The sequence below is a fragment of the Canis lupus genome, chromosome 22, assembly GCF_011100685.1.
Source record: "Canis lupus familiaris isolate Mischka breed German Shepherd chromosome 22, alternate assembly UU_Cfam_GSD_1.0, whole genome shotgun sequence".
Lineage (NCBI taxonomy): Eukaryota > Metazoa > Chordata > Mammalia > Carnivora > Canidae > Canis > Canis lupus.
The window spans coordinates 39,837,406-39,981,584 of NC_049243.1; the positions used below are offsets into that span (position 1 = coordinate 39,837,406).

Consider the following 144,179-nt stretch of genomic DNA (forward strand, 5'->3'; position numbering starts at 1 on the left):
AAAAAAAAATTAAAAAAAAAGAAAGTTTGGAGCCAGATGGATGTGGGAATTGGGGAAGAGATAGCTCCCTCTATGTTACCAACGAAAGAGAAGATAGCTCTTTTACACATAATTTGGTTTAATTCTTGACAAAAAATATAACATTGTTCCTACATATAGAAATAAATAAATAAATAAATAAATAAATAAATAAATAAATAAATAAGCTGAACTTAAACTTACTTAGAATAGAACAAGAGTTATCAGGGGCTGGGGTGAGGAAATGGGAAAAATGGGAAGATGATGGCCAAGAGGTACAAGCTTCTACTTATAAGATAAATAAGTTCTGGGGACCTAATTACAGCATGGTGGTTATAATTAATCCTACTTATATACATGGAAGTTGATAAGGGAGTAAATCTTGAATTTTCTTACTGTAAAACTAGAAACAGTAATTATGTGATATGTTGGAGGTGTTTGTTAATGCTACAATCTTAATCGTTTCATAACAAATACGTGTAGCAAATCAACACATTGTACACCTTAGACTTATACCATGTTGTAGGTCAATTATATCTCAATACAGCTAGAAAAAAATGTAAAAACAAACAAAAAACCCAGAAAACCAAACCAAAGCAAAAAGTAATAGATAGTGGAAGTGCTGTACCATCTTCTAACTGAGGAAGAAAGTCAGCCTAATGAGATGAATGAGTTGGACTTTGGGAAAGAGCTTATAGGACAAAGGGAAAAAAGGGAAAAATTTAAAAAATATGTCAAACTATATCATAGTAGATAAGGCAAAAAATTCTTTTTTTAAAGTTTAAGTTTGTATACAATATGCTTTTAATAATTTAATTTTAATTAATGAATTCATATGACATCAAAATACCACAGAGTAGGGGCACCTGAATGGCTCAATCAGTTAAGCATTCAACTCTTGATTTCAGCTCTGGTCTTGATCTCAAGGTGTGAGACTGAGCCCTACATCAGGCTCTGCACTGAACATGGAGTCTGCTTAGAATTCCCCATTTCCAAAAATAAATAAATAAGATAAAATAAAACAAAATACCACACAGTAGTAATATTAATGGGATAGTTCTAGAAAAAAATAAAGTGACTGTATCTCCATGTGCAACTGGAGAAATTTCCTCTGAAATGTAAAAGGAAATAGAAAGTATTTCCTTGTTTGACCATATTACTTACCTTTATGATTCATTCATTAAGCTCTTTTTACACTAAAGGAATAAATTTTAGTTTTCCTCAATAATCTCTGTGACTATCAGAATAATACGAAGGCTTTTGTTTCTCCTGCAGTGGATTTCATAAAACAATGAACACAGTATATTTGAAGTTTTCACTGTCATTGTTTTCCCTAATAATTCTTATAAGAATCCTAATTTTAAAATTATGCCAAGAAATACAGTCAGTGGTAACAAATATAAATTCAGTCTTACTCGTTAGCAATGGTTCTAGATTCTGTCACAATCAATGTGTATAAATTATAAAATGTCCCTATTAAATTCTAAGCTCAACATTATTAGATTAAAATTCTCTCTTTTGTTTTTAAGGATGATCCTGGTGAGCATCTACTAAAATAGCAACTTCAAAGAGGAAGCTTCTCTTTTTCCTCTGCTGCTGTCCTTCTTCATTGTTGTATAAAATCAACCATTCTGAAAAATCGAAATTCCCTTCTACATTTAAATTTCATCATTTTCTCTTTCATTTACTAGTGAAGAGATATGCACCTATGACCTCCCCTATCTACTACTATCTAGAGCTTTCACCTCTGACTTCCTCAAAACCTTCCACTTGGTCATTTTCTCAAAAGGACATAGAATTAAAGGAGGCTGAGTAACACATTACAGATGTCGGTACACTGATACGCTCCCTCTTAAATCAATCAATCAATTAATTAATTAATCCAACACAAAACCCAGTAATGTAAGTGCATTTATTTTATAGTACAGCTACACAAATAATTCTATATTTCTATTTCTCTTAATTGTCATTCATTGATTCATTCAAAATATTTATATCAAATGTTCATCATGCATCTGGCACTGAACTAGATAGATATGGTTGTGCCCATGAGAGTGCACAAAGTGTGCTGACCATTAATTGGGGCAGAGAATGTGGGTATGTGAATAAGCAACAGTAGCCCACAGAAGAAACAATAAACTCAGGCATCAGGAAAGACTGAAAAAGCTGAATCCCAGATTATGAGGAATTTGGTGAATAGATAATAGGGCAATAGGAAAGAGACCAGCATTTTAACCAGAAAGATGTTTGAAAGTCTATAAGTGAGGGGGAAACAATCAATCACAGATCAATTTTTTTTTAAGATTTCATTTATTTATTCATGAAAAACACACACACAGAGAGAGAGAGAGAGGGAGAGAGAGAGAGGAGAGAGAGAGAGAGAGAGGCAGAGACACAGACAGAGGGAGAAGCAGGGTCCATGCAGGGAGCCCGACGTGGGACTCGATCCTGGATCTCCAGGATCACACCCTGGGCTGAAGGCAGGCGCTAAACCACTGAGCCACCCAGGCAGCCCAATCACAGATCAATTTTATATGACTGGGTCAGAAACAGAAAGATAGCAAGTCTGGCTAGACTACATTTACATAATAAAGAATCTATAGGCATCATTGAAGCACTTGGATTTCAACTTAAATTAATATGAATTCAGTTGAGGGTGGTGACAATTTGTTTTGGAAAATTCACCTGGATTGCTTTCAGGGAAATGAATGAAGACTGTCCCTTACCCAAATTAGAATTATTAGTTGTCTGTACCATATATGTGAGAACGCAGATGGCAGGAAGAAACAGACAAGCTGAGAATATAAAAGATGGAGTCAATCAGATTTAGTGATGGATAAAGAAAGACAAGAGATATAAATGGGTATAGTCTGATCTCAGACACTGGCAAATAAATTTATGGTGCTGCCAATCACTGGGAAAGAAAACTTAGGTGAGAAGCTGTTTGCTAAGTAAAGTACTGCATTCAATTTAAAAGAAGAAGGTAGTTATTTGGTATTTAGATTTTTCCGATTGTATTAACGATTTTGGCAACAGTATTGATCTAAAACATGTCCTGTAACTTTCTCATGATGTCTTCATAGCACCTCAGAATGGAGAACAGAAAAGGTCTAAAAGGCATGATGTAAGCAGTGAGAATCTCTGGTTAATAAGACTTTGGGAGATAGATTGGCCTACTTGGCAAATGAAATACACATGATTTTAAATCTGCACATGGTGTAGCTTATAAAAAATATGAAGTCAAAAAGCACATCCAAGACCTCCAAGGGTAAATATTTAAGCCAGTAATAATTTCAACAGAGTCAAGTTACTAAAATGCTGATTTTGTGTTAGCTCTAAGTACATATTTAATTCTTGGACATATCTTTGATCTATTGGTTTTAGGATTGAACACAGAGAAAATAAAAATTAGTGAATTAACCGTCTTTGCCTCATCCCAAAGAAGTAATAAAATTCTGACAGTTTTATGCTTTCTACTGACATATGTTAGCAAACTCTATGATAGATTTTTTCTAATGGTAATAGCACATTCATATTCTTAATGTTTTGTCTGTACATACCAAACATATTTCCATACCACAAACATGTTTAATTGTTTGATAATTTTAAGAAAAAGTAGCTAACATGTTCTTTATATAAATAAATAAACAATAAACACTGCAATATCTCTTAGTAACTTTATTATAGCCAAATACAGTGATCAAGAGGACAAAGTTAAAAATTAACTCTGGCAAGTCTGAATACTTTTCAAAAGTGTTCAAATGCAAAGTACATTGACACTACCTAAGTTTTCCCATTGTTCTACTGAAAGGGGATTAAAAATTCAATACTTAGACTCTATTTATAGAAAAGCCTTCTAAAGATCAGCATATTAAAGAAAATGAGTGATTACTGAAACACACCTGTTGCTAAACCTTCATGTAGTTCAAAGATATCTTACAAGTATGTGCTAGTCCTTCATTTAAAATAGCTTCCTGCTTATTGAATACAATCAAGAAAGTTTGGATTATTCTTTTTAGGAATCATCTCTTAAAAATTATATTTACTTCTTTGAATATTTTTTTCACTAGGTTGCACAGGAAAATTAGGCCATCGATTCTCATGTAACTACTGAAGAGGATATACCCAGAATAATGTGCACAGTATTTTTTAAGTTTCTAAATTAAGGCACATTCAAATATTTCCATTTACTGTTTATAGCACTTTTCTAAGATACTCGCCACATAAAGCAGGTTTGGAGATACTCTCAAGTGTATATAACAACCATTTCAGTTACTTTTACATTTTGCATAATAAAGCAATGCCATTTAACCATCATGCTCACAATTCTCAACTTTTTAAGATAGTAGAAGATCAGGGCACTTTGAAGTGATATAAAATTTGAGCTTTATAAGATCCATATGAAATAACCTTTTTCCCTCCCTATCCCCTATGTATGCACCTACTTTCATAGGTGCATATAATATATATCATCTATCTATCTATCTATCTATCTATCTATCTATCTATCTATCTATCATCTATCTATCATAAACCCCTTCACTCCCAAACCTGTATAAATTTGTACAAACTCTGTATAATTCCGAGTGCAAATAGTACCTGGTCTCTCAACAGTTTGATAAAAGCAGCTCTGGAAAGAAATATTCTGACAGTTTCCAGAATGAGACTGAGAATGAATAAGAGACATGGAAAAATGGAAGAATCTCCAGTCATTCTGACCACAGATTTAATGGCAGTTACAAATGAAGAAAACAGTGACCTGGGCCTGTATCCTTCTTTCTCCTTAACTTATATAAAATTTCTAATTCTGCTATGCCTTAGGGAATTACCTGATTTTCAGATTTTCCCTGATGTTCAACAACTGAATAAAAGCTGTTACCTCTGTTTGAGCCACTAAAACTATTTTTTTTCATTGACAGGATCTATATAACTAATTCTTATATTGAACAGTCAAAACTGTAGGTTTTTTGTTTGTTTTGTTTTGTTTTGTTTTTGGTACGGGCAGAGAATATAGAGCTTGTGAATGGCAGGAATAAGCTTCAAAATTTAGCTAAACTAAATTCCAGACAACTTTTTTCCCATGGTGTCGTGATGTTTTCTGAGTTATGTTTGGGTTTCATACTGTTCAGAGATCTTCAGTGAGGTAAGGGTAGAAAGGCAATATTTCAGAGTTCCTAAGTCACTTAGAGAGACATTTTAGGTAATTTCTTCCTATTACCTACATTTCCCCATAGCTGCCCACATCACGACTAGTCTCACTAAGTGCTTCTTATCTCTCAAGTAGATGTCAGATAAGTGCATTGATTTCACTACTGATATAAGAGCTTACATAGCACAGAAGCTGGTCATACATAGCACAGAAGCTCCATGACACTAAGGTGTTTATTTCTGTATATTTAGTAAATACAATAGCATTTAGCACACAAAAGAAATTCAATACATGCTATATATAAATGTATTATATATTGTCACCTTTTATTTTTTATTTTATTTTTTAAGATTTTATTTATTCATGAGAGACAGAGAGAGAGACAGAGACAGAGACATAGGCAGAGAGAGAAGCAGGCTCCATGCAGGAAGCCTGATGTGGGACTCAATCCCAGGGCCCTGGAATCATGCTCTGAGCCAAAGGCAGATGCTCAACCGATGAGCCACCCAGGCGTCCCCATATAGTGCCACTTTTTAAAGAACTCCACACATCACTAGATGGCGGTTTAGTATAAAATTATAAGGAATATAAAGCCTAAATTTCCTTCTACGGATGAGTTAATAACAAATGCTTTTATAGATAATGAATCTTACTATTGGCTGTTTAAGTGGAAGACTTAAAATAAGTCAACTTATTAACTTCAAATTAAAGTTAATTTAAAGAAATAACGTTTTACATTAATTTAATATTTAAAGAAAATTTGATCAGTTTCAAAGGGCTAGATTTTCCTTTAATGAGAAATCTTAGTTCTAAAGTCATTCCATTTTAGGAAGTTAAAAAATATTCTCTTGTACCGTTTAGGATATTTATGATGAGCACATGAATGACCCAATGAAACAATGCTAAAGAAATGTTTACACAAATATACACATATACAAGCTAACACACACACACACGCACACACACACACATAAAAGAATCATGCAGAGAAGAGACATTATGGGGAAGGCTAAGTAGATAGGAATATATACCATGTAAACCACAGTTAGAAAGACCATTAAAAAGGCAGTATTACAAATGGTAACCCTTCATTCTTTGGTCAAGAATTTCCAAATTTAGTCTTAGAGATAAGGCAGTTTCAGATATGGTAGCAAGTGAAATAGGAGCCAAGTTGATTATTTCAAGGAATGGTTATAGCTTTTACAGTTGGTATCCTACTTTTACATGACAAGTAAAATTTTACCCCAATGAAAGCAAATAGGAAATTTAAAATGTCCCAAGGAGGTAAAAAAAAAAAAAAAAAAAAAAAAAAAAAAAAAAACCCTACATAAAATAAAATTAGATTGGCATCAGGCTACTTATTACTAACACATGATATTAGAAAAAAAAATGGAAAATATGTTTGAATTGTTAAGAGGGGGATCCCTGGGTGGCGCAGTGGTTTAGCGCCTGCCTTTGGCCCAGGGCGCGATCCTGGAGACCCGGGATCGAATCCCACGTCAGGCTCCCGGTGCATGGAGCCTGCTTCTCCCTCTGCCTGTGTCTCTGCCTCTCTCTCTCTCTCTCTCTCTCTCTCTGTGACTATCATAAATAAATAAAAATTAAAAAAAAAAAATGAATTGTTAAGAGGATTGAAAATACCTTTAATCTGGAATTTTTATTTCCCATAAAACTATCAGCTGGGAGTGAAAGCAAAACGAAAGGTTCTGAAATTTTTTGAGCAGATTGTTTCCATATATTCTTCTTCACCTACCACAAAAAATTATATACATTATTATATATTAATTCATTTTATAAACTATATATTGTTATGCATTATATATCAACACATTGCTATATCATATATATTTCAAGTATATAGTATATTAATAGTATAAGTATTGCTAGTTTAGAAAAAATATGGAAGTTAAAATACACAGCAAAACATGGTAGATAATTCTCTAAAATAAATCGTGTGATTAAGAAACTAATTTATTAAAATGAATGCATATTAATTATTTCTTGTTTCTGTTTTTGGCCTAAGCAGTACTATATTTCACTAAAATAAGTTAAAAATAAATTAAATTCTAAAGACAGAACTAAGTCACAACTGTTTCATGGCCTTTTTTCTCTATCAAATATAATACCCAGATAACGTTCAAAACCCTCCTGATTGCATTAAGCCTTCTGACAGAGAAAGCAGACACTGTAGTAACAGGAATCTTTCTGATGTCTAATAATCTGCTCTTGATAACTGAGCCTATCTCTACTAACTCAACCAAATACTATATTTCCCCAAGAAAAGGCACATCCTGATCCTTATAAATTAGTCTTCCAGGTCTGAAATTGTGTCTTAAAGGGGTATCTACTTAAAACAACTCTTCTACCTAAAATTCAAAGGCATTATTTCTCTTCAATTAACTAATGAAAACACACACAAAAAATGTGATTTTAAAATAAAAATAGGTGTAATTTCAAATGAAGACATGTTTGCCAATTTCCAACAGTTCAGACACACAGTTGCCTTACAATAATGGGTACAATAAATGTAGCTACTATACTAACAGATAAATAACAAAACCAACATGTTCTGGGGTTTTAAGACCAAAATCTTGTGAGAGGGGAATCAAGCTATACTCTTCAAATTTCACAGTCGGTTTGGGGACTCAACACAGATTATTTTATGTTCCTATTTGAAGAAATAAAAATTTAAATGTAGTATGTACTTCAAAATGGGATAATAGCTATGATAAAAATCTAGTATCTTAAATGTTATAACAGTTTACTTCTGAAAGAACAGGAGTTCAATGTGGAGGGAGGAATGACTTTTCCTTTTTCTTTTATACTGTTTATTACTATATGGATTTCTTACCATATGCTTGTATTACTTTTATTATGTTTATTATATTTATTTGGGGGGTTATATATCCTCCCAGCTTATTTTTATGTGCAGATATCCATTTTTTTCTTTTACAATTTTGGAGTGATATTGTACTCTTTGTAATCTTTTATTTTTCCCAAATAACATTGAAAACATTTCTAAACTACTAGGTAGTCTTGGTGTAAAATGATTTTTCAGCTTTACTGAGGTATAATAAAAAAAAATACATATAATACACAACTTGATGTTTTGATGTGTGTATGCATTGTGAAATGATCACCACAATCAATGTAATTAACATCCATTACCTCACATTGTTCTTCCTCCTCCTCTGCTTTCGGGAGGGAGGGGGTTGCGGGAGGCGGGAGGTGAGTGAGGGATGGGGGAGGATGGGCGATTGGAGGGCGGTGGAGGAGGAGGTGGGGGGGGGGGGGCGGAGGTCTGATCGGCGGGGAGCGAATGAGCCTACGTCTATTAAGTCTTCCTTCTTCTTAGTCTTTCTTTCTTTTTTCTTTATTCTTTTTTCTTTCGTTCTTTCTTCTTCTTCTTCTTTTTCTTTCTTTTTCTTTCTTTCTTTCCTTCCTTCTTCCTTCCTCCTTCCTTCCTTCCTTCGTCAATAGGTGAATATTTAAGATATACTTTCTTAGCAAAATTTCATAGATACAATAAAATAGGTGTATAGTACCATGTCTGCACATCAAATCTTCAGAACTTTTTCATCTTGTATAATTGAAACTTAATGTTATTACAACTACTGGTAATTTGCAATATTTTCCATATTCCCTGAGTATGTGAATGTGATTTTAAAATTTAAAAAAAATGTGATTTTAAAATAAAAATAGGTGTAGTTTTAAATGAAGACATGTTTGCCAATCTCCAACAGTTCAGACACACAGTTGCCTTACAATAACGGGTACAATAAATATAGCTACTATACTAACAGATAAATAACAAAACCAACATATTCTGGGGTTTCCTTCCTTCCTTCTTTCCTTCCTTCTTTCCTTCCTTCCTTCATATAGTGAGAATACTTACGATTTACTCTCTTAGCAAATTTCAAGTATACAATAAAATATTGTTTCACTTGGTTGAGAGTTTCACTTGGAAAAGGAATGTTTATTAATAAATATGCAGAAAATGGTGACCTAGAGGGTCAATTGTGAGGAACGCAGGGAGCCTGATGTGGTACTCCATTCCAGACCTCAGGATCATGACCTGAGTATTATATTGGATGTTAAGGCTGATCAATAATAATATATAGTTTCACTTGACAAACGTTAACACTTGGTTTAAATAATGTTATAAGTCACATACACCATACAGACACACAGAGAGTTGAAATAGGCAAACATAGGACCTAGGCTTTCCTCCTATTAAAGAAGCAATCTGCAATAATATAAAGGGGAGAAAATGTGTTTTGGATCAGAAGTAGAAATGTCAGGTTAAAGAAATAACTAAATACATATGTATTCATATATATCTACAACTGTGTATATGCATGAGTGTGTTTATGGGTACATACTCATGCATCTGGCTACATTTGTATTCTCTAGTATGTATGCAGACAAATCCTGGGAGCAGTGACCTCATAAAAACAAAGAACACATTCAGTATTCATATATTCCATCCCCTCTGCACTTATGTCTCTTCCCCTGCATGGGCATCCTGCATACTGTGCTCCGATTTCGATACAATGTGTTGGCCACTCCCTTCAAGGATTCCCTTCCTAACCTGGTTGGACTTGAACACTTCACTCCAAATGGTCCCTCATAGAATGTCCATCTTATCCTGCTTGATTTCTTTTTTTTTTCCTGCTTTATTTCTTATATACTATACCAGATTGTACATCTTCCATGTGTAGGCTGCACTCAAACTCTGAATTCCCATGTTGTTTGCCAATTCCTTCTCCACTCCAAAACTTTCCTACCCACCATTGTCTCTGACAGTCTGCACTGGGTAGTGCCTTCTCCCATCTCTGCTGTCTACAAAACTGCCTAGGTGTGTGAACACCTTCCTAATCCACCGCTTGTAAAAACACTCCTTACCCTGCTTTGGCGTAACATACTGCTCAGATACCCTTCTCACAGTGACTGAGCTGGAATATCTCACACTAAATATGCTCCCACAGCATCCTTCTCCATTCTCTCCCACTTTCCTGATGTCTCCTCTGGAATACTGCCTCCCCCATCTCCAATTTAGATGCATACTTTGTTCTAAGATAAAAATAGCTGATGGAAAGAAAGGAAGGAGAAATAAAGTGGCTTTGAAAGAGAAAAATAACAAGAAGAGATAGAGGCCAAAACAATCTTAAAGGCCATCAATTATATGTATAATGATGGCTAAAAAGTTGAAAAATAATCAATCTTTGGATCTTTAATAAAGATATATCTAACATATAATAATTTGGTTCAGGGTTTCACTTGGAAAAGGAATGTTTATTAATAAATATCCAGAAAATGGTGACCTAGAGGGTCAATTGTGAGGAACGCAGGGAGCCTGATGTGGCACTCCATCCTAGACCTCAGGATCATGACCCGAGCCAAAGGCAGAGGCTCAACTGCTAAGCCACCCAGGCGTCCCTGTCATAATAATTTCTAAAATCACAAGATTTAGCATAAACAAATAAAGATTTTTGGACCATGGTGGCACATTCTAAATATTTCAAGGATTCCCATATGTAAAAGTGTTATATTTATTCTCTATGATTATGGAGAGATAACCGGGATTAATGGATAAGGCATAAATTAAAATTAATGAAAACATATTTGATCCTATACTAATATTGGATACTCAATGAATCCTAGATTTCAATAAAAAATGTTTAATATATATTAGTTTTTGTAGGAATTGTTTTCATATACAAGGAAACATGGTTTTAACTCATTTGCCCAAGGTCAAACTTTTCAAGCTGGTACATCCAAAAACCAAATATCTGACAAAATGATCCTATAATCCATGTTCCAAAATAAAAATTAAAAGGTCCTTTTAAACATAAAAGCCATTAAGACATATGATTAGTGTTTCCTTAGAAATATAGTGATATGAGCTCATGCATCTGTCATTTTCCTCACTTGATACGCCTTATACTGTTACTTATCAAAATACATGATTTGTGCAAAAGCATGTGAACACATGGGAAAGGTTGGATGCATGTTAGAGACCCTGGAGTCTATCTTCAAATAGAGACTTTATGGAAGTTCTTGCCACTATTGTACAGACAGTATAAGATAACCTGAAATTAAAAAGAAAAACATCACTTCCTGAAGTATTTCTGCAACGTCATGAGAATTAAAATAAAGCAATATTAGTACAACTCCACCAGTAACTTCTGGGAGAAACATAACTCTGCTAATCACTTGACTACTCCATAGGCAGGTGTGTTTGATTTGGTATGTCATCGTGTAGAAAACCTATGGCATCCATCATGGCTTCGCTTATCAGAGCTTTCCCTGACACAGTCTTTCCCCACGCTTCTTCACCCTTGTGAATTTAGAGAACCATTTAAATCTTGGAAATAACTGGAAGTAAATACCAAATTGGGAAAATAGATAGAATGAGTATTTTAAGCCACTGAAAAGAATAACTGTATACTATGTCTAATTTACCCTAAAAAAATGGGATTTCATCCATTTTTTATTTACTAAATGCTCATATTTACCTTGACTTTTCAGCCATTATTTAAACGTTTGGGGTTTTTTTTTGGAATTTCTTCATTTGTTTTTGTCTGCTTTTCTTTGGCTCTTCAGTGGAATGAACAAAAGAAGGAGGACAAAGAGAAGGAATGAGAGAAGCTTATTCTGAGATAAGTTTAAATATATAAGGTGAGCTGAATACTAGAAACAATTGTAGCTAACTCTTAAATATATGAAAGATTGTAAAGTGGTATTAACAGAAATGTGTCAGGCTGAGGTAGAGGATGGCATACACACAGTCCTCATTTGGCAGAGGACAGACAGTTCTTCCTTTTCTCTGTGATTCTAGTACAGTGGCTGATGCCAGGGTGGTGGGGTGAATATAGGGGGTTAGAAAAAAGAGAATTTCATCTCTGTAATGGAAGTCATGACATATGGAGGGGGGAGGGAGAAACAGTATATATGTGACATTCTTGTGTTTATCTAAATATTTGTGTTTATTGAAAATATGGGTGGCTGAGAAAGAGCAACAAAGATATACGGAATTTATTTATTTATTTATAAAGGTTTTATTTATTTACTCATGAGAGACACACACAGAGAGAGGCAGAGATACAGGCAGAGGGAGAAGCAAGCTCCACACAGGGACCCCGACATGGGACTCGATCCCCGGTTCTCCAGGATCACACCCTGGGCTGAAGGCAGTGCTTAAATTCAGCCATTAGAAATGACAAATACCCACCATTTGCTTCAAAGTGGATGGAACTGGAAGGTATTATGCTGAGTGAAATAAGTCAATCGGAGAAGGACAAACATTATATGGTCTCATTCATTTGGGGAATATAAATAATAGTGAAAGGGAATAGAAGGGAAGGGAGAAGAAATGTGTGGGAAATATCAGAAAGGGAGACAGAACATAAAGACTCCTAACTCTGGGAAACGAACTAGGGGTGGTGGAAGGGGAGGGGAGGTGGGGGTGGGGGTGAATGGGTGACGGGCACTGAGGGGGGCACTTGACGGGATGAGCACTGGGTGTTATTCTGTATGTTGGCAAATCGAACACCAATAAATGAAATGGTAAAAAAAAAAAAAAAAAAAAAACTGAGCTGCCTGATTTATGGAATTTAAATCAAATAGTTTATAAATGAAGAAAGCGAATGTCTTATATATTGTATACTTCTTTTAGATACTTCATTATTTTACGTAAGTTGAGTTAATTTGTCATAGACATTTAACTTAGTAAGTTTTATTTTTATTTAAACAGTTTATTTATTTATTCATGGGAGACACAGAGAGGCAGGCAGGGACATAAGCAGAGGGAGAAGCAGAATCCATGCAGGGAGCCTGATGTGGAACTCAATTCCGGGACTCTGGGATCACGCCCTGAGCCGAAAGCAGACGCTCAACCACTGAGCCACCCAGACTAACTTAGTAGGTTTTAAAGAAAATTATTGAACTATATCTATCTTTTAAAAATAATCCTACCGGATAGTCATAAATGTTCATTCCAGTAACATACTTTTACTAATTATACATTTTCAAGAGAATTTATAGTGCATGTAACACTATAAACTCTATTTACATGATCTTTTAGATCCTCTGAATACACATTTGAAGCTAAATGTTAAAAATGTAACAGGTATTATCACATAGCTAGATTAGGACTATTTGACATGACATCTTTTTTTTTTTAATTTTTATTTATTTATGATAGTCACAGAGAAGAGACAGAGAGGCAGAGACACAGGCAGAGGGAGAAGCAGGCTCCATGCACCGGGAGCCCGACGTGGGACTCGATCCCGGGTCTCCAGGATCACGCCCTAGGCCAAAGGCAGGCGCCAAACCGTTGCGCCACCCAGGGATCCCCGACATGACATCTTTTAAAACAGTGCTTCAAAGTCTAAAAACCTAGCAGTCTCAGTTGTAAAACATGAAGCTGAAAAGAGTACCTAGCGCAAGGAGAGTGTTTTGCAAACTGGAACTGCTAATGAAAGAATAGTTCACATGAATTAATAATACCATTTCTCTTCAGCTTGAAACCCACTATGCATCACTCATATTCTTTGATTCATAGGCATACGTTTCAACAACTAAGTCTCTCTTGTTATTTCTTTGAGATAGTTAAATTGAATAGCAGGCAGTTTTCTCATTGGGTGTCTTCAATGAGACCTTAATAACTCTGTACCTGTATCTTGTCCATAAAGGTAAAATCTGAATTTATACATTACATGAAGCATGTCACTATGCTGAGATCTGTGTGGTACCAAACTAAATTTAACAGTGATTATCCCCCCATAGCGGTAGAATTGCCAAAGGGGCATTGTGATACTGTGTAAGCATTATTTTGAATACCTGTCTCACTCACTAGTACAGCATATTCAATATGCTTATAAATAAAAAATAGGCGGTAGCTTCCATTCATTTTCATAGCAATCTAATAATCAAAAACAATTTATTTTTTAGTGAACTCTGTACAACTTATAAGACTAAAAGGCAAATGCTCATACAGCCAGAATATTTTTAATGAAGCTAAAGGTATTCATAAAACATCAGGTAATGAGGTAAATGAATTATACTTCCTGCTCCCCTAATAATGCTAGGATGCTAGGAATTCAGTATAATTACACAGATAAATTGGAGGGTCAGTATTAGAATTAAAAGATAGGGGGAACAGGACTGTGACTCTTTTAGCACAACAAAACTAATTTAGAAGAAAGATGATAAGAACACATTTGTAAACATTTCAGTTTTTCACAAGTGTTAGAAAATAACACGGTGCATAATTATTTATAATAGTATAATCTCCAAACCAAAACTAATAGACTCTGAATAAAATATGCCAAAGAATACAATAATGTGCTACATAAAATATGTAGCATATATTTGCTTTTTAAGTTGAACTCAGGGTTCACACATAAAAAAAAAGCCAAAAAACACTTCATATTTTAAATAATTAAATTAAAATTTATTTCCATTTGGACTGAAATATGCATCTAATAAACCATTTATTATTCCCTATTATCAGAATATTATATCATTATCCAAGCTTTGGGATGATGGGTGGATGCTAGATATGGACAATGAAGAAAGAGGAACAAAGATCTCACTCTCCCTTTTAGGAGAATTACTAAATGTAATTCTTTGGATGTGTGGGCCTTATATGCTAATATTCAAGAACTTATTTACTAATCCTTTCAATAGTTGCTGTTTGCATTTTCTAACAAAACTACTGACTGACATATTTTTGAGCTACTTTGAGTGATTTTCCTTATTCATAATCACTTTGTCTATTGTAGCCAAAGGGATACATTTGTAAAGTGAAGAGCCAATTATGAAGTGCCATCTGTTAACTCTATGTAATATTCTTTTTGCTTGATGTGCTGTATAAGGATCAAACCCTCAAACTTGACCTCAATAGCATCATGATCTAGATAATGGATCTGGTTAGTACCAATATGACTCATTCTTATTCTATTGCTGAACACATTGCAGTCTCAACTCATATTTGATTAAATTTCCATTAATCATTATTAAAGATTCCTCTGTGCAAATGAAATGGCATTTAGTTCATTTAACATATAATTGGGTTCTAATTGAGCAGCAACTGTTTCATAGAATTGTTAAGTACTTTTGAATGTAAAATAACACAGGTACCAATTTTGTCAGTAAAGTCTTATGTACCATTCACTCTGTTTGCCTATTAACTTTAATTTCTAGATACTGGACAAATAGTTATTAGTTTATCTTGATTAATACTCTCCTCATCAACTAATCTCATTTTTCATTCAGTTATGGGGTCTTGTCATTTCAGGGAAATATATTACACCTTTGTGAATCATTTTAAAATTATGTAATTTTTTAGTTTTGAGTGGAGAGATAAATGTCTTATTGTAAAAAGAAAGGAGGATGGTTTATTAGAGAAAACTCTTTCTTTTAGATGATGCTACCCCTGGCTTATGAGCAGTGCCTACAAACAGAAGAAAAAGCATTTTATTTAGCTTGATCAAAATCATAAATCAAATATTTCCTTCTCAATATTTTTACTATGCATTCTCAATTTCAAAATGGAAACCACCTCATTTTTTTTTTTTGGTTTTATATCCGTACTATGCAGATTTGAGACCCAATTTCATTTTACTTAATTTTTCTTAATAGTTGATCTCCATTTTTCATGTATTCCATATTTGTAGATTTGTCTACTTGCTAAAATTTATTTGTAACCTCAAAATCAATACTAGTGGCACCTTCATGATTATTCATGGGAGAGTGTCGAGTGGTGCAAACAGAGTCACTATTGCACACCTTCCCAACTGAAGTCAAGCAAGGCAAAACTGCCTTCTTGTTTCAGTTCTACTATAAATCAGAATCCCTTCCATGGTCTATTTAGTGTCTTTTTTTTTCTTTTTGTTTACAATTTTGTATTTTTTGTTGGTGATTACACTGTTTAAGATGGGCCAGGAATAGTGTTTACATACTGTTTTGTTTTCCTAAATGCAGAAAGGCTATGCTATAACTTAGAAAAAAATAAATGGGTTAGATAAGCTTCATTCAGTCACGAATTACAGTGATGATGGCAGTGAGTTGAATGTTAATGAATTAGTATATTTTATATTAAATAAGGTGTTTTTAAATGAAAACTCACATAAAACAAGGTTATGTATTGGTTGCTTTATGAAAATGTGACCAGAGGCTCACAGGAACCTACCCTGTATTCCCCTCTAAGAGCAGTGGTCGGTATTTGTTGTCTTCAAAGTAAACATTTAAAACATAACTATCAACAATAATGAAAATCACCTGTATCAGTTGTAGGGATGTTCAAAGAGTCAGAGAAATGAAGAAAATAGTTCAAAAAAGATCCAATAAAATTAGAAAAGAATACACAGTATCAAAAGCAAACCTAGCTCTAGTGCTAGCCTGTGAAGTGTTTCAGCTATAAATTCTGGAGCCAGGCTGCCTGGACTTGAATTCTGATATCACGCCTGTAATCATGATCATGTCAGTGAAGTCTGTTTCCTTATTATATAAGCAATAATAGTATGATTCTTGATCATGATCACATCAGTGAAGTCTCTCAGTCTGTTTCCTCATTTTACAAGCAAGAATAATATGATTCTTACCAAATAGGAAGAACGGTATGGATTAAAGAAACTATTGTTTGCAGTGCACTTAAAACTGTGCCTGGTAAATGAGAAATGCTATGCAAGTATTTTAAATTATTCATCATTATTAAGGGAATAATATACTTAACCAAATGTGATTTTTTCCCCTAAATGCTAGGGAAAATGGTTTGTAATTCTAGAGACCTGGTCTCTTATCAAAGTGAAAAAAAAATGCATGTGAGAGTAGGTAAAAGTACCTGCAATACAACATTTTTCCCCCTGAAAAACTTTAGTTTCTCTTCTAGTGTGAATCAGCTAAAGGGCCATACTCCTGGTGGTTCTTTAGCTCCCATTTTGGGCTTGGTAGACTGCTTTTACAGCTGTAAGAGTAGAAGAACAAATAATAACCTAGTAATTGACTAAAAGAGTCCGTTGTCCAAAAAACAGAATGGGGAATTGGTATAACATTTTTAATAGTTTTATTATTTGTAATTCTCAAAAAGCTGACTCATTTAACATACAAAATAGGGACTATATTGAAACTAGTTTCAATGCTTCCTATATTAATCTCATTATCAGACTACCCATCACAAAACATGACTTATGAATGCATCCCTCTAGCATTGCTCTTCTTTTTCTGCTTTTCAATTATTCTCAGATGTGTCTTAAACATTAGAAGACATTCTAGTTTACTGTTTGTAGGGGGTTGCCAGGTTGCAGTACAGGTAGAGAGACTCTAGAAAGAACCCTATAGTCATGCTGAACTGAGAAGATAATGACAGTAAGTTCAGGAAGACAAAGGTGGCTGGAATTTGTTGGGCAGAGTACCCAAGAAGAGGAAGCTGCATAGAGAAAAAGTGCTCCAGGAGTGTACTAAGGAATACCCTTCTGTCTTGCTGAGAAATGATCTACACTTGTGTGAGTGGAAATTCCCCAAGACAAGGACAAGTCAAACCATGAGGCACCCAGGAGACCAACAGTTCCTGGAACTTCCACAGGGCTGAGAATAGTTTTGCATTTCCATAAGCTAGTGTGGAGAAACCTTATCATACAATGGAAAGGATTCTCAGAAGCATCATATCTTAGTAGCAAGTATCAAATAAAGCAAAGCTGTTCTGGACATGGTAAGCAAAGTGTTAGGGAAAAATGATATATCATGGCAAGACAAAGAAAAAGCAAACTGAAATAGTAGGCCAAGAAATATTTCTAGAGATAGAGAGGGATATTTCCCAATATGAAAGCAGTAAATTCATCAACAAAGCGTACCAGTCCTAAATGTATATTACTTAATAATCGAGTATCAACAAGTATGAAGCAAATACTCATAAAACTGAAAGGAAAAATAGGTCTTATTTTTTTAAGTAATGTAAATAAAAATTGTGAATCAATTTTTGTGATCTCTTTCCTCCCATCTTAAGAAAAGCACTCTTGAGTTCAGACATTTTGTCTTTTTTGTTCTCAATACATATTTGTGAAGAGATAAAGTGGTATTTCTAAGCAAAGTTTTGCTCCAAATTTGCCATTTCATTTTTGTTCTATCCTTAAATCCTTACAACCTTTTCATTTTCTTCACATTGTATGTCTTTATTATTCCAAAATGTTTCTATGTTTTCAAGGATAGTTCCAAATTTTCTGAACTATCCTTTTTCCAAATATCTGTCTCAGAATTTTTAAACCCTGGGCTTTTTGGGTGTCTGACACACAGAATGGATTCCTCCTCATATGGTACAAGGACCAGAAGAGTCAGGCTGACATTCTCTCTTTCCTGAATTATCAGTTATGTCTTTTCCAGCCGCTTTTTATCTTCCAGAAATGTATTGTTATCTCCCCTCTACTGATTGTCCTATTTATGTAAATGTGGTTGGTTTAGATCTTCATTGTTCCTTTGAGATATAACTGTGGTCTCTTAAAAAAGGAGAGATTAATGTGTGGTGAGGCAGCTAATAGAATTAGGGACCTTGCAATTTTGAAGATATTTTCTGCACTTCGGTCTTCATTTCATTTAAAAAGTGAAGGAGTTTATTGAAAATCAAGTTGAAGCAACCATTACAATTTTTTGATGAATGCATTTCTCCTTTTTTTAAAATGTATTTATTTATTCATGAGAGACAGAAAGAGAGAGAGAGAGAGAGAGGCAGAGACACAGGCAGAAGGAGAAGCAGGCTCTATGCAGGGTACCCGATGTGGGACTTGATCCTGAGACTCCAGGATTATGCCCTGGGCCAAAGGCAGGTGCTAAATCACAGAGCCACCCAGGCATCCCAACATTTCTCCTTTTTAAAACATTTAAGTAATTACATATTCATGAGGAGTTGCCAAATTAGAACACAGGGGTCTCATGTACCCTTAATCTACAGAAAGGGCTACCAGTCCTGTCTTCCCTTTTAGCCTCCTAGGACACCGCATCAGAGAGAAACAGAAAGGGAACTGCATTACCACAAGGTTGGTGTAGAGGTCCTATACTGCCCTTATGGCTTTGCTGGGAGGAAGGGCTGGAAGCTGAAGGGTGGAAATGGAGGTGTGAGGGGGGTGTCTTTACTGCCGGGTGGTAGTGAAAGCTCTGGCTTGCTTTTAGGCCTCTTCTCATGCCACCCCACTAGGGAGGGAGAGGGTATTTCTTACAGCCAGGCAGTGGTAGAAGTTGGCTTCCCACATAGCCTCTGTTGATGTGTGTAGTGTGGGGTCAAATTTTTCCCATGTGTTTGGATAGATTAAAGAAATATCTAAGTTTTCTGTTGTGCTAGGCTGTCCCTTTCCCAGTCCTTTGGGTAGAGAGAAAGAACTTTTCTTTTTCCTTTCTTTTGCATGTGTGTGTGTGTGTGTGTGTGTGTGTGTGTGTGTGTGTGTGTTGGTGGTGGTGGGGGGGTTTGTTTGTTTTTTAGTATGATTCTTTGGTGTAGGTTGTAGGCCTATCCAGCACCCAGTCTAGAATAAATGAGGCAGAAAGAAAAGCCAGTGAACTCACTGCCATGTTGCTTTTCAATTACAAAGACCCTAGCTGGTCTGCCTTCTTCTCTCCACTTTTTAGAGTTGTAGGTTGGTGTCATATAGCTGTATCGAGCATGAAGACTACTGAGAAGTATATCAATTTGTCTTGTCTAGGACTTTACTTTTTTTTTTTTTAATTTTTACTTTTTATGTTTTAAATATTTTATTTATTTGAGAGAGAGAAAGTACCCACGTGTGCATGTGTGCTCATGTGCATGGAGGAGGGTTGTGGGCAGAAGAAGAATGAGAAGCAGACTCTGTTGAGCAGGGAGCCAGACTCAGGGCTTGATCCCAGGACACTGAGATCATGATCTGAGCCCAAGTTAGATGCTTAATCCACTGAGCCACCCAGGAGCCCCTTTTTTTTCTTTTTAAAGCAGATTTAGTACATAGAAATTAAGCTTTAAAAATGTTAATTTTTCACGTTAATATTTACTTTAACATAAAATTATTTACCTTGCACAATATTTCACTTTGGAATTGAAGTAACAGCTTTCCTAAATAAATTTAATACATAGTCCAATTTCTTTGGATGCAAAAATATACATGACTTTTCAGGAATACATCATTCTGTAAAATGATGCATATTTGTATTGCAAATTGTAATAGTGACACTGGGATGGTGATTTTAGAAATTACCTTCTTTATCTTTAAGGCATGCCATGCAGTCTTTATTTCTTTGTATTTATGTTAATAACAGGAACTCACAAATGACTGGCATTCATTACAAAGCTTTTTATACTTTAATGTATGGTTGTAACCTCTACAGAGATGGAAGGCAGTGCCATTTTCTCAATTAATATAAGAAAGTAAGGCTAAAGGATTTATTCAGGCTGAGAATACACATACAAGATCCTTGGACCATTAATACATCCATCATGCACAGTTATTACACAAAATTTAATTTGAATTTTGTTTTCAGTTTTGTATGAATCACCAATTCTGCAGCTAAAACAGCATAATATGGGAGAGTATATACACTCCATTATTCAAAAGAAAAGTTGTATATTAAAAGGTCTCTAATGTGTACAGACTCCAGAAAAAAAATGTGAAAAATACTTTTTTCCCAATTATATGCTATTTGCCCAGCCTTGATGTCTCTATCAGAGTCTGTTCTTCCATTGCCTTACCCTATTTTCTCTCCTTTAGTCTTTTATCTCCTCTGCCTTCCCCCAGATACCTTACTGCTATACCCTGAGGTCTTTGACATCTTGGTCACTCCTCTGGCTTCATGGGCAGTAATTATTCTGCTTCATTGGAGGGCATCATCATCTTGGTATCACCTTGGACGACTGGCAACAGTATTTTTTACCCTGTTCCCATTGTGTTATTTCAACTTCCATACTCTATAAAGTACAGCTTTAAAAAAAAATAAACAAACCATTTCCTTTGGAATGTTGACCACACTGACAGCAACACTTGAATGAATCATTCTCCTGGAGTATGTTTCTTCACTCTTCACTAAGTCAAGCAGAAACAGGAAAAGAGTTGTTGAAGCAGAATGAAGATTTTGCTTTGCCATATGTGGTTTAGTTTTTTTTTTTTTTTAAGATTTTATTTATTTATTCATGAGACAGAGAGAGAGAGAGAGGCAGAGGGAGAAGCAGGCTCCATGCAGGGAGCCCGACATGGGACTCGATCCTGGGTCTCCAGGATCAGACCCTGAGCTGAAGGCGGCGCTAAACCACTGAGCCACCCGGGGTGCCCTTGTGGTTTAGTTTTTAACTTAGTCTTCAAATTTACTTCTGTCACACAAACTGTAAAAATTAGAAATAGAGGGATGCCTGGGTGGCTCAGTGGTTGAGCATCTGCCTTTGGCTCAGGGCATGATCCTGGGGTTTGGGATTGAGTCCCACATCGGGCTCCCCACAGGAAGCCTGCTTCGCCCTCTGCCTGTGTCTCTGCCTCTGTGTGTGTGTGTTTGTGTGTGTGTCTCATGAATAAATAAATAAAATATTTTAAAAAAGATTAGAAATAGAATCTTTAAAGTCAGTAAAAATTCAACATGTTTGTAGTGTATTTATATTTTAATTATTTTGTTCATGTAAATATGGAAATAATATATTGTATATAGATATTTATAAGTATAAATATCCCAAGTTGTTACATATATGTAATTTGATGCTCCAAAATAAAAACCAAGCAAAAGCAAATGTATTTTTCCTAAGAAATTAATCCCTCAGTTAAATTGGAAATACATTTGATTTTTATGAATGACTTATTTTATTGAGGTCAAAATGAAGTCCATAATAAGGTCCATTGGAAGTGGAACCAATAATAAGCTAATAAGCAATGTTTGAATAGCTAATCTGGCATTTGAGATATGACACCCAGAAAATATGAAGACAGATAATAGCTGGATGTTGATGTACAAAGCAGTCAAGGAGGTAAAACATGGCATAGTAGAATTTGGATGGATCATAATGACTAGAGGAACGGGAGCAGGAAAAATGGGGAATTTTAAGTAGATTGTCCAGGGGCCAGACAATTATGACTCCAGTTCTCATTCCAACCCTTACCATTTTAATTTGGAACAGTAGTTCTAAAGCAGGTGTGGTGATCAGTGGGGGTGATGATGAGCATATATTAGAATTACCTGGGGAACCATTTCATACATACTCTTGCACACTAAAGGACATAGATAGGGGAACTGCTAGACAATAAAATCCAGAGATGTTAAAAAGTAGTCCTCTCTGGGCAGCCCGGGTGGCTCAGCGGTTTAGCGCCGCCTTCAGCCCAGGGCCTGATCCTGGAGACCTGGGATCCAGTCCCACGTCGGGCTCCCTGCATGGAGCCTGCTTCTCCCTCTGCCTGTGTCTCTGCCTCTCTCTCTCTCTCTCTCTCTCTCTGTCTCATGAATAAATAAATAAAATCTTTAAAAAAAAGTAGTTCTCTGGAAATGAAAGATAATTATTTTGCCCAAGAGAGAATTATTTTTCTACAGTTTAGCTTTTCTGCAAATTGGAACATTTTAACTACTACATATAAGGTAATCTTGCTTTCATTTCTTTGGCTTATGATAACTTTTTACCAGGGCTGCCATAAAAAATACTACAGACTAGATGGCATAAACAACAGATATTTATTTTCTCGCAATTTTGAAGGTTTAGAAGTCTGAAACCAAGGTGTTGGCAAGGTTGATTTCTTCTGGGATTCTATATCCTTGGTTTGTAGAAGGTTGTCTTTTCCCTATATCTTCATATGGTCTTCCATCTTTACATGTTTGTGATCCAGTCTCTTTTTATAAGCACAGCAGCCATATTGAATTACAAACTACCTTAATGACCTCATTTTAACTTAAATGCCTCTTCAGAGACACTAATATCCAATCATAGTTACATTCTGAGGTACCTGGGGTTAGGACTACAACATATGAATTTGCTGGAATAAAATTCAGCCCATAACACATGGTGTGGTTTAGTTATTTTGAATCCAGTATCTTAAGCATTAGTAATATTATTATCACAGTTTTAATTGTGCGTATTACTTCATTTTAGATTCATGCTTGGATTCGTTCTTGCTGTTAAAACATGTTTCTGTTTTACTCTTTTTCTACATCCCTATTTGGATAATATGTCCTCTGCACTACTTTACTCTGCCATTAGGACCTTAAATACATCTTGGCACTGAAAGATTAGATGATCCTTCACTGTTATTTAAAAGTAAACTGACATAATTCTGTATTTTTTTCTGCTATTTCCAGAGCTACCAACCTCTTTCATCTACATATTTTTTTCTGCATAATGCTGGCAATTTCCTTTACTTGGTATTGAATCATTGATGGTTTGATTGAACTGTAACTTGCTTGAAATATAACATATTTGATACAATGTGGTAAATACCATGAGGTTATGGATAAACACAAATTGTTCTTAAGTCCTGAAACTAGGTCTATTTCACATTGCATGTCATATGTCAATGGCTGGGTAAGTTCATAGTCCAACACATTTCTCTCTGTTCCAATCCCCCTTAATTAAAACAGGCCTAGTCATAGCTTGTCATTTTAGAACACAGCTCCAGCTGTTGGAATACAGTTTATGAAAAATCCTTTCTGTGGCATTTTACCTATTAATTAATTCATTCTCTTGATGTCATGACTAATACCTATTTAAAAAATCAACCTGGCAACAACTGTTTTTGTCCATTGTGCTTCTTTATACTGCATGCTAAGAAACATATAGGAAAGGGAGGTGGTAGACAATAGACACCAAAGAGATGCTAAAAATATACCTTTGTCACACATTTGACTGTTCATATCCAGTTGTTCCTGTATTATGTTGTTCTTTTTAATTGACTAAGGAAATGCTGTTGAGTACTGCTACACAGATCTGGCAATGCCTATTTTCTTTCATGTAAAATCAAACATGTGAGTTAAAGGCCTGCATTTTGTAATATGAGGTCAACTGGCTTTGACCATAAGATTAAAGAATATTTTCTTATCATACCTTTACTTGAGTTTTTTCCTCGGCCTAAACATTTTATTCTTTCTCTCTGTAAGCTCTTCTTCAAGTATCCTTGTAGGGGAAGGTTCCTATTAGGCACATAAGTCCTTAACCATGATAATCTTAATAAGACTTCTATGCACAGAACAGAGCTCCTGGATTATTGGAAAATTGGTGTTCACACTAAGCAAGTATAAATTCAGGAGACACATACAGGGTAGCAGTTAGTAGTATCAAAGTTGATGTTTTGACAGAGGAACCAATTGAAAATCAAGTTTCTAACCAGTTTTTCTGAATTAAATTTCAGAGAAGATCCAGGCAATTGAACTAGGGAGACATAAAATTCTCATGACTAAGCTTTGCAGCTGGAATGTATTCAAACAATGGTGAAATATACAGAGTGGAGATACTTGTGTTAGCAAAACCATGTTATAATTTTATGCTAGTAACTCCTTATGGGGAAGGAATAGATCTAATTCACTGTATTGTCTTTAGTATCTTGCACAAGAGCTGACCTAAAAAAGATATTAAATAAACCTCCTTTCCAAAATTTTAAAAAAGTACACTGTCAAAAGAAAGAACAAATGTTAGTCAGTATTTATCAGTGTGTGTGTGCCAAAAATTTTTGCTAAGCGTAGAAAATGCAAATTTAAAAATCAATGCTCTTGACCTAAGGTCTTTCACTTTTACTAGAGAAAAGAATGAAGAATGGAGGAAGAAGAGAGGAGAGTATTCAATGAATGTGATAGAGAAGTAGAAGAAAACATGAGGAATAGAAAATGCACAATAGGGAAGAAATAACTACATAGTGATGAGAAGGAAAAAGGAAAGAAGTAGTGAATCCTGAAGAGATAAGAGGATCCTGTAAAGGAAGGGAAAATAAATTCCAGTGGGAAAGGAAGGCAGAGACATTAACAAAGAAAGAAAACATGATGGGCAAATTAGATTGGAAAGGACCAAAGGGAACAGGAGTACAACAAAATGTTCCTAAATCTGCTGTAATTAATTCATTGCAATAAGTGATACGCGTTTTTATACTTATAGGCTTAGTAGCAATCAATTTGAAATTATTAAGATATGTAATTTTGAAATTTCTTTTCAACACATTAAATTGGTGGCACTGATTGAATAAATGACCATTATGTAGAACAGTAGATCACAATTTAAAAAGGGAAAAACTTGACAGAAACCTGCTGCAGAAACAATTGCTATCTTATGTAACAAACACAGAACTCCATTAACTCCAATTTAAATCAAACTGACAGGTTTCACTAAGAATTTGTTATGAACACTAAATATTCTTGTAAAATTATGTAAGAAATAAATCTTCCATTATAAAAAAGGAAACATATAGCTTAAACAAAATATAGATACTAGATTTTTTTTTTCCATCAGGAGATTATAATTAGTCTTAAAATATCTGTGCTTATGTAATAAAGCAATTTGTACCTACAGGCACATCCTTTCTCTCCCCCCACCACACCTGTTCTGAGTAATTTTAATTGTTGATACTGTCAGTACCATCCTTATTTACTTTTCTCTGTGACTAATTTCTCTCCACAATTAAAATGTCATGGGACCTGATAAGAAAAAGAAACACATTCATGGGCTTATTCCCAGCTTCTCCATGTCTCTTGGAAAATCCATACTGTGTATTTTTTTTAAAGATTTTATTTATTTATTCATGAGAGACAAACAGAGAGAGGCAGAGACATAGGCAGAGGGAGAAGCAGGAGCCTCACAGGGAGCCCGACGTGGGCCTCTATCCCCGGACCAGGATCACACCCTGAGCCAAGGGCAGACACTCAACCTCTGAGCCACCCAGCCATCCCTTATACTGTGTATTTTAAACTAAGAACAAACAAAATTATCAGAGAGAGCCTCTGTCTCTTGACTGCAACAATATGCATTTTCATCATAATTACAGAGTAAAGTATCCCAGGTTGGTCTAGCTGCCGGTACTGCTTATTTGTATAGCCTAAGCCTCTAGCAACTGGGGACCAACTAGCCCCAGATATGAACTTGTCTCAGGTGGGTCTAAGCACACCTACTGTATTTTGAGAAATTCTGAAATCTGAAATTATCCAGTGAAAATGAAACATGCAATCTAGGTCATTACCTTTTATACATTGTTATTTCAGAAAATGCTACTGAAGCATGTTGAAAGACTTGTTCATTACTATCAGGGATTGGTAAAGTCTGGACATGTGCCTAGAAATCAAAATCTATCATAATGCCATTATAAGAATGAGGATGAGAAAATAATTGCTACTGTGTTGAGAAAAATAAATTTTGTTTATTGTCATTTGCTGATTCTTTATCTGAAATATTTTATAATTACAAAATGATTGACATGCAAGTAATTTTCATCATTGGGGTAAAATCTACATAAAGTATATTATTATGACATGAATAAAGACAATAGAATAGGCTAGGAAGTATTCATAAACACACACTGAAAGAAGTGTGTTTTGTTACCCCATATTTGACTGAGTTCCTTGAACAGCCAGTGGCTTATTTTAGAAAGGCAAGGAAGAGTAATTTAGGAGGAATTCACTATGTGGCAGCTCATGTTAATATCCTATTCCATATAATTGTTGAATGCCCTGAAAATGAATAAATCATTATAATCATTATATATACAAGTAATATATATATATATATATATATACACACACACAAGTAAATACACACACACACACAGAGACACACACACACATATATCCTATGTAAATTAAACATTTCCATAGGTCTAGAATATAAAGTCAAGATGAATCAAAGAAGTGTGCTTCTTCGACTGAAAATTATTATTATTTTTATTTTTTATAAATTTATTTTTTATTGGTGTTCAATTTCCCAACATACCCAGTGCTCATCCCATCAAGTGCCCCCCTCAGTCCCGTCACCCAGTCACCCCCACCCCCCGCCCACCTCCCCTTCCACCACCCCTAGTTCATTTCCCAGAGTTAGGAGTTTGACTGAAAATTAATTGAATCTTTCTCTAATATTCTGCTCCCCCGTAATATGGTAAAAATTATTTTTCAAACTTCCCTTCCTATTTTCTTCTTCTGTTTTTCTGTTACCTACATTTTTCAACTAAGTTATTTCCTGTTTCCTAAGTATGCTATCACTTTCTACTATTTAGTCTTTACACATGCAGTTTTAAAACCCTTAGAATAACTCATAGGCTTCCATGATATCTGGGATATTTCTTATTTCTCCAATCTCCTTAGAATCCAGTCCTTTTCAAAAATCCCACTTGCTTAAAATCTTACTGGAGTAGATCATGAATTCTCAAAAGTGGTGGTATTGCCACAAAAGGACTAAGACTGAGGTAAATATACAAAAGTATATATATATATAAACAATTATATATATATATAATAACCCAAAAAAGAAAATCTCTGCATATTTACTTAAATCAAGTAAATATGATTGAGTTAGTAATATTACTTACTCAAAAGTGGTGGTATTGCCGCAAAAGGACTAAGACTGAGGTAAATAAACAAAATTATATATATATAAACAATTATATATATATAATTATATATATATATATAATACCCCAAAAAAGAAAATCTCTGCATATTTACTTAAATCACAAAGGCAGACAATGTAATTACAAAAGCCAATGGAGATATTTAGTATTGGAAAAAAATAATACAAAAGATTTAAAGTAATTTAAGTGCCAATTGAATGTCAGAGAGATGAACACACCTTACAAACATTATTCATATTGGCTTATTTTTCAGAATGGAAGAGATTATAAAACTACCGGGAACCAACATGGGTGAAGAAAATGGGAAATAATGAAAGGAAATGTTGGAGATTTATATCTGATACCATGCTATCAAACATTTCTTGTGTTTCATGTAGATCTTCCTATATTGCAAAATGTTCTTCAGTTTCTAGCATAAGCATAAATGACATTCACAATTCTTGAAAAATGAAATTATAAAACATATCTTTGCCTTGTTGAAAATAATATGAAGTCCCCTTCTAGGATGGAAAAGGTCCATCACACACTTTAGCACAGTGGAATTCTATGTAAATTGGGGTTAGAGATGAAGTAAACATACTTAGAACAGTTAGTTCAATCAGCATTCTCAGTAGGCTGCATTCTTCCTTGTTGAATAAAATTTTCAAAGCTCACCTCCAATCTTTTTATTTGTTAAGAATTTCACTTATCACATATACAAAATGTTCTCCTATCTTGGTAATTAGCACATTTCTTGGTAGCAGCCCAATAAGTAAAAACAGTTTCTTCCTTTATTGTGCTATGGACTTAATCTCAACAGGATGCCCCTCTCTGTCCACTCTAATTAAGAAAACTGGCATATGAAACTTTCTGCAGATGGATTAACAGCAGGGGCTGCTTAGTTTTTCTTCATAGGCTTAATAGTCCTATCAGCAACCCGCATCACTTGAAAATCAGGAGGGCTTTCTACACTTCACAAGCCTTCCTGAGCCTCAAGCTTCCTGCCAGTGCTTCCTCTACAATGACTACTCAAATTCCTCTCAAGGTTCTCCAGAATACTCTTCTACATGTCAGGATTTTTTTTTAATACCATTTTCTTTTTATTTTTCTTCCCTGGCTCCCACACACTGTGTTCATCTGGCCAAGAGTTGATTCTTGCTATCTTAACAACAGTCACACATTAGAATTGAAGGCTACTAGATTAAAGAAAATAATGAGCAAAATGGAATAAATCTAGCTTAAAATATTCACCTGATTCACTTTACTTTTTTTTTTTTTTTTAATTTTGCAGACCAATTAAAATGTTTCTGTGTCTTATTGGGAGCCCATAGATGTTTGGGTTTTTTTTTTTTTATTGTTTTTGTTTTTTAACTTTTCCAAGTTTTACCCAACAGAGAAATTTAATATTGGAATAAAATAGCACAGAAGGTTAAAAATGATTAAAATTCCAACTGAATGTTAAATAGATGCAGACACCTTATAAACACTCTTCTTATTGCCTTATTTTTCAGAATAGAAGAGATGATAAAGCTATAAGGAAACAACATAAGTGAAAAAAACAGGAAATAGTGAAGGGAAAAGACTGCATTGAATATTTATATCTGAAATCATGGTATCAGCAGATACTGGCTTAGTTATACCCAATTTATATTTGTCTCCTATGAAAAAATGGCAAAACAAAAACAAGTATCCCAATTTCATCCCAGCTGCTTCATTTGGATATCTTATTTCTCTTTTCTTTTTTGTGAAGACTTAACTAATGCATCCCACTGTGGTTTTCTTAACTTCTGTTAGTGCTGGTTAAGATGGAGCCTGTTGTAGCATAAGTGGAGTTGACCAGATGTCATGTCTACAACAAGCTCTCAATGCCTCTGTAGTATCTTGTCTTCATTTATAAGCTGTAATGTAAAGAGAGATGGAAATATACATGTAAAGACTGATTCCTGTTACTCCTCAACTTCCCATCAAAAACTCTTAGAAAATCTTGAACGGATTTTGCAGGAAAAGATGATACATTCTAAGTTTCAGTTAACATGGGCATTAAATATCTCATATACGAATTTAGAATAATCTAAGTATATACAGAATTATATATCAGTCAGGACTATTACTAGTATACAACATAATCTATTTAAATTACAAAGCAAAAGTAACATGATTAAGTGCCTTAACTCTCACCATCTCTAGGAGGACCAGAAAGATGCATTTGAAGGTTGCACAGCCAGGAAGGACATCCAAACACTGCTCCATACATTGCTTAGATCTTCCCCTCTAAAGAACAGGATATTACTATCCTTGGATGCTGAAGGCTGAAAGATGAGTCCATCTCAAGGAAATACCTTAGACAAAGGTAGCTGTCTCACCTAAATTTGTACCTCACTTTAGAAGTAACCCATATCCAAAGACATAAATGGTATACAAAGCCTAGCCCCCTTATTTCAATTTGGAAAATATCTGAATTGGTACTTCAACTCTAGAGTGCCCCGTGGGATAAGCCCAGAGTTCTGATTGAATTTTATGGCAATTCAACTTCTCCTTCTCTCCAATTCTGCATCTTTCACTCTTTTAAAACTATGGTTGCTCAAAGCACCCCACTCCCAGTAAATTTTGGCTGGTATATCTCCCTATCAAAATCTGCTTCTCAGGGAATCTACCTAAGGCATCAAAGCTGTGACCCTACTAATGTTGCCCTGGTCAGAGACATGATCAGCACCACTGCACTGAGCAATGGCTTCCAGAAACTGCTATAGATAGAGCAGAAAGACAAAGTTTTCAATAAAATTGTAATTGCGTATTACCTGTATCCTCAGATTGCTCTCAAGTATCTATTACAATTTTAGAGATTGGTCAGTTTCCTTGGATTAGTGCTAGTAACACACCCATGCTTCATGACTTGCTAATATCTTAAACATGCTTCCCTTTACTGGGGAGTTAACTACAGTATAAGTTCTTTTTCTCCAACGTATAAGCAAGGAACTTTGTTTCCCACCCTCTTCTGCTGCTAAAGGCACAGACTTATGTTCTATGCAACAACAGTTACCTATATCCGAACAAGACTTTCCTCTTAAGGAGAAAATAGAGTACACATTCTAAATTATGAACATTTAAATTAAAAATTTTCAATCTTATAAAATTGAAACTTTTACATATTTTATCTTGTGCTATATTAACAATAATTTTGGTCAAATAATATCTGATCATTATTTGTCTGAATTTCTATCTTCAGTGAATTCTAAAAAGGAGAATCTCTACCAGTTCTTTTTCTTCAATGCAATTGCAGTAGAGATGAATCATTCATATTGGAGCAATGTAGGGAAGATGGAATTTTGGTGACTGACTTAATTTAATTTTTTAAAATTCATTTTCCTTTGCTAAGTTGATATAAATTTCATGTTTCTGCTAATTTTAGAAATTGCACAGATGACTTCCTTTAGCCAATCTAGCCAAGTGGTTTAGTTTTTGTTTTGTTTTCTAAATGAAAGATATTTCAGAAACCACATATATTTCTCACAGGAGGTACTCCTCCTAAGTATTGAAAGTAATTATGTAATACAAGGTATACTAAAGGAAATCAGATTCTAGTGAAATATTCCTACACAAAGTTTTTAACCACAGCTAAGTCAAATAAATATTCTTTATTTATTCTCTGATATTCCTTAATTATATAATGTTATGGATATTTATGTTTCTAATATTCCACCATACTATGCTTCCAAAAACTGTTGTTAAAGTTAATTATTTTACACTGTATGTTAAACCAACTGAAATTAAAATAAAAGCTTAAAAGCACAGGAAAAAATGAATTATTATAAACTTCAGGTGGAGCACTAAAATAAACAAGTCTTTGATTCAGCAGAGAACAGAAGATACCATTCTTTTAAGACAGAAAAAGAAACTAGCACCCTTTACACAATAAATGTTTACAAATGTAGTAACAGGACTGGCTGGAGGCAACAGAGGAATTGCAACATCTGTCTGTGATATATTTCCAATTCCTCAGTTTTCTCTCGGCAGCTCCAGCTATCTTGGTCCAAAGAATCTTTTCAGCTTCAGGCTTAATTACATTCATGCTTCTGAGTACATTCTGACTATGGGAAATCATAATTATATCCAAAGAACTAACTGTCCTGTGACTTTGCACCTTGTCCAAATGCCCAGACCCAAGATTTGTGTTATCCAATATGAGTCCCAGGGCTCCAACATTATTTCTTTATTGCCATAACCAGAGGGAAATTACTGAGCCCCAATTTTCTACCTGCAACATAGCACTCCTTCCCTTCAAGGTATCTTATTTCTCAAGACTTGGATTCTGTATAAATTCCTTTATTTCCATGGCTCTTGCTTTCTTCATCACAAGCAGATAATTAACTCTATTATTTTGTTCCCAAGCCAATTACTCTCTATTGAGAATATTTAGTAAGTACCTATAATATGGTATTCACTAGAGCTTGCAGATTGTATGTATACGTATTTATAAATAATTAGCTCTTAACACATTCAGTTATAGGACAATTACCTAATCTTATCTTTCTCCCCCATTGAGACAAATTGTTTTTTTTTTTTTTTTGATGCTGTGACTTTTCTGTAGTAAGCTGATCTGTTCCCCCAGTAACTGTGCTACCCAAATTCTGGTGAACTTCAACACTCTTCCATCACAACCCAGAGCAAAGTTCCTATTAATTGGAACTCAAAATAAATAATATATTTAATCACAGTCTGTATGACTTTCATTCACTAGCCTCAGCACAACTGTCGCTATCCAAAGCAGCTGCTCCTACCAAATCCTTTAACACCCTCCTTCCTCAGGATGATAAACTCTCTCTTGCTACTCTTTGTTTGTCTTACCAATAAAGAAAGAAACTAAATTATTCTACAACAACTTTTAGTGACAAGTTGCTCCATTATGGATCAGATACAACTTAAAGGAGATTATTTGTATAACTTTTTTTGCTAGAACCTTTAAAACATATGCAGAAGTGAATGAATAGTATAAAGAAGCCCTGACCTACCAGTCAACTTCAACAGTTACTTACGTCATCAGCAATCTAGTTTTATCTTTACCTTGTTGGATTACTTGGAGTCAAGTGCCCCAAATCATGTAATTCATCTATAAACAGTTCAGCACACATTTCTAAATGATTAGGATTCTTTATACCATTATCACATCAAAACATAACAATAATGCCTCAGTACCGTAATTATCAAGTCAGTATTCACATTTACCCTATTCTTTCTTTACTACTTCTTAAGGTTGCTCTGTATGCATGCATATCCTAACAAGTATACACACTGTACTGAATTGACATGTTTCTGAATACTATTTTATTTTTATTTATTTATTTTTAAAGATTTTATTTATTTATTCATGAGCAACACAGAGAGAGAGAGACAGAGAGAGAGAGGCAGAGACACAGGCAGAGGGAGAAGCAGGCTCCCACAAGGAGCCCGATGCAGGACTTGATCCAGACCCTGGGATCACGCCCTGAGCTAAAGGCAGACACCCAACCTCTGAGCCACCCAGGCATCCCTGAATACTATTTTAATATACAGGATCACTGCCTTCTTTTATTTTTTGTAACTAAAAATTTTTTGTTGTTGATGAAACTAAATCATTTGTTCCTATGTGTCTCACTATTAGTTTGCACCTTTAGGAGCTTGCTGGATGAAATCTGAAACTGGTCCCTTTACATGGAGGGTAGGAAGAGGCAAACCACTCTGGATAGGTAGGTGGCAGGCTTAATAAGCAAGGAACCTGACACAGGAGGCCTGTCTTAAGTGGCGGCAAGACAAGGAGATCTCCACACCAGCCCGCCAAATTTCAAAAGTTTACACAGAGGCCTTAGCTGGATTCAGTCATATACACTGTCCAGATGGTCTCAAAGACACTGTACTTCTCAAGACTGTCCTTATAGCAGCTCTCACTGTGGGAATGGTGGACATAGTGTACATTCCAAAGACAGGAAAGAGAGTGGGAATCCTATGATTGCTTGGGTCAGCTCACAGGTCAACTGGCAGTTACAGCTTCTGGATGACCTCTTCCAATGCTCACACAATGGATTTTGCATCCTTGATGTCATTTATTTTCTCCTTCTATTTTCTATATTTCAAATAAATTCATAGATTGGTTGGTTTTATCCAATTCAGATTTTATATTTTGGCCTCAAAGAGTCAGAGGTAGTATTTTATATTTTCTGTTACAGAAATATTGTGTGATGCCTTCCTTTTAAAAAAAAATGTTAATATTGATTAATGAGTTCAAATATTGTTAGCACAATCCTTTTCAGCCTCTCTCCTAATAATTTAAGCAGTCATAGACAATAATTTTCTATTTCAATAATTTAATGAGTGGTTACATTATGTTGATATTCCAATTCTATCATACTGCTTTTCCTTTATTAGCTGGGATCCTTAATTTAAAAAAATTACTTCATCAATTATTTAGTTGAAGTTTGTACAAGAATGTTAGGATGAAACTTTGAGTCTTTTCCTTTATTTCTCAGTTTTCAGAATACTTTGGCTTTCCAGTATCCACCAAATGTGACTAATAAGTTTTTCGTTACATAACATTATCAATTTCATGAATTTATTATCTTATTAATTATTAAATTCAATAATTTGTTCAGTTAATTCCACTTGTTTGGCTGTTCAAATTGCCTCTTCTAACAACAGAAGCCTCTTCGAATTGGACCCCGAATCCCTTTTACATGTTCCTGTTAGCTTTTGATAGATTCCTTGATTTTTTGGAATGTTTCAGACCAATTTTGTGCATTTTTGCACTATATCTAGATTTGGCTATTTATTTGAGGACCACAATTTATCTTAATGTATAAGTACAATCTAGGAGACCACAAATCTGTTTCCCAAGGTGCTCACTGTTACTGCGTTGGTCATTGTTTCTAGGCTTTTTTAGCAAAGATTTTATATATATATATATATATATATATATATATATATATATAGCTTGAAAATATATATGTCACGAAAAAGAAAATGTGCATGCATGTGTGTGTTTATGAAAAATATTTTCCATTGTCTAAAGTGAATGAATAAAATATTATGGAATATGGAAAAATATTTTCCATTGTCTAAGGTGAATGAACAAAATATTATTGCCTTATAGATAATAAAGGTGTTGAAATATTGTCATGTGCTGGTGGGATAGCTTTCTCCTTTTGAACTAAGCACTCTTATTAACTTCTTATAAGTCAATCTTTTGTATCTTAACTCATCCATTTGTAAAATGAGGAAAGCTATATTTCTTTTCATGTATATGACAGTGTTATGATGATACATTTAGAAAATTCTGGATATGTTCCAAAAATAAAATGCTGCAGTCAGCTTTCAATCATCAGTAGGCAGCTTGCTCTTTGGTATATCTTAGCTTTCAATATTATTGACAAGGAACTGCTAAATGATTTATTTCATTGGCAAAACTTTCTAAAAATGACCTAGAAAAGAAAATGGAGTACATAATAACCATAAGAGTAGTTAAGAGCCAAGGAGAGTGGTTATAACAATCAAAGAGGATGCGGTCACTAACATGTTGTTTGCCCAGGTGCAAAGGGAATAATTAAGGTACCTATTGGATTCCATTGCAAAAAGGAGGATACTATTTTGTGCATTAAACAGCAGCATAAGACTCAGGACCTATAAAGACCATTTTGAACGATAGAACCATCTGTAGAGAAGTGTTTGATGACATTTTTGAAGCATCTGTGATGATGGGTCACTCACCCAGACTTCAACTATCTCACCCTCTCTTGAGGTTCAGCGGAGGAACTTTGAAGCAACCCAGTGAATAACTGCTATTGACATTTTCTAAAAATAAGACGTGAGAAATGAAAGTTTCAACAAACTTCTTCAATTCATTTCAACTCAATAAACATTTTTGAGGCTCACTAATGTGTCTATGCTGCTCTTTGCATCTCTCCTATCTATTAAATGTTCTTCTTGCTTCAGATCCCAGTCAGATTTATCCTTCATGCTGCTGATACAATAATCTTTTTCAAACATACTTCTGATAGGGTCACTTCCCCACCTCAAATCCCCAGGATAAAATCCAATAACTTTAGCAAGATACAAAATGTCATTAACAATTCCTCTTCTCCATCTCCTCTGATAGTTCTTACTTATCCTCATGCCCCTGACATACAAAGCTATTTATATATCTTCTGGTGTTGTGCTTGTTTGACTTCTATATGCAATGCTCATGCTGTATCTTCTTCTTGAAATGATCATTCTATCTTAATAACACAATATAGTAATTGCCCTTCAGATAACTCACACATTGTCTTTTATACAGAACCTCTCATGATTTTTAAGCTTGCTTAAATATTTGGAGGTTCTCTCCATTAGAATGTAAGTGACTATAATGTAGGAGGCTAGGTCATATGTTTCTTTGTATAACCGACCCTTACGTCTGCAACAGTACCAGTAAAAGTATTTTTTAAATGAGTGATTTACTTATTTAATGAATCCTACAATATATCAAACTGTTGCCCTTCTATCAGAGAAGTCCTTGGTATTTAAAAATTCTTACAGAATTTACGTTTAAAGGGAATCTGGAAGTGAACATTTCCTAGTGGAAAGCTTTATAACTGTCTGAAAAGCAAACAATGAATGTGAAGCATGAAATAGATTACACAGAGAAGTTTTATACTTGTCAGGAAGGAGATTGATTAGCTTTCTGGATCTTCAGAATGGTAGTTCATTATTTTATTAGTTTCCAGAACAAAGGAGTTACCCAAATTTAAATCCAAGTAACCAAGGATTCCATAGGCAAATACAAATTGCACTTGCATTGACAGGCTCAGTATCTCATTGCCTCGGAAGGATGCCAAGACATTATCCAGGCTGTCTTCCTGCTCATGCCATTGTAAAAGCCGAAGACTTGGGAATTCGGTGACTTTCCAAGCCAAATATCTGAAACACGCCCCCAATTTCTGAACTCTTAAGCCATTGTGCTTTTTATAATAATGAGGACTATTACATTATAAATAATATATATCACGGTAAAGCACCTTTTTAGATATTATTAGCTTTAAAATTTAAAAATTCATTACTGACCAGCATTTTACTTTTAGACTCAAAATTAATCAAAATTATTGTTACTTTTTCTTTTGTCCATGCATATTTAAAAACCTATTCTTTTATACTGTTTTCCCAAATTGAATTATGTCTCAGACCTCCACATAAAAGCAGCTGTAGAGTTCTTTATAAGAGGCAGTCTGTTTGATGACCATATTAAAGAAATTGTGTTTGTCTTACAGCACTGAGTAAGATGATTACATTACAAACAAATTACTGGGGGGGAAATGAAGCAACCAACTCTTTATATAAGGTTTGAAAGTAAACAAATAAAATATAAGTGGGTAAAAATATCAGAAGAAAGGTGATGAGAAAGGTAAAAGAAAATAGACATGAATTATGATGTTTAATACTGCTGATAAAAACTAAGTAGAGGAAATAGAAATAAAAGTGATATTGATATAATAAGAAAATATTTTTATATGTGAAATCATTGTAAAAAAGTAATAGTGATTTGTCAAGCTGACAGTTTCAAACAATATCAGATAATACTAAATACTATCACTGGTATAAGAAGTTGTAGAATCTCTGAAGAATTTTAAAACATTTTAGAATAACACTCATCTACTGAAAATACAGTGATGCAAAGTCATTTGTAGGAAGAGGGAAAAACTGGAAGAGCTCTCACATAAATTCTTTACAATGTAGATATAGATAAAGGGAAGAAATCAATATAATAATAATGTAATATGACATATAATGTTCATATGAATGATACAATATAACAAAAGTGATGGTTCATTCTTAAGTTACATACTTATATCAAGTTATCTGTATTACCAAGCATGGATCTTTGTAAGTTACCTGCTTGGCGATACAGACGCTTTGATAGAAGGATAAAGCCAACAAATATATTCTTCGAGGATATCCTTTAATAATAATGCCTTCTTCTTTTAACTAGTTATTAACATCATTGTATTGGTGGGGTTTCCCCCCCCCCATTTACAATTATGCTACACTTGTGATTTATTATATCATGAAAATGGCCTGTAAAATTCACAGTTTCTTATTTAGGATATTGTTCTAATGACTCTCTACTCCCCTGAACTTGCAAACTAGTAAATTTAAAGTTATATTCTCTCTTCCATCATAGAATTTCCCTGTCTGGAAATTACTTATACAAGGTGTGTTTAAGTAGCAATTCTCTTCCCAAGATTTCTGTGGCTGCTGATTTGTTACAAAGGCTGCTAATTCATCTTTGCTCCCTTCCAATGAGTTTAATAATATCTCCAATGAGAAGCAATTTCTTCTAATAGAGAGTATTTTACTCACTGTGCTCTGTACTGGGTAATATTAAAAATCTTATTCATTTAAACTAATAATTTTCCTTTCTTTAGTATATGCTGGAAAACTAATGAAAACTACATTTAAAAATAATATTGGAGTCAATGTCATGTTTTTCATAATAAATTTCCCAAATTTAATGCATAAAATATTGAGAGCCTGAGGTATACTTTAATATTATAAATCTCTCCTTGCAAAATGAACTCTAAGAATTCATTTTTAAGCCAGGTGCTAAGGTTAAGCAGATGTACAAAAGCATGAACCTTCAAATGCTTAAGGTAAACTATGCAGTATAAATAGAAGAAGCTTGCATTACATTGTTAAAGGAATTTAAAACACGAAAAGATAGATTTTTTTCCATGTAGATATAAAAGCTTCTCTATTTTTAAAGATATGGATTCATTAGTAGTTATATGATTATAGTATTCTTTGATTTTTCTTATGCTTCTTTTACTGCACTGAAAATTATTATGAGTAAGTCAATGGTGAATTTACCAAGGCCATCATAAGAAATGTGATGTTTTGGGAATGAGATATTTATCACTTCAGTGGAAGTGAACTAGAAGTTTACTTGTGTATAAGTTATCAACTCATATTTTCCCCTGAATTGAGAATAATAGAGGTACCATAACTGATATTCATTATCTACCACATTTACATAATCTAATACAAAACTTGAACATGTTAATGTATGATATCCAGGAGATTTATTCTACTCTGTTTATAAGTTGGACTTACCACAGTACCAGAATTTTCATGTTTATATTATTTTTTAAAGATTTATTTATTTACATGAGAAAGAGTGTGTAGGAGGAGGGATAGAGGGAGAGGAGATAATTCTCAAGTAGACTCCCACTGAGACAGAACCCAACACAAGGCTGGATATCAGGATCCTGAGATAATGACTTAAGCTGAAATCAAAAGTTGGATGCTCCACTAACTGAGCTATTCAGGTGCCCACATGTTCGTATTATTGATTTTTTTTTCCAAAGCACACTGGCACTTCATTAGATGTATAATCAAATCTCATAGTATATGACAAACTCTGGACAGGGATTTTCTGACATGTTCATTCACTGCCATATCCTCAGCACCTAGGATAGTGCCTAACACATAATGAGCTCAGAAAGTATTTGTAGAATAAATAAAAAGTTAACAAATGTGTATCAATTTACAAGCAGATTAATTCCCATATACAATTAAATCTTAAAAATCTTTTTTTCTATGACAAGCAGAATACATTATTACTACCCTGTAAGAGTTCATCTTAGACTGTTGTTAGAGTTAAAATCCATAGCATGTAAGCATGTGAGACTACAATATTTGCATCACTAATAGTTACCAATATTTAGTCAAGATACCTAAACAAAGACTAAAGCACATTGATTCTGGCCATGGAACATAACCAATCAAGTTCTGATGTCCATCATGTCCAAGGATGCTTTTATCAAAATCTTAAAGTCAATAACAACTCCATCCCCACTGTGCAGTAATCCTGCATCATACAGCAAGTATTAGCCCCCTACTTCCTTCCTCAAATTCTGTCCCTATTTGTGATGGTTAATTTTATTTGTCAGCTCAACTGTGCTAAGAGATGCCCAGAGAACTGGTAAAATTTTATTTCTGAGTGTGTCTGTGATGATGTTCCTGGAAGAGATTAGCTTTTGATTCAGTAGACTGAGTAAAGGGAGCCACTCTCACCAACATGGGTGAGCATCATCCTACCTTTTGGGGACTAGAAGGGAACAAAAAAGTAGAAGAAAGGTAAAAGGTAAATTCCTCTCTCTTCCTGATCTGGGATATCCATCTTCTGCCCAGGACATAGGAGCTCCTGATTCTCTGGTCTTCAGACTCTAAGACTCACACCTGTAGCCTTCTGGTTTTCAGGCCTTTGATCTCAGACTGAGAATTATACCAATGGTTCCTCTGCTTCTCAGGCCTTTGGATTCAAACTGAATTGTATCATCAGCTTTCCTGGTTCTCTAGCTTTCAAATAGCAGACTGTGGGACTCCTCAGCCTTTGTCACAAGGTGAGCCAATTCCTATAATAAATCTCCTTAATATTCCTTTATTATAACCTATTGGTTATTTTCCTGTGGACAACCCTGAAAAATAAACATGTTACTTGAGATACGTTCTCAATTCCATTTTCTTTTTCTCTCTTGAAATCTCTCCCCTTTACTTGCTGGAACTTTATTTTCCATTGCAAATAAAGTATTATGAATCTCTTCTTGAATCATATCCCCTTTACCTGATTGCCTGCCAAGGATATTGCATCCCTGGTATGATTTATGTGGAATATTGATCAATTTAGAAAGGTTTATGTTAGGGGCACCTGGGTTGCTCAGGCTGTTGCACACCTGGCTCTTGGCTTGGCTCAGGTCATGGTCTCCGATTGTGGTCCAGCCTTGGCTGGGGGCTCCATGCTCAGTGGGGAGTCTGCTTTGGATTCTCTCTCCTTCTGTCCCTCCCCCTAATTTACTCTCTCTCTCTCTCTCTCTCTCTCAAATAAATATACTTTTTAAATTCTTTAAAAGAAAAAAAAAAAAAACAGGAAGGTTTATTCTAGGCCATGTAATGAAAGTGGGTATGGCCACTCTTAGGATCTTTTAAATTAACAATACTGAGGGGTAAGTAAGCTTCATATATGAGTTAGTGTGGAATTAAGAACAACAAACCAACGATACCTCAAAACATCCTTTCTCACTATTTATTGCATCCTCAGGTTTCAATTTTTATCAATTGGTTGTCTTGGCTTACAGCTCCTTTCTGTTCCAGTTCTTTACCATTGTCCTGGGAACTTCCTTTTCTTCTTTATTGGACTATACCTGTATTACTCAGACTCAGGTCAGGTTAAGAGAAATCACAGAAATTATTTCTGTGAGAATAATACTAACATCAGGGATTGGATACATAAGCTGGAAGAGCAACCAGAGAAGTGAGAAAAGCAGCATTTAGCAAAAACCAAAAACCTCTGCCACTTACTTTTGATGAAACAATGGAAGGAAATCATTTTTTTAAGATTTTATTTATTTATTCATGAGAGTACAGAGAGAGAGAGAGAGGGAGAGAGAGAGAGAAGCAGAGACACAGGCAGAGGGAGAAGCAGGCTCCACGCAGGGAGCCTGATGGGGACTTGATCCCAGGACCGAGTCAAAGATAGATGTGCAACCACTGAGCCACCCAGGTGTCCCTAGAAGGAAATAATTTTTACCCGTGCTCAGAAACTGAGGTTTTCCAGAAACTGCTAGAACCATAATGAGAGTGGGAAATAGGGAGATTCCCTATAGAAACTGTGATCACAAAGGAACTGTCTTTTGTAGTTTAAAACAAACAAACAAACAAACAAATAGAGTTGCTGCTGGACATACCACCTTAGAGAGAGCAAGCTTCATGGTCCTCCCAACCTCCAAGATTCTGCTGACAGCTTCCACTGGCTGTACCTACCAGGAAGCCAATTTTCATAGAAGCCTGGAAATTGGAGAAAGCTGACACACAGAACAGAGCTGAACAGGAACAGGGAAGAGATGAGAACAAACATGCAAAGGGACGGTATAATAGGCTTCATAGATAATGAATGTTTTGTTTCTTTTTCTTACCAAGTCCTTTGTATTTATTTTTTTACTCTCGATGTACAACCATTTCAATATTGAACAGAAATGGCAATAACAGACAGTCATATTTTGTTCCTTATTTTAAACAGAATGACTTAAAAACTTCTCCATTAACATGCACTTTGGGGGCACCTGGGTGGCTCAGTCTGTTGAGCATCCAACTGTTGATCTCAGCTCAGGTCTTGATCTCAGGGTCATGAGTTCAAGCCCAACATGCACTGTTGGTGGGAATGTAAATTTGTGCAGCTACTATGGGAAAAAGTATGGAGGCTCCTCAAAAATTAAAAATAAAAAATACTATATGAACCAGTAATTTTACTCCTGGGTATTTATCCAAAGAAAACAAAACATTGAAAAGCTACATGCACCCTTATGTTTATTGTAGCATTATTTACAACAGGCAAGGATGGAAGCAACCTAAGTGTCCATCAATAGATGAATAGATAAAGAAGATGAGATGTTTGTATAAACATATATGTGTGTGTGTATATGTAACATACATATGTATGTTTATATATATACACACATATACACACACATATATACACACACACACATACATACATGAGATCTTGACATTTGTGACAACTTGGATGAATCTGAAGAGTATTATGCCAAATGAAAGAAGTTTGACTGAGAAAGACAAATACCACAGGATCTAACTTATACATGGAATCTTAAAAACAAAAGAAAACACAAGAAGCAGAAACAGATCCATAAATACATGGAAAAAAACTGATGTTGCTAGAGGGGAGAGGACTGGGAGATGGGCAAAATGGGTGAAAAGGAGTAGGAGATACAGACTTCTAGTTCACAAGGATGAATAAGTCACAAGGATGAAAGGCAAAGCATAGGGAATATAGTCAATGGTACCGTAATAGCATCATACAGTGGTAGATGGTAGCTACACTTGCGTTTTACCATAACCTACAGACTTGTTGAATTATTATGCTATACACCTAAAACTAATGTAACGTTATGTGTCAACTATATTTCAACTTTAAAAAAAAATTAATAATAGGGTGTGTTATAGAGTGTTTTGTTGAGTTTACGTGATGTACCTGAAATTTCTAGTTTGCTAAGAATAGTTATAATAAATGGTTACTAAATATATATTCTTATATATTTTTAAGCTTTTTAGCATCAATAAATATGATTCTATAACCTTTAATTAGTACATATGGCAAAAGTATTCATGTATTTCTATTGTTAAATCAACCCAGATTTTTTAAGGATAAATTCTATTTACTCATGTTATATCACTCTTATATGCTACTGAATTTAATATCAATTACTAATATATTTTAAAATCTTTCATATGTGTTCATTGGTCTGTATTTTCCTTTTTGTACTCTTTTCTGCTCTGGCATTAATCTTAATGAATGAACATAATGAGTTTCAGAATATTACTCTTTTCTATTTTCTAGTTTACTATAATATTGGAATGATCTACACACTGAAAATCTGGTAGAACTAGTCTATAAAATCTGATCTAATGTTGTATTTTACTACTATTTCAATTATTTTAATAATTATGTCATTATTCAGGATGCCTATTTGTTCTTGACTTAGCACTAGTAAATCACATTTTTCTAGATAGATATTGCTGTATTTGTCCATGCTTAAATTTATTTGAGCAATATTATGAATAGTAAATCACATTTTCTTCCTAACCATTGTTATATCTATCATTAATCCTGTATTAATTTTTTCCACTTATTTTCTAGGTAACATTTGTTTTTCCTAGATAAGCCTGAATAGTGGTTGATGAATTTCATTACTAATTTCAAAGAATCAACTTTTGGCTTTTTTGATCCTCTTTATATGCCTATTTTCCATTTTTTTATTTTCTTAGTATATACTTTACATACATTGGGGTTATATTTTGTTGTTTTTATTTATTTATTTATTTTTGTTTTTATAAACTCATTAACATTCAACTTTCTTCCATTCTAATTATGCACTTAAAGCTATACAATTTCCTTTACATAGAATATTTGCTGCATCTGTCAAGATTTGAGATGTACTATTCTATTATCTTCCAGTGCTAAAAGCTTATTTATTTTCATTATATAGAGCTCTCTAATAGATTTTCTATAATGGAGTTGTACCATCAGTATTATCCAACGTGATAGTCATCAGCAGTACCTGTTTATTGAATACTTGTACAGTGTAAGTGAGAAACTAAATTTTAATTATATTTAATTAAAATTTAAATAGCCACTTGCAGCTAATGCCAACCTCATTGAACAATTCAGCATAAAGAAAAATGAGGCAAAGTTAATAGAAAATGGTATATAACAAAAATGTTTTAAGGTAGAAATCATACTGGAGGCACCATAATCCCTAATTTCAAACAATATTACAAAGCTATAATAATCAAAACAGTATGGTGTTGAAATAAAAACAGATTCATAGATCAATGGAACAGAATGCAGAACCAATAATAAACCCATACATATATGATTAATTAATTTATGACCAAGGAGCCCAGAATATACAATGGGAAAAGGATAGGTTCTTCAATAAATGGTGTTGTGAAAATTTGTCAGCCACATGCAAAAGAATGAGACTGCACTATCTTACTTATGCACAAGTATTAATTCAAAATGAATTAAAGATTTGAATATAAGACCAGAAACTACAGAACTCTTAGAACAAAACCTAGGCAAGTCATCCTGGAGATTATAATTTTTTTGAAACTGATACCATAAGAAAGACAATAAAAGCAAAAATAAGCAAGTAGGACTACATGAAACTAAAAATGATCTGCACAGTAAAGGAAACCATTAATGAAATGAAGAGGCAATCTACTGAATGGAAGAAAATATCTGCAAATCTTATATCTGAGAAGGAGTTAATATCCAAAATATATAAAGAACTCATACAACTAAATAGAAAACAACAATAATCAATCTAAATAGACATTTTTCCAAAAGAGACATAAAGATAGCCAACAAGTACATGAAAAGACACTCATCAAGGAAATGCAAATCAAAACTGCATGAGTTATCACCACATCTGTCAGAATGGCCCTTATATATTAAACAAAACAAGCACAAACCAAAAACAAAAAATAACAAGTGTTGGTGAGGGTGTGGAATAAAAGGGAACCCTTGTGCACTTTTAATGGGAATGCAAAATGGTGCAGCCACTATGGAAAGCAGTATGGAGGTTTCTGAAAACATTAAAAAAATAGAACTATAATTTACCATATAATCCAGCAATTCTGCTTCTGAGTGTCAGAAGAAAATGAAAACACTAATTCAAAGGATATGTATTCCCATGTTCATTTTAGCATTATTTAAAATAGCCAGCATACAGAAACATTAAATATATTGCTAATATATTGCAAAAAATTACACGAGGAGCCTAAATATTCATTTAGATAAAGCAGAGTGAGTATCCATGCAGATGTGATGATGGGGTTATGTACTCTTTTGAATCCTTAATTATTGAATAATCCTTGTATTACTGGAGTTGGACAATATTTTTAAAGTTAAATGTCACAGCCACTCTTGCAATAGCTTTTGCTACTGAGAGTAAGCATGATTCATGGTCTGTGATCAGTTAAACAGAGCCTTTTCTCCTTTACCCATCCTTCTGTCTCCTTCCTTAGAACGAGGAAGAGTAGACTGAATCTTCATCAGGAATCTTGTCTCTCTGATATACAGAGAATAGAAGACACATTCATTTCTAGTATGAAGACACCAGAAGCAAACATGGACTACCTTCTTCCGGGTATGTTTTACTTGAAAGAAAAATAAGGGGCAGCTCGCGTGGCTCAGCAGTTCAGCGCCACTTTCAGCCCAAGCCGTGAGCCTGGAGACACGGAATCGAGTCCTATGTCGGGCTCCCTGCATGGAGTCTGCTTCTCCCTCTGCCTATGTCTCTGTCTCTCTGTCTCTCATGAATAAATAAATAAAAATCTTTAAGAAAAAAGAAAGAAAGAAAAATAAACTTCTAACTTATTTATGCATGTTTCTGGTGTTTACTAAACACAATTCTTTTAGTAGACACAATTTGTGAGAGGTTTGTAGTGACACAAAGTAAAATGTGGCTGAACAAAGGTAGTGAGGAGGCATCACATAAGTATAAACCAAGAAAGAGTCGATGTATTAGTACTACTACTACTACTACTAAGTAATATTTGGTCAAACCTGTACTTGGTGTATATTTAAAAGCAGACTGCATGCTTACTGAGAATTTGAAACTAAAGAAAATGCTAAGAAATGTTTAGAGCATTCTATATGATACCTCCTTTAGGCTTTATTCAGTAAAGTTCTTCAAGAAAAACATGAATTCAGATAAAGTTATCAAGATTGCAAGCAAAAATGAAAGGAAATACTGTTTTTTGTTTTTTGTTTTTTTTTTTTTTTTGGAAATACTGTTTTGATAGTGGGGATGTACTCTGCAATCAGAGTTCATCGAGAGTCCTATAATTTGGAGCCAAGCAAAGGAAACCATTAATGAAATGAAGAGGCATTGGGAAAAAATGCCTCTTGGCATTTTCTCACTCTCAGCTGAAAAAAAGGGAAAAAAGCCAACTGTTACTGTTCTGTAGCCCAAACTGGAGCTCTTAAAGCAGTTATTGCAGAAAATTAATCTTACCAGGAGAGAAACCATATGCAATAGACTTTTTAAGGCATCTTCCACTGATAATCCCTGCCATATATTGAGATTGAGTTTACCCATGATGACCATATTAAAATATTTTCTTCTTAATTATAGTTTTATATAGTTTCAGGATAACTGCCAATATGAGGCTTGAGAAGATAAATGGAACATAATTGTCAGTAAGTAAAACATGAGAATCTTTGTGCTTCAAAAGCTGTATCTAGACAACATCTTGGTTGTAATTAGTCACACAAGGAATTGCCCAGGAAGTAAAGGCAACCTTATAGGATTTTGAGAATATTAACTACAAAAATATTTAAAACTTGGCTGTCCTTGTCTACCACCCCCTTACACACACACACACACACACACACACACACACACACCTACCTTTGCATGTGATACAGCCCTCGGAACAATCATAAACTCCCAAAACTATACTATTCTTTGAAGTGTGAAATGTCCTGTAAAACCCCTTCTTCCTCAATAAGCATCTCAGAATGAATTACAAAGGTAATTAATAGTGAAGAAACATTTTATTTATGATGCAGAGACACATGTACAGAGGAAAACAAAGTCCTTATTCTATTACCAAGGTAAGAGATGTTAGCTAGTCCTCATAAATGGGTTTTGAGCATTGTTCTGAGTCAGTGCCTGGCATGTTTTCTGTTCTCCTCTTTTCTGATTGGGAAAGGTGTGTGTGTGTGTGTGTGTGTGTGTGTGTGTGTGTGTGAGAGAGAGAGAGAGAGAGAGAGAGAGATATTGATTTTCCTGTACATTCTCTACTATTGTATATTGGGTGTGATGGGACGAGATACATTGTGTTCTACTTTATACCTTCCTTCTCCTCATATAAAACAACATCCAGATGAGATGGAAAGGATTATTCAGTGACCTCATATTTTGTTTTTTGTTTTTTGTTTTTGTTTTTTTTTGTTTGTTTTTAAATATTTTATTTATTTATTCATGAGAGACACAGAGAGAGAAAGGCAGAGACACAGGCAGAGAGAGAAGTAGGCTCCATGCAGGGAACCTGATGGTGGCCTCAAGCCTGGGGCCTCCAGGATCATGCCTGGGCTGATGGCGGCACTAAACCACTGAGCCACTGGGGCTGCCCCGTGACCTCATATTTTAAATCAAGATTTTATTATTTCTCAGACTTTGGCCTAAGGTCAAGTGTGAAGATTTTGACACACAGGTAACTGTCATAGACATTACTAGCTGCTAATCCAATATCCATTGTCCCATCTTTCACAGACATAGACTCCCTCTGTTATGAGCATTACCCTGTGCCCAGTCTTCCATGAAATGGAGAGATGATAAACTATAAGTAAAGAGAATGAGTGTAGGCTTCTTGCAAATTCTTTTAAAGGGAGCTGATTTAGTAGGGGATATGTACTTTTCTTTTTGTCCTTTCTATTTCTGCTTGGAATTCAGAAATCATCATTGGAAATCTTGTAATCATTTAATGCCCAGAGTCAAACTTGAGAGTATAAGCCATTTATTAAGAACAGGAAAGCAGAAAAGAGGAATACAATTCTGTAATTACTAAGGAGCTTCCATGGCATCTCAGCACTTTGTCCTCACAGACTTTTATATAGGTTAAAAAATATAAAAGTCGGGGGGGAAACTCATTGCTCCAGTCACAGTTTGAAGACTTCTTATTTCACTAGTAAAACAAAAACTAAAAAAAGAACACTACATCAGTTCTTTTCTTATGGCTTTTGTTTTACCAGTGAAATAAATAAACTCTTCAGCTGAGAGTGAGTAGGGAATTTGAAGAAACGGGGATTTGGAAAGAATAGAGATATGAAATAAATTTTTAGGAGAACAGAAGAATAAGTGGACCAAATGTTTTATATATGTGATAGAAACGTCAAGCAGCACTAAAGCCCAACTGAGTTTAGCCACAGATTTAAATTGAAACTAGTTAGCAAATTTTCACCAGCCAACATTAACTAGAGTGGACAGAAAACTAGAATTAACCTCTTGTTGTTTTGCTGGTATTAAGAGGCAAGAGTGTGACTCACTGCTTATTGCTCATATCTGTATTGTATCACATTGAAACATACTGAGAGGTATATCTTGTTGAATAGTCACTACTATTGCTATGGAGCAAACCTACTATGCTGACCTCTTAAAGAGTTTGCAGCTCCTCATGAGCTACTCTTTTTCAGGCCAATTAACTTCACTTAGAGTAATAACTAAGTAATTTCATTTAGAATAATAATGTAAAAAGTTAGTGGTTTATTTACTATCTTCCAAAGAGAATGCAGATAGGGAAAGTGTTTGATGCACTTTTGAATAGGTCATATTCAATCCACCTATCCATACATCCTGCCCTATAAAAATGCAGAGATAGCAATTGCACTTATGGATTGAGATTCTTATTTATAATGCCTTTACTAGAGCAGTGAGAACTAGTTTATATTGAAATTTTGTTTTGAAACATTCATAAAAGTTTCAGGGAAAACAACCATTTATCTGCTTGTTCTTTCCCATTCAGTTTTATTTGGTATGAAATTTCTACCTCTTACATTGAAAATTATATAAATTCTAACTTGCTTAGCACTCACCAATTCTTATGTCTTGGTTGATTTTGTATTGTTAAAATTAAAAGTATATGTTTGAGCTATATGCAAAAGAATGAAACTGCACCACTTTCTAACACTACACACACAAAAAGAAACTCAGAATGGATTTAAGACCTAAATGTGAGACCTGAAACCATAAAAATCCTAGAAGAGAGCACAGGCAGTAATTTCTCTTATATTGGCCATAGCAACATATTTCTAGACATGTCTTCTAAGGCAAGAGAGGCAAAAGGAAGAAATAAAACTATTGGTACTACATCAAAATAAAAAGCTTCTGCACAGCAAAGGAAATAATCAACAAAACTAAAGACAACCTACTGGATGGGAGAAAGTATTTGAAAATGACAATCCAATAAAGGGTTAGTATCCAAAATATATAAAGAACCAACACAAGTTAACACCAAAATAAAATCCAATTTAAAAAAAAAAGAGCAGAAAATACAAACATATTTTTCTAAGGAAGACATATGAATGGCCAACAGACACAGGAAAAAAATGCTCAACATCACTCATCAGCAGGGAAATGCAAATCAAAACCACAATGTGATATGACTTCAGACCTGTAAGAATAGCTAAAGTAAAATGCACAAGAAAAAGTGTTGGCAAGGATGTGAAGAAAAAGGAACCCTTATATACTGTTGGTAGGAATGCAAACCGGTGCAGTTACTGTGGAAAACAGTATGAAGATTCCTCAAAAACATAAAAATATAATTACCACATGGTCCAGTAATTCTACTACTGGGTATTTACACAAGGAATATGAAAACTCTAATTTGAAAAGATATATGTACCTCTATGTTTACTGCAGCATTATTTATTACAGCTAAAGTATAGAAGCAACCCAAGTGTCCATGATAAATGAATGGATAAAGAACAGGTAGCACATGCATATATAAAATGGAATATTACTTAGTCATAAAAAATGAAACCTTGCCATCTGCAACAACATGGCTAGATCTAGAGGGTATAATGCCAAGTGAATTTAGTCAGATAATGAGAAATACCATATGATTTCATTCATATGTAGAGTTTAGGAATCTGTAAAACAAAGAAAAAGACAAAAATGCAGACTCTTAAATATAGAGAATAAACTGATGGTTAGTAGAGAGGAGGTGGGTAAGGGATGATTGAAACAGATGAAGGAAATTAAGAGTATACTAATCATGATGAGCACTGAGTAATATATAGAATTGTTGAATCACTACATTGCACACAGAACTGTGTTTCCCATGGGAAACAGAACTGTATATAAATTATACTGCAATTAATTTTTAAATTAAAAATATATGTTTAATTTCTTCTACAAAGAAAAAGTGTAAAAAAGTAATTCAGTGTAAAGCAGAACTGTACTTTTCAAGAAACATCTCAACTTTGACTAGAGCATATTTTCTATTTTTTTAAAAAATTTTATTTATTTATTCATGATAGACACACAGAGAGAGGAGGAGACATAGGCAAAGGGAGAAGAAGCAGGCTCTTCGCAGGGAGCTTGATGAAAGAATCCCAGTACCTCGGGATCACGAGCTGAGCCAAAGGCAGATGCTCAACCACTGAGCCACCCAGGTGCCCCTGACCACAGCATTTAACTAGACTGAAGACATTAAAAAAACAAACAAACAACAACAACAACAAAAAACACTGAATTTTCAGGATTTTGTTCCCATAGGTGAGTGTTACTAGGTAATGGGCTTGATCATTCTAAAGTGTTAAGTTGCTGAAATACAAACAAAGAACAAACAAACAAAACAGGCCATTGTCATTGTACCAGGAAGAAGTTTGATATTGGCTATACCCATTGGCTAATCTTTTCTTAATCACATAACTGAAACTCAACATTTACTGATTTAATATAAGCATATTTCTAATAGAAGGAGCACTTCTGGAAGTTGATCCTCAAAATTCAAGTTTTGAAAAATGTCCTAAAATTAAAAAAAAAAAAAAAAAACAGAAATACATGTCTTTATATACTTGGTTGAGAACGTTTTCTGAATAGGTGAGAAAAAAATGAAAAAAAATATGAATTGATTTTACTGACAACAGCTAAAATTTTAAGAGTGTCTGTCTTTGTAAAGTAGATGAATGAAGTAGCATCTATAAATAAGCAGGGAATATTTCGGTAAAAATGCCCTGAAGCAAAAAATAAGGAGTTAAATTAATAATGGCATTTATCAGCAGTAACTATTTTAATTATCATTGGTCTTTTTACTTAAAATTTAAGATTACTGAGGATTAATAAGACATCAGTTCAAATTGTTCCAGGTTTTGATATGAACTTGACTTACTGGATAAATATTATGCATGAAATTACACATCTTATCTAGTCAGGGTAAGTCAAATCTTAACATGATGTTTTTGTGATAAGTATATAGAAAAGACTTGATAATAACCCCTGAGGTTTATGTTGAGTGCATAAATTTGAAGCATCATTAGTGTAGAAGATAATACTCAGGTTTCAGAGTTCTGTAACTTGGAAAATAAACTGAGACATAGGTTTAATATTGGTCTCATTTAATTTTGCAATTAAAATACATTCAATATTAATAAAATTAATAAACTTGCACCCTGACTCATCAAGAACACAAAAAAAGAGAGAAAAAGCTCAAATAAATAAAATCAGAAACAAATAAGAGAATTAACAACTGACACCACAGAAAAACAAAGGATTATAAGATAATACTACAAAAATTATTTGCCAACAACTAGATTACCTAGAATAAATGGATAAATTACTAGAAATATACAGTCTTCCAAAACTGAATCAGGAAGAAATAAAAAGTCCAAACAGAACAATTACTAGTAACAAAATTAAATCAGTAACCAAAAAACTACCAAAAAAGTAAAAGTCAAGGACGAAATGGATTTACAGGTGAATTCTATCAAACATTTAAAGAAGAGTTAATGCATATTCAGCACAAACTACTCCAAAAAATATAAGTGGAAGGAAAGCTTCCAAATAGAGTCTATAAAGCCACCATTACTTTAATACCAAAACCAGAGAGACACCACAAAAGAAAACTACAGGCCAATATCCTGATAAATACAGATGCAAGAATCCTTAATAAAATAGTGAAAACAATATTTAACAAAACATTACAAGGATTATGCACCACAATCAGGTGGGAATTATTCCAGAGATGCAAGAATGTCTCAATATTTGCAAATCAACCAATGTGATGAACCACATCAACAAAAAGAAGGGTGTAAATCATATGATCCTGGCAACAGATGCTGAAAAAGTATTTGTGAAAATCTGACGTCCATTTTTGATAAAAATTCTCGACAAAGTGGGTTTACAAGGAAATGCCTCATCAAAATAAAGGCCATATGTAAAATAAAACAAAAACAAAACCACAACCCACAGTTAACATTATACTCAATGGTGAAAAACTGAAAGCTTTTCCTCCAAGATCAGGAACAAGGCAAAAATGTCCACTCTTGTCACTTTTATTCAACATAATACTAGAAATCCCAGCCACAGAAATCACATAAGAAAAAGAAATGAATCATCCATATTGATAAAGAAGTTAAACACTCATTATGTGCAGATAACATACATAGAAAACCTTACAGACTCCCCAAAACAACAGCCAGAAACAATAAATAAATTCAGGAAATCTGCAGGATAGAAAATTAATACCCAGAAATAATTAATGTTTCTATACAATAATAGTGAACTAGCAGAAAAATAAATGAAGAGAACAGCTCAAATTACTGTTGCATGAAAAACAAACAGAAAACAACCTAGGGATAAGTGTAACAAAAGAGGTAAAGGCTTATTACACTCTGAAAACTATAAAGTACTGATGATTGATGAAAGAAATTGAAAATAACACAAATAGAAAGTGCATGCACATGAACTGGAAGAACATTGTTAAAATGTTGATAATAGTCAAAGCAATTTATGATTCAATGCAATCTCTATCAAAATAACACTTTTCATAAAACTAGAACAAATAATACTAAATTTTGTAAAGAATCACAAAAGGCCCTAGATACCAAAACAATCTTGAGAAAGAAGAACAAAGCTGAAAATATTACAGGTTTTTAAATATTTATTTATGGTTCCCAAGCTTTCCTGCACCTCGCAATCCCTGGAGCGTTCCCAAAACTTCTGACTCCTATTTCGTACCTCCAGAAACTGCGGTTTCATTGGTCGGGGATCTGCTCTGGGCTTGGAGTCTGTAAAAGATCCCCACGTGATTCCGAGGTGCAGCTACGTTTAGGAAGCACGGAGAAAGCACACGGCCAAATAGAGCCCTAAAGAAGACAAACCAGTAACAGACCATTTGTTTGTGACCATGAAGGCTGTGGCAAAGCCTTTGTCAGGGACTGCCATCTGAGCCGCCACATTCTTTTTTTTTTTTTTTTTAATTTTTATTTATTTATGATAGTCACACACACACACAGAGAGAGAGGGAGGCAGAGACACTGGCAGAGGGAGAAGCAGGCTCCATGCACCTGGGAGCCCGACGTGGGATTCGATCCCGGGTCTCCAGGATCACGCCCCTGGGCCAAAGGCAGGCGCCAAACCGCTGCGCCACCCCGGGATCCCTGAGCCGCCACATTCTGATGGACACTGGGGAAAAGCCATCTGTTTGTACAGCTAGTGGCTGCGATCAGACATTCAACACAAAATCAAACTTGAACAAACATTTTGAACGCAAACACGAAAATCAACAAAAACAATATGTATGCACTTTTGAAGGTTGCAAGGAGGCCTTCAAGAAACACCAGCAGCTGAGAATCCCTCAGTGCCAGCACACCGGCCAGCCGCTGCTCAGGTGTGCCCATGAAGGCGTGGGAAACAGCTCACCTCACCCAGCGGGCCGAGGCGACACGGGAAGGTCCACCAGGGCTATATGCGTCAAAAAGACAAATGTAGTGATCCCTCGGTGGCGCAGCGGTTTAGCGCCTGCCTTTGGCCCAGGGCGCGATCCTGGAGACCCGGGATCGAATCCCATGTCGGGCTCCCGGTGCATGGAGCCTGCTTCTCCCTCTGCCTATGTCTCTGCCTCACTCTCTCTCTCTCTCTCTCTCTCTCTCTGTGTGACTATCATAAATAAATAAAAATTAAAAAAAAAAAAAAACACGGAGTTTGGCCTCTGTCTCAGTGGCTATATTCCTCCTAAAAAGAAGCAAGAACAAGGCTTATCTGTGCCTAAGAATGGAGAGACCCTGAACTGTACCGAAGACAAGGTGCTCTCGACCGTTGCAATCCTTACCCTCAGCTAAAGCTCACATTGCTTTGTTTAAACGACTACACACGAGCGAGCTATTTCCTCTCAGAACCACGTTTTTCTTTATTAAAATCAAATCACTGATGCACATCTGAAAAAAAAAAAAAATTTTCCTCCAGGAGGAGCCCCTGGGTGGCTAAGGTGGTTAAGCATCCCACTCTTGGCTTTGACTCAAGTCATGATCTCAGGGTCCTGGGAGAGTCATGGGTCGGGCTCCATGCTCAGTAGGGAGTTGCTTCCCTCTCCTTCCCGCTCTGTCCCTTCCCCCACTCATATTCTCTCTCTTTCTCTCTCTCTCTAAAGATTTTATTTATTTAAAACTATTTTCTCAGGCAGCCGTGGTGGCCTGATGAGTCCCACATCGGGCTCCCTGCATGGAGCCTGCTTCTCCCTCTGCCTGTGTCCCTGCCCAGTCCCCTCTGTATCTCTCATTAATAAATAAATTAAAAAAAAAAAAACTATTTTCTCCAACTGGTTAGTTTGGTTAGTTTGACCTGTGCTTTTTCTGCCTGGTGCTTGGGTGTGAGACGTGGCAGCCACTTGGACAGGCGGTTCTGTTCCTGCTAAGGTTGAGGAGGGTACCATCCTTCTGTGGCTCTGTGACAGTTATAAATCAGAAAATCAGGTGCAATGGTCTTTGAGGCAAAAATTTCATTCTGAGTGAATCTCCTGTCCATTCCCACAATATTTTAATTGTGCATTAAATATGGTACTTATAAAAAAAAAAAAAAAGCCTGCCTTACAAAGTAGCTTGTACCTGTATCCACTACTCTGGAAAGATGGGGGGGGGGGGGGTGCTGAATCTTATTTTCACTTGTATTTCCCTCAGCCTAGGATGGGCCCTTTCACTTGATTGAAATGTACAATAAATGTTCATTAAACTACAAAAAAAAAAAAAAAAATTGCAGTCCAGTCTGCGATTGTTACGTCCACCTGCTACCTGGGCCGCCTGGGCTCCCTGGGGTCACTGTCATGCCTTAGTCCCAGGCAGGGTGTTAACCAAGGGCTGGCACGTGCCACTGGGTCCTCCTTAGCTTCTGTAAATAGTGACCCCTTTTTCAGTGCAATTTTTGCAGGGTAGTTCTTAAACTCCATAGACGGGGGCAGGCACACCAGCTCTCTCTGATGGGAAGATGCTCATGTTTCAGACTGGGAACTGCGAGCTCTTAGGGGAAGTGTCATGATGAGTGTCCCCGCTCTCAGAAGCTGGGGATCTACTTAGTCTCGGTGACAGCACTCCTGGCATAAACAGTACCCCACAAGGACGTCTTCGGGGTTTTGTTTTGGGGATTTTTTTCTTTTTCTTTTTTTTTTCTTTTTCTTTCTTTTCTTTTTCTTTTTCTTTCTTTTTCTTTTTTTTTTTTTTTTTTTTTTTCACTTATGCTGGGTATTTCTGGCTGAAGATTTGATGTGGTTCCTCCTTAAACTGTGCGTCCTGTTAATAAATAGGTACTGTACTGGGCTCCGTGTGTCACTGGGGTAGGACCTATATTTTAATACTGTTCCTAACATTTCATCTTACTAGCAAGAAATCTTTGATTTCATTTTATTCTTTGTAATTCTAGACACTAGATTGTAGCGTAGCTGACTTTTTTTTTTTTTTTTTAAGGGATCTATTTTCTTGCACAGGTGTTCACAGAGATGTGTGTCAGTCCTCAGCTCTGCCCTTCATTTCACAGGTACACGCCTTCTTCTAGCTCAGATCACCAACAGACGGTGGGCTGGCTGGGGGCCTGCTCGGCGCCCCCGGGGCTGCGTCTCTGAGCCGCCGCCCGGGGGGGACTGCGATGGTACAGTGTGCACAGGTACTGTTCTGACAGACTGGGATTTTCTGTACTAAAACCTTACTTTGTATCAAAAGTTAAACAGACTTTAGTACAACAAATAAAGGTCAATTTCTGAAAAAAAAAAAAGAGAGAGAGAGAGAGAGAGAGAGAGAGAATGTACAATTAGGTAGAGGGAGAAGCAGGCTTCCCGCTGAGCAGGGAGCCTGATGCAAAGCTTGATCCAGGACCCAAGCCAAAGGTAGATGCTTAAACAACTGAGACACCCAGGAGCCCCCGGATTTCAAGATATACTACAAAGTTATGGTAAGTAAAACACTATGTTATTGGCGCATAAATAGACACATATATCAATAAAATAGATAGCCAGAAATAAATCCATTCTTAAATGGCCAATTAGTCTATGACCCAGGAAGCAAGAATATACAATGAAGAAAAGACAGTCTCTTCAATAAATGGGAATGGGAAAATTGGATAGCTACATGCAAAAGAATGAAACTGGAGTACTCTTTAACACCATAAACAAAAATTAACTCAAAAAGTGAAACCTGAAGCCATAAAACCTCTAAAAGAGAACATAGTAATTTCTTTGACATAAGCCATAACAACATTCTTCTATATATGTCTCCTAAGGCAAGGGAAATAAAAGCAAAAATAAACTATTGGAACTACATCAAAATAAAAAGCTTTTGCACAGCAAAGGAAAACATCAATAAAACAGAAAGGCAACCTACTACATGGGAAAAGATACTTGCAAATGACTTATCTACTAAGGGGTTATTCCCCTAAATTTATAAAGTACTTACACAACTCAACCTAAGTGCCCATCAATACATAAATAGATAAGAAAGATGTCATATATAAAAATGGAATATTACACAGCTATAAAAAATGAGATCTTGCCATTTGTGACAACATGGGTGGACACAGAAAGAAGTATGTTAAGTGAAATAAGTCAGACTGAGAAACACAAATACCTTATGATTTCACTGATCTATGGAATCTAAAAAACAAATGAATAAACAACCAAAAGCATTATCTATTTGATCTTTATTCATTTATTTGAGAGAGAGAGAGAGACAGAGACGGAGCAAAAGCAGGGGGACGGGCAGAGGCAGAGGGATAAGTAGATTCCCCACTGAGCGGAGAGTCCAAGGCTGCACTGGATCCCAGAACCCTGAGACCATGATCTGAGCCAAAGACAGATCCATAACTGACTGAGGCACCCAGGTGCCCATATACAGGTTTTATAAACCTCTTACAATTGAGTAAAATTACCAATTTTCCAAGTACTACTGGTACATTTTTTTAAAATATTAACAACCATGTATTTATGGGATGTTTCTTATTATGGAAAAAAGTAAAAAAAAAATTACCTAGATGTTGACACAAGTCATAGTTTTGTCATTTTTTTCTGATACAAAAACAAAATAAATTCATTAGATGACAGAGGAAAAATAAAATGAAGTAATCAACGAGGCATACTTTAAGGATATATATTGGACACTGTACCTTCATAATAGAAAAGACATTTTCATGGGTTCCTGGGTGACTCAGTGGTTGAGTGTCTGACTTTGACTCAGGTCATGGTCCTGGGGTCCTGGGATAGAGTCTTGCATCAGGCCCCCCATGGGGAGCCTGCTTCTCTGTCTGCCAATGGTTTCTGCCCTTCTCTCTGTGTCTCTCATGAATAAATAAATAAAATCTTTTAAAAAAGAAAATATATTTTCTTTCCAAATACTCATGAACATTTAAAACTTAGAATAATCTTAAGGTGTCACAGCTCAGTATTTGTAAATACACAAATGTGGAATTAATATAGACAGTAGTCTGATTAAAAAATACCATACTTTTCAAAGATACAAAGAAAATTTACAGGGAAAATCTACCAAAACTTCAAAACTCAGACGATTCCAAAGTTGTTTAAATTGTTCATAAAGTAGAGAAAGAAAAGTAAAGGTCTAAATATATTTTATTAGGTCAGTATGAGACAGATACTAAAACTTCATAAACATCGGGCAGAAGGATGCCAGAGGTATCTTAATATGATAGTATAATTCTAAAAATAGAATTAATTAGTAAACAGAATCTATCAGCTCATTAAAGAATATTGTGTCATGAATAACATTAGTATATTCTAGAAATACAATAGATACTCTAATATACCACATAATCTATTAATACAACACACGTATTTCATAGTTACTAAGCAGAAAAATAACATGATAATTTTCATAGATGTTAAATAAGAATTTTTAAAAATTCAATACCTATACTTCATTTTGTATTTTTTATTATATTTTTAAGATTTTTACTCATTTGAGAGAGAGACAGCACGTGCACACACACAAGCATGGGGAGGGCAGAGGGAGAGGGAGAAGTAGAATCTTCACTGAGCAGCGAGTCTGATGCAGGGTTGGATTCAAGGACTCTCGGATCATGAGCTGAACCAAAGGAAGATGCTTAACTGACTGAACAACCCAAGTGCCCCTATATTTCATTTTAAAATAATTCAGGAAAATTGGAATCGAGTGATACTATCTTTTTTTTAAATTTTTTTAATCAAGTGATGCTATCTTAACAAGCCATATGTAGTTAGATAATCTTACTGAAATCAGAAACAAAAAGTGATGCCCATTATCTCCATCACTATTTAGCATTATCTGTACATATCAGTCAGTACAATTAAGACAAAAGTAAAAATATAAATGATGAATATTTTAAAGGAAAAATAAAAACTAATCCTTGTACAGAGACTAAGAATATGTACTCAATTAACTCAGATCAGTTAATTGAAAAGTACTACAAAGAAAATTACAACTGGCATATGCAATTGTTATCTGGATATCATTAGCCAGAAACACAAATACACACATACAGCAACTTAAGAGAAATAGAAATAAAGTTAACAAAAAAGAAAGTACAAAACCTGCTTTGGGAAAAATGTTAAACATACACGAAGGAAAAAAAATGTAAAATAAAAATTAATTTCATGGTACTGAATAAGAGCATCCATTGGCATAAAGTTGTCAATTTTCCCAGATTATTCAATAATATAATATGCACTTTATTTTTTGATACTAACGATGCTTATGCTAAAGTTCAGATAGGAAAATAAATTATCAAAACTAGCCAACAAAACTCTGAAAAGGAAAAGCAATAAATCAAGACTAGCTCTATGAGTTACTTGAAATATTACAAAACCTCAATAGAATAATGTGGTACTACTTTGTGAGTAGTTAAAAAGACCAATGGTTCATAGGGAGTATCCAAAAATGTATGCAAATCACACAGAATTAATATATAATAAAAGTGGCATTTCAAGTTAATAATGGGAAAATGAATTTTTTAATCAACAGTGTTTGATAACTAATTAGCTATTTGGGAAAAATGATGTGCATCCATCTCTCACATAATATATCAGAACAAATTATGAGTGACTCAGGGTTTTAAATGTAACAAAACTAAACTGTAAAAGGAATGAAAAAAAGTAAATTATCTTTACTCTTAAAGTAAGTTTGACTTCTAATCTTTCTTTTTTTCAAAGATTTATTTATTTGAGAGAGACAGAGTTTGTGTGGCAGGGATAGAGACAAGAGGAAAAAAACCCAAACAGACTCTCAGCTGAGCCCAGAGTCCTAGGCAGACCGGTACCTGAGCCAAAACCAAAAATCACTCAACCAATTAAGCCACTGAGGCATCCCTTGACTTTCGATCTTTAAGTGAAAGAATTTCCATCTTCAATTTTGAACTGAGTCTTGACTTTTAATATTAAAATTAAGGATTTTTGGGATACCTGGGTGGCTCAGCAGCTGAACGTCCGGATTTGACTCAAGGCATAATCCCAGAGTCCTGGTATTGAGTCCCACATCGGGCTCCCTGCATGGACCTTGCTTCTCCCTGTGCTTGTGTCTCTGCTTCTCTCTCTCTCTGTCTCTCATGAATAAAAAAAATAAAATCTTTAAAAATAAATAAATTAAATTAAATCAAGGATTTTCTATTTATCAAGAAAAATTCCAAATCAATATTGAAATTATAATGATTTATGTATTTTAAAAATCTGTATGCTTAAATAATACACAAATGAAGTCAAAATACAAATGACACACTGGGAAATATTATAGCACAAGCAATGAATTACTCTCTCTATTATGTACAGAACCACTATAATTTGAGAAGAAAAAATACCTATAAGCAACACAAAAATTGTGTGAGACATAAATTTACAAAGAAAAAGTTATTGCATCAAATTATTTCTAATCATATTAATAAGAAAAATGCAGTTTTAAAGTATTTGTTTTTCAGCCCTGAGATTGCCAAAAATCCTGGAGTTTGTCATAATATTCATTTGGTGCAGCTACAGGAAAATCTGCTTTCTAGCACATTACAGGTGATACTGAAAATTGGCTAAAACTCTTATGGAGGATGATCTGGCTATATCTATCATCACGACTAAAAGATCTATCCTTGGTTCTCCCAAAACACTTAGGGAATTTTCCTTTAGGCATTTATGCAGATATAGAAAATTACATATATACAGAGTTCTTCATCATATTGTAGTAACAGCAAAAACTGAAAACAAATGCCTATTTACACAGAACTGGTTCACAACAATACAATATGCCAAGACAAATGACCATTATCCCTCTATAAAAAGCAAAAAGAGAAAAAAATACTAATGAATAAATTGCCTAGTGTATTGGTATTGTCAGGTGAAAAATACAACCTGCAATGAAAATCTTATGGTATGCTTTATTTATATAAAGGGTGAATATGAACACATAGTCATATTTTGTAATGAATTACTGACAGGAAATAAAATTAGTTACATGGGGAGACTAAAATGGAGAGAAAATAATTAAAAGAGGAAAGGGGTGAGATAAAACTTTTCAATATATAGCTTTGTGTATTGTTCTAAGATTAGGGCCAAGTGAGTTGCTGTCTACAAACTTAAAATGGGATTGTTCATTAAAAATTTTTAAATTGACTATATATCTTCCTGATTTGGTTCCTGCTGATATAATTTAGCCCATCCTTATTGTTATGAACATATGAAAAATAGACTTACTGTTATCTGAGAATTGTTTTCAAATAACTCAAGTACTAATCATAGGGTTTTTTCTTTTTTTTCCCCCATAGGGTTTTTTCATATTCTAATTTCAATAAAAAGCAGCTTTTAAGGTATTTTCCTGGAAGTGCATTTATTTTATAATATATTAAAATTATGTAATGTTTATTCTATAATTTAAAATTATAGGGATGCCTGGGTGGCTCAGTTGGTTAAGCAGCCAACTCTTGATCTTGGCTCAAGTTATGATATCAAGGTACTGAGAGCCAGCCCCAGCACTCAGCTTACAATCTGCTTAAGATTCTCTCCCTCTCCTTCTGTCCGTTTCCCTTTGTGCACTAACTATAAAAAAATATATGATAAAATAAAATTTTTAAATGACACATCATATATTATCACATTAAATGTGCCTCCCAATAAAATTTTGACAATAATTAATTGAATTCCATACCATATCAATTTGGTAGATTTAGGGTACTATTCCTTCATTGGTAAGGGCATACATTTCTTGCCAGCATGTGGTAAAACTGTTCCTTCAGGACAGGTATATAATATTGGTATTCAATTTGCCAACATACAGAATAACACCCAGTGCTCATCCCGTCAAGTGCCCCCCTCAGTGCCCATCACCCATTCACCCCCACGCCCCGCCCTCCTCCCCTTCCACCACCCCTAGTTCGTTTCCCAGAGTTAGGAGTCTTTATGTTCTGTCTCCCTTTCTGATATATATTACTTTAAGATGCCAGTTTATATTGTCTTAGTAAGCAGTGAACGAACAGTGAGATCAAGCTCATTAAATTACAATTGTTTCTGAGATGACATTAATTTATGATGAAAAAGTCCTTACAATAGAGGTCATTAATAAAATGTTTACATTGATCCAAAATATTTGGGAAAATAAAACTTTCATTCATGTTTTCTACAATGCATCTTAGCTTCTGATAATGAATTAATGCAATGTCAATAGTTACATTAAATTGAAAGAATACTTTAAAAAGGCCAAATTTTAGGTAAACCAATGAAATTAGAATTTACTTTTATTTGATTTCTGAAAAAAAGAACAATATTCCAAGTTTAGAAAACTATAAAAATGGAAACAAAAAAAATAAGAGCAATTGTTATTATATGAACATTATAAAAATTTATAAGGAATTATTCTATTCATTTTTCTTCAGAATATAAAGCATACAATAACCTACTGCATGTAGAAGTCAGAATATACATGAGTTTGTTTTTTCATGGTACAAATTAACCATGAGTTTGTTTTCTAAAAGGAATTAAACAACCTTTCAGTTCAACAAAGATGAGAATTAGAATAAAGCCTAAAGACAGGAAAATGCATGATAAAAGTCCAGGTTTAGAAGATTAAAACATCTAAATATTTCATGAAGACCAGACATATCAAGAATCAATTTTCAAAAGGCAAGTTTTAACAGTTGATGGTATAGAAATGATGATATAATTATTGAAAATGTAGTGTTCCTGTATTGACTGACAGTCAACAGGAACAAACACTGTTAACGTTATTGTCTATTATAATAGAGGTTCAATGTCAGCAATATAAAATGGCAATAGGTATTTAAAAGATTACTTTAAAAATGTTAATTTTTTTACATGAGTTTTGCCCTTTTTTAGGAATTAATGTAAGAACTGGAATTAATCTATAGACTCAAGGAAATTGAAATACTGGTGTGTGTGTGTGTGACTGTATGGAAACAGAGAAGGTAATCCTAAATTTTCATAAAAATGCAAATAGTAAAATCAATATGAAAAGAAGCAGCAAAGATGGATGAATACCAAATATCATTACCTGGAAATGAACCTATAGTTGTTAAATCTGTGCAGCACTGCTGTAAAGATACATACAAATAACTGAGGAATAGAGTCTGGTTTTTATTTTTCAATGTTTCCTCTTCTTTCACTTATTTTACATTTAAATTGTAACCTGATTAGTTCTTTTGGGCTAAAATATTATTTTCAGAAGTGTGCCATCTAATATAAAACGATCTCAATTTTGTTTTTGTTTTTTTCTGAATGTGCCTTGATTTTGTTTTAATTATAACATATATTTACACTTAGTATATAAATCTACCATGAGAGACACTTAACTGTCAACAGGCACTTTTAAGACATCATTCTAAGACTCTCAACTATAGAGGACAAACTGAGGGTTGCGGGAGAGGAGGTGGGGGGTGGGATGGGTTAAATGGATGCTGGAGATGAGGAGGGCACTTGTGATGAATGCTGGGTGTTGCATTTGTAAGTGTTGAATCACTAAATTCTACACAATCACTAAATTCTACAATGATGTTAGATTAACCCCTTTCAGACCATAAAGAATGATCCTTGATTAAACTGAGCATTCTACCTTGACAGGGACTAGTTTAGAGTTATCAAATACTAAGTATGTGGCAACAGGTACATAAGAGAAAATATACTCTGGACTTTTAAAAGTGAGAGGAGACATTTATCACTTCTAGACACCCAAATTTTTTTTATAAATTTATTTTTTGTTGGTGTTCAATTTGCCAACATATAGAATAACACCCAGTGCTCATCCCATCAAGTGCCCCCCTCAGTGCCCATCACCCAGTCACCCCAGCCCCCCTGCCCATCTCCCCTTCCACCACCCCTAGTTCGTTTCCCAGAGTTAGGAGACTCTCTCATGTTCTGTCTCCCATTCTGATATTTCCCACTCTTTTTTTCTCCTTCCCCCTTTATTCCCTATCACTATTTTTTATATCCCCCAAATGAATGAGACCATATAATGTTTGTCTTTCTCTGATTGACTTATTTCACTCGGCATAATACCCTCCAGTTCTATCCATGTCAAAGCAAATGGTGGGTATTTGTTGTTTCTAATGGCTGAGTAATATTACATTATATACATAAACCACATCTTCTTTATCCATTCATCTTTCGATGGACATCAAGGCTCCTTCCACAGTTTGGCTATTGTAGACACCCAAATTTATTGTGTGAGGTGAATTTTAAACAGTCATTCATTTGACACCAAAGGAAAGAATATTAGAGCAGTTAACTCTCAAAAATGTTGGTCTCATATAACCTTTAACCAATGCAAAATTGCTAAGAACTCTCAAAAAATTTTACTACATGTCTCACATCTGTGAATATTTATTTTATATTTAGGAAGAAATATGTAATTATTTAAAATAAATCATTGAATATTAATTAATTATGCATATTAATCATTTTGATTTCTTATATAATTTTACATATTGAAATAGCAACAAATTCATTATGTAGGTAATATAGAATTTTTATTAGCAATAATAATATACTTTAATGAGAAGAGTAGCATTGCTTTGCACTTCATACAATTTTTTTAAGATTTATTTATTTATTTGAGAGAACGCATGAGGAGGGAGAGGCAGAGGGAGAGGGAGAGAGTGAGGAGCCGAAAGTGGGGCTTGATCTCACGACCCTAAGATCATGATCTAAGCTGAAATCAAGAGTTAGACCTTAAACTACTGAGCCACCCAGGCATTCCCACACTTCCAAATTCCTTTAAATCCTGGTGTGGAAATATAAAATCATATCAACCAAAAGACACCTGTATAGCAATACAGAAGAGATTTATAAAAGGTTTTTTGGTCTGCAATTAAAAATAGAGGCATTCAGGTGGTCTAGTTTAGAGACTAGGCATTTAAGACAAAATATCACATAATCTATACTGCCTATGTATAGCCTAAGAAATTACAATAACTTATCCCAACAAGAGACAAAAAGTTGTACAACATGGGGATGCCTGGGTGGCTCAGCAGTTAAGCGTCTGCTCTCGGCTCAGGTGGTAAACCCAGAGTCTAGGGATCAAGTCCAAACATGTGGCTCCTTGCAGGGAGCCTGCCTCTCCCTCTGCCTATGTCTTTGTCTCTCTCTATATATCTCTCATGAATAAATAAATAATTTTAAAAAAACTTGTCCCACATGAATGTTTCCTTTTCATCTCCTGTGAGGCCGTTCAGTTAATTCTGGAAGTTGGAAATCCTCAAAGAAAAAAAATGGCCCACAGAAGAGCTGTAAATGAAGCCAGAGAACAAGCCTTATGAAAACATGCTTGGCAGGGCGAAGAGGAAGTGCAAAGATTTTAAAACAGGGGTGTATTCGACATGGCACTGCAGTGCAGTACTGTTAGTGAAGAGTAAGAGATGAAACTGAAGAATTCTTTGTAGACCAGATTACTTAGATTTTATTTAAAACATTATTTTATTCCAAGTATGGTGAGAAGTCATTGAAGGATTCTGAGCCTAGGCTTTACATTATATATAATATTTCAAAGTATGATATTGTTTATCTTGAGAAAATTAGATTGAAATTGGGTGGAGAAACTAATCAAACCTATCGTCACATCCTACCAAAAAACTGGTGAAGGTGAAAATAGTAATTATGGTGAGATTGGGTGGGTTTAGGTAATTATTTCATGGTTTGAGCCAAATGTATCTGTCAAAAAACTGAAATGTGGGGCATGAAAGAAAGGCAGAATTTAATGAAGACCATGTGAGTTTTGGTCTGAATAAAAAGATGCATTCTAGGTGCAGCCTGGGTGGCTCTGCGGTTTAGTGCCGCCTTCAGCCCAGGGCGTGATCCTGAAGACCTGGGAGGGCGTGATCCTGGAGACCTGGAATCAAGTCCCACGTCAGGCTCCCTGCATGGAGCCTGCTTCTCCCTCTGCCTATGTCTCTGCCTCTCTTTCTCTCTGTCTCTCGTGAATAAATAAATAAAATCTCAAAAAAAAAAGATGCATTCTAGAGCCATTCATTGAATTATGGAATGTAGCACACACAACAGATTTAGAGTGAAAAGCTATACTTGGACTTTTGCCATACTAATTTTTATTTGAAATGTCTGTAAGATATATCACTTAAATTAGGATTATTATATTTTTAATGTAGATAATTTTATAAAATTTATAAATATAATTTTCCTAACCTGAAGAATTATGGGAAGTTATTTTACTCATTTTCTTATTCTCAATAAGAGTACAAAGATTTCTAAATGGTAAGTCATTCTTCAGGGTCATATATCTACTTAGGAATAAACCTTATCTCTCATGCCTATTGCATGTCCCACTACAGATAATGCCTACTTACTTTTTTTTTTTTGAGACATATCAAATATAAGAAGTGAGAAAGTGAGAACATAATTGGTGATATATACAACTGTTGGATTAGAAGTTTTTGCTTTTACTTTTATTTAGGACATGTTCTAAAATGCCCAAGTCAGCACAACAGTATAACTAACAGTATAATTAACTATATTAATTTCCCAGGTTCAACAATTATTTCAAGTTTTATTGCTAAAATGTTCTGATTGCTAGGTAGCTCAGTAAATACTATCTCATGTAATTTAAATGTCATAAAAATCATGTTTATGACTTTACATTTATAAAATATACTTTATGCGTGAGATACAGATTTTTCCTAGGTCACAGAATTAACTGGTTTATATAGACTGTAGTACATATCCAATGCAAAAAGACAATTTTCACTGTTAGGTTATGATACAATCCATCTGGAAAATCTAGGGATGCTTGTCTGTGTGTGAGTGTGTGGTTATAGACAGAGAAAGAGAGAAGTAAGAGAAGAAGAAGGAGAATGAGAAGGAAAAGACAAGGACAAGATAAAGATTTAAAAATTGTATAAAAATTATATATTTGAAATGATATTTTTCATTTGAAAAATCTGTCTTCTAATTTGTCCATATATCAGAGTGTGCAAGAAATAAATACAGACATCTAGTTAAATTCTAAGTAGTGCTTTTGGAATGTGCAAGTGCCATTTTAAATTTCTCTCTAGGGATCCTTGGGTGGCGCAGCGGTTTGGCGCCTGCCTTTGGCCCAGGGCGCGATCCTGGAGACCCCGGATCGAATCCCACATGGGGCTTCCGGTGCATGGAGCCTGCTTCTCCCTCTGCCTATGTCTCTGCCTCTCTCTTTCTCTCTCTGTGACTATCATAAATAAATAAAAATTAAAAAAAAAAACATCATAAATTTCTCTAAAAAAAGGAAAACATTAATTTCAGAACAGAAACATAGAACTACAGCATAAATGACATTGAAAAGAATTGCCGTGTGCACTTGTTCATTATTAACTTTAAAAATTAGTATAAGTTGGGTAGCCCGGGTGGCTCAGCAGTTTAGTGCCTGCCTTTGGCCCAGGGCGTGATTCTGGAGACCCAGGATGGAGTCCCATGTCGGGCTTCCTGCATGGAGCCTGCTTCTCCCTCTGCCTGTGTTTCTGCCTCTCTCTCTCTCTCTCTCTCTCTCTGTCTCTCATGAATAAATAAATAAAATCTTTAAAAGAATTAGTATAAGCATTTTTAAAGAATGTTTAATTCAGAATATAACTTGCTATCAAAGAAATCAGTCATTTTAGTGTACGTATTTAATCTGAAAAAGGACTTTTAACTCCCAAAGTATATACTGACCATATAATCCTACATAAAAGATAATTAAATCTAAAAGTTTTTAAAAACAATTAAATCAAATTAAGCTAATAAGAGGTCAAACAGGTCTGAATAAATATAGTAAAATAATTTTCAGCATATTGTCTTAATAAAAAAAGCTAATGTTAAATTATCATTATAAAAACTCTGGATTGGCGAAAATATTAAAGTTGATGGCATATTCAGATACCATTACCAAAATAAATTGAGATGAAAAAGGTTTTTCATTTTAAACTAATTTAGAATTCATATTACTTATTTTTCAGATTAATTATAGATAATGTTTTCTAATGAACTACTGATGATACAGTGGTTTCATACAGTATCAAATTTGTGTGTATATGAGGATCTAAAAAATTTTGGATTCTAAATAAACAAGACAAATTTTCTCCTTCTACCTTCAAAAAAATGCTGCTGTTAAATGAGAAAAAGCAATTTTTGGATATTTTGGATTTCCTTATTTCCATTAATTTCCTTATTTTTATTTTCAAGTTAGCCTTTGAAATACAAGGATATAATGAGAGTATTTTTTTAAGATTTTATTTATTATTCATGAGAGACACAGAGAGAGAGGCAGAGACATAGGCAGAGGGAGAAGCAGGCTCCCTTAGGGGATCCCAATGCCAGACTCGATCCCAGGACTCCAGGATCACGAATTGAGCCAAAGGCAGATGTTCAACCACTGAGCCACACAGGCATCCCTATAATAAGAGTATTACTGGAAAAAAAAAATCCAAAGTTTGTATCGACAAAGACCTGCATTTTTAAGGGTAAAATGAAACATGAAATTGAAAATTCACATTAAATAATAGTTTAATTATAGGCTTCTATTTCTTTTTTGCAAAGCTCTTGAGAAAACAGTAGTCACAAAAATGCTATTAACAGTTCTTAAAAGAATGATACATTAGTATGTCAAAATCTGACTTAAAAAAATACTCTATATGAGCCCATGGAAACTAAACTCTCTTCATCTTGAGACTTTGGTTATAAAAATTGGCATCATCACCAGATACTTGGATGCTCTTATGGGCTGAATGTTTGTGCCCTCTACCAAATTCATATGTTGAAGCCCCAACACCCAAGTATTTGAATATGGAGCCTTTAAGAAGTAATCAGATCATAAGCATGGGGACCTGGTCTGATGAGATTAATGCCCTTTATAAGTATGGACACCAGAGAGCTTCTTACTTGTGCTCTCTCTCCCTCCCTCTCTCTCTAGCTCTCCCTCTCTTTCTCTCTGTGCCAGGTGTGCACACAATGAGAAGGCACAGCCATGTGCTATCCAGGAAGACAGCTCTTGCCAGAAACTGACCAGCTGGCATCCTGATCTTGAACTTCCAGCCTCCAGAACTGAGAGTAAACAAATACCTGTTGTTTAAGCTATCCATTCTACTATATTTTGTTATGGCATCTTGAGGTGCCTAAAATAAATGGTAATACTATCATGTTGTGGTTTCTCCAGGTCTGCCTCTGTTTCTGAGAAATTTTAGCAAATCTAAATCAAGTCTATATGTTTTTATTTAAAACTTTCCAGCGGACATGGTAAGAAAAGGAGACTGAGGTATGTGGTCATATGAGTTTTGCTATCTCAGTCTTTCCACTTCTGTATTATATGCAAACATACTTTTTAATTGAATAAATGAACATTTTTGTTATAGTTTTCATTTTAGTACTATATTTAAAATATGTTGATTTAATGTATCCAGATATTAGGAAAACTTTCATTTATTAGGTTCTAATTATGTGCCAAGAACCAATAATGAAAAATACAAAAAATATATAAATAATATTTGATCTTCACATCTTTCCTAAGATGTTAAATATACTCAGCCTTGTTTTCAGATAGGATTTAATCTTAGTGAAGTTAAGCAAATTGTTGAATGTCATGTAGCTAGTTAGTGGCAATGCTGAGTTGCTGAGTTGGGAGCCTGCTTCTCCCTCTCCTTCTCTCTTTGCCCTTTTCCCCCTCTCATGCTCACTCCCTCTCTCTCTTTCTCAAATAAATAAAAATAAAATCTGAAAAGAAAGAATAAATAGTATGAGATCCAAATAAATATCTGTATAAATCACTTAGATGTTGGGACCATTTTTACTGTAGCATAAATTAAATTGATCTGATTGAGAATCCTTTACATTTTCACTCCCCAAATTTTGACAGTATGGTTTATGCCTTCCAGGATTATATCACTTTATATGAGGAAATGTAATTAGTCGAGGAAAAAAGACTTAAAGATTTGCAAGTTAGAGGTATTTTAGCACATCAGTACAATCAGACTATGAACCTTATTAGATGAGCATGACACTTCCAGAAGGAATTTCTAATCTTTCCCATAGGAAAACCATCAGCTGAGATCTCAAATAATGTACATGTATGAGAGTTCAAACAAATGTAAGGTCACATAAATATGTACAGACAAACCTGGAAACATCCTGGTATGATTCAGATATACTAACTAGCTCCTTAGTGTCCTACTCTTACATAGAACCAAACAAGCAAAAATAACAAAGGGTTACAGAAAAGTCTTTAATAGAAACGCAGAATCAAAACCAAATTGATATAAAGAAATTTAGCAGAAATTTGAACTAGTCTTTAAAAATTTTTAAAAATTTAAAAACTTTAAAGCTTAATTAGTATCTTCAGAAGTAAAAGAAAAATAAGAGGATTTATGTATCATTCAACTGAATATTACAAAAAGGAACATGTAATTAATAAGATGGAGCACTTAAAAACTATTACAGAATTTTTTGTTTTGTTTTTAAAGATTTTATGTATTTACTAATGAGAGACACACACAGAGAGAGAGAGAGAGAGAGAGAGGCAGAGACATAGGCAGAAGGAGAAGCAGGCTTCCTGCTGGAGCCCGATGTGGGACTCAATCCCAGGACCTCAGGACCGCGACCTTAGCCAAAGGCAGAAGTTTAACCACTGAGCAACCCAGGTGCCCCCTTTTTATTTATTATATAAATTTTGAAAATCAATACAATTATTAGAATATAGAGCTGCTTCCAAATAATAAGGCATATAAAGTTGATGAAATAAGCAAATGAAAATTAGATGACATGGTTTAAGAGAATTAATCCAGAGGCCCAGTATCTCAATAATAGAAGTGTAAGGAAGGGAACAGAATAAAAAGAAAAAAACGTAAGTTATCTAGGAAATAAAAGAAGATATTTCTAAAGAATTTAAGGATCTCCATTTCTAAATAGAAAAGGCAAATAAAGTAACCAGCACAAACACTATGCAAAAATTAACCAACACCCTCCTCCTAAACACAAAATAAACCTCCATTTATGGTTTTTCTATGAACTAGAAATATTGGAAGATTCTTGCTCAAAGTACTAATAATGTTAGAGAAAGCAAAATATTAAAATCATTAAAATGGATTGAAAGAAAATTAGGAACATTTCTGAAGTCAGCAAAATGTATGATCATGAATACTGGCAAGTAAGTGAACCATGAAAACTAGGTATTCTTGGGGATCCCTGGGTGGCTCAGTGGTTGAGCATCTACCTTCAGCCCAGGGTGTGATCCTGGAGACCCAGAATTGAGACCCACGTCGGGCTCCCTGCATGAAGCTTGCTTCTCCCTCTGCCTGTGTCTCTCATGAATAAATAAATAAAATATTTTAAAAAACTAGGTATTCTCTTGTTATCTATATATTATCTTAACTTAGAGTTTTGGTTTACGGATGGATAATGGAAGAAAATCCTTGAACGCACACAGGATAGGAAGCCTTACTATAGATCATACTGCATAGGGACAGGACTTAGAAAAAGTTAATGCAAAATGGGTGAATTAAAACAAACAAACATTTTTTTTTTAATTCCCCTGGCTATTCGGGGTCTTTTCTGATTCCACACAAATCTTAAAATAATTTGTTCTCTCTGAAGAAAGTCCATGGTATTTTGATAGGGATTGCATTAAACGTGTAAATTGCCCTGGTAACATTGACATTTTCACAATATTAATTCTGCCAATCCATGAGCATGAAATATTTTTCCATCTCTTTGTGTCTTCCTCGATTTCTTTCAGAAGTGTTCTATAGTTTTTAGGGTATAGATCCTTTACCTCTTTGGTTAGGTTTATTCCTAGGTATCTTATGCTTTTGGGTGCAATTGTAAATGGGATTGACTCCTTAATTTCTCTTTCTTCAGTCTCATTGTTGATGTATGGAAATGCCATTGATTTCTGGGCATTGATTTTGTATCCTGCCACATTGCCAATTACTGTATGAGTTCTAGCAATCTTGGGGTGGAGTCTTTTGGGTTTTCTAGGTACAGTATCATGTCATTGGTAAAGAGGGAGAGTTTGACTTCTTTTTTGCCAATTTGAATGCCTTTTCTTTCTTTTTGTTGCCTGATTTCTGAGGCTAGGATCTCTAGTACTATGTTGAATAGCAGTGGTGAGAGTGGACATCCCTGTTGTGTTCCTGATCTTAGGAGAAAGGGTCCCAGTGCTTCCCCATTGAGAATGATATTTGATGTGGGCTTTTCATAGATGGCTTTTATGATGTTGAGGAATGTTCCCTCTATCCCTACACTCTGAAGAGTTTTGGTCAGGAATGGATGCTGTATTTTGTCAAATGCTTTCTCTGCATCTAATGAGAGGATCATATGGTTCTTGGTTTTTCTCTTGCTGATATGATTTGTTTTACGAGTGTTGAACCAGCCTTGTGTCCCGGGAATAAATCCTACTTGGTCATGGTGAATAATCTTCTTACTGTACTATTGGATCCTATTGGCTAGTATCTTGTTGAGAATTTTTGCATCCATGTTCATCAGGCTTATTGGTCTATAATTCTCCTTTTTGGTGGGGTCTTTGTCTGGTTTTGGAATTAAGCTGATGCTGGCTTCCTAGAACAAGTTTGGAAGTACTCCATCTCTTTCTATCTTTCCAAACAGCTTTAGTAAAATAGGTATGGTTTCTTCTTTAAACATTCTATAGAATTCCCCAGGGAAGCCATCTGGCCCTGGACTTTTGTGTCTTGGGAGGTTTTTGACGACTGCTTCAATTTCCTCCCTGGTTATTGGCCTGTTCAGGTTTTCTATTTCTTCCTGTTCCAGTTTTGGTAGTTTGTGGCTTTCCAGGAATGCGTCCATTTCTTCTAGATTGCCTAATTTATTGGTGTATAGCTGTTCAACATTATATGGTCTCATTCATTTGGGGAATATAAATAATAGTGAAAGGGAATAGAGGGGAAGGGAGAAGAATTGGGTAGGAAATATCAGAAAGGGAGACAGAACATGAGAGACTCCTAACTCTGGGAAACAAACTAGGGGTCTTAGAAGGGGAGGAGGGCGGGGGGTGGGGGTGACTGGGTGGCGGGCACTGAGGGGGGCACTTGACGGGATGAGCACTGGGTGTTATTCTGTATGTTGGCAAATTGAACACCAATAAATAATAAATTTATTATTAAAAAATAAATAAATAAAATGAAACAACAACAACAAAAAAAAAACCCACATCCGGCAGTGATATTCAATAGAGAACACTGTCTCAACCTCAGTTCTGGCAGGAAGTTAAAAGAAATCTATAAGAATTCATGGCAAAGGGGTAGCTAACACATGGATTTCAGGTTTGAGTATATAGTATTTGCAGTTTTAAAAAAAACAGAAAGTCATTTTAAAAACTTAATAAAAGAAAAAAAGCAACCAAAAGTCAAATATTCTAATTTAACATAAACTTGGGTATGCAATCCACTCAAGTGCTTGACAAAAAAGACACTAAAATCATTCTTAGAGAAAAGCATCATCAGTTAGATATTATTTACAGACAACTTTCCAAAAAACATGAGATCAGAAATAGAGACATACAAAAGAAATAGAGACATACAACAAGCAAATGTACTAAAAAAGTATTTATAAATGAGAATCAACAGGAAAATTAGCAACAAAATCATACCTGCAATGATCACAGATACTTGAATTATTAGAAATAGAATATAAATAGCTATGTATAATAATTTTAAAGAAATAAAGTAGAAATTAAACAAATGAGAAAGAATCCAGACACTTTTTGAATCATCAGCACACATTTCAAAAGGAACTAAGTTAAAAATTTCAAATCTTGACTGTACACTCAAGTGGAAAGGTCATACCCTTAATAATTTTATCTTTGCCTTGGATTGTGTCAAAGTGAAACAAAGCCCAGTACTAGTTTAAGTTGGTAGGACAGGTTTTATTCACTACTGAAGCAGTAGAGAACTTAGTGTACTCCAAACTCAATTCACCAGAAGTAAAGATAAGAGGGCTCTGAAACACTAGAAAATGCTCAGGGGAAAGAACTGAAAGACATTCAGGAATGTTATAATGGACTGAATGTTTATGTTCCCCAAAATTAGTATGTTGAGATCCTAATACCCACTGTGATGGTATTAGAGGTGGGATCTCTGGGAGGTAATTAGGTCATGAGGGTGGCATGAATGGAATTAGTGCCCTCATAAGAGGGATCATAAAGAGTTATCTTGCTGTCCCTCCACCATATGAGGATATAATAAGACCTTGAAACCAAGAAGAGGGTCTGCCCAAGGCAGTAAATCTACCAATGCCTTGATCATGGACTTTCATATTTATTCAGATCAGGTTAGTATGTCTACTAACCAGTGCTTATAGAAATTAGGTTCCTACTCTTACACAAAGACTAGGAGAAAGGGGCCTTATCCTTCTTGACATTTATATTTCAAAGCAATGGCTAACAAGCCACTGAATAAGATATTCCTGAGTTGAGAAGATACATACAGAACCCAAAAGGACTAAGAAAAGGCTTTTAATTGCAAGTTTATACAAACCAAAGTATATACTGTCAGAAAAGGGATATCAGAGGCCTGTTATCAGATTTTGACTGGAACAAACGGCAAATGATTTTGGCAGACTTGAGCTTTCCCAGGTGGAAATGTAAGAGGGTCTAGACTATTCCAAGGACATGACTGTAGGCTGCCCCAGAAGCCATGACAAGAGTTTGGCCAAATATCTCAGTGCAGATGTTTGGATGGAGTCACTGGTATTGAGAGATTTGAAATTCTTAGTTGATTTCAATTTTCTGAACTTCAAATTATGGGGTTAAGATAAGTATTGAGAACAAAAAATACACTGCTAGTTCTACCTTTAATGAATTCCTCTTATCCTATAGTGCAAGACAAGTTGTCTGGAAAAAAAAAGTTTTTAATTTTGTGGGTAGCTGTTATAAAATGAAAGAAAAATTATATTTGACATAAGAGTCCTGGAAATTTTAAGAATTCAATCCTAAGCATTGCTTAGGAAAGAAAAGAAGCCAAACAACTGAAAAGGAGACATGTGGGTGTTTTCCAATAATTATGAATATGTTGAACATCCAAGTGTTACTAAGATTACTGTTTCCAATGAAAGCAGCCCTCCTTCCACATTGTAAGGTGTAGTATAGTATATTGATGGTGCCAGTTAATGATCTTTCTGTGGCCATGCATTTTTTTCTTATAAATTTATAATCCACTTCTAGTATGACTTTGGTATTGACCACGTGACTTGGTTTGGGAAACAGAATATTAGCAAACTTGATGCAATCAGGAGGATAGATATGTTCTGGCTTATTATTATGTAGTGGTTTGACACAATTCAAATGTACTTGTTTTTGGCAAAAATTAAGTTGATACAAACCCCAAGAGATTCTGTAGTCAAGAGAACAGAGGGTTGCTGGAGGGGAGGTGGCTGGGGGATGGGTTAAATGGGTGATGGGTATTTTACTTATTATTTTTATTTATTTTAATTGTTTCAAGATTTTATTTATTGATTGATGAGAGAGACAGAGAGAGGCAGTGACATAGGCAGAGGCAGAAGCAGGCTCCCTGCAGGGAGTCTGATACAGAACTAGATCCCAAGACCCCAGAATCACAACCACTGAGCCACCAGGCACCCAGGTGACGGGTATTTTAAAGAGGGCACTTTGTTGGGATGAGCATTGGGTATTGTACATAAGTAATGAATTACTAAATTCTACTCATGAAACCAATACTACACTATATGTTAAATAACTTGAATTTATATAAAATAAAACATTTTTTAAAAGATTTTATTCATGAGAGATAGAGAGACACAGAGACACAGGCAGAGAGAGAAACAGGTTCTCCGTGGGGAACCCCATGTGGGACTCGATCCTGAGACTCCAGGATCACACTCTGAGCTGAAGGCAGACGCTCAACCACTGAGTCACTCAGGCGTCCAGATTGTTTTTAAGACCAAATTTGTATTTATAATTAAAGTTGTTTTGGTATAATAATAAAGTTATTGTGTCAGGATGTTGTCTTTTAACATCTGTAGTTACTGGTAAATACTCATGAGCTCAATTTCTGAGGAAAATTGTTGATTTCTATGGATAAGAACCTATGAAGAAACAACTATGGCAAGGGAAAATTTAGACTATATGTAATCAGAGGTTGTGAGGACTATCCTAATGTTCAGTCTGGTCGAGGCTACACTTTGCTAGTCTAAATAGCCCTTCAAAAACCTTGGGGCATTAGCTCCTGCCATGACAAGGCAACTCATTTTCAGCAGTGGTAAAAACCATGCAGAGGCCCCATGAAGATTATCTTTCCTACCAATAACTGTACTCTTGTTCCCTAACAGCATGCTCTAGCAACATGGGACTTGTACTTTTGCACTGGCCATTAGATTTCTGCTCTTGGTTGGTAAAGCCATCTCTCCTGAGTACCAACTAGCATAAAGGTACACCTCAACTAAATTTGGACTGTATTCCTTTCACTTCCCCTTACTTGGGACAACAGTGTGATTAATATATCATTGGTTTGGAGTATATTAGCTCTTTATTGGCTTATTAAGAGATGTTATCTTGTGTACTCTTGGTCTGTGAATTTCCCACAGTGACACAGTGTTAAATTGCTGGCAAAGACAAGGTCTCTGAGCATAATCTGCATTGAAACAAAGCAATTACTTCTCCCTGTTCTCTTGCTCCTCTGCACTTCCCATGAGAATATGTCTAGACTAGTTTTCATAAAGGACCATGTGAAGCAGAACTGAGTTGTCTTAGTCAAGACTATATTGCAATTTTATAGGAAGAAATATGTATTTGGTCTTCTCCTCACATCTTACAAGGTATTCATAAAAACCTTGAATCTCCTAAGCAATGAAAGACATAAATGTGTCTTCTGCTATGTTACAGTTGACTTCACCTAAGTATTAGGGTTGATTTCCAAAATAGTCAACTATATGATTAGAGGGTTGGAACTTTTAGTCCACCCCCTGACATCTGGGGAGGGAGGCTGAATCAATTGCCGTTGGCCAATGATTAAATCAATTTTACCTATAACATGAAGCCTCCATTAAAAACTCAAAAGAATAGTGTTTGGAGAGCTTCCAAGTTGGTGAACATGTGAGATTCAGGGAAAATAGCATGCCTGGAGCAAGCATGGAAGCCTGTGTTCCTTCTTTGTACTTTGTTCTCTGTATCTCTTTCTTCTGGCTACTCCTGAGCTATATTCTTTTATAATAAACCAGCAATCTAGTAAGTAAAATGTTTCTCTGACTTCTGTTAGCTGCTCTAACAAATGGATTGAACCCAAGGCAGGGGTTGTTGGAACCTCCCAGTTAGTCAGAAGCACAGATGATACCCTGGACTTTCAGTGGTATAACCTCCCTCCCTAGATGAAATGGGGAGTGATGGCAGGACAGTGTGGTAGAACTCAGTCATAACCTATGAGCTGGCATAGACATTTGATGTTGTCTTCAGCTGGTGTTAGAACTGAGTTGTTTGGTGGTATTGGGGAACTCCTCCATTGGAATTGGATGTAGAACACCATATTTACCCTCCTAAGCTATTATTTCTCAGCCCATGTGCCAGCTAACCGAGACACAGGAAAACGTCCAAATTAAGCTGTGGCTGGTGTAAAAAACCGCTCTTAGTGGTCCCACTGACAAAGCAGCTAGAATATGTGTAGGAAGCACATTAACGTAAAATTTGAGACACATTCCTGGCAGCATATTCATAAATATGTCTTCTTCTGAAGCCAATCAAGAACCTTAGGTTAAGTGATACTATGTAGGTTAAATGTGTGTCCAAGATAACACACTGCTTTGCTTCATACACATTTTGGACACTAAAAACAATAAATAGGGGCACCTAGAATCAGTTAAGCATCCAACTCTTGATTTTGGCTCAGGTCATGATCTCAGGGCTGTGAGAAGAAGCTCCAAGTGGGGCTATGCACTGGGCATGGAGCCTGCTTAAGATTCTCTCTCTTCCCCCAGCTCCCCCTCAAAATAAATCCCTTGTTTCTCTTTTTCCTTTTTCTTTTTTTTTTCTTTCATTCTTTCCTTCCTTCCTTCTTTCCACTCCTTTTTTTTTTCTTTCCTTCCAATTAATATACTTCGGCCTCAGTAATATAAAAAATTCCTCCAAACTCAGACCATAGACTCATGGTTGGAATCAACTCTATTTTGTAGTATATTTCACACAAATCCTTCCACACTATTAAACTTATACTTAGAAAAATAATTAGTAAGTATACTTAAATTGCGAAAAAGAAAAAAAAAAGCTTCTACATATAAAAAATACTTTACATAAATTATTGCATTTTAAAATAACCAATCACTTATAGGAGACACTAGTTAACACTAAAAATAAATAAATCTTAGGGGCATCTCTATTTAATTAAGTTGTCACGGAATACAGAGAACAATTATGATGAAAGCAGGTAAAAATCTATATTCTACTGTTCAATATAATAATGGATTTGCATAAGCAAACGAGAATATGAAAAATTATTTAGGTCTTCACATTTTAATTTACATTTTTGAATACTGAGCCTAACTGGTACAATGATAAAGTAGTACTTGCCTTTACCTATTTTGTCTAGTAAAATATATTTTTATGCTACTCCATTCAAAAATTACATTTAATAAATTTAAGACAAAAATAAGGCTGGGATTTTGCTGATATCATTAAAAAATGCAAATTGTTTAAATTTTATATGATGCTAGTTATTTTCTTTGGTCTTACAGAGGATTTTTAAAATTAAGTTCTATATTTTAATTGCAGTATAGTTAACATACAGTGTTATATTAGTTTTAGGTATGCAATATAGTAATTCAATAATTCAATACATTACTCACTGCTCATCATGCTAAGTGTATTCTTTAATCCTCATCACCTATTTCACCCATCTTCCCCTCCTAGGAACCACCAGTTTGTTCTCTATAGTTAAGAGCTAGCTTCTTGATTTGTCCTTCATTCTTTTTAGACATATATACATATATACTTGGGAAGAGGGTACTATTAAATAGTCCACTTAATTATAAATTAACTTAAGGTATTATTCTAATATGTAATTTTTATCCTGAAATACATTTTTATAAATGCCACTATTAATATAAAAAATCCTTTGGAGAGAAAAGTCAACTCCCTTCCCAATTACCCCCAGTGCCATGCACCCAGTATATGAATGGCAGAAACAGAAACAATGCATCTGAAATGATAGTGATTACTTTTTTAAATTTACACTTCCTGTTATAGTTGGAGTGAAGAAGATAAGCTCTATAGAAACACATAAAATCATATTTCTTATATTATTTCTGAGGATACAGAATCTAGATATATAGTTTCTATGAAATTTTGTTCTGAAAAGAAGTAATTTGCTAACGATATCCTCACTAGCCAAAGGATACATGAGGTTTCCTAAAGCACTTTTTACTTCTTCTGCTTAAAAGAGAGTATTTAATAACTGCAATACAACAGGAATTGTGCTAGGTCCTGGAACCATAAAGATGAAAAACACAAAACATTCTCTCTGCAGCAGGTCAAGGCATAGGGAGGGAGACAGACAAGCACTCAGAGTTACAATGGAACAAGATATATTATATCTGAAAAACTCAAAATACCCTAAAGAAACTCTTCCCACCCCTGGAGGTCTTACTAAAGCAATTAGGAACTTGGAATTGAGAGAGATAGAAGGCAAGGAACATACATTCTTGTTTCATTCCCCAAGCTGCAAGCTGAACTCAGGCACATACAATGCGAATTTTTGACAAGGGAAATGACCTAGAACTTTGTCAAAGGGTCATTATGTCATGTTATCTTTATGTGAATATTTTCACTTATCCATAGAGAATGCAAAGAACTGTCAAATGTCTAGAAGTAGAATTCTCTTTAAAATACCTTTAGTACTAATCCTGTGTAAGCTAAAGATGAACCACAAAAATAATAACACAATTTGTAAAATTTACTTAAAAATAATGCTATTCGGGATCCCTGGGTGGCACAGCGGTTTAGCGCCTGCCTTTGGCCCAGGGCGCAATCCTGGAGACCCGGGATCGAATCCCACGTCGGGCTCCTGGTGCATGGAGCCTGCTTCTCCCTCTGCCTATGTCTCTGCCTCTCTCTCTCTCTCTCTCTCTCTCTCTGACTATCATAAATAAATAAAATTTTTTTAAAAAGCTATTCAGTTTAATTATATAACACAGAATTGTTTCATAGAATCATCCAGTTGGAAGAGGAAAAATGAACACTGAATTTAACCTCTTCATACATTACAGATTAAGAAACAGAAACTTGAGAAATTTGTAACTTGTTCAAGGTCAAGCAGAGTCCTCTTGTTCTTAGTTCAATTGGTCCATTATGGGACTTTAATGGAAGCTCAGAGGTAGAAGAAAAAATAATCTAATTCCATCTGGAAAAAAAAAAAGAAGCAAATATTTCTCAGAAGTCTTATTCGGTCTGTAATTTTACTGCCTTCTCCATTATGCTTCAGAGAATCTGACACAGAAGCTTTGAAAGCGGTGGGTTCTGAACACAAAAATAGAATGTCTATGGTTTTATTCATATTTAGGAGCAGCAGTTTGAAGGAAGTGAAGCTGCAGCTGTACTTTTCCATGTTACTTAGCAACTGGGATGAGTCAAGAAAAATCACTGAAACTCATAGGCACTGGTGAGACCATGACAAATGATATTGGGAAAAAGAAATCCTATGAGGTCAATTTACCCATAGACTATCAACATGCTTTTAAAAAATAAAATACAGGTCATTCCTACATTAATGATGTAAATTGAATTTTAAAGATGACAGTGACTGCACAGGGAGCCTCTCACAGCACCTGGCATAGGGCCTGTCACACAGATTCTGAACTGAATTGTTAGGCAAATATTTCTGGCCTGAACTGCTGGTTTAGTTTATAGAAGATGAAAAGCAGTTTACATCTTTTCACTGACGTATTTTGGGGGAAATTTATTAATGGCATGTTTATAATTTGTCAAAATGAATAAAAAATAGGAAAAATTCTGAGATATTTAAAATTTCTCTAAAATCACCATATCTGGGACACCTGGGTGGCTCAATGGTTGAGCATCTGTCTTTGGCTCAGGGCATGATCCCAGGGTCCAGGGACAGAGTCCTGCCTCAGGCTCCCTGAGGGGACCCTGCTTATCCACTGCCTGTGTCTCTGCCTCTCTCTCTCTCTCTCTCTCTCTCTGTGTCTTTCATGAATAATAATTTAAAAAAAACTTTAAAATAACCATATCTGAATATGCACAAATAAAATATGTGAGACTTTTGGGTAAGGAAAAAAAAAACAAAAGCTAAGAAATGAGATATTGGGTAAAACAATAATTTAAAGAAACTACAAGAATATAATACTGTCTGAGTTATTTGACATTTAGAAAAGTGTCTTAAAAAAATAAAAAAAGAAAAAAAAAGAAAAGTATCTTGCTTTCAAAAGTAAGAAATGTTCTGTAAAATTACAGGTAAAGAAAGTTATTTCCAAACAGAACACTATATAATGTTTAAGACAACAGCAATATTGATTAAACGAAAAAAAAAAAAAAAGCATACCATAAAAAGCTTTTAAAACCCTAGAAAGGATAATTTTAGCAAAGTTTGGAGGAACACAATATATACTGAAATTTCTTTATGTTTTCATACATAGTTTATCTGAAAAAATAAAGTATAAAAATGTAGAGAATATTATTTCAGCAATGTGGTCCACATACATTTTAAATCAATACACCTTGTCAATAACTTGAGTTCAGCTTTTTCTTTCCTCTAATGTAAATCAGATAGGACTGTCCAAAATCAATCTCTGAGCATCCACACCCCTTCATCATTATTGCCATTACCTTACTGTAGGCTCCCTGAACTGCAAAAAAATAGCCTTCTAGTGATATTACTACTGCTTCCTCAATGTCACTTTAAACATTTCCAGAAGTCATCAGAGTGATGTTTGTAAGATTTATTATATGGGTATTACTAGATCAATCACTTCTTTTCAATTGTTTCAAATGTCCTGTATAATTATCTAATTTCATCTCATAAACTACTTACTAACTTTAGTAAGCTTACTTCACCATCTTTTGTCAATTCCTGTTCTAGAATCTCTGAGGATCTGACTGTAGGTTTAAAATTTCCTTTTACTATTAGTTTTAATTCTTTCCAATTTATGCAGATATTCCCTAATGCGCAAATGAGCTTCCTTAATCTTTGGGCCTTTTTCACTTAGTATATTGTTGTTTTCTCTACTTAGTATATTTTTATCCCACATGCCTAAAGGTATGGTCTCAACTCAAATATTATGACCTTAGAGATTCCCTCCCCCTACCAAAAAAAAGGTGCTAAATAGGCTCTTCTTCTTGAAAGCTACTCTATATCACCTTTCAATTCATTTCTGTGAACATGCTATCACACTGAATTAAGAATCTAATTTTTATTGTTTTTGTCTCTCTCCCCCCATCAGTCTGAGAAACACGTCAGAACAGAGCCTTTCTATGAACTGTTTATTGGTGTATTCTTAGCAGTGAGAACACATTACTCATATATTTTTGCACCCAATAAACATGAGTTGCATTCATGGATGATAATCAGTGCAGGCCCTTATTATAGAGTCTAAACACAGCACCAAATACACGTCTGAGATGGTACATGATAGCTCATGCACTTTGTTCCACCAGGGTCAATGGTGAAGGCTCATGTTGAGACGATGGCATCCAAGTATATTGGAGACCCTGACAGCCTAGATTCCCTAAGTGACACAGCAGAAGAAAGAAAATAAACCTTTGGCCTGTTAAAAAACTAAGATCTAGGTAAGCTTATCTCCTTGGAAGTCTGTGGACAGATTTCAGGGGGTCAATGCACACATGTAAATTATACACAAAATACTAAATGTGTGTCTATCTCTCTGAGAAGAGCATTCATGGATTCATCAGAATTTCAAAGGGATTCTTCTCTTTGCTATCATCACAACTTCCAACAACCCGCAAAATAAGATAAATAAAAAATAAGACAAAAAAACCCCAACATGGTTTATATACACGTAGAAGAACTTAATATCCAGTTGGAATGAGTGATGCTAAAAGTTCAACTTGCATTAATAACACTCTTATAGAGTGTTTTGTTTAATATATTTTATCTATTCTGAAAAAAAGTGCATGTATGCATTTATTCATGTCTAGCATTATCAGGTAATGATGCTCTAAAAGCAATTCATCTCTTTAAAGAGAATTAATTAATATTGTGAAAAATCGCAAAGGACAGGAAACTTTCTATTTTAAGTATATCTATTACTTCATTCATTAATTTAGAATACCAGGAGTAATAAGGTATTAAGACTAAGAGCTCAGCATCCAAAAACAAGGTCCTGGATTTGAATCCTGATTATGGATAATTATGTGACCTTGTATGAATTTACTCTATAGCTCTGTGCTACAGTTTCATCATGTGTAGAATTAGGATTGTAACAGTGCCTGTTTACGATTATCATGCTAATATTTATTGTATATGCATGAGATGTAGTATAGTAAATAGATGAGTTCTTATTTTGCATGGTTCTGATATGCAATAGTTTCATTTACCACAGTTTAGCTAAATAACGTCAGCTTCCTCTAAGAACATAGATCAAATTTCAGCTGCCCTGCTATATTAACCAGGAGTACTTGCATTAGATGTCATCTGCAGTACTCATTCTTCAGTTCACAAATCATTACAGAAACAACAGAGGTGTATCATGATTAGCAGCCATTATATTACTTCTTCCAAAGTCTGTCAGTAATTGATCCCCACATATCTGTTATCCAGGTCACAAACAGCAAGCAAAGCATTTAGTTAGGTTTCCTCCTTGTCTCACAGAAATAAACCTATGTGATCTTTTATAAAAATGGATCATTCAAAAGAAAACTGGATAACAAAGATGAAGGTGTAGAAACAAATGGAAAGAACACTAAGTGAAATTAGAATGATAAGGTAAATGAAGTGAAAAGAAATATTAATATATATGAACAAAATGGTTGGGACAACAAAGATGAAGATTTCCCAGAGGAAGTAACACTCTCAAAAAATTTCATGCTAAAGGAGTTCTCAGAGGCATTTCACAACATGGAAAGAGAAAAGAATGAAACACTGGAAACTGATCCCAAATTAGAAAGTACAATGACAATTTGCCAAGGCATCGGAAAGATGCTCACTCTATATCATAAATTTAAAAAGGTGAAGCAGAAGATAAGAATGAGGTCCAAATTTCTCCTTGTAGATTTTTTTAAAAGAAATAAAACAATGAATTTCGATGTTTCAATGTTTTAAATTGCAATGTACTAAGTAAATGATAATTTTACTAATTTGATTTTTCTGTACATTTATAACTTACAGTAAGTTTTTAATGTTCTGACAACATAATTTAAGGATCACAGAACTGTAAACTTTCCCGTTGGGTACGATTACTTTGGACTGTTTTAGCTTACATGGCCATTTTCACCATGTGGTACTTACCATGCAAAGTGAGAACTGTCTATATTAAATAAACTTTAACAAGAAATTATTGATACAATCTTATTTTTCATATCATTATTAACTGCCTTGGTCATTTTTGAGGGTTTTCTTTTCCTATTGTTTGATTTCATCTTGCTTGTACAGATTTGCAAATATTTGTGGCAATTAAATATTTAATCCTCCCCTGTTTAAATAGTTAAAATATACTCCACTTTCAGATTTTGGTTTGTTTTTGAGCTTGATTATGTATTTTATTTCATATGGAATTTTTTAAAAAATTAATTAGTTTTCTTACCCTTTTTTGTTGTTGTTCTAGTTCTGTTCTAGATGCAGTAGGTAGGTGACCTTTGAGAAATTGACTAGCTCTCAATCTTTCCTTTTGTTACCTATCATCTGGAGATAACATTACTATCTATCTTATATATTTCCTGAAATAATTAAATGTGCTAAGCTTTATAACACAGGCTACCCCTATGAACAACAAAGTTGTTTTTATTAGTAGTAACTATAAGTAAATCTATCAGAAATTGAATTAGAGGATGAAAAATTATGCTTATTATCCTTTAGAAAGCTTACCATCTCATGGGAAATAGAGAAGTAAGGTGCTTAAATAGTGATAAGGGTTATTATCGAGATGAAAAACACAGAGGACTAAAAGAACATCTCTAGACATAAGCCAACCCACATTGTTGGCACCAGGGAAGTGATTCCAGGAAAAGTGGTAATCATACTGAAATTAAGGTGAAGAAAGACACTTTAAACAGTGACAACAGGATGTGCAAAGACATAGAAAATGTGAGAAGAAAAATGCCAAATTTTGTGAAGCACGTGTAGCTTGGGATGACTGCTGGGAAAAAAAGTAAAGTTTCTGAGTGTTTGGAGTTAATACTCTAAATGCTCTAAAAAGGAGACAAAAGAATGTATTATACAGTCAAATAAATCAAATAAATCATTATAGGAACTGAAATATTGAACAAAGAATGGCCATAAACATATTAGCAATTTAGAAAAATCAACCTGGAAGTGGAAAGGAAGCTGGCTTAAGGCATATAAACAAGACATAGGAAAACTGGAATGTAAGAATGAGGAATGGCCCACATGATAGATGATGAGACCGTGAACGGCAGCAGTACTGATGGCTATGTGGAATAAGAAATAATATGGGAGATATTAAAAAAAAAAAAAACATGACTGGTACTGAAAGGGTGTGTTGGCCAAAAAAGAGGCTGAATTTAAAGGTGAATTCCTAAGAGAAAGAAATCTGATTATGGAATTTAATAACATCCAATCTTATTGTAATATGTGCCTCCTGCTTTTTAAATATGACATTAATTTTAAAATTGGATTTAGCAATATCTCTTTTAACTATACAGCTACATATTTAACTACAGATAAAGATATTTTCCCATAAAGATAATCTGTGGGAATTTTTTATATAGGAAATGGGATGAATTACATAATAGTGCTTTATCTCAAAAAGTTTAAGGTTCTGTAACAAAGAAATTCTCTCATCTCTAAGAGCAAAATGTGACATTCTGGGTACATCTGATTCATCTGCATCTCAGTGTCCTTTTCATGAGGACCCCCAGGAGAAACTGTTACCTGATTTAAGTATGAAGTATAGTGTACTTCTCCTTCGCAATTGCTGTTTGAATCTCATGGCTGTTGTAAATTTTGTAACTTACAAGCTTTTAAATTTATAAGTCAGATCTGTTTTTGTGGTTTATCTACAGTAGACTTGTGGGTTATTTTGACATTTTTTTATTCTGCTTTGTTCCTACATCACTTTTCTGTGTGTGAAATGGCACTCATCTTTTCATTTTATTCATCCTTGTAAGATATCTTAAATCATTTGGGGAACAATATGTGACATGTAATAGAGAAAAATCATTTCCATGGCTTGATTCCCTCTGCATTGGGAAATGTGTTTTCTATGCATTAAAGGTTGAAGAGTCCGCTCTATCCCTTTCGTACATTTTGTAAAATCTCTCTATGTAGAATCACTTAACCAGCGAGTTGATGCTTTGGACATATCCAAACTGAACAGAAAAGTATCTAAAGTATCTGGCTATTACCTCTGTGATTCTGAAAGCCTGTATCCTGTCCTGCCTGAAACTATGCCTGACAAAATGATGTTGCCTTTGATGAATGTGAAAGAACAGCCACTAGAGGTGCTCACCTACTATCAAGACAGAAATCCTTCCTCACTGTGTAATCAGACACTGAACTGCTCACCTCAAAGTTAACATTAGGGCTGCTGTATAAAATGTGGACTATAGCAAAAGTCCCACTGATACCCAATGTTTAACGTTCCCTGAGTATTGCTAAATGCTTCTTATAAAACTCCACTGGAGATTTCAAATTCATTATGCTATGGAAGAATGATCTAATTCAAAGGTATTTCTGCTTTGATAACTTATCTACCTTTAAAAATCACATTTCTTATTTCTATTTTCTAGCTGCGCAGGAAGGAAAAGAGAACATATTTGACAGCCTTTGAAAGATAATTGATGGCGATAGAGAAAATCATATAGCTTTGAACTAGAGCATAAAAATGACAAATCTATTACATGGGATCTTTTTCTCACTCTCTCCATCTTTGGGTATTTGGTCTTAAAATGGATCTAATTCATATAAAGGCATTCTTATAACATTTCAGGCTTACATTTTGATACATAAGTTATTTGGGCTTAAAAGTGTGCAACCACAAAATGAAATGTATACTGTGCATGATAGCAGAGGGGAGGTGCTGTCTTAAAGAGAACTGATATTTTCTTCCACTGAGTTCTCTCTTTAGAGTATAAGACCCTCTACTCATACTTTACCTTCCTTGGTAAAAAAGTTGCTTGAAGATAGAATTAGTTGGAAATAAATTCTATTCTAATCTTAACAGTAAAGCTTACTAATCTAATTCTCTTAAGTAAGAATTTAGATCAACATAATCCATTATTTCCATTTTTGGCATATTGCATTCTTTATGTCAAATGTAATTCCTCACTTTTTTCATATACATGACAAAACTGATATATTAATTGATGCAATATTTAAACAAGCTCTTCTGCTATACAAAGAAAAATGACAAATAAATCTCTGAAAATGGATTCTGGAATTTTTATAGAAGCAAAGGATTGTATGAAACTAAATGATCTCTCTTGGTGAGAAGTAACATAGTAGAAAATAAATTGTTAGGGGGTGGGACGCCTGGGTGGCTCAGTGGTTGAGCATCTGCCTTTGACTAAGGGTGTGATCCTGGAGTCCCAGGATTGAGTCCCACATCGAGCTTCCTGCAGGGAGCCTGCTTCTCCCTCGGCCTGTGTCTCTGCCTCTCTGTGTGTCTCTCATGAATAAATAAATAAAATCTTTAAAAAAAATTGTTAAGGGGCTTGGGTTATTTATATTGTCATTAATACCTAGGGAAAGTCCTAGATTTTCTAACCTCAACTTCTCTGTTTTTGTTATATAAATCTTGACATTTCTTTTTTTTTTTTCTGACATTTCTTTCTAAAATAATGCTGTAGGTATTAAATTGAAACAACATACATAAATCTTTTGACATATATATAGGGATTCTAGAACTTGGTTCCATTTTCCTCTGATCCCAATTCTATGGTACTTTTATCCTACAACAAATACTATGATCTTTGGACAGGTGCATGCAGCTGAGGCATGGGTTAAACTAGTGGAGAAGAGCTTCAAGGTGTTGGAAATGGGCAGGAAGAGAGTATCCAACAATGAGTCTGACCTTTGGTTCCCCAGGCTGAAGTAAAGGAATATGTGTGACTATTCCTTCGCCTTAACATCTCATTAAAAAACAAAACAAACCTTAAGTAGTTGTTGAGCTTGTGAGCTCAGACTTTCCTGCTTTGCCACTATAAGAATATGGGGATTTTGGAGAACAGCAAGGTTTCGTTCAGGGGGCTCAGCAGAGCACTAACAGCTGCCCCATGATGCAAGCCTACATAATCAGACTCTCTTGTCTTGGTCCTTTCAGGGGTTCCACGGCAAGAAGACACTCTCACAAACAAACTTGAGTTTCTAGGAGCCTAGAAGAAAAATAACAGCCTACCCACGGAGGCCCAACAGCTAAAGAAAGGATAATCAAGTCGAATAATCAGCATATCCACTTAGTGAAACTAAACTGTTTAATGAGAACTGAGTAAAAACAAAACAAAATAAAAAACTATAAAGAGTACATAAGGAGACCAATGAGCAGTATTAAGATCTAAAATTCAAACCAAAAAAGCATTCTCTCTCTCTCTCTCTCTCTCTCTCTCACACACACACACACACACACACACCAGCAATAACTAAAAATAACAAGAACCCCATTAAAAACCCTCCAAAAAAAGCCATTCTGGACCTTAAAAACCTAATTTCATCTCAAATTTCACTTTAAGAACAAAAGAACTTTTTTTTTAAACCGAACTATGAGATCCTAAACAAGAATTAGCAATTTTTTCCATAAAGGGCCAGATAATAAATATTTTAGGTTTGTGATAGCTTGGAAGGAGGGTAAAGTCTCAAGTCCTGAAATTAAGTACACATAGATACAGATTTTTTTCAAAGGTATTTAATGAACAAGTATTCATAGTAAAGAAAAATAAGTAAAGATGAAAGCCAATAAACAAGTAAAAGACTAAATATAGTATAGCCACACTATATTATATAGTATCACATACAATTTACCCAAAGGAAAGAGTGGTACCTTTTTAGTAAAGAAGAGGGCTCAGGAAAGGAAGAGGGGACAGTCATGGAAAAAATAAAAATGAAAGATTAATAAAAAACCATACATAAAAAGAAAAACTATATAAATAATAACTTACAGCAGTTAATGCTATGTTGTTTGTATCAAGTGGATTGTACTTACCCTGGCTCTGCTAATCATATTATTTACAAAAAGCAGGCTCATGAAGAATGACACACTTAAATTCTAAGGAGATGGGAGGATGAGTATTAATGAAAAAGGCCTTAGCAAATCACGAGTCAGCTGTCTATTATATACATGAAGGAATTGTAACACAACAAAAGAATATAAGCATATCAGCAACATATTAATTGGCAACACAAAATAATTTTACTTAGGATTTCTAAAAACATTTAAGAGAAATAGTTCCAGTGTTGTCATGCCAGTTCGATTTGCTCATGACAAATCAGGTTACTCAGGTTTGTTTTTCACCTGTATCAACTGAGTAGGAGTTCATAATAAAAATCAAAACAACAGGACACAGCACTGAAGGACATACACATAGAGGACCTCAAAGTCTTTCCTAGTTCTAAGATGATTCTGTAGTTGCTGCATGTGCTCAGGTCTCCTAAGGATTTCTTTTTGCCTTCTTAGCCTGGTGCTTGACTTATTTTTTCTACTTTAGTATGTGTGGTTCAGTTTTTCTCCTATATGAATTTGCTGAGAATAAACATAAAAATAACTACTACATATCACTTAAGAGGATGAGCCTTTTAATGTTTCTAGTTTTAAAGTATATATAAAAAAAGATTTTCGTTACTATAGGAATATTGTGAATGTAGGAAAAATTCCAGTTTCTGATGATTTTTATAGAATTCAAGTGCCTTCCACTGAATTGTGTCCTTTTCAATATGATGCAGTCATTAGTGTCATGAATTTAATCTAAGTTCAGAAAAGAAAATAACTAAGAGGAGTTTGCTTTTGAAGCATGTACATGGGTACATGTTTTCACCATATTAACTTGTACATCTCCTCATTTGTTTTTATTTTTTTTCAGAAATGGAAGACTTATTTAAAATGATCTCCAAACATTCATTTAATATAAATCAGTCTGTGCTACTATTGCTATGCCAATCACTAGAAAGATTAAAAAACTGGAATTGGGAAATCAGTTCTGCTGGACTTTTGGTAGCAAGGGAAGCCATATCGATTGACATTACAAGTGTGCTGGGGAAGAAGGTGATTTAGATTAAAGTAATAACCATAGCACAAGAGGAGTCTAGGGGGAAATACAAACATACCAGTGTTCTTTTTATTTTATAGAGATATTTCCTCAGTATTTCTTTGGTTTAAGATCTTTGACTTTTTCCCCCAGTTTTCAAAGCATATTTCATCCCAGGCATTCAAAATGGGAAATGTTAAGCTTCTTTCATGAGTATGTATTTGTACTCCAAAATTCTCAGTCTCTTGAAGATTCAATACTAAACATTCTGAGGTGTTTTGGGCAAGTTGCTTTCATTGCTTCTTTTTGTTAATCTATGTCATGCAATTAGTATTTAACTAAATGAGAATAACTTAAATATAAATATGACTTCTTTCATAATCAGGAAGGAGGCATGAACCACGCATGATGACTCTTAACCAATCTGATTGAATGGTAATTACAACACTAACTCTTGCTAACTCTTTACTTTTGGGCAAGTTTTAAAATCTCTCTCCTACACAACTTTCTCATCATAAAATGAAGATAATAACACAATCTAAAGCACAGTGCTGTTGTAAAGACAAGATAATACTTGTAAGGATCTTGAAAAAGAAAACCTTACACAAAGTAGTTACTTAACAAATGCTATCTATTATTGTTATGACTTGGTAAATATGTATTTTTCTTAGAATACTTGGAACAAGCAGCAAATGTGGGAATTATTCTTACTGTCATTTAGTTTTGCTATTTCATTTCAAATAGATATAGTTTGCAGACAGTTCCTACGAATCTTTTTTCAAGTTGGCCAGAAACATGCTTTAAGATTTCTGGAATAAAATCAGAAATACTAACAATGAAACTCAGATGGAAAGACAAGAGCCAAGAGAAACTAAGGAGTCTTCTCTAAATTATCAACCTAGGTGAGGCTTCTGAGGAACACTTACCTTAATTTTCAAGTATTCTAAACTCTGGGCTGCCATTACCCTTAAAGGTTGAAGTCACTGCAGATTTAGTCTTCAGCTTTCCTACCAGGGCAACAAATGCTATTTTCAAGGGATAGGTCTCATTGTTACTCACTGTTACATGGCTGGTTGATGGCATTATGTTCCTTGGCCAATGCAAAAATACCATATCAACACCATATCAAGCTGGCATGTTTAGGCACTCTTATGGGCTGGACTGTGTCTTCCCAAAATTCATATGTTGAAGACTTAATCCCTGGTACTACAGAATGTAGCTAATGGTGGGGCCCTGATCCATTATGATTGATGTCCTTATTATAAAAGAAAAAACACCAAGGGGCATGCACATACAGAGTAAAGTCCATTTGATGACCCAGCAAGAAGGTGGCTGTATGCAAGCCAGGGAGAGAAATCTTGGGAAAAACCAAACCTGCCAACACCTTAGACTTCTATCTTTCAGAACTATAAAAAATAAATTTAAGCCACCCTGTCTATGGCATTTTGTTACAACAGTCCTAGCAAATTAATACAAGTACTAAACATGGATGGGAAAGGACTTCACAAATTGGATGTATTGTCATTGTCCAATAGTTTTTGTTGTGTTACTGTTATCATTCTCAAAACAATCATATCAGCATGGGGGAAATATTTGTAGAATTCCTCCAGAAATACCAGGAATCCTTTATAGTCTATGAAATGTTTCTCCAACTTATGGAGGAAAAAATGCCTTATGGATTTTGCTTGAATAATTACTTCCCATCCTCAGCCTTTAGTGAATGATGTGTCAACTCCTATTGATATTAAGCCTAAAAAATAAAAGCCTTTTAAAATCCACATGGCATAGGTCTCCTTTTAGAACTTGTCTCTTTGCCTGTCTTCTGTTAAATTCAGTTAAAGGGGTCTGGAGATTCTGGGTAGCAGTTGTGTGGGGATAGGGTAAACAGTAGCCAGATGGGTTAGATTTAAAATCAATAGAGCCTTGATGATTCCAAGAACTCCAGAACATCTGCATGTAAGTCATTACTTAGTAGGATGTAGATTGCATCATGCATACCAAATGTTGCTTGCATCCATCTCCTCTTAAGGAAGACTCTTGGAGGGCCTTAGTCCCTATTGTCTTTAGTATGGTTGTTAAATCTGTCCTATCTAACTAAAGGTACCTCTACATCATTTGCTGTGGAATAGACTTCTAGAGATTACCCATAATCAGTTTCTTGTCCTTCCTTGGCATAAAGAATACTGAGATTTGTAGGAAGGATTCAATTCCCAAAGCAACATTAGGATGAAGTTGTTAGTTTTATTATCATTTTACACAGTAAAGAAATTGATGTATAAGAAGATAACTGAAAATAAAAGTGTTCAGGTCAACAGTCAATTGGTGGGGCTGATATTCAAACACAAAACTACCATTTCCAACCCTGCATCCTTAAACACCAATCTACCGTTTATTGTTCTTTTTGCAAAACTTAACTTTTCATATTTCTCCTCAGTCTCCTGTTTTATTCAATTTGTTTTATGATTTTAACTGTGGTAAAACTAAGTTGTTAAAAATACTGTAGGGGAAGAATGGGGTAGGCAGCATGGAAAGGGTAGATAAAGAACCTGTCCTAAAACATGAGGAGGTTAATTTAGCTTTCAATTTAGCTAAAAATTGAAAGACTCAACCTTCTAGATAGGCAGATATTGCTACCGGGCCTATCAAATACACAAGGAATAAACTAATTAGACATTTGATTCAAAGAGCAGTAATATCTTTTAGGATAAACCAGAATAAAAGGGCCATTTAATTATGCTCATCTTCCTCAACTAACTTCAGATCATTTCTTTAAGCTCAAGCATCTTGTAAATGCACCAAAGAAGAGAGCACATGGTTAAACTACAGGCTATTAGAGATGATCTAAGCCTGACATCTCCCTCTTAATATTACACTATCAGAACCTGTCAGATTTTACCTTTGGATTCTTGAATTTATGAACAGATCTTTTCTGCACAGCTCCTATTTTCAGTTCAGACTCCATGCTTATTGAATCAGGAGGAAATTTGAAAGGAGATATTTATGTCTAGCTAATCTGACATCTGACTCTTCTAGGAGTTCTCACTTGCTTCAAAGCCTCCTAACCAGTCTGACTCTAAATTCTTGGCTCCACTATCCAATCTCCAAACGTTATCCAGAGTATTTTTTTAAATGATAAATAAGCATATTAACAAATAAATTAGATCATGGCAATTTCCACTTAACTCTCTTAAATGGCTTTCCTTCATGTTTAAAGTAAAATTCCAACTCTTCATTATGGTTAACAAAGCACTGCTTTATTTGGTCCCTGGCCACTTCACAGGAATTCAAGACTTACCATAAAACTACATTTATCGAGATAGTGTGGTATTGGCAAAAGAACAAATAGACCAATGAAATAGAATAGGGAGCTCATAATTAGACCTACACAAATATTATCAACTGGTCCTTGATCAAGAAGCAAAAGCAATTAAATGGAGAAAATATGGTTTTTCAGTGGTGCTATAAAGACTCTACATCTACAAGGAGAACAAAGAATGTAGACATGGATAACACACCCTTCTTAAAAAATCAAATTGTATTATAGACATATATTTAAAATGCAAACTTTAAAAACTTCCAGGAGATAGCACTGGAGAAAGCCTAGATGCTTTTGAGTTTACATACAATATCAAATGCACTCTCCATGGGAAAAAAAAGTTGGACTTCGTTAAAATGAAAAGCTTCTGCTCTGTGAAGGACACTGTTAAGAAAATGAAAAGACAAGCCATACACTGAGAAAAAAAATTTGAAAAACTGATAAAAGGACTTGTATCCAAAGTATACAGAAAACTCTAAAAACTCAGTAAGAAGGACAAAAGATCAAACATCCTGTCAAAGAAGACACATGGATAGAAAAAAAAAAAAAAGCAAATGAGAAGACATTCAACATTTATGTCATTAAGAGATGACAGCTTAAAACAACTCAATACCATTATACGTCTATTAGAATGGCTAGAATACAAAACACTGACAACACAAAACACTGGTGACAATGTGGAGCCATAGGAATTTTCATTCACTGCTGGTAGAGAGGCACAATGGAGTAGTCATTTTGGACTTCTTTAGTTTCTTACAAAGCTAAACATAATCTTACTACATGGCCCAGCAATTGTGTTTTTACTCACAGGAGTTGAAAGCTTATGGCCATATAAAATCTACTCATATATTCATAGTTACCAAAACTTAGAACTAACCAAGCTGTCCTTTAGAAGGTGAATAGTTAAGGAAACTATGGTACATCTATGCAATGGAATATTATTCAGTGCTAAAAAGAAACGAGCTATCAAGCTATGAAAAGACATGGAGGAACTTTAAATACATACTATTAAGCAAAAGAAGTCCATCTTAAAGGCTCATACTATGATTCTAACTTACAGGAAAGTCAAAATAATAAAGAATATTTTTTAAAAATCAGTGGTTACCAGGGCTTGGATGGAATGAATACATGGAACATAAGGAACTTTTAGGACAGTGAAATTTTTCTGTATAATACTGTAATGTTGGATATACGATATTATCCATTTGCCAAGATTCATAGATCTATACAAGACTAAGTGTGAATCCTTAATACAAACTATGGGCTTGGGCAGCCCAAGTGGCTCAGTGGTTCAGCCCAGGATGTGATCCTGGAGACCAGGGATCGAGTTCCAGGTCAGGCTCCCTGCATGGAGCCTGCTTTTCCCTCTGCCTGTGTCTCTGCCTCTCTCTCTCTGTGTGTCTCTCATGAATAAATAAATAAAATATTTTAAAAACAATCTATCTAGTGATAAAGGTAAGAAACAGGATTTGCTTAGGCCTCCAAGTTACTTAGAGTGTGGAGACATAGAGAACTACAGAGGTACAGATGGAGAAGACAGCCTGGTGAAAAATTCTTTGAAATGTTATATAAACTATCAAAATGGCCATTAAGCTTACTTGCTTTCATGGTCTGAATATTTGTGTCCCTCACAATTCATATGGTGAAATCCTAATATCTGATGTCATGGCATTATGAAGTGGGGCTTTGAGCTCTGACCTGATGAATTGGATTAGTGCAGGATACAACAGAACTGCCACACTTTTTTGTTTTTTGTTTGTTTGTTTGTTTGTTTGTTTGTTTTTTTGCCATGTGAGCTTTAAACTGGAAGTCTGCAGCCTAGAAAAGAGTCCTTGCCTGACCAGGACAGTGCTGTGATGTTGGACTTCCAGCCTCCTGGACTATGAGAAATACATTTCAGTAGTTTATAAGCCACTCACTCTGTGCCACTTTGTTAGAGCAGCCTGAACTGACATGACATCTGTTTTTTCAAAAAAACCCAATATCACTCTTTGTTTTCAGAAAAAAAGGAGCTTTTTTTTCCTTCCACATAGTGAGGATGCGCCATGTATTCATTCAGTGTGCAGCATGGAACAAAAATTAAATAGTCTGTTGGGTGACTGAAACTGGTCCCGATGATGTAGGAATGAGTTACGGGGAGACAGGGCTAGGCAGCAAAAGATAAGGGAAAGGCCCCAAAGTCAGGCTCCTACCCATACCCACTAAACAGAGCTAAGACAGTAAAAACAGAAAAAATAAACCTGGTTCCCTAGCTCCAAAATGTTAGGGAATGTCTCCCTTTTAATGACCACTAAGTAATCACAGAAATAAATCATTAAGATGTTATCAATAGTCCCTGCTCAAACCAAGAAGGCACAAGAATCTCAAGGCCATGGGCTACCTTACTAGAGTCACAGAAATCCCAGATGTAGAGAAATATTATGGAAAAGATACCAATCAGAGAGAAGGGAACACCTTGTTTGGGTTTATGATTTCTACAAAAATATCTTGTTTGTTATTATGGTAGTTACAAGTCCACCTTTGTTCTAAATATCCACCTTAATATTGACAAGAAACTTACCAAGTTCCCTGGTCAATTTCCTATAAAAGAGAGACCATAAAAGCCCTCAATGGGCAACCCTGTAGGGATGCCTCTGATTTCTGAGCACTTTCTCTGTATCTCTTAATAGGCCTCTACTGCTTTGCTCAGTCTATGTTGTCCGATTCATTTTTCAACTCTGTGAGACAAGCTCTCATGTATCGCTGAGTTGTATCTTATCTCTGTAAGCAGTAGTCAACTGCATAAATATGAAGAAAATGTCTTGAACAGAAGTGAGGTCACGTTTTACTACCACCAGAAGAAATGATCTTTTTTTTTTTTAAAGGACCTACTAAGTGACAAACTTTTCAGTGTTAGGAACAACTATTTCTGTTTCCTCCACTACCATGTCTCTGGGGTCACAGCTTTTTAATATGTATTCTCTGAAACAACCACATATAGAAGCTTTTTTGCAACAAGATAAATAATGAGCTTCCACTTACACCTCTTTCTAATTTATAAGCAAATCACATAAGCATCATCCTTTTTTTAAAAGGTATTATACTATATTTGTTTAAAAATGACTGCAAAGTTCTCATCCATGAAAAAATGGGCTAGCAAGCCACTTGCAAGTAGATTATTGGTGTCTTAGACCAACATATTGGTCTCTCAGAGCCTTATAGACAGAACCCCAACTTCTGGTTCTCCTCCTGCAATGTATCTCACCTTCAATTTTCCCTGCAGTTAGGATGCTTCCCTTACTCTCATCTGTCCCCCAGTCTCATCTCCTTTGGGACATCACACCGATTTCCTTAGCAGCCAGCCCTGTGGTGGTTTAGAGCCCTATGGACTGTGATCTCTAGATAGTGCTCTTGTGGGTCTGATAAGGATTTATGTGCTCTTTATGGGGAGGAATGTGTGAAAAAATAGCACCATTTATTACCACAACATCATTTAAGCACTCATGTTCCAGACTCAGTGACTAAATGCTGGTTAGTTTGTATAATTCCCAGAAAAGATTCTATGAAGTGGGAACTACCATTACCTCCACATCACCAGGAGAGAGGATATCGAGGCACAGAATGGCCAAGGAGTTCAACCAGTGTCCCAGTTAATTATGCTTAAGTAGTTTGGCTGGTCCCAGAGTTGATTATGACGTTTAAACCCACGAAGTCTGAGCTGGCCAAGCACTTACCGTGAGCTTGGGTGGTGATGGTCATCACCGGGATGCACACCAGGTGTGTGCGGGCCCCATGAAGTACCTGGCTACCTGCCCTAACGTTGTCCGCCCCAGGCACCCTGCATCTGCTCTCCGCCTCGGCGGGCCTCGCTTCACTTGGATGCGCTGAGACAAAGACCTCATGTGCCTCATGTGCCAGGCACGTGGTGCATCTGTGACCAAGGCGAGTGCGGCCTCCACGTGCAGCCCGTGGGCCCGACCGTGGCAGAAGCCCCTCCCCGGGGTCTATTAACTGACAGCCTGAGGGGGTGAAGTGGAGAGAGATGCTGTGTTTTAGCTCATGGGCTGCACTACCACAGCTCTGACCCTGGTTGGGGGACGGTGGCCACCCTGAAACCCACCTTCCCACGACCCAGCGCAGGTGCTCCTGACCTCTTCCAAGGACCCCGCCCGGGCGGGCCAGGGAACAGGGGTCTGGGGTGAGTGGCGGAGCGTAGACATGGTTTGTACCCACCGGGGGCCTAGACTGCCGCGACATCAGGAAGCCACACAGTGGCAGGGTTCCTTTTCCAGTGCCCAATTGCTCTCATGGCCCAGCTTTTGCTAAAGCTGCTCCAGCTTCGTGCGTTTGGCTCTGCTCACACTGGGTGCCAGACTCTCGCTGAAGTCTTCGGCGTTACTTGTGGTAAGTGTAAGAATATCTGGAATTTGTACAGCAACTTGCTTCCGTCTCAACAATAAGCCTTGGCTCCCCAATGCAGCCAGGGGCCCAGCACGGCCCTTGCGCACCTTGTTCTCCACACTGCTAGGATTCAGGGGCCAAGCTCCTCTCCCAGACTCCTCTTCCTGGGGAAGATGAGAAATTTGTTACCTAAGTTCCAGGGGGTAGGAACTTGGCATAGAACATTAGCTGCACTTAGTGTGGATAAGCAATATTTCAACAAATAGAAGTTTTTGACATCTTAATACTAACAGGCCATTAGGAGAGAAGTTCGTAGACTCTGCTAACCCTCTAAAAGTTACACATTAGGGCATTTTACCTGAGCGCTTCCTTTCTTCAGATATGCAAACTAGTGAGTGGATTGGAGGATTCGTTCTAAAAAGTTTTGCTTCTGGCATCTCTATAAACAGGTGATTCATAGTGTTACAGGATTGCAGGATTCTTGTCTCACGAGTGGAAGAATGAATCTCCCCAGACACAAAAAGGTGAAGTGAAGTGAAAGGTCATTAAGCGAAGGTGAGACCAGAAAGGAAAGAAAAAGGCTCTCGAGAGGGCGGGGGGGGGGGGGTGGGTGTTCCGGAATGGGCTTTCACTGGTTGTCTTTAATTGACAATTGACTGGGAGACTTAAATCTTCTTGACATCTCTATCACTGATAGCACTATGTTTACTTTCTTTTTGAAGTTTGGTAATTTTCAGTGATCCAGCTGTAGCTGTTAGAGATCTTATCTCTGACATTTAAGACAAAGGAGGTAGTCTTGTTAGTCCCATTATATCCCCTTATCTCTGGTTTTGTGTGCCTCAGCTCTTTTCCACATCTGGGATTTCTGTGAGACTGAAGACCTAGCCCTTGCATGCCTAATCATATAGCCCCCTATCTCTCCCTAGCTAGCTCTGCCCATCCCTTACTTGAGAGGACTTAAGATATCCAGACAACAGCTGGCTCTCTCTTTTAAATAAATTGCAACTCTTCTCCCTTTCTGGAGCTACAGCTTGGGGTGATCTAGGAATTAGGTTCTCCATTTAATAACAGCCTTTCATTTGCAAAATGCCCACCAGTTATACTGTGATTCCCTCCTCTAGGTACAGTGATGAGTAAATGGCTTAGGTCAAGTGGACACATCTTGGTGGCCCCAGTCTTGTATTTGTTACTAATGTATGCTCTTTTTAATATTCAAAATGCTAATAAATTTTGAGAGAGGACACTTTTTATTTATACTGAAGAATCTAATAATGACCTTACTCTTTTCCCATTTAAACAATTCAGATAAGCACATGATGGCAAAATTCAGAATTTTGCCTCTTATGTTTTAGGGGAGTGAAGGGAAATACTTCAATACTTAAGAATTCAAAACCTTTCATATGATAATTGGAAACAGTCTTGATGTCTTCAGGTTCACTTTCTGAGTGAAGGAAATTGCTAGATTTTACCTGATGGAAAATCATGGCACCTGTCTTCTTTAAAAGCCAAAATATCAATTTTAGGCTGCTGCGGGTATTTGTGAACAGGTTCCTAGAGGCTGTAAGGGAATGTGTATTTTGAAATTAAGTTAATGAATCTCCGAGCTGTGGCAGTGCTGGCATGTAGATTTGAACCCAAGTTAAAGATCAGTCTCCTCTGGACACCAGGTACAGTGGGGGCTCACTGTGCTTTCTCTCTTCTTTTGGTTACTACAGTTGGATTCCTTACCTGTTGGCATTTGTTAATCCCTTCTCCATATTTGGCTGCCTTTATGGTTCTAGTGACACAGTAATGGCAGCCAATGTTTCTGGATTTCTTACTGTGTTACGTTCCTAGAAGTTGCCAAAGTGCCACAAACTAAGTGGCTTAAAACAACAGACTTGCTGTCTCAGTGCTGGCAGCCAGCAGTCCATAGTCAGAGTCAGCAGGCCTCCACTACCTCTGAAGGCTCAAGGGAAGCCTTAGCTGTTTCCTCCTAGCTTCTGGTGGTTGTTGGCAATCCTTGGTATTCCTTCAATTGTACATTTGTCTTTCTAGTTTCTGCCTCAGTTGTCATGTGGCTTTCTTCCCTATGTGTCTGTTGTAAGGATACCAGCCCTATTGGATTAGGGCTCATCATAATGACCTCACTTTGCACATCTTCAAAGACCCTAATTTCAAATACCAAGCACCTGGGGTTAGGATGCTACCTATTTTGTCACTGACACAATTCAATTCAAAGCCCCTATCACTACTTTTCTGTGCATTCTGGCAAGTGGCTTTGTATTTATTTCTCTATTTTGTAAACTGCCTTTAAAGGGGCTACAAAGATTAGGGACCTGATTTAATGAATGTTAAAAAAAAAAAAAAAAGTCTATATGCCAACTTTCAGCCAGTACTTTGGACACTGGCTTTTTAATGTAGACAAATACAATAAGAAAAATCTTACGTTATCCCTTTATATTGTCACCCAATTCCTTGAGCTCCCTGGAAAAGTGAAGCTAGGTCAATTCATAGTACATCACACATTTTATCTCCTTAATATGAATTAAAGTAGGGACCAGTCCTTTACTAACATAATTTTTGTAATGTTTTGAGAAAGATTTATTATATATATATATACTTGTCTGTAGCCTTCAGAGGCAGTCTCTTTCCAGCCTGAACTCTCTAATGTGTTAAAGAAAAGTGAAGTTTGAACTAGCAAAAACAATATCCAGTAAATGTGTTACAGTCTTAGGATAGTAGTACAGGAAGCCCCCCACCCCACCCCACTCATGGCATTCCGTTTCAACAACCACAATACATCTTATATTTTTCATGAGGTTTTGGTTACTCTCCAGTAGTGTGGCCCTTTTCATTTATCTTGACAATTCTGTAATGTTTTAGAACCTCTTTTGAGAACTATTCTTCCGTAAAGTTGCTCTATCCTAAATGTTCAAGGATTTAGCTTTTGATAGAGTTAAAAGCTCTGAAATGTGTCACATCTTGTCTCCTTCTGATAGTCTTTAGTTGGTTAAATACTGTTCAGAGTTTGACCTTACCTAAGTAGTAGGAGTTGGTAAAGGGAAAATTTCTTGAGGGTGAAGACTATGTAGATCAGAAGGAAATATCATACTTTTCATATTTAAATTTCAGAATAGATTGAGATTTAGGAAGCATGAAGTTAGTACATACTCTGTTCCATATATCTCACACCACTTCTTCCTTGTTGGTCTTGTTTAAAGATTTGACAGAGCATAAGCAGGAGTTGTGGCAGGGAGAGAAGGAGAAGCCGACTCCCCACTGAGCAGGAAGCCCAACTCTGGACTCTATCCCAGGACCCTGGAATCATAACCTGAGCCACCCAGGACCCTCACACCAGTTTTATTAACATTGTACATTAGTATGGTACATCAAAATTAACCAATACTGCTACATGACTATTAGCCAAAGCCCATAACTTTACATTTTCTCAGCTTTTACCTAATATCCTTCTGTACCAGGATACCATCCAAGATACTATGTTAAGTTGTCCTGTCTCCTTTGGCCCTGTCTATACTGTGACAGTAACCTTTTGGTTCTACATCTGTTGATTCCTGGTCACTGTCCTAGCAACTTTGCATGTAGTTAATACCTCCTATGTTCCTCACAATAACTGAAGTGGAATTAGTGGTTTTGCAACAGAACAGTTAAGCAATTTGCCTAAGATTGCATTATTAGTAAATAATGGAGCCCAGGAAAGAAGCCAGGTCCCTGGAACTCCTAAATCCATGTTCTTTGTATTTGTAGTAATTAGCTCTATGCCTGCTGCACTAGCACAATTCCCAAGTTAACCTGAAGTTTCTAAACCTCAGCATTATCGGGTACTTTCTTTGTTTTGGGTGGGCTGTTTATAGGATGTTTAATAGCATCCCTATCTTATCTCCTACTAGATGTTAGTAGTACTCCCACCTACCTCACTCTTCACCAGCCAATAATAAGCAAAAATTTATTTCATGGGGATAAAATTGACCATGGAGTAATGTTTCTAAGATGTGTTTCAGTAGATGGCAATATATAAGAAATATTGAATATTTCTGGATTGAAAATATCTGGATGACTGGCAACAATTGCTTTTGTTTTGTACTTGTTTGTAAAAGATCTCCAGTTAAATATTTTGAAAATTATAAACAATTTTGATTATTTGAAACTAAAATAGTAATGGGTAAGTGGTAAATCACCCATATTTTTTGGTATTGGGAATATATATAAAGAGTAAATGATTTTGTATATATTAGTACTTTCATAGCAAAGACATTAAGTTTGCTGGTTATGTAACAATTGCACTATAAGTGAACAGTGTTGTGGTGCACTGCACTCCTTATATTTGCAACACAAAAGATGAATTCCAAGTGATCCACTTAAAATTTATGACTGGTGCATTAAACGGAGTTTTAATATCCTTCAGGAACTTATGCTTTCATTTTATACATTCTATTTTATCTAGAACGGTAGGAAGGTTATAAGTAGCAGTTTAATTATAATTCCTTAAGATTGTGCTGGTTCATATTTTCCTTTTAAGACCATCTTAAGGGCAATAGTAACTTCTTTGCCCAAAGTCTCCTAAAAACAAAGGAGTAAACTTAAATGGGAGCCTAAAAATACAGCACCACTGCATTTTTAGAAGCTCACTAAAAAGTATAACAAAAGGGTGGTGTGCTTCAAAAATGCACCCAGCAAATTCATGATGAACTAGACTCCATTTCATTGATTTACTAAAACCTAAGTTCAACTTTTAGTTTTGCCAAATATCAGTTTTACAGTAGAGAATAGCATGATAGAAAAACTTTGAAAGTTTATCCCTTATCTGGTTAAAATCTTCATTTCTGGGCCTACACTATCTTTGTAGTAGGTCTAAGTTCTTATTCAGCAGAAACCAAGTTGTTTGCAAGGTTTAAAAATGTACATCAGTCTTAGTCCTGCATATTAGCTTAAGGTTGATTTTTGAAAATACGTACACATACATGACACCTATAGAGCAGTTTAATAACTTGAAGTCCTGTAGGCCATAAGGCCAAATTTCAGTACCACCTCTTACTAGGTTTGAAACTTCTGTTTAACCTGTTTTGTTTTGTTTTCTAATAGAGGATATCTGCTTCCTAGAATTGCTATGAAGAGAAGTTATGTAAGACGCTTAATAGGGTGCTTTGCTTATAACTCACTGCTGTGGAGTCCTGTAGGATATGCTCTACTTTTATCCCAAAACCCATCTCCACACTCCCTCTGATCTCTCACTTGCCCTTTCTGCTTGTCCAACACCACTGAGGCCATGCTTAGCCCCCTTTCTTGCTCTCCTAATGAGCACCTTACCTAAACCCAGAGCCTTTGCTCTCTTTTCTCTGATCTTTCTCCAGATATCTACATAAACGGCTTCCACATTCTCCTTCCGCATTCTGCATTAAAAGGAGATACCAACTTATCAGAAGCCTTTGCTGACTTCTGAAATAACGATCTTCCTTATGCTGTTTTGTTTTGGTTTTTTTGCTTTGATCTGATACATTTATTGATGGACTGTCCATATCCTCCCACAAAGTATGGGCACATGGGGTAGGGACATTTGTTCACTGCTTTGTCTTGACACATAGAACATCATTTAGCATAGATTTTTTTTTTTTAAGATTTTATCTATCTATTCATGAGAGACCCAGAGACAGAGGCAGAGACACAGCCAGAGGAAGAAACCGGCTTCATGCAGGGAGCCCGACATGGGACTCAATCCCGGATCTCCGGGATCACGCACTAAGTCAGAGGCAGGTGCCAAACCACTGAGCCACCCAGGGATCCCTATAGTTTTTTTTGTTTGTTTGTTTGTTTGTTTTTTAATGAACTTGTATTCTGTTAAATCTTTGGAAAAGACAAACCCATATATAAAGATATATAATTCACAAGAATGCCATACCATGACAATTAGACAAAGGGAAGAAGCTATATTCACCTTCCAGGTTAGTCTATAATGGATCTTATGGATACTGGGAGGATTTTGTCTACTTAGGAAATACTAATTGGCTTTGTTACTTTTTAAACAGTAAAATAGGCTAAAATTTGAGTCTAAATTGCACAAGTACAGTGAACTTCCAGGTTATGTCCTATAATCTCTGTTTATATCTTATATTTAACAGAGACTACTAAAGAACTTTACCTGTTTTAGGCTACTTACAGTGTAAACTGATAGTAAGCTATTACAGTTTGTATGATGTGGCATATGAACAAAAAGTAAAGGCAAGCAGGTGGAAAGCTAAGATACCATATTTCATATGACCTTAAAGGATTTGGATTTGATTCAACAGGTGGTAGGGTGACTACAGAAAGATTTTAAATGTGTGATTGTATTTCAAAAAAAAAAAAAAAAAAAAAAAGGTCATACTTGCAGCTTTATGAGAAGGCTGTTGTAGAAATCCAGTTATGTCTTGCAGTATTGCAGTATTGCAGTTTACAGAAGAATTTTATTTAAAAATTCTTAGAATGAAAAATAACCTAAAAACAAAAACAAAACAAACAAACAAACAAAAAAAAAAACGATAGAGTACAGAATCAGAGTTTGACCTAGAATCATATAGATGATTAAGGTACATCTTATAAACTTGATGAAGTTGATTCCCAGAGAAGTGTAGTGACCTGGTTAAGTGTAGTGACCTGGTTAAGATAACACCACTGAGTTGTGGCAATTAATTATTCTGATTTTTATGACAGTGAACTGTGTGATTTTACAAGGTAGTTAATGGGTTATATATAAAGTTAGCTTCCCCCCCCCCCCTTGAAATCTAGCACTTTCTAAAGCTACCCAGGTGCCATTTTACTAGAAATAGTATTTAATACATAGCTGTTCTGGAATTTGTTTTCCTCTGTTCTTTCCTAGCCAAAATCAGATGATAGATCACATTTAGAGCCTTAAAATAAGCAACACCATGTTGAAAAATTATGCTCTAGGATTAAAATTTGGAATCTAGTCCTGGCTGTGACCCTAGGCAAGTAAATTAGAATTTGGATCCCCATTCTGAATTTTAAAGAGTAGAGTTTGAATTTTGATGTTCTTTTCAGATTTCTATATAGCTTTTGTTATGGCTTAAAAACATTAGAACATTCAGCTGAACCTTTTATTGGAGCTATATAACCTAACTATATGGTAAAGAATTTTATATATATATATATAATTGTTTCTATACACCTAGATACATGTATATATGTATCTAGGTGTATAGAAACTCTGGCTGGCTGCAAACATGAAATAGCTAGTAAATTATGTACTATGTCTGTCTTTTTCCTTGTCTTTTAAAATATCCTCCATAGGAAAGATGAGTAGCTCCCTGCAGCAGTTTACTGCTTGGAACACCTTCCAGACCAGATGGTGTTGGACATGAGTAGAAATTTTCCCAAGTAGCAGATAAAACAAACTTAGTGAAGTAACTTGTTTGATGCATTTAGCAAATATTACAGTAGTAGGAAACCTCTGTTAGATCACTTACCTGATTTTGTAATGGAATTTCAGAGCTCTTAGGTAAGATCTTATTGAATACTAAAACTTATCCTTTGGGAAAATGAGAAGATGTTAATTTTGATCAATGTTGATGAAAATTTTTGAGGTAGGTATAGACTTGGATTAATCCTCAAATATGCAGTTTAAAAAATATGCAATTTTTGAATTTTCACATCTTAAACAACTTTGAATTTGTTTCAAATAAAAGTACAAATGCAGTCTATCAATTAAAATTGGTAAACTTGCTTATTAAGTCTTTTATGGGGATGCCAGAGTGGCTCAGTGGTTGAGCATCTGCCTTCAGTTCAGGTCGTGATCCTGGGGTCCTAGGATCAAGTCCCACATCAGGCTCCCCATGGGGAGCCTGCTTCTCCCTCTGCCTGTGTCTCTGCCTGCCTCTCTCTCTGTCTCATGAATAAATAAAACCTTTTTTTTTAAAAAAGTATCTTATAGATCTTTTTCTCTCCTTTTATTGTGTGTGTGTGTGTGTGTGGTTAAAGAATAAATCCTTTATCTTTCCATTTCCCATTGTCTGGATTTTGATGATTATTCAAACTCCTTTATCATGTGTTCTTCAGTGTCCTGTATTTCTTGTAAATCAGTAATTAAACTTAAAGCACTTTAATGATTTTTTAATTGAGTTAATGATTATCTTGGAACTATCGCGCTGCAAAGACATTTGGTAAATAGACAATTCTACAACTTGGCAAAATTATAGCATTACAGTATATAATCTCTTAATGAAAAATTTCAAACTAAATGGTTAAAAAGATTGCATTTAAAAAAATAAAAACTGCATTTAGTCTATTTTCATATTAGACTTTAATGTGAAGTGGGAAAACTTAAATGATACATCAATATGACAGTATGTCCTCCTAAACTTCAGGATCTTGTAACTGCTGGCAGGTCTTTAGATGAAAAAGTTGAAGATTCACATGTACAAAATAATGAAGCAGGCAATAATTTACAATAAAGTTGTAAGAAATTTTATGGGTTGTGCATGCTATAGATATGGTAGTGCAGATTTCAGGAGAAAGATTGCTCATGATTTAAGAATGTATTTTTCTCAGAAATAAGCAGAAATTTGGGAGATGATGTGCAGAGTTGATTTGCCGACTGTCAGTTTACAGCCTTTGTTTTGCACATAATTGAATAACCTGAATTAACAAAACTCCCACCTTTCAGGAGAAGACCAAACTACTCAGTTACATTCATGCTCCCAAAAGAAACAACAGTCTCGTAATCTCATGGAAAATATTCCAGTAAAACCAGTTTTACTAATAGTCATGTTAATTGCAAACATTGCTGAAACATTCAATTCTTGACTTTGGCTCAGATTACAATATGTACTTTGAGACTGGGGCTTGAAAGGGGCTCCACAATGGATACGGAGTCTGCTTAAGATTCTCTCTCCCGCTCTGCCTCCCTATTCCTCACCTCACTCCACCTGCATCTCTCCCCCCACCCAAAGAACAAAATTTTAAGAATTAGGGCTTACTAGTGGATAGAATATTTTTTTTACCACTGTACTACAAAAAGGACTAAATAACCACAAATTTTAAAATTTTAGGTAAAAAAAAATGTATGCTTTATACATAAATGTATAGGTTTTTTCATAGATGCAAATAAAGTCATGCACATTTTTACTGTATTTTATTTTTCTCTAGCTTATTGTAAGAATGCGGTAATACATATAACAGCTGTTAGAATATCAGTAAGGTTTCTAGTCAACAGTAGCCTATAAGTTTGTTTTTTTTTTTTTTTCTTCCTTCCAAGGGGAAGGAGGAGAGTGTTAGAAGTCATATGTGGATTTCTGACTTCATGTGGGGATTGGCACCCATGACTCCATTTTTTTCAAAGGTCAATTAGTTTTATCTTCATGTCACAAACTAGCATAAGAGTAAACTATCGCTGGACTTGGTGTTTTACTGACCACTTATCAGTGTTATATGTACTTTGAGAAGTTTATTACAATTATATACAGGTGATTAATGCCATGCAATAAAAGTGATCAGGTAAACATTCATAAAGAGCTCCCAGACTATAGATTTTAAGCCTAAACGAGAAGTTCTGACATATTCATAAGTCCTAATTGGAGTATGGGGAGCTTATGGCACCCACAAGGAAGTCTTGAGGCCAGGAAGGAGGGTTCTGGCTGCTGGTTGCCTATATATGAAGGGGCAATGGTAGCTCCTTTGAGCTATTCCTGCAAAAGCTGGTACAGAGGCCTACTGCTTCCCTGGGTTCCCTCTTCCCTGCTGAGATTTGGCAGTTTGAATATTTTTAAGAAAAATATTTTGCTAAGATGAATTTTAAAAAGGGACAAAATGATAAACCTATTTCCTTAACCACTCAGGCGTCTAGAATGGCCTCACCTCCGTTTTCCTGGGTTTGTTTCCAATTGTTAATAAAACACTGGAACAAGAAACCCAATAGAATGATGGGGGGGGGGGGGAGGAGGGATGAAGCAAGATCCAAATAATTGGATATCCAGTGCTATTCTGAAAGCCTTGGACAACCGTCTTATGTTTACGAGAACTTGGTGTCCTCACAGAGTCACCTGTGGTGGCTTCTGGGGAAATCTTCCCTACTCATGTGCATGACATCCAGGTGGCTGTGGGCCTTGCCACCAGTAGACTACACTGGAGCTGTGCATATGATCTAATGAAACTGACCTAATACAAGAATCAGCTTGACCAATCAAATTGTATATATGGGCAAGTTACATGAGGGACAATCAACTGAGAAACTTAGAGAAACCAGTTTAGAGAGAGGATTAGAATGGACTTTACCAAGAAGCATAGATGTGATTAGAGAGCCTCTGTAGTCTGACAAGGTCACCTAGTAGCTGATCCCTAGAACCAGCTATTAGCTTTACATTCCAAGCCCTGTGTAGTAGGGTAGAGGTTTATGTGGGTCTTTGTTTTCTTAAATCTTGAAGTAATTGGAGTTTGCACTCCTTGTGGCCATAGACCAAACTACAACATTTATTAGTATACTTTAATACTTGAAACAAATTATATCAACAAATTGCAGATAAGCCAATCCACATCAAAATTGTACTCTCCAAAAAATTAGCACTATCAATCCTTTAAGAAAGATAGGGAACTCTCACTTGGGAGATAGGTAGTAGGGATTAAATCTCAGAAGTCCCTTTGGCTTGGTTGCATCAGAATCACTTGCTTAGCTTTTAAAAATCCTTACCTGGTCTTAAACCCAGAGCTCTTACCACAGTTGAATCTTTTTTTATATGTATACTTTTTAATTGGAGTTCAATTTGCCGACATATAGTATAACACCCAGTGATCATCCCAAGTGCCCCCCCTTCAGTGCCCATCACCCAGTCACCCCATCCCTCCACCCACCTCCTCTTCCACTACCCCTTGTTTGTTTCCCAGAGTTGGGAGTCTCTCCTTTTGTCAACCTCTCTGATTTTTCCCACTCATTTTCTCTCCTTTCCCCTATAATCCTTTTCACTATTTTTTATATTCCCTGTACAAGTGAGACCATATAATGATTGTCCTTCTCTGATTGACTTCACTCAGCATAACATCCTCCAGGTCCATCCATGTCAAAGCAAATGGTGGGTATTCGTCATTTCTTATGGCTGAGTAATATTCCAATGTATATATAGACCACATCTCCTTTATCCATTTATCTTTCGATAGACACTGAGGCTCCTTCCACAGTTTGGCTATTGTGGACATTGCTGCTATAAACATTGGGGTGCAAGTATTTCGGCTTTTCTCTGCATCTGTATCTTTGGGGTAAATCCCCAGCAGTCTAATTGCTGGGTCATAGGGTAGCTCTATTTTTAACTCTTTGAGGAAACTCCACAAGGTTTTCTGGAATGGCTGTACCAGTACACATTCCCACCAACAGTGCAGGAGGGTTCCCCTTTCTCCACATCCTCTCCAACATTTGTTGTTTCCTGTCTTGTTAATTTTCCCATTCTCACTGGTGTGAGGTGGTATCTCATTGTGGTGTTGATTTGTATTTCCCTGATGGCAAGTGATGCAAAGCATTTTCTCATGTGTGTGTTGGCCATGTCTATGTCTTCCTCTGTGAGATTTCTGTTCATGTCTTTTATCCATTTCATAATTAGCTTGTTTCTTTGCTGTTGAGTTTAATAAGTTCCTTATAGATCTTGGATACTAGCCCTTTATCTGATATGTCATTTGCAAATATCTTCTCCCATTCTGTAGGTTGTCTTTTAGTTTTGTTGACTGTTTCTTTTGCTCTGCAGAAGCTTTTTATCTTGATGAAGTCTCAATACTTCATTTTTGCTTTTGTTTCTCTTGCCTTCGTGGATGTATCTTGCAAGAAGTTGCTGTGGCCGAGTTCAAAAAGGGTGTTGCCTGTGTTCTCCTCTAGGATTTTGATGGATTCTTGTCTCACATTTAGATCTTTCATCCATTTTATCTTTGTGTATGGTGTGAGAGAGTGGTCTAGTTTCATTCTTCTGCATGTAGCTGTCCAATTTTCTCAGCACCATTTATTGAAGAGACTGTCTTTCTTCCAATGGATAGTCTTTCCTCCTTTATCGAATATTAGTTGACCATCAAGTTGAGGGTCCACTTCTGGGTTCTCTATTCTGTTCCACTGATCTATGTGTCTGTTTTTGTGCCAGTACCACACTGTCTTGATGACCACAGCTTTGTAGTACAACCTGAAATCTGGCATTGTGATGCCCCCAGCTCTGTTTTTCTTTTCCAATATTCCCCTGGCTATTCGGGGTCTTTTCTAATTCCACACAAATCTTAAGATGATTTGTTCCAACTCTCTGAAGAAAATCCATAGTATTTTGATAGAGGTTGCATTGAACGTGCAAATTGCCCTGGGTAGTATAGACATTTTCACAATATTAATTCTTCCATAAGTTTGGAATATTTTTCCATCTTTTCCATCTCTTTATGTCTTTCTCCTTTCTTTCAGAGTGTTCTAGAGTTTTTTAGGGTATAGATCCTTTACCTCTCTGGTTAGGTTTATTCCTAGGTATCTTATGCTTTTGGGTGCAATTGTAAATGGGATTGACTCCTTAATTTCTCTTTCTTCAGTCTCATTGTTGATGTATGGAAATGCCATTGATTTCTGGGCATTGATTTTGTATCCTGCCACATTGCCAAATTACTGTATGAGTTCTAGCAATCTTGGGGTGGAGTCTTTTGGGTTTTCTAGGTACAGTATCATGTCATTGGTAAAGAGGGAGAGTTTGAGTTCTTTTTTGCCAATTTGAATGCCTTTTCTTTCTTTTTGTTGCCTGATTGCTGAGGCTAGGATCTCTAGTACTATGTTGAATAGCAGTGGTGAGAGTAGACATCCCTGTTGTGTTCCTGATCTTAGGACAAAGGCTCTCAGTGTCCCCCCATTGAGAATGATATTTGCTGTGGGCTTTTCACAGATGGCTTTTAAGATGCTGAGGAATGTTCCCTCTATCCCTACACTCTGAAGAGTTTTGATCAGGAATGGATGCTGTATTTTGTCAAATGCTTTCTCTGCATCTATTAAGAGGATCATATGGTTCTTGGTTTTTCTCTTGTTGATATGATCTATCACCTTGATTGCTTTATGAGTGTTGAACCAACCTTGCAACCCGGGAGATAAATCCCACTTGGTCATGGTGAATAATCTTCTTAATGTACTGTTGGATCCTATTGGCTAGTATCTTGTTGAGAATTTTTGCATCCATGTTCATCAGGGATATTGGTCTATAATTCTCCTTTTTGGTGGGGTCTTTGTCTGGTTTTGGAATTAAGGTGATACTTGCCTCACAAAACAAGTTTGGAAGTATTCTGTCCCTTTCTATCCTTCGGAAACGCTTTAGTAGAATAGGTTTTGTTTCTTCTTTAAACAGTTTGATAGAATTCCCCAGGGAAGCCATCTGGCCCTGGACTTTTGTGTCTTGGGAGGTTTTTGATGACTGCTTCAATTTCCTCCCTGGTTATTGGCCTGTTCAGGTTTTCTATTTCTTTCTGTTCCAGTTTTGTTAATTTGTGGTTTTCCAGAAATGTGTTTTTTCTTCTAGATTGTCTAATTTATTGGTGTATAGCTGCTCATAATACGTTTTTAAAATAGTTTATATTTCCTTGGTATTGGTTGTGATCTCTCCTCTTTCAGTCATGATTTTATTAATTTGTCTTTTTCCTGTTTAATAAGGCTGTCTAATGGTTTATTTATCTTATTCTTTCAAAGAACCAACTCCTGGTTTTGTTGATTTATTCCACAGTTCTTCTGGTCTCTATTTCATTGAGTTCTGCTCGAATCTGTATTAACTCTCTTCTTCTTCTTAATGTAGGTTTTATTTGCTGTTCTTTCTCCAGTTCCTTTAGGTGCAAGTTTTGCTTGTGTATTTGAGTTTTTTCCAATTCTTTGAGGGATGCTTGTATTGCGATGTATTTCCCTCTCAGGACTGCTTTTGCTGTATCCCAAAGATTTTGAACGGTTGTATCTTCATTTTCATTAGTTTCCATGAATCTTTTTAATACTTCTCTAAGTTCCTGGTTGACTTATTCCTCTTTTAGCGGGATGCTTTTTAACCTCCACGTGTTTTAGTTTCTTCCAAACTTCTTGTGATTGAGTTCTAGTTTCAAAGCATTATGGTCTGAAAACATGCAGGGGACCATCCTAATCTTTGGTATTGGTTAAGACCTGATTTGTGACCCAGTATGTGGTCTATTCTGGAGAAAAAGCTCCACATGTACTTGAGAAGAATGTGTATTCAGTTGCGTTTGGATGCAAAGTTCTGTATATATCTGTGAAATCCATCTGGCCCAGTGTATCATTTAAAGCCCTTGTTTCTTTTTGTTTCTTTGATGATGTTGTGCTTAGAAGATCTGTCATTTATAAAAGTGCTGCGTTGAAGTCTCCTACTATTAGTGTATTATTATCTAAGTATGTCTTTACTTTGGTTATTAATTGATATACTTGACAGCTCCCACATTAGCAGCATAAATATTCATGATTGTTAGGTCGTCTTGTTGCCTAGACCTTTTACATATAATATAGTGTCCCTCTTCATCTCTTACTACAGTTTTTGGGATAAACTTTAATTTATCTGATATGAGGATTGCTTGCTATCCCAGCTTTCTTCTGAGGACCATTTGAATGGTACATGTTTCTCCAACCTTTCATTTTCAGGCTAGAGGTGTTCTTATGTCTAAAATGAGTCTCTGGTAGATAGCAAATAGATGAGTCGTGCTTTTTTATCCGGTCTGAAACCCTGCATATTTTGATGGGATCATTTAGCTCATTCATGTTCAGAGTAACTATTGAAATATATGAATTTAGTGTCATTGTAATACCTATTCAGTCCCTGTTTTTGTGGATTATTTCTTTGGGCTTCCTCATTCTTTTACAGGGTCCCCCTTAATATTTCTTGCAGAGCTGGTTTGGTGGTCACAGATTCTTTCAGTTTGTGCCTATCTTAGAAGCTCTTTATCTCTCCTTCTATTCTGAATGAGAGCCTTGCTGGATAAAGTATTCTTGGCTGCAGGTTCTTCTCATTTAGTTCCCTGACTATATCCTGCCAGCCCTTTCTGGCCTGCCAGGTTTCTGTGGAGAGGTCTGCTGTTAGTCTGATATTTCTCCCCATATAAGTTAAGAATCTCTTGTCTCTTGCTGCTTTAAGGATTTTCTCTTTATCTTTGGAATTTGCAAGTTTCACTATTAAATTCGAGGTATTGAACAGTTTCTATTGATTTTGGTGGGGGGAACTCCTATGTCCTGGATCTGAATGCCTGTTTCATCCCCAAATTAGGGAAGATCTCAGCTATGATTTGTTCAAATATGCTTTCTGGCCCTCTGTCCCTCTCGGTGTTTTCTGGAACCCCAGTTATACGTAGATTTTTCCTTCTGAGGCTATCATTTATTTATCTTTTTTTTAAAGATTTTATTTATTTATTCACAATAGAGAGAGAGAGACAGAGGCAGAAACACAGGCAGAGGGAGAAGCAGGCTCCATGCAGGGAGCCCGATGCGGGATTTGATCCCGGGTCTCCAGGATGGCACCCTGGGTCAAAGGCAGGCACCATACTGCTGTACCACCCAGGGATCCCCCTCATTCATTTATCTTAACCTTTCCTCATGGTCTCTTAATTGTTTTTCTCTTTTTCCCTCAGTTTCCTTCCTTGCTGTCAACTTGTCTTCTATGTTGCTCCTCTTTCTTCCACCTCATTAACCCTTGTTAGGAAATCCAGTTTGGATTGCATCTCATTTAATTAATTTTTAATTTTGGCCTGATTAAATCTAAATTCTGCAGTCATGAAGTCTCTAGAATCCTTTATGCTTTTTTCTAGAGCCACCATTAGCTTTATAATTGTGTTTCTGAATTGGATTTGTGACATCAAATTTTAATCCATATTCTGTAGCTCTGTGGCAGAGATTACTGTTTCTGTTTCTTTCTTTTGTGGTGAATTCTTCCTTCTAGTCATTTTGCTCAGTGCAGAGTGGCTGTATGAATGCGCTGAGTAAAGAATATCAACCATGACCTAAGTAAATTTCACCCTAGATGATTCTGATGAGGTCAGAGACTAGAAATTGAAACCAAAGGTCAAAGGTAAGAAGAAAATAAAAGGAACAATAAAGTGAAAAATTTTAAAACAAAGTAGTAAAAAATAAAAGGCCAAGAATCTCAAAGAAGAAAAAAGAAAAAAAAGAAAAAGTAAAGAGGAAAAAAGATAAAAGAAAAAGAAAAAAAAGTGGAGGGAGACTGGGAGATGGTGATGTTAAAGAAGTTGTAGTGGAGGGAGAATATAGTCTACCTGAGGGGTGCTAGAGGGTGATGCTGTTGGTTCTGAGTGCAATAAGTTCTGTATGTTAGAAGCAGCTCAGTTCCAAATTTATATAAACCAGCAATACTTGTAGAAAGCCCCAACATTGACCACCAAAACATTAATGAGATAAAAGAGGGGGCAGAATGGGAATGAAGAGAGAATATAACCTCACAGAATGAACCAGCATGGTATACCACTGGATTCAGGGTGTATGCTGGTCATGTTTTAGAAAGTATTAACTTTTGCCATTGTAGAACAAAATGAGGCAGAGAAAAAGAAAAACACAAAACAAAAAAACTTCTCTTGTATATCTCCCAAAATTAAATTGAATATGTTGAAGGGAATCTATAAGTGGAAAATATATCTAAGACATGTAATTGTAGAAATATGAGCATCAAAAAGGAAGAAACTTAAAACTGAAGAGCTGGTAAAATATTGTAGTTAAGGTGGGAAAAGAGAAAATTGGAAAATTTTAGTCTGATACAAAAACGAGTTATACTAGGGAAAAAGGGGGGACCCTCTAGTTCTTTATAGTATAAATCCTTCACCTCCCCCTGGAACTTTCCAGGGTGTTTGGTCAAGAACTTGCTCTTCCCCTGCTCTTCCAGCTGGTCTTCTGGGGGAGGGGCTGCTGTGCTGACTTTCAGGTGTGTGCGCCTGGAGAGATGCCCCGCCCCCCAGCGGGTGTCGGGCTCAGTGGGAGCTGTTTACCGCGTGAGGCCCCGGTTCCTTGGCTGCCTGCTCTGTCCCAGGAACAGGGTGACACCAGGAGGAACAACAACACTGGCAGTGGCTGGGTTTCCAGCTCTGGAGTCAGCCCCCCCAGTAACTACTCCAGTTCACACTGGCCTAGATGCTCCAGGGCCGGGGTACACTGATCTGCACAGCTTGGGGGAGACCAGCGGGAGGAGAGCCCTCGCTATCCTGTGCCCTCCCTACCGCCACCTGTCCCAAAGGGAGCACAGGATCCTGGGCTGTGTCCCCTGGTGCCCTGGGATCCTGGGCCTGTGCTGCTGGCATCATGCTCCCGGGGCCACAGACCCTGAAGGCAGCAGGTGCAGCCCCCTCCGCCCGGAGCCCCCGCCTGACCGACTGGCTTCTCCAGAGGCCCCGCGGGACGCTCCAGCCCTTTACCGAGTTGGTCCCGCGGTGTGTGGCCTGCTCTCCCCCAGGCACACCTTCCTCTGTTAGTGACCCTGGGAGACTGGAGGCTCCACTGCCCCTCCTGCAAATCTGCCCAAGTTCTCTGCTGAGCACCTTTCTGTCCAGGAAGAATCCGGTGTGGATTTTTAAAGTTCCTGCTTCCCCAGGGCTGGGCCTTCCTGTCCTGGAGGCTCTCACCGCCCCCCTTAGCCCGGCTCCTCCTGGGGCCCGCCCACACTAGATTCTTTTTTATTTATTTTTTTTCCACCTTCCTACCTTGTTAGAAGCAAAAAACTCTTCTCAATGTAGCATTCCGGCTCTTCTCTCTTTAAATCTCAGGTCCAATTCATAGGTGTTCAGGATAGTTTGGATGGTTTGAAAGTTATCTAGGTAAGTCGGTGGGGCCAGGTGACTTGGGGACCCTACTTCCCCTGCCATCTTGCCCCCTAGACCACAATTGAATCTTGAATCTGAGAAATAGGAAATCTTCTTAGACCAATAATAAAAAGTTGAATTTGGAATCCAGTATCTTACAGTAGAAAAGCCTAAGACCATATGGTTTCATTAGTGAATTCTACCAAATATTAAAGACAAGATTTATCAAAATCTTACAAATAATGGAATAGAGGGAATATATTCAGAATAATTCCATGAGGCTACTAGTACTACCCTGCTACCAAAGCAGATTAAAAACAATTGAAGAACATGTAAAAGGTCCAGTTTGTTCAATCTAAGTATTGCTACTCTGTAAGTATTGCTATTCTTCTGACATTCATTTGAGTGACAAATATTTTTCTATCCTCTCGGGCTCAATCTGCAGTTGTCTTTAGGTCTAAAATGAGTCTCTTATAGGCAGCATTTAGATGTTTTTTTTTTAATCCATTTTGACACCCTATAGCTTTTGATTGGAGCATTTAGTCCATTTAAAGTGATTGTTGATATGTATTGCAATTTTATTCTTGTTGCTGGATTTTTTTTTTTTTGATCCTCTATCACTTTTGTTCTCCTTTGCACTCAAAGTCCTCTTTACATATTTTTTGCAGGGCTGGGTTAGTGATCTTAAACTCCTTTTAGTTTTCATTTGGGAAACTTCTCTCTTTTATTCTGAATTATACAGCCTTGTTGGATAGAGTATTCTAGCCTATAGATTTTTTTTTTCCCCTTTAAGCACTTTGAATATATCCTTCCCCTTCTGGCTTGCCTATTTTCTGTTTAAAAATCTCCAGCTAGCCTTATGGATTTTCCTTTGTAAGTTAAGGATTTCTATTGTTTTGCTGATTTTAAGACTTTTTTTTCATTATTACTGTATTTTGCAAGTATAATTACAGTATGTCTTGGTGTTGGCATGCTTTTATTGATTTTGATGGAAGTTCTCATTGACTCCTGGATCTGGATGTCTGCCTCTTCCCCCAGATGAGGGAAGTCTGGTGCTATAATTTCCTGACATAAATTTTGTTGCCTTTTCTCTCTTCTTTTGGAACATTTACAATATGAATTTTACTATGTTTGATGGAGTCACTGAGTTTCCTAAGAATATTCTCATATTCCATAATTTTTCTTTCTTTTGTTACCTTCGTTATCTTCTATTTTGTCTTCTAGGTTACTAACTTGTTCCTCTGCTTCTTCCAGTACACTGTTCATTACATCAAGCCTGTTTCCAATCTTTTTTATTGCATTCTTCATCTGATTCTTTAATTTCTTATCTCGGTGGTAAGGGTCTTCCTGATGTCCTCTTTTCTCAAGCCCAGTGAGTATCTTTATGATTGTTGCTTTAAATTCACCATCAGGCATGTTACTTATATCTGTTTGGTTAAATCTCTGGCCATAACCTTACCTAGTTCTTTTATTTATGGTAATTTCCTCCATCTTGGCATTTTTTAGTTAGAAAAGCCAGTTATGTCTCCTGCTTCTGAAAGTAATGGCCTTATAAGACAAGGTCAGGAAATTCTCAGGGCCTGGTGCTTTAAGGAGTGTCTCCAGTGTGTGCTGCATGAGCTCTACTGTTGTTTTGTGGCTGCTTTGTCCTTCAGGCCAGTTGTCTGTAGAGGCTCTTATTGTGTATTATGGACAGTGTTTGGTCCCTGGCCAGAATGTGGTGAGTTTTAACTGTGCTCTGGTCCATTTGTGAAAGGAGACCTGACACCAACTCTCCCAGAACTGAGGCTCTGCAGAACTCTGGTTGGGTGATGTGGCGTAGGCAGGGGCTTGTGATGGTCAAATAGGGGAGGGCCCTGCTGCACTGGGAATGAAGTAAGCTTGATTGAGAAGGGAAGTTCCAGGGGAGTGTGGGGGGAGGGGCTTGGCATCAATAAGTGAGGCAGTCAGGGTGCTGCGTTGCTTCCCTTAAGTGGCTCTGCGTTTATACTGACGTCTAGAAGGGGAAGTAGCGCCAGCCAGTTTCCATCCCAGGGATACTCTCCCAGAAGAGTGCAATAATCTCCCCACTGTAATTCCCTGCCTGCCCCCACCTCTCACCCCCCCCAACCCCCCTTCCTCAGATTGCTGTTTCCATTCGCCAAGGTATCTGCCCCCAGGTGGTTTGCTTTCTTTCCAGGAACAGGGCAGTACTTTCAGGACTCTATCCCAGCCAAGCTTGCTGACTTTAAAACTCCAGGATGTCTTCCATGAATAAATAAATACAATCATTAAAAAAATTAAAACAACAACAACAAAAAAATTCCAGGATGTGAGACTCGCTCATTACAAGAATTCTTGAAATTCAGCCCCTCTTGTTTTCCAAGCCATTGGATTTGGGAAAATGTCCTTCTTGTGTGTTACACTGTGTGCTTGGTTCTCCTGCCTTTCTCTGTGACCATAGCTCCCTCCTCTCTGCAGCGCTGGGGATTTGCTTCTTAAACTAAGTCCCTGGCCTTCCTACCTTTGATGTGGCCTCTTTTTCTTTTAGTTGTGGAGGTGGTTCTGTCCGTCTTCAGGTTAATTTCTGGAGTATTTAGAATGACTTGATTTCTAGCTGTATTCCTGGGACCAGACCAACCCAGTGTTCTCCTACTCTGCGGTTCTCTTTGATTCCAAAACTCCTATATATGTTACATAGTGATTCGTGTATTCTGTAACTGTCTATACTTCTCTACATTCATTAGTAACTGTTCTCTACAGAAGTCTCTTAATTAATGTTGCAGTAGTATTTCTAAATTCTAGTGGTTCAATTTTTAGCTATCTTAATACATTGGTTCCAATACTTTAGGGCACAGGTGAATTTCATTTTAAAACTTAATTCCATTGGTTGTGTTGCCTCTTTTTTAAATGACTTTAGTATGAGGCATTACATCTTCCTGTTTCCTATTAGCACTTTCAAACGCTAATCCCATGAAAGGATTTGTTCTTTGTACTTTTGGAGAGAGTGAAATGTAGGGGAAAAAAGTTAAACTGGAAGAAGTATAATTCTTAACACTTTCAGAAAACTAGTTAAACTTCTCTGGCCATGAGGTCAAGTGATTGAAAAGATATGTGGAGACTACAAAATCTTCCTACTTGCTATGTTAATGTTACCAGAAAAACCTCTAATATGAAATCTTATTAATGAGTGTAATGGAAACTGTATTATTTGTTTGCAACATGCATAATTATAACTCTTGAAGATATAAATACCCAGGCATTACTTCAAACATTTAAATATGAAACTAAGAGTAATCATTTTCCAATGGAAGTACCTCATTGCAAAGGCAGCAATTTGGATTGAAATGGCAATAAACTGAAAACTGCTATACATACCTGGGCATTATAGGATTTGTATTAGAATTTTGTTTTTCATTTGTTTTTATCTTTGAGTTTCTCTAAAAGTTTGGTGAATTAAAGTGGATTTAATTTAAAAGGACTTTATTAAATTCTAATCTTTGTGAATTAAGTAACATACAAAAATATAGACAAATTAACCTAAAATACTTTGATACCTTCTTTTCATTGCTATAATCATTAATACTTAGATTATCAAGTGAAGAAGAGAACACTTGGTGTCAGCCAATCAAGTAAAAGGGGTTAAAGATTTCAAAATACTCTGAACCAAAATAAGTACTACTGAGGATATTACCAGTTACATTAGCTAATGCACCTTAAATGGTATAATTAAATCAAGAGAGAGATTAACACACTACACTTGTAGAGAAGCTTATAGAACAGCATATAATCAAATGTTTGAATATAGTGAATACACAGTATTGGAACCTTATTTTTTCAAATTTCTGTCCAGGAAGAATGTTTAAAGAAAAATTTCTTAGAGTAAATTAGTGTAGACTTCAGATCATTTTGTTGTCATAAGGATATCTAACTCTTTACATATAGAAGATTAAACACCACTCACCTGAATGTTTAGCCAGTGAGAATGTTAAGCATTCTTCTGTAAATTGGAACACTACAGGAGTGCATTGCAAATTTTCCTCTGGGCTAAGTAGGCACTTGATAAGCATTTTCAGCGTATCTAGAAATCCCTTGAGTATGTATCAATCAGGCTTGGAAAATGGTTTTCTTAATTGCAGGTTCTCATGGCTCTTTAAAAATACTTCCACTATCTTAATCTGTAAATATAAAGACTATTCTTAAAAGAGTGTTTGTGCCTTCTTTAAAACCAAGAGTCATAAAATCTCATAAGAACATCACAAAAACATTCTATAGGGGATCCCTGGGTGGTGCAGCGGTTTAGCGCCTGCCTTTGACCCAGGGGGCGATCCTGGAGACCCCGGAATCTAATCCCACGTCGGGCTCCCAGTGCATGGAGCCTGCTTCTCCCTCTGCCTGTGTCTCTGCCTCTCTCTCTCTCTGTGTGACTATCATAAATAAATACAAATTTATAAAAAAAAATTCTATAAAATAATTTTCTTGGGGCACCTGGGTGGCTCAGTCGATTAAGTGTCTGACACTTGATTTCAGCTCAGGTCTTAATCACAAGGGCATGAGATAGAGCCCTGTGCTGGGCTCCATGCTCCATGTGGGGTCTGCTTGAGATTCTCTCTCTGCCCCACTCACAAGTGCACATTCTCTCTCTCTCAAACAGAATCTTTAAAAAAAATTGTTTTTATTTTTGAGCAATGAATAGTTAATTTCATGTTACATATTAATATGGTGGATCATTAACAATGAAGCATAACACTATTCACTAGCTTCATTAACTAACTAGAATACATAAAATTCTCATGTTATATTCAGTAGTTCATAATTTTAGTTTGTTTAAAAATAGTGTTGCAAGTGCTCTTAGATATCCTCTATTCTAATCTCTAAAATCGTAGATGGAGTAAATGACTCTGGGAGAAATTAAATTACTTTCCCAAATTCTTGCTAAGACTTGAACCAGATCTTTGGGCTATTTCATTACCTCTCTGAGAATCTGTAACAATAAATATAAAAGTTGCAAGATCTAAGGCACATTGAATGCTCAGGCACGTTTACACTTTTTTTTTTTTTTTTTTTAATTAAAACTACCTATCCTTAGAGGAGTCCATTATAGCCTATAGATGTTGGTGAATTAGAACAAAATGTTTAACAATGACACGTAGGAAGTGAGTCCTATGAGCTCAAATTCCACATGGGAAGTTGTCTAACCAAAACCAAATATATAAACGAGGAAAAACCTGACTCTGCTGTGAAGCATTTCTAGGTGTATTAAGTGGAAGTGTCCTGTACAGATTTTATGGAGTATAAGTGATGGTGAGAGGTAGCCTCATCTATAAGTACCATGGGTGCAGCAATTGAAGTGCTATTTATATATGTAAGAAAAGATTAAGACCTTTCAGTGATACAAATAAGGCTTAACATCTTTATATTACAGCATAGTTCAGGATAGAGGAAGACTATCCCAATCAGAAGATTAATATAATCTGGGTTTAGGAGATAGGTAATATTGACCTGAATTAACAAAGAATATTTTCCTAGCAACTTGATTCCTTCCTCCTGCTCCCACACCCCACTAGATCCTTAGTGTGGACATCCAGCTGTTTCATTAAATTGTCAAGGGTTTCCTTTTTCCAAAAAGGCCAAACCAACTCTGGCTAGGCAGAAAGTTATTTTGGCAATATATTGGTTACCCACAGATTCAATAGGAAGGCTCCAAGAACAAAGCTTGGCAAAGAGAAGCCAAGGCAGGAAGAACCAAAGTAATGTCAGCAGAACCCTCAGGTGAGGTCACCATTTCCTCAGTGCTGCTGGGCCCTCCATCCTCAGGAAATTTGGATTTGACCATGAGGATGTGATAGGAAACTCGGGGAAACCAATTACTGATCACTTAGAAGTTAGTAAAATAAGACTTAATGTCATTAGTATGGGCTCACACACCATACTTTAACATTTTAATGGTCATACAACTTGTTTTTGCTTGCCTGAGAATATTTCAAATTGCTAAAGATCCAATGGAGTTCATTACTTTCCTCCTCCAAGTTCTATCAGTAGGATGTGATTTATCCAAGGAATATCCAAACCGTCACTGTGGCATGCACAAGGAGTGTTGATAAAGAAGTGGAATATAAAGGGTATGTGGTTCTACATTTTGCATATGAAGGTATTAGGATGTAAATAAATGGAACATCTTTTAATTTCAAAAATCTATAGTCTCAATTCTGCCTTTGCATCTTTAAGCCTGAAGTTTTTCTCAATGGTTATTTGAAAGACTTGGGACTTAATTGGGTTTAGAGTTTTTCCAATTAAAACTGTACATTTTCAGATACAAGTACCCTATAGCTCAGTGGGTTAAAAAAAGTAAGCAGCTATTACTATTCATGATTCTAGTACTCAGCTATGGTCTCAGCTAAGCTCACTCCTGTGTTTATTGGACAGACAGATCCTCCACTTTGCTGGGGTGCTCTGTGTGAGAGTCAGCTGGACAGTAGACTGATCTACGCTAGCTTTGGCTGAGGGCAGTTGGGCTTTCTACCAACTATTTAACTATTTTAACTTTTTAACTATTAGTGGGCTACTTCATGTTTGTTTATGTGGTAATAGCAGATTCCAAGAGTAGTACTTGGACTCTTGAGGCCTAGGCTTAAAGCTGCCCAATTGTTTTTCCAATGAGAGACTGAATATGGCAAAGGGAAAATTGGAAGACTCTGTACAGAAACAATATTCTGATCCACAATCTGTAGTAACCCATTCAGGAAGCTAAACAGTACCCCTAACCCCTGTTAACAATCAGCCCTAAGTGGCTAAGATTTGAATAAGAACTGGCTGCTTCCCTAATTTTTGTTCCAAATTCCAGCTGGAAAAAGCCAAATATATACCCTTAGCCAATAACATAGAATGTTGCAACTTCCGGTTAGCCTGCTTATGGTTTCTCCATGCCAGCAGCCCCTAATCAGTAGGTACCTGAAACCTTTCCCAGTCACCATTCCCCCTATACATGCTATAATGCTTTCTTCCTCATCAGCCTACCTTGGAGTCTTTGCCAAAACACAAGTAATGATGGCGGACTCCTTTGCTACAGAAAGTTTTGAATAAATAGTTTTAGCTTGTCATTTAGGGAGTCCTCCCATATTTCCATGCCATCATGTTCTTTGGCCATATTAAGTCCTAAAAGGCAGATGAATTCAAGAAGTAGGGAAAGAAGTCCCATCTCCATGGAAGGCGTTGCAAAGTCACATTGTAGGAATAAGACATGGATATATGGAAGGGATATTTTTGCAACCAATCATTTAGCCATGTGGGTAAAGAATTTTCATTCAAGTAATAATGCATTCTTTTTGTCTCCATTTTAACCTTCCAATTAAGGGGAGACAAAGGTGAAACTGCTTTACATTTTTAGTGTTTTACGAATTAGTTTCACATTAATGAATCAGTAAATTCTGTAGTAATGCTTCCCTCTTTTTTCTTGAGTAGTTCCCTTAAATTTACTTTCTGAGAAAATTATTCTCTGCAAAACTCATTCTCAGTGCATTTAAAGCCATGACCAACATGCATTAAAAAGCAATGTCAGGTTATTGTTAATTCTTAGGAGGCTTTGCTGCAATCAAACTTCATTTCAGGGCCTTCTAACATATTCCCTAATAGGCTGCCCTTTTCTGTTTGTAGCACAGGTTTTTATACCCTTGAACTGTCAGCATCTTACAGCACACTTTGATTCTGAGCTTTCTGGTGTGTGTGTGTGTGTGTGTGTGTGTGTGTTTGTGTGTGTGTGCGCGTGTGTAGAACTAAAAACTTCACTTAGCAATTTTCTTACTGGGTAACATGCGGCACTTACTGCCAGAATCAGGGAGACCATTTTCTGACTTATTTGAAAAGCTATGAGGAAAAAATCTGAAGAAACAATACATCTGAACAAATTCTTCCTTAATTGTCCATGTCCAGTTAAACTTCAATGGAATAACTGCAAATCTTTCAAAATTCTATGCCTCAGTAGAGACATTAGTCTATTTCTGACAAAATGAGATGCTGTTTTCCCAAACTCATCAAATAACATTGTTTACATATAGGCATCCTATATTCACAAAACTCCTAGAGTTTCTGGTAATTTGGTTAAAGTAATTAACAGTAAACATTCTTATGCATAAAGTATTTTTCTCTGGGGGAGGATCAGAATGGAAATCTGCTAGCAGAAGGTATAAACAAAACACAAAATTGCTGAAATTAACTATAAATCCTAAGAATCTGAGAAGACAGGAGTTTGGTGTGTCACATACTCTGAATGTGAAGTTTGCCATGAAGAAAATGTGATTATTTCAACCCTAATCACTTTAAGGCTAGTTCTCCTATAACCTGTGAACATTTAACCTTAGGAGCATAATCTTACATGAATTTGAAAATATTTCTCTGCCAGAGATAATTTTAAGAAAAATAAAGTAGGCAAAGGGGATTAAGAAGTACAAAATTCCGGTTATAAAAGTCTCATGGATGAGACTTATTATATAATAGGGATATAATCAATCAATCAATCAAGTGACAGATGGTAACTATACTTTGTATGGTGAGTATTGCATAGCATATAGAATTGTGAAATCACTGTTGTGCACCTGAAACTAATGTTAACTGTATATCAACTATACTTTTGTCTATACATTTAAAAAAGAAACAATAGCAAAAACTCAATCTCAGGTAAGTTCAGAGAAGTGCCAACTTTCTGCCCTTTTAGACACTTTGAAAGCACACTGTATGAAAGCTTCAACTCAGGCAGGTACAACCATATCCTGGCAGCAGGACTCTGCTAACTTTCAATTCAGTCAGGTGACATAATCTTTAAATGGCTACATCAAGGAGAAATTAGAATCCTAAGCACAAGTTACCAGAGTGTTTAGCGAGATGGTGAAGTTATTTCCTATTCAAGGACAGGGGTACATATCAATATTACTAGTTAATTAATTCATTCTTAAACACTTCATTTCTCTGAAAATCTTCCTTTGAATATCCATTATAAGAAGTAGAAAAAATATATAAATGCAAATTAAGAAACACCTGAAATAATAGCCAATGTAAGAGATTAGGTGATAGCTCAATTTGATTTCGATTTGCATTTTCCTGATTAGTGATGTTGAGCATCTTTCTTTGTATCTGTTGATCATTTGTGGATTATCTTTGGAAAAGTATCTATTCAGATCGTCCTGTCTTATTGCAGTTTTTTGCTATTTGAGTTCTTAAAATATGTACTTCAAATTTTAAATCTCATGATTTACAAGTATTTTCTCCCATGGGTAGGTTCCTTTTTCATTTTGTTGGTTTCCTTAGCTGTGCAGAGGCTTTTTAGTTTGACCCTAGTTCTGCTTGTTTCTCTGCTTTTGTTGCCTTTGCTTTTGGAGTCAGATCCCAAAAATTATTACCAAGACCAATGTCAGGCAGCTTACCACCTGTGTTTGTTTTCTCCCCTTGGTTTTGAGTCTTATGTTCAAGCCTGTAATCCATTTTGAGTTTACTTTTTTGTATGATGTGAGACAGTGGTCCACTTTCATTCTTTTGCATGTGGCACTCTGGTTTTCCTGACTATCAGACTGTCCATTCCGTATTGTATACCCTTGCCTCTTTTGTCATAAGTTGGCCATATATGGCTGAGTTTATTTCTGGGCTCTCTGTTCTCTTCCATTGACCTCTGTTTTTTGATGCCAGTACCATACCGTTTTGATTACTATAGCTTTGTAAAGTAGTTTGAAATCAGGGAGAGTGTTAACCTCTAGTTGCCCCCCAACCCCAAGATTGCTTTAGCTATTTGGGAACTTTTATGGTTCCATTCAAATCTTAGGATTTTTCTATTTTGGTGGAAAATGCCATTGGAATTTTGATAGGGATTGCACTGAATTGGTAGACTGCCTAGGGTAGTAATGAGCATTTTAACAGCATTCTGATCTATAAGCATATAATATTTTTACTTGTGACTTCTTCAGCTTTAGTTTCTTATTCTCTTAAGTATATAGGTCTTTCACTTCTTGTTAAATTTTTTAAGTATTTGGATTAAATTGTAAATGAGATTGTTAATTTTTGACAGTTTCATTTTTATATGCTGATTTTTGTATTTCTATCCTGCAACATTACTGAATTTGTCATACAAATATTTTGATTGAGTATTTAGGGATTTCTATATATAACCTATTATCTGCAAATACAGTTTTATTTCTTGGAGATTATTTCTTAAGCCTACGTTCAGTTTTTATTGAAATTAACTATTTAGGTAAAACATTTAATTTTTGTCAGAGCAAATATTCTACTTGTTAAATGTATAAACTTTTTCAGAATAATTAAATCTAGCAATCTCTGTAGGTTTCTGTTTTGGAGTTATGATATACTAGCACAAACAAAATTCATGCACCCTCTATTTTCCTTGAGGTTTACTTTTTTACATTTAAATTCTTAAAAGCCTAGGACTTACCTCTGAGATTCCCTTTCTCAAACACCTGTTAATATTTTTTAACTCCCCACTGAGTATCATTAACTAAATAGTCACAAGCACAAAACTTAGCAGCAGTCAGGCATGATTAATACAAGTTAATACACATCCAAGTAATATAACACTAAAGCATATTCTTCCCAGTAAAGAACTGGGCTTATAATGTGAGAAGCATGAACTATTTTGTCATTCAAAGTTGAAACATTGAATTACTTCTAGTGAAATACATTGCAATTGTATTATGCCAACTCAAGTCTTGATATGAAATGAAACAGTGACATGATAAAGATGTTCAATAAGAAAGCAGTAACTCCTACAAATTTACACAAAGATTAAATTTAGAAGAGTCAGAACCATGTTTAACTTCTTGAAATTTTGTGAGCATCTGAATGGGATTCTAATTTTGTGTAGTCACTCCAAATCTGTACAATGCCCGAGGCAAGTGGCATACCAATATGTTATCTAGCTAAGCATATACTAATACTACAGTTTTATGTAGCCTTAAAAAAATACTTCTGGGGCACCTGGGTGGCTCAGTCAGGCGGTGGACTTGGCTCATGTTGTGATCTCAGGGAAGTGGGATCAAGCCCCTCACCAGGCTCCATGCTCAGTAGAGCATTTACTTGAGATTACTTCTCCTTCTCTCTGCTACCCTCAGCTCCATATGTGCCTGTTCTCTCTAAAGTAATCTTTAAGTAAATAGATTTCTTTCTGGGTGTCTATATACTTTTCCTGATGATAGTACTGAAAACCTGTGTTTCCATACTACCATTTTCTCTTGGTGTTCCTTTTTATTTGGCTATCTTTATCCTACATGTTGTTATTTTTGTTTTGCTGTGTGTGTGTGTGTGTGTGTGTGTGTGTGTGTGTGTGTTGAGGATGTTATTTATTTGACTGCACAAGCAGGGGGAGTAGCAGGCAGAGGGAGAGGGAGAAGCAGGCTACCCGCTGAGCAGAGAGCCTGGTGTGGGACTTGATCCCAGACCCTGGGAATATGACCTGAGCTGAAGGTAGATGCTTAACCCACTGAGCCGCCCAGGTGCCCCCCTACTTCTATAAGATGAACTCCATTTCCCAGATTTCTAGCTTTCATCTACCAGCTTGTCCTTGTTTCTGTATTCTGCTTGAACAATCCAAATACATCTGAAGCATTGAAAGCAGTTGAAATTAAATACATATATATACTAATAGCTTTAGAAGACTAGTGGTCTGTGTTGTGACAGCAAAACTGATTTCTGCTCTTGTAAAGGACAAGGAAGACATGTACCTGTCTACCGAACTGGATAAATATGTTGCAAGTCTGAGGAAACTCTACAAGTCCAGCCTGCTCTAATAGCTGAGAAACTGGGAAATATGAATGAGTGAGTGAATGGTCCAGACCTGGATCTTAAAGATAGATGATTCTTTCATGTTTTTCATGCCTTGAGTTAGACCACATAGCTACTTTCAAAGATAAGCAGTTTCAGGTTTCACTATGCTTAAAGAACTGTGTTCCTTGGTGTTATGGGCACAAGATTTCTGAATGCAGTAGACTGCTTCCATCGACTGGAACTGTTAAACAATTTCTCCATAGATGGAATATTTTCATGTTTGGAATATATTTGGGAAGACCATTCACATACAGTATAGAAAGGTAACTATTAACTTATTTACAGAAAAGAAAAAAATAATGAAGTCTGGAATTCCTCTTCCCACCAACCTTGATTTATATTCTGCAACTAAAATGAACTTCATATACTTCGAGATGTGCATGCTTTAAGGCCAAGAATTTTGACGCTTCCTTCTTGAGACTATTTGAGTGAGGACCATGGTGTACTCCTTATCCATTTTCCCTAAAGAGCTCTTAATTCAGGAAAAGTGACAGGGTTCAGCACTCAGTCTCATAATTCCTAAAAGACTGGTCTCAGTCTAGTTTTCAGGATGCTTTTAGAGGCCTAGATACTTAAAAATTACAACTTTATCTGAGCCTTTGAGAGAGGGATCCAGGTTTTGTGGTAGATCAATGAATTCAAGTTGCACAGATTTATTACCTTGTACAAATCATTTAATTTCTTTAAAGCAGATTTCTCATTGGCAAAATGGTGATTATACCATGATGTCTTAACAATAGCACTGATGAAAATCCCAGATATGTAATAGGTCCTCAAACAGAACTTTTCAAGAGCTTATTATAGAAGCCAGGAGTAATCCGGTAGAGAACAAAACATCAGGACAGCTTTAAGGTAAAAGAGATCCTGAAGGAACTGCTCCACCTTAGAAATGATAACTATCGGGCAGCCTGGGTGGCTCAGCGGTTTAGCTCCTGCCTTTGGCCCAGGGTGTAATCCTGGAGACCCGGGATCGGGTCCCCACATCTGGCTCCCTGCATGGAGTCTGCTTCTCCCTCTGCCTGTGTCTAGGCCTCTCCCTCCCTCTCTCTCTCTCTCTTTCTCTCTCTCTGTCTCATTAACAAATAAGTAAAATGTTGTGTTTCAAAAAAAAAAAAGAAATGATAACTATCTGCAAGATCACTTTTCTCAGGGACTTGGGCTGGCAGCTCCCTCTGCCTGGAGAGGTTTTTCCCTAGGATTATTACATAGTACTCCTTGTTCAGGTTTCTGCTCAAATGTCACCTCAGAGAAGCTCTTCCAATACTTAGTTCCCTGACTGCTTTATTTTTTTCCTCATTGCATATTATGCTGAATACTTATGTGTTTTCTACAGAATGTAAATCTCTGAACATAAAAACTGTGTTTCTAAACTGAATAACTTAATTCTTCTCATGGCCTCTTTTGTATCATATGCCAGGTATCCTTAGAATCCTATCTTTGCTTTAAATTTATAATTCTCACTTTTCAGGTCAGAATGAAAATGAACTAACTTGTTCCTATATACACTGATATTCACATTCTTTGAATAACATTAGCTAGAAAGTATTGCTTTTCTTTGGCTTGTCCTACCACGTCTATGTGCAAATTTTTTTTTTTAACATGGTCATGGTTAACACATGAAGATGTTAATGGCACGATGGAGAAAAAACTGGCATGGAGGTGTATATTAACAAGAACAAAACATTTTGCAAGATGACCTTTTCATAAATTTCTGTTCTGATAAATTCTTTGTTGAAGATTATAATTTTGTACAAGTCCATCAATTTGTATTTCCTCCATATTACAAAAATCTCAGTTGAATGTTTTATTTCCCAATGAGCCCTTAAACACCTTGATGGCAAAACCTAAGTCAGATTATCATGACCTTTTTATAATTTTATATACAGCGCCATTTATACAGTAGCTATTTAAAGTCTATGGAGGTGATGAACAAGTAACCAAATTGTACTGAGACTTACCTGATGCACAGCCAGCATTTATGCCAGTGTTGTAACTATTTCTCAGTGACCTGAAGTAAGTTGCCTTCAACTTCCTATGTCTTAGGTTCTTTGTATGAAAGGGATGAAATGTTCTGAAACATCTTGTTTTGAGGACTAAACGATGCCCCCAGTAGGTATGCAATAAATGTTGGTTCACTATCTTATGCTTAGAATCTACTCTTCTGGAAACTGTCCCCTGTCTAGTCTCTCCCTGACCACACTACAGGTAGGCAAAGGACCTTCCCTTCCTTAGAGCTGTAAAAGGCATTAAACATCACAGTAACTCTTAAGCCAGCTTTGTTTCTGACAGCAAATCTGAAATCTGCCATGCTTATTTTGTAGTCTAGATCCCAGTAGCCACTCCCATATGTATATTACAGGTGTAGTTCCCAGAAGAGCTACATATTTAATTTTTCATCTACTATTCTCATTTCTCAGTCTTTGATTCTCTCACTTTTTGACTGTTAAGAATCCTTTTTCTTCCTAAAAATATTTGAAAAACCTCAGAGCTTTGTTTATTTGGGTTACCTCTGTATCCTATAAAACATCTTAAATATCTATTTTTAATCCATTTAAAAATATTATCCATTACATGTTAATAGAAATACCTAATTTTTAAAGAATATAACTATCTCCATAACCATAAAAAAACAGTTCCTTCTATTTGCAGTTCTAATGCTAAGTTTAAGAGAACATAGCTAGATTTTCATATTTGCTTCTGCTCCAATCTCTTGTGATACTGTCTTGGTTGAAGTATGAGGAAAATTGCCTCACAAAATACATAGTTGGCAAAAAGGGGAAGAGTATTTTTGGTGGCTGTATTTTCAGATGACAGTGGGTATTATTTACCACTTGTTCAGTACTAGCACAGTATACAGTTTACTTATAATGTGGAACTTAAAGCTGTATAGAAACCAATTGTTACCTCAAAATCCTTTGGAATATCTCACACTATAAATGGATCTTTTCTACCCCTATACAATTCTGTAAATCAGACTATTCATTTGGAAAATAGAGGTTCACTGAATTAAGCAGTTCTTTTCATCGACACTTTATTACACAATCTCAAAATTACATGTACTAACACTGGTCCTCTGTAAGCCTTTAAATATCATGTCAGGCATATGATAGCAGACTTAAGTTTCGGCTAAGCTTGAATTGGATCATTGGCAGCAAGTAGTCTTGAATTGCTCCCCTTCAGGTAATTGGCTTAATTTATTTTAGAGAATATTTGCCAAATGTCTAAGTCAACTTAATCAGATTTTTTTAGTGGATTTTTGGAATGCAAATGAATCCATGGAAAACAGCGTATAATTAAACTTGGGTCTCAGTTGTACCAGGATTTTTTCTTGAAACAGTTGTTTTTCAGTATAAGTAAGGGCAAATACAAATTAAAAATGAGGCTTAATTCTTGCTGTTGAAAATAAGGGAGACTTCTCACCTCCCTTTCCCTTCTCTTAGTGCATTTATTTTAGAAACTTTATAATCTTAAATTCTTTTATCACTCTGAATTATGTTTAAATCTTTAAAAGCTGAACTTCTTGCCAGTTCAACATTCTGGGAAGGTTTTTCTCAAGGACCTGGAAATCTTTCTGGAATTTAAATAACCAAGGACAGCTACACCCCCATTTGTCAGTTTCGGGTACTGGGTCTGAGCTTAACCTCATGGATGCCCAGCTCCTAGTTGTAAAACTACTTTCTGTCATGAAAATAGAAGTTTATTTTGCCATGGTAGAAAACTAACACAGATGGTGACCCCAATTACCGGGTGGATTTAGGATGAATTGTGTAAAAAATGGTGCTGTCAAGTCCTCTTGAAGACTGGTTAGTATCTTTTAAAAATTTATGTAATGGGTTATATCTGTATATAAATGACTGCTTGCTTTCTTTGCAGTCTTTTAATGGAATGCTTGTGATAAACCTATTGTATTGGTTCAGTGCTTATTAGATAATAAAACTGTTTTTCTTTACTACCTTTTGTGAAGTTCTGTGGGCTAGGAGGTTTTATTTCCAATTATATTTCCCCAGCATAAGCAGACACGTTTTATGTATATTTCCTGTTTTGTGTCATGAAGGTCATTAAAAATAAGAGCACAAGATTAAAGACTTACTGTTTTATCAAGGATGTTGTTAAATGTAATGTTTTCTGATAGTACTTGGCTATGAAGGATAGAGCATCAGCTCAGCTTTGTGACCATGCTTTCACCATTGGTTTCCACCACTAGTGAAAATATAAAGTAGAAAAGGCAAATAACATCTTAGTGTTGCTGAGAATATAGTTCTGAACTCATAGAACTCTTTAAAGAGTCTTGGTATCCTTAGGGGTTCCCAGACTGAACTAGAAACTAATTGAAAGTACCTTAAACCTATCAGTCTTAGGTGGGAGAGTCACAGGATTAAAGTCTTTCCCTGAGCCATGAGATCTAATTAAAGAGTAGGCACCATACTCTTAATTTGATTTTTAGCTAGTCGCAGTTTAATCTTTTTGAGATTTTAACAATGAGGAGACCTCCTATTTGGTCTTTGTCTCAGCAAACATTTTTAACAGACTTACTAATAGTAAAACTTTTAAGAATCCTGTTTCTTCTGATGGTCCCAAATTTCTGAACTCTTTTCTGTTTACAGGGCAGCCCATTTTATTTTCTGGAGGTCATCTGCTTTTTTAAAATAACTCAAAAATATACCAGCCACCCTATATTACTGATGTTTTTACAATCAGTGCTCGCTTCAGCAGCACATATACTCATGTATATACTAATGTTTTTACAATCAAACATTACCTTTGATTAGGTATACTATCTACATCTTGAGTGCCACAGGTGGTTTTGACCAAATACTTGGAAGTAGAAATAGTATGCAGTTTCTAATAACCACTTCCCTCAACACCTAAAGATTTATAGCAATAATCCTCCTTTGATCATACTTCTGTAAATGTGAGGATAGCGCTATGCAGCAGAATAACCACTAACCCAGAGTGTTTTGGCACCATCTTCTAGTATACAAAAGTGAAGCATATCTTTGACAAATGTGGTCAAGGAGATTTGGGATTTCACTGACTGTTAAATGTTCCATTCCAGATGTTGATAGATCCATTGGATATCATGGATAGTCCATGATCCATTGGCCCAAACCAGTCATATTGCCCTACCTAACTATAAAGATTGTGAGGAAGTTTGGCTGCTAGAAATCTAGTTTAACAAGTTACTAAACATCTGACTTCTTCCCCCTCCTCCCTATAACTTCTTACAAAAGAAGTTGATACAACCTTTGAACTTCTCTTTTTTTTTTTTTACTATTTTGAAACATTTTAGATGCATAGGTCGAATTGCATAATGAAAAAGAGTAAAAAGCAAATTATTACCCAAACTATTATTAATTATTCCCTGGACTCTCCTTGAATATTTCCACTTAAATAAAATGAATGGAGTTATTACCTTGGTCTTACAAATTAGAATTACTAAATATCTCAAGCTAAAGACAATATGTCCCATTTACTTACTAAATATCTCAAGCTAAAGACAGTATGTCCCCTTCACTTCCTATCTTTTATTCTAACAGGCAAATACACTAGCATAGTGCTCTCAAAATTTATATTGCTAGGAGTATAAAACTGTAGCAGCTTAGATCAAAAGCCAATTTTTGGAAGTGTATGTCATGACTTACTTGAATAACTTTATGGAGAGTTTCAAATGTATTTACTTATAGTTAAATTACTTAGGGCTAAATCCATAGCCTATGGATTTACAACTTTAGTCTGAGTCCTAGAGAAAAGTTCCCATTGTTTAAAACAAATTCCATCCTGTGGTTAGCAGTTAAAGCACTTGGAAATCATGTGCTAGCCATTAAACAATTACTAATTATGTGTAAGTCATGAGGCCTATTTCTATAATCAAGACTATTTCCCAGATTGCTTCTTTTGTTAAATATAAATACAAATTTAAAAAAAAAAAAAAAAAAAAAAAAAAAAAAAAAAAAAAATAAATATAAATACAAATTTAATTATAGCAATAGCTTTTTAAAATAATATTAATGATAGTATGATTAAGGATTTCAAATGTGCTTTTATTTAAGGCAATTTAAAGGTTTAGGTGATATTAGCACAATGTACTATCATGTGTTCATAAAGTTGAATTTCGTGGGGGGTGCCTGGGTGGCTCAGTGAGTTAAGCATCTGACTCTTGATTTTAGTTTAGGTCATGATCTCAAGGTCCTGGGCTTAAACCCCCATGTCGGGCTCTGTGCTTAGTGTGCAGTCTGCTTGAGATTCTCTCTCTCTCCAACTTCTGCCCCTGTCCACTCAAATAAAAATAAATCTTTAAAAAAAAATGTTGAATTTTTCATGTTTTCCTACTATGTCATTGAGCTGATAATGTTATTATGATTTGAGATAAAGAATAGTGTTAGGCTTATTAATCCTTCATAGTAGAATGTACTTTAAAATATTTGTGGAGTATATGAAGCTGTTATAGATTGCCCATCAAATCTGTATAAAACAAACCTCAAGCTACAGTGGAATCCTTGAGTAGAACATAGAAACAAAAACATTACAGAGTTGACAAATTCTGATGAGAATAGTCACTTCCTAAAAACATGGTACTTATCTAGAAACTTTAAAGTTCACTCCTACAGGTTAATTCTATACTAGTATTTTATAACTTTGTACTAGTATTAAATAATTACAAAAGGAAAGCAGGTGGTGAGAACCAGTTTCTCATTATGGAGGTAGAAGCTACAGATAAGGGGAGAAGCCTAGAACAAACCATATTGCTGGATTAGAGACACTTCAGTGTGAACTCATGTTTGGCATAGTAATAAATAATCATAAATGCTTGTATACATGGGCTAGTATACATATTATCAAATCCAGAAATAGAAAAATTAAAATCACTAAATACAGTAGTAAGTAAGAGTTTATTGTACACATAAGAACAGTGGGTGAGGAGGAGGGGCAAGACGGTGGAAGAGTAGGGTCCCCAGGTCACCTGTCCCCACCAAATTACCTAGATAACCTTCAAATCATCCTGAAAATCTACAAATTCGGCCTGAGATTTAAAGAGAGAACAGCTGGAATGCTACAGTGAGAAGAGTTCGTGCTTCTATCAAGGTAGGAAGACGGGGAAAAAGAAATAAAGAAACAAAGGCCTCCGAGGGGGAGGGGCCCGCGAGGAGCCGGGCTGAGGCCGGGGCGAGTGTCCCCAGGACAGGAGAGCCCCGTCCCGGAGGAGCAGGAGCTGCACCGACCTTCCCGGGCGGAAAGGGGCTCGCGGGGAGCTGGAGCAGGACCCAGGAGGGCGGGGATGCCCTCGGGCTCCCGGGGACACTAACAGACACCTGCGCCCCGGGAGAGCCCCACACCCCGCGGCCGAGCTCCCTAAGGGCTGCAGCGCGCACGGCGGGACCCGGAGCAGCTCGGGGGGGCTCGGGGGCGGCTCCGCGGAGGGGCTGCGGGGCGGGAGCGGCTCGGGGGGGCTCGGGGGCGGCTCCGCGGAGGGGGCTGCGGGGCGGGAGCAGCTCGGGGGGCTCGGGGGCGGCTCCGCGGAGGGGGCTGCGGGGCGGGAGCAGCTCGGGGGGCTCGGGGGCGGCTCCGCGGAGGGGGCTGCGGGGCGGGAGCAGCTCGGGGGGCTCGGGGGCGGCTCCGCGGAGGGGGCTGCGGGGCGGGAGCAGCTCGGGGGGCTCGGGGGCGGCTCCGCGGAGGGGGCTGCGGGGCGGGAGCAGCTCAGGGGGCTCGGGGGCGGCTCCGCGGAGGGGGCTGCGGGGCGGGAGCGCGAATCCAACAGCGCAGGCCCCGGAGCACAGGGCGCCGGGACACAGCCCAGGATCCCGCCTCCTCCGGGACAGGCAGAGGCCGGGAGGGCCCAGGACGGCGAGGACGCTCCTGCCCCAGCTGAGCAGATCAGCGGCCCCGCCCGGGAGCCTCCAGGCCCTGCAGACGGAGAGCTCCGTGGTTCCTGCCGGAGCTGACTCCAGGGCTCCAGAGCTGGCCCCGCCACTGCGGTTGCTCCTCCAGGGGCCTCACGGGGTAAACAACCCCCACGGAGCCCTGCACCAGGCAGGGGGCAGAGCATCTCCCCCAAGAGCTAACACCTGAAAATCAGCACAACAGGCCCCTTCCCCAGAAGACCAGCTAGACGGACAAGTTCCAGGGGAAGTCAAGGGACTTAAAGTACACAGAATCAGATGATACTCTCCCGTGTTTTTTCTTTTGTTGTTGTTGTTGTTTTGTTTTTCTTTTTTGTTTTTTTTTTGTTTTTTTGTTGTTTTTTACTTTTTGATTTGTTTCCTTCCCCCACCCTCTTTTTCCTTTCTTTTTCTTTCTCTTTTTTTTCTTTCTTTCTTTCTTCCTTTTTTCTCTCGCTTTTTTCTCCTTTTCCCAATACAACTTGTTTTTGGCCACTCTGCACTGAGCAAAATGACTAGAAGGAAAACCTCACCTCAAAAGAAAGAATCAGAAACAGTCCTCTCTCCCACAGAGTTACAAAATCTGGATTACAATTCAATGTCAGATAGCCATTCAGAAGCACTATTATACAGCTACTGGTGGCTCTAGAAAAAAGCACAAAGGACTCAAGAGACTTCATGACTGCAGAATTTAGAGCTAATAAGGCAGAAGTTAAAAATCAGTTGAATGAGATGCAATCCAAACTAGAAGTCCTAACGACGAGGGTTAACGACGTGGAAGAAGGACTGAGTGACATAGAAGACAAGTTGATGACAAAGAGGGAAACTGAGGAAAAAAGAGACAAACATTTAAAAGACCATGAGGATAGATTAAGGGAAATAAACCACAGCCTGAGGAAGAAAAGCCTACGTTTAATTGGGGTTCCCGAGGGCACCGAAAGCGAGAGAGGGCCAGTATATTTATTTGAACAAATCATAGCTGAAAACTTTCCTAATCTGGGAAGGGAAACAGGCATTCAGATCCAGGAAATAGAGAGACCCCCCCCCCCAAAATCAATAAAAACCATTCAACACCTGGACATTTAATAGTTAAGCTTGCAAATTCCAAAGATAAAGAGAAGATCCTTAAAGCAGCAAGAGACAAGAAATCCCTGACTTTTATGGGGAGGAGTACTAGGGTAACAGTTAACTTCTCCACAGAGACCTGGCAGGCCAGAAAGGGCTGGCAGGATATATTCAGGGTCCTCAATGAGAAGAACATGCAACCAAGAATACTTTATCCAGCAAGGCTCTCATTCAAAATGGAAGGAGAGATAAAGAGCTTCCAAGACAGGCAGGAACTGAAAGAATATATGACCTCCAAACCAGCTCTGCAAGACATTTTAAGGGGGACTCTTAAAATTCCCCTAAAGAAGAAGTTCAGTGGTACAATCCACAAAAACAAGGACTGAATAGATAACATGGTGACACTAAACTCATATCTGTCAGTAGTAACTCTGAACGTGAATGGGCTTAATGACCCCATCAAAAGGCGCAGGGTGTCAGACTGGATAAAAAAGCAGGACCCATCTATTTGCTGTCTACAAGAGACTCATTTTAGACAGAAGGACACCTACAGCCTGAAAATAAAAGGTTGGAGAACCATTTACCATTCGAATGGTCCTCAAAAGAAAGCAGGGGTAGCCATCCTTATCCTTCTGTATCCTGTATCCTGACTGTATCCTTTGCTGTGCAAGAGCTTCTTATCTTGATGAAGTCCCAATAGTTCATTTTTGCTTTTGTTTCTTTTGCCTTCATGAATGTATCTTGCAAGGAGTTACTGTGGATGAGTTCAAATAGGGTGTTGCCTTTGTTCTCCTCTAAGATTTTGATGGAATCTTGTCTCACATTTAGATCTTTTATCCATTTTGAGTTTATCTTTGTGTATGGTGCAAGAGAGTGGTCTAGTTTCATTCTTCTGCATGTGGATGTCCAATTTTCCCAGCACCATTTATTGAAGAGACTGTCTTTTTTCCAGTGGATAGTCTTTCCTGCTTTGTTGAATATTAGTAGCAGTAGAAGCAGTAAGAAAAGGATGGTGGTTATTTCATGGTGCATAAACCTGTCAAACACTCAGCCGGGTCATCAAAGCTAGCATCATCATCGGTAAGTTGTGTTAATAGCTTATCTCCTTATTATGTGGTGAGGCTCATTAATGGCTCTTTACTTCTGCAGTCATTCTGCCAAAAGCCCACATCTGTCACTTTACCATGAGAAAGAGTTACAAAACTGAAGTACATTCTGTAGAATATTTGACCACTGTTCCTCAAAACTATCAAGATCATCAAAAACAAGGAAACCTTAAAGTGTCATAGCCTTGGGCCAACTGGGTAGCTTAGTTGGTTAAGCATCTGACACTTGCGGAATAGCTTTACTATGCCTTGTGATGTTTGTAATTATTTTTATTAGAAATTCTTATTTGTAAAATCACATTAAATATTAGATCTCAAAAAATGTATCTTTTATTTTAATATGCTTGTTTATAAAAACAAGGTTTTTATAAGGTTTGCCCATCTGATATGGTGCTTGGTAGGCTAGGATTACAGAAATGCCAAAAACAAAACAAACAAAACAAAAACCCACAAAAAAACCCATAAGATAGAACTTGAAATACTGAGAGAGATTATTGCTAAAAAATAATCATAAATAAATAAATAAATAAATAAATAAATAAATAAATAATCATTGTTGCACTTAAAGCATTTTTGTGATCAACTAAGCTGGAAAAGAAAATTATCTCTAGTATGATCTATTGTTTATGGTTTCTAATATTTCTGACTCTCATTCTCAATTGGCAGATTTTTCCACATTGACTGTATTTCATTTTTTTAACTGAACTGTAATTTCTCAAAAGATTTTAAAATTATCAGACTTTTATATTTTATTCTTGGGCAGTATATCATTCAGGAAGAATAGACTACTGTGCCGAGATCAAAGGCAATGAAAACTAACGTTTCTTTTTTTTTTTTTTTTTAAATTCTTTTTTTTTTTTTTTAATTTTTATTTATTTATGATAGTCACACAGAGAGAGATAGAGAGAGGCAGAGACACAGGCAGAGAGAGAAGCAGGCTCCATGCACCGGGAGCCTGACGTGGGATTCGATCCCGGGTCTCCAGGATCGCGCCCTGGGCCAAAGGCAGGCGCTAAACCACTGCGCCACCCAGGGATCCCAAAACTAACGTTTCTTAATGTGAAAGAATAAGACTAATATCAATTGCCTGTCTTCAAGACCATATTATCTAGTTTATGAACCATTCTTTGGCTCAAATTTTGGCCAGGTATATAGCTGGCCATAAACTCTGTACTACCAAAATGAGTAGGGAAATGATGTTCTTAAACTTCAATATATTTTTATTTCTTACACTGGCTTTTGAGTAACTTATCCTTCAAACCATATTACCAATCCATTTACTTTTTTTTTTTTGTATTGGAATGTTAAGTGTACTACCTTACATTTTAATTTTATCCCATATTTATACTTCATAGAGAAATGCTTTCATTGAGTACATTTTAAAATCATTTTGCAAGTGGTTCTATGGCCTAGAAAGAATGCATACAAATTAGCCTGTTACATAAATGGTGATTTGGTTAAATGCTGTATATTAATACCTAATTTAGACACTTGCTTACTTTGACCATTCTAATTCAAGTTGCTCAACAATCCCACTGCCCACCCCCCCAATAAAGAAGTTCAGAATATATACTGAGTTCAAGGAATCACATTTTTTAGATAGGATACTCAGATTGAAAACATAATTGCCAGTGATAATAAAATGGCAAAGTGTATTTATATGATGCTTATGTTATTTTTGGGTATTTTTAATATTTTAAGGAAGAGATATTATTCCCATAATTTTGAGTTACTTTAAGAATAACATAAGATTCTGAAAAGATGAAGCTTAAATGAGTCTTGCTATCCTTGCCAATGTTACTGTACATTCCAGACCACTGCTGGAGCCATGCTTTCAGGACATTGAGGGTGTCACACATTCTTAGCTGTTGGTCATATGCTCTGATGGCTACATATACTCCCAAGTTTTTTGAAGGAGAAATTGGGGGGAATCCCTGGGTGGCTCAGCGGTTTACCACCACCTTTGGCCCAGGGCGTGATCCTGGAGTCCCAGGATGGAGTCCTGCATCAGGCTCCCTGCATGGAGCCTGCTTCTCCCTCTGCCTGTGTCTCTGCCTCTCTCTCTCTCTCTCTCATAAATAAATAAAATCTTAAAAAAAAAAAAAAAAAAAAGGAGAAATGGGATAAGAGTGACTTCAGTCTGGCTTAAAAGAATCCTGGGAACTGGCAGAGGTTCAGTGGTATGGATATAGAGGTCCCAGACATAGTGTCTGAAGTGGGAGCCAGGTCTGCAAAAATGCATATTCCCTGGGTCTTGTGGGAGCAGGGGTACCATGGTTGCATGTAATAAAATATGTCGGTTTTATTTTTTATTAATTTATTTATGGCAAGACCAGCTAGCTTCACTGAGTCCTAAGAAGCTGCAGGGTAGTCTCTCTCTCTGTATAGCTTAGTGGCATTCAACTCTGTCATGCTTTTGTAGTAGAAGATACTTTTTAGAGAAGGGACTGTCAAATTAGTCACTGATGCTCTGTCTACGTAATGACAAAGACTGTTGCACTTTTTATCAATGCCCTATTCAAACCCCTCTAAACCTAGGCCTGAGCTCCACTGAGTAAACAAATGAAAAACTTGCCAAGGAGACTTGGCAATAGCAAATGAGAACTATGTGTTAACCACAGAAAGTGATCCCACTAAATAAGGGAAAATAATTTATGCAAATAATGTTCAGTAGGTCAGGGTGTAATAGTTTATGCCTACTAGAACTACTGAATGTCAATTTAGAAAGGAATTTAAAAACAAAAGGAATTTAAAAACATACAATTCAGAGAGTTTAGGAAGTTAAATTTAAAAGAAAAATTTAGAAAGAATAGAATACATAATATCGGAACTTTTTAAAAAATATTTATTTATTAATGAGAGACACAGAGAAAGAGAGAGGCAGAGACACAGGCAGAGGGAGAAGTAGGCTCCATGCAGGGAGCCCGATGTAGGACTCCATCCCGGGACCCCAGGATCACGCCCTGGGCGGAAGGCAGGCACTAAACCGCTGAGCCACCCATGGATCCCCTGGAACTGACTTTTTAAGAAACTAGAACAAGACTGTTCTAAAAAGGAATCTAAGCAGATTTAATATGCAAAAGTTTAATGTTTTCAGATGTGAAAACATAAGTCAATATCTAGATAGCAAAAAAAATAAAATTCGGTGAACAGGTATCCACAATACAGTTGCAAATAAGAGAAAAAATGGCAGATTTATGACCAAATTCATATTAACTTGTACATGAAATATGAGCCTAATGTTGAAGTCTCCCTGTCAAAATGGATATTTAACTTAATTTTCTTTAAAAAGACTACTTTTCACCATTGAATTACTTTTGTGTTTTGTAATATCTATTGGTCATGAGTCCATTTATCGAACTCATTCTGAACTTATTGATCTATATGGCTATCTTTGTTTATGCCAGTACCACACTTGTCTTGATAACTATAAATTTAGAGAAAGTTTTGAAATCACATGGTAAAAGTCATAAACTTTGATATCTTCTCAAAAATTATACTAGGTCATTTACCTTTCAAAACACATTTTAGAACTACCCTGTGAATTTCTACCAAACTGCTAGGATTTTGATCAGGAATGCACTGAATCAGATAAATTTACATATTTAAGAGAAAAGATTTAATATTCATTCATTCTTTGAGTACAGAAATGGTACTGTCTCTCCCTTTATCTTTTATTTTGTCTCATCAATGTGTTATGGTTTTAAATACACCAGTCTTACATTTTTTTATTGCTTTACAGTTTTTTAACGTTACTTTGACTTTCCTGTTCAATTACCTGAATATATAGACTTGTGAGATACACACACACACACACACACACACACACACCCCTTGTGTCACATGGTCTTTCTAAACTCAGTAATTCTAGTGGCTTTTTCAGTGACTTGTGTTTACAGAAAACTCATTTTCAATTTTTTTTTATAGTATTTCTTACTCTTCTACTGCCCTAGCACAAAACAACATCAAATAGGGGATGAGCATGGACATATTTGCCTTGTTCTTGATCTTAGGGTGAAAGCAGATGGAAACATTTAATTTTCAACAGTAAGTAAAATAGTAGGCATGAATTTTGTATAGGTGCCCTTTTCAGATTAAATTCCTCTGTTATGCTCAATTTACACATTTTACATTCACTTAAATTTTGAATGGGTCTTGAAATTGTCAGTATTTATCTCCAGCTAATGAGATCCTGAGTTTTAATATCTAACCAATTAATATTTTCAATTACATTCATTGCTTTTCACATGATAATGCAGACTTCTGTACCTGAGAAAACTTGACATGGTTTAATCTTTTTGTATATTGGTGGGTTTTATCTAAAATATTAAGGATTGTTGCACCAAGCTTTAATGGATCTGTAGTGCTTTATTTTTTATTTATTTATTTATTTATTTATTTATTTATTTATTTATTTATTTATTTATTTTTAAATCAGGACAGGACTTATGTGGAATGTGTCTTCTATTATTTTCTGAGTTTTGAAAGAATTAGCAGTATTTCTCTTAAATCTTTGTTAGATTTCAATTGTGAAATCAATTGGGCCTAGGTTCTTATGGTGAGGTTTCCTGTTTTAGATGAAGATTATCTATTTTTGAGTGAACTTCAGTAGTTCTTCTGAAGAATCTTCCCATTTCATCTAAGTTGTACAAATAATAGAATAGTATAACTGAGTACTTGGTGCTACTCCTTTGTGATCCTTTCAATCAATGTCTGTTGTATCTGTAGGAATATCGACTCTTGTTCTTGATACTGGTTTTTGTCACTTTCTCTTAGTGATTAGTCTGGCTAGGATTTTATAACACTTTTGCTATTTTAAAAAAGATAATTTTTGTTTCCTTGATTTTTATCTATTTTCCATTTTGATTTCTGCTTTTAAGTTTTTCACTTTTTTTGCTTATATATTTTGATATTCTGTCATTAGCCATAAAAAAGCCAGTATTGCGATGTTCTTATTTAAAAAAAAAATCTCTATTCCTGACAATGTTCCTTGTCCAGAAGTCTGCCTTACTGTACTGTTTTTGAATAGTGTTTACATAGTATACTGATCGATCTCTAGTCTGGTGTATTTATATTTGAAAGTGAGTAATTAACAAAAGATATACTTAAATCTTATTCATCCAGCCTTACACTTTAGATTAGTGTTAAATCCTTTACATTTAATGTGCTTTTTTGATATATGATTAGGTGTAAATCCATCACCTTGCTATTTGTTTTTCATTTTGTCCCATGTGTTCCCAAACTCTTCTTCCTTTTCTTTTGGAATAATGTCAGTCTAATATTTTTATCTTTATTCACTTATTAGCTGTGACACTTTTATGTTTTTGTACTCCAAGGTACCGACTTTCAACTAGAGGTGTTTTTTGTTGTGTTTTGTTTTTTGTCTTTCTCTTTTGTTTTTGTCTGATATGTTTATCAATGTCCAGAGATATTTTTGGTTATTACATTTGGGGCGCACACCGGCGTGTGTGTGTGTGTGTGTGTGTGTGTGTGTATGTGTCCTCTACTTGGCACTTAGTGAATAGAGCCTAGTGATTCTATTCAACATCATAAAATGTACAATAGTGACACACAACAAAGATTTATCTAACACAGAATGTCATCAGTGGCAATATTAAGAAACCCCAAATTGTATACATAACCTCTTATCTATTATATGTTATAGTAATTTTAGGGGTGCCTGGGTGGCTCATTCAGTTAAGTGTCTGTCGTCAGCTTGGGCCATGATCCCAGGGTCCTGGGATCGAGTCCTGCATGGGCTCCCTGCTCAGAGGGGAGTCTGCTTCTCCCTCTCCCTCTGCCACTGACCCTGATTGTGCTCATGCTCTTTCTCTCTGTCAAATAAATAAATAAAATCTTTTTAAAAATTATAGTAGTTTTGTTGTACTATAAGACTCTTGAGTCCGTGTACTCATTCATTTCCATCATGTGTGCTACTTTGTATTTTTCTTCTGCATATAATATAACCCTCACAAAACATTGGCAAAAATTGTTTCATGTTTTAAAGAGACAAAAATGAGAAAAAGATCTCACATTTACATTCTAATTCTCTTATACTGCCATTTTACTTACCCTGAAGTGTTGGCCATTAATTCTCCCATTCTGAGAAAGCTTTTATTTTGCCTGTATTTTAAAAATCTATTTTCAGAGTATATAGGATTCAGTATTTTTCTTCTAGTATTTTCATGATCTGTGATTAGTTTTGAATAGTTGCACTAAGCTGGCTGTTACCCTTATTGTTCCCTCATATATATTGACTTTTCTGTTATTGTAATTTTCCCTTTATTTATTCAGCAATTTTATGATGTGCCTTGAAATGGTTTCCTTTATTATGCTAAGAGGTCATTAAACTTCTTGGATCTGTGGATTCATACTTTTGATCAAGTTTAGACCATTCTCTGTCACTCTTTAAATACATATTCTCCCTATCCATTCACTTTTTCCAGGATTCTAATGATATACCTATTAGACTATTAGATTTTGTGTCTCAAGTTACTGAGGCTATGCTGGTTTTGTTTTGTTCTTTTTAAGTCTTTGTGCTTCATTGTGGATAATTTCCATCATGTCTTAAATTCATTGATTTTTCTGTATGTAGTCCACAATTAATCTCCTAATTTTATCAGAATCTTATAATCCTAGTGTAAAATTCCAGGTAATTTATTTCATCATGTTAACTCTATATACTAACATAACTTATATTTGTTACTTGGGATTGATTTGCTTCCAAGCTTTTGTAAAGACACACAGAGAGCAGCCCATAATCTAATGCTAATATGGCCCTCCTAATAGACAATCATTGTATAGATTCTTCTGATGTGCTG

At 35.9% G+C, this 144,179-nt stretch overlaps 1 long non-coding RNA gene across 1 annotated transcript; it reads right to left on the reverse strand.

Moving 5' to 3' along the window:
• Positions 1 to 29,181: 29,181 nt before the first annotated feature.
• LOC111091759 lies at positions 29,182 to 96,998 on the reverse strand. Its single transcript, XR_005376450.1, has 3 exons — positions 96,935 to 96,998; positions 35,401 to 35,484; positions 29,182 to 29,564 (listed from the first exon to the last, which is right to left on the reverse strand). It is a non-coding gene; the product is annotated as an uncharacterized LOC111091759 (long non-coding RNA).
• Positions 96,999 to 144,179: the final 47,181 nt, after the last annotated feature.